The sequence below is a fragment of the Microcebus murinus genome, chromosome 17, assembly GCF_040939455.1.
Source record: "Microcebus murinus isolate Inina chromosome 17, M.murinus_Inina_mat1.0, whole genome shotgun sequence".
NCBI lineage: Eukaryota > Metazoa > Chordata > Mammalia > Primates > Cheirogaleidae > Microcebus > Microcebus murinus.
The window spans coordinates 52,843,044-52,987,222 of NC_134120.1; the positions used below are offsets into that span (position 1 = coordinate 52,843,044).

The 144,179-nt window shown below is 42.7% G+C and overlaps 1 protein-coding gene across 1 annotated transcript; it reads right to left on the reverse strand.

Moving 5' to 3' along the window:
• Positions 1-446: 446 nt before the first annotated feature.
• On the reverse strand, positions 447-91,511 carry LAMA1 (laminin subunit alpha 1). The gene is made up of 59 exons (XM_075993670.1): positions 91,357-91,511; positions 88,651-88,740; positions 87,654-87,771; positions 86,548-86,726; positions 85,757-85,862; positions 83,243-83,403; positions 82,183-82,323; positions 80,992-81,162; positions 79,055-79,156; positions 77,901-78,112; positions 77,022-77,133; positions 74,342-74,452; positions 70,229-70,356; positions 68,662-68,748; positions 67,743-67,954; positions 63,003-63,109; positions 62,515-62,695; positions 61,865-62,001; positions 60,937-61,173; positions 59,777-59,920; positions 58,689-58,868; positions 57,414-57,599; positions 56,729-56,856; positions 55,910-56,030; positions 54,852-54,989; positions 49,495-49,616; positions 46,678-46,764; positions 46,207-46,400; positions 45,051-45,193; positions 42,306-42,395; positions 40,669-40,780; positions 39,585-39,747; positions 36,490-36,700; positions 36,185-36,301; positions 35,883-36,046; positions 33,797-33,923; positions 33,203-33,296; positions 31,166-31,282; positions 28,403-28,585; positions 27,941-28,095; positions 26,586-26,729; positions 25,571-25,704; positions 24,324-24,474; positions 23,502-23,626; positions 21,537-21,687; positions 20,670-20,814; positions 20,035-20,176; positions 17,020-17,134; positions 16,670-16,840; positions 14,158-14,309; positions 13,285-13,470; positions 11,803-11,938; positions 10,573-10,685; positions 6,731-6,920; positions 6,094-6,252; positions 5,395-5,548; positions 4,232-4,365; positions 1,454-1,676; positions 447-847 (listed from the first exon to the last, which is right to left on the reverse strand). The coding sequence occupies exons 1-59, from the start codon at positions 91,408-91,410 to the stop codon at positions 687-689; spliced, it is 8,508 nt and encodes a 2,835-aa protein (XP_075849785.1). The 5' UTR covers positions 91,411-91,511; the 3' UTR covers positions 447-686.
• Positions 91,512-144,179: the final 52,668 nt, after the last annotated feature.

A 144,179-nucleotide genomic window follows, 5' to 3' on the forward strand; every position in this document is an offset into this window, starting at 1 on the left:
GTACTCCATTGAATCAACATTTCACAATTATAATTATCAATAAAGATGCTATAAATTTTCAAGTAAAAAAAAATTGACAATAAAGGAAAAGCTAACTAGTGATGGCATCTCTTTTGTGTTTCTGGCAAAATGCGCTGTTAGGCCAGATCCTGACAGAACGAGGACGAGTCCAGACGAGGCTCCGTCTCCTGTGGCCGTCCCCTTTGCTTCCTACGACCTGCGGGAGCCTCTCTAACGGCTCACAGCGCTCACAGTCGGTGCCACCTTCTGGAATGTAACCAATGACATCACTTGTGTGTTGTAGAAACTGAGGTTCTTAAAGTTTTCCTAAAGAAATGAAAGCCTTCATTCTCTGCTCTAATTTATTATAATCTGTCGTGATACTTTTATTTTTTAAAAGCTCAAAATGAAAAAAAACTGTCAAGTAATCAATAGAACAATCTTTACAAAGATTTATTAAAAAACTTTAAAAAAGAGAGCCAATGAATTCAATTTACGTTTTAGACTATTTAATGGAGGTATTTGTTGTACATGTGGTTTTAGCTCAACAAACACAACGTATCTCTCTAAGAACACTTAACCTGAGTTGGAAATGAATTCTGAACCGAAAGAAGAGATTTTAGTTCACAAACATAATTCTCCTCAAGATATTAGCAACAGTTGCAACTGGGGATTGTGCCTGAAGTTCAGGACTCCGTCCCGGGACACGAATGAGGGAAGACTCCGTGTCGCTCAAAGGCGCTGCTGAGGTCGTAGGGCTGCGCGTGCGGGCCCCTGGCCAGCGCCAGCCTCCGCAGGCAGCCCCGGAACGAGGCGCGGCTGCTCAGGCAGTTCTGCTTCACGTCAGCTGTGCAGGAAGGAAGACGAATCTTGCTTAATGTTGTTCAAATGAGATCGGTAGCACAAAAACAAAAATAATCTCAGGTGGGTTCTCTATCAAAATTAGAAGAATATTTCCCACACGTGTGGCTTTGGTGACTAGCAGGAGTCATCAAAAACTTTTAATATGTGATATTTTTAAGGCATAGTTGTGACTTCAAAAGTCACACAACAAGTCAGTTGATTTGTAACAATTCCTTGGAACATCGGAAATGATAATTCTAACCTAAGATGGACAAGAGCCACACGTTTGTTCCGTAAAATGGTTGCCCAGTCCTAAAAGTGACTGACTCCCAGAGGAGTCATCCAGGACGGTTCACCTCAGCGAAGCCATCCAGCCTACCTGATATCAGACCCACGTTCGCAAAGTCTTGTCTACTGATGAACTTGTATGTGTACGTTAAGTTTCCCAAGAATTCCTAGGTATCTGAAATAGCTTTTGTAAAGGACAAAGGGTTTGCCACCCAAACCACGTATCTTTCTCAATCCCTATTCCATCTGTGCCTGAACTAAGAAGTCCCCCAGGGACAGTGCCCCTTAGACGTGGAAGAGCAGGGCAGGTGTCCGTACGTACCAGGATAGCCACCAACATAAATGGGATTGTTGGTGTCCGCCGAGGTGGACTGGGTGTGTGGGCTTTCAGCACCAACTGCATTTCCATCGACGATCAGAGTGACGCGGTGCTTGCTTTTGTTAGCTTGCAGCGTGTGCCATCTCCCGTCGCACAGCGTACCGGAAGCCCTGGGCTCGTATGTGGCTGTTATCCTCCCAGCACCATTGTTGACATGAAACAAGAGCTAAACAAAGTTAACATATCTTGATGAGTTTTCCCATATTTAAGGAACACAGTGCATTTGTATAGTGAGTGCTCTTGGAGTAGATAAAATCACAACATTCTTTTTAAAAGGAGAGCCAACTGTGAAAAACAAATTATAGTTTTGAAAAATTGCCTCTTTTTTTCTTTAAATTTTGACCCTTTTGCTTATTTTTTTTTTAATTTCAAAATATCATGGAGATATAAACATTTTGGTTACAGATAATGCCTTTGCTTTGTCCAAGCCAGAGCTACAAGCATGCCCATCCCTAAAGGAAAAATAAATAGCCTCTTAAAGGAGTCAGGTCTTCTACTCCTCCCCAAATTTCAGAAAGTGCAAATGGCCACCTCCATGAGGAAAAGCCCAGCCAGCTGGCATCCTTAAATTAGCGCATGATTGTCAGGGCACTTTAGGACATTCCAGCAGTTACTGGGCTTACTGAAGCTGCAGTTCATACTAATTGGGAACACCTCTGAGGGGATATTAATGTTTACTCACGCCCTTCTCTCGACCAGCTGCAGATGCTCTGCAGCAGAGAGTGGTGACAAAAAGCTCAGAATGTGATGGTACTTGGAGATAGGGCCTTCAAAGAGGTGGTTAAAGTGAGGTCACTAGGGTGGCTCAAATCCAATCTGACCGTGTCCTACAAAGAGGAGAGAGTAGGACACAGACAGGCACTGAGAGAAGACCCTGTGGGGACACACGGAGAATGTGGCCATCTGCAAACTCAGGAGAGAGGCCTCAGAAGAAACCACCTTGATGACACCTTGACCTTGGAGCTAGTCTCCAGAATTGTGAGAAAACTGATTTCTGTAGTTTGAGCTACCCAGTCTGTGGTGCTTTGTTCTGGCACCCTGAGCAGACTGAGAGGGAATAATTTCAAGCACACTGTTAGAAGGTTCTTATGCTTTACGTGGAGCTATTTGGTATTATTTCAAGCAGGTCTGTGACAAATTAAAGATATATATTATAAACCATTGGGCAGCCACTAAAAAAAGTTGAAAAAGAATAAAAGAGCAATAACAGTGGTAAAATATATACCAGAAAATCACATTTTTTTACAGCTATTACACTTCTGATAAGATTTATTTAGATGTCACATAAAAAATGTGCAAATAGATACAAAATTTGTAAAAATTCTTTTAAAGTATAAATTAGGGAAAAAGTTGGCTCCAAGTTCCCGTCTAGAGAGGCAGCAGGTCGTAGAGGCAGTTCTGTCTCAACATGAAGTAAGAGGAGGAGAGGCAGAAGGCAAGAGGGCTGGTGGGACCTTCTCATGGCCTCCCCAGCCCGCTCTGTTGAGTTCCTATTGTTCCCTGCGTGAGAGGGACATGAAAGGCTGAGAGGAAACAGCAGAGTAGTTATGGGAAAAAATTATACTTTCCACATGAAAAAATTTAGAGTGTGGCACCTCCATTCCAAGGAGTAACACTCCACAATAGAAAGGAAGGGACTGTTGGTACACACAGCCCCTGCAGGACTCTCTCGGAAATTAGGCTGAGTGTCAAAAGCCAATCTCAAGGGACTACCTGCTGCACGAATGCACGTACAGCACACTGGTGCGACAACAGTTAGACAGAGGGAGACCCGATGAGTGGCTGCCAGGGGTTAGGGATGCAGGGGTGGGTGTGGCCAGCAAGGGGCACCTGGGGCCTATGGTGATGGTCACACATTTGTATCAGAAACTGCATGTGATAAAACCGTGTAAAGCTGCACACGCGCGTGTGTAGTTATTATGCACGGGGGTCTGTATAACTGGTGCAGCTGAACAAGCTATGGGACTGTGAGATGTTCATGGCGTGGATTTGATGCTGTCTCCAGTTATGCACTATGTTACTGGGGACCCTGGGGGAAGGGTGCACGGAGCCCACCTCGGACCCCGTGTAACTTCATTGTTTAACTTCCTAGGAATCTGTAATTGTTTCCAAATAAAAAGTTAAAGCTGGAACCCATACTACTAAGTGAAGTATCCCAAGAATGGAAAAACAAGCACCACATATATTCACCAGCAAACTGGTATTAACTGAGTAGCACCTAAGTGGACACATAGGTACTACAGTAATAGGGTATTGGGCAGGGGGGAGGGGGGCGGAGGACAGGTATATACATACATAATGAGTGAGATGTGTACCATTTGGGGGATGGTCATGCTGGAAACTCAGACTTAGGGGGGGAAAGGCATTTATTGAAACCTTAAAATCTATACCCCCATAATATGCCAAAATAAAAAAAATTCTTAAAAAAAGAAAAGTTAAAAAAGTATTAGAAGAGAAAGGACATCAGGTTGGCAGCTTACTCTCAGATAGTTCAGGGGGAAAAAAATTCATGTGTCATAGTTGCAGTTTTGCTGTAAGTTTAATTTCAAACATATAAAAGAAGCTATTTTTCAGAAACTTTTTAGGTTTATCTGTCTTTAAATATTAATGGAAGCTTTCTTGACTCCATTAAAGTGATGACTGGAAATTTGCATCCGAGTATTCTCCTGTTTCTCAACTGCTTGACACGCGGGGAGGGGCCCAGCGGCAGGAAGCACCCACCTTGCCGTTTACGATCTCTAGCCCAATGGCGTCCACCTTGGCGCTGCTGATGCCCAGGAGGACGCCGTTCTCTGAGGAGGTACGAAACTCGAGTGTGATGTTCACATCTGACCGGACTTTGTAGCCTTCTTTGACTGAAAGACACAAGGACAGCCGAGTCAGGGGTGGTCCTGCAGGGCCCGGCTGGCAGGGGCGCGGGGCGCCTCACTCTCGCTCTTCCCCCAGACCCAGCGCCAACCCGCCAGCGAGCCCCTCCGGCCCTCTGAGCCTCGGCTCCCACGTCTGTAAGATGAAGTGGCGCTTTTAAAGATGCAGGCGATCAGCTGGCGTCAGGCAGGGCAGAGGCAGCCGGTCCTTCATCTGGGGCCTGGGGGCGCTCGGCCCCGCCCTGTGGACAGGGTGACCTGGGACAGTCCTTCCCGTGTGCTGCTGGGATTTGATTCCTGTCACCCCTTTCCCATCATCCAAGAATAGTCGACTTTATTTTCCTAGCACCTAGGAACTGGGCAAATGGTCTTTTACTGAATGTATCAGAGTCCACACTGGGTGTTTTAAAAGTAGGGGAATGAACCAAGCCCAAGGTTAAAGGAAAAATGGGAGAAGGTGGCGTTACCAGAGCCTAGAAGCTGGCAGGGGGTGTTTAAGGGGAGCCCAGGCCCCGGGACCTGCACAGCAGGGCTGCAGCCCGAGCCCGAGTCCGAGCCTAGGCAGGCGACAGGAAGCCCAGAGTGCAGGAGAGACAGTCCCTTCCCTCTCCTGCCCAGCCAAGCGTCTGTTGGAGCTTCCCTGGCACTGGCTGGTCTAGACATCCTATGCTGCTGATGTTTAATTCAAAAGCCTTTACTCACTTGGACAGCAAGCGAGCCTTACATAAATTTGAGGAAACTACAGATGAAACCAGCACCCCATGTCTGGCCTCTGTCAGGAGTCACTCCACTCCTGGTGGGACAAAGATTTCATAAGGCCATCTGGACAGCACAGATAGGAGATAGATTTTACTTTAAAATTCAAGAAAATAGGAAGAAATGAGACATTGAACTAAAAGTTGCAATCCTGCAGCTTTGTCCAGGGGGTCCTGTCTTATCATATACTCCTTGGATCCACATTGTCTCAGAGCACAGGCTAACCCAAGGGTTCCCTTCGTGATTGTTGCTGATACACACCAAGAGCTGCATATCCACTTCCGTCAAAGAAAGTTCCTTCCTGGGCCACTGCATAGCACCTGCTCACGGCAAAGGCAGACTCTGGGCTGTCCTTGTCCAGCTGTTTGCCATTCACTGTCACCTCCCCAATGCAGGCAGGGATGCTGTGGGTGATCTGAGCCAAATGACACGTGACAGAAGATGGTGGTGATTATGACGAGAAAGCTAGGACACATTTTTCCTATATGTCTTCAAATTTGTCTCAGCAAAATGCATTATAATGTTACCTTTTGGTTTTTAAAATTTAATTTCTATAATACTTCCCATGAACATCTAACTTAGAGCCACCATTTGAGTATCTTTGATAACAATGCACTGAAAGTGTTTTCTATTGTTTTAATGAAATATCATGGAAGCTAAAATGCTGAGTTTACTAACGTGCAAATACAAATTCACTGGACTTTTCTGAATCGTGCTGGGGCCAAGTGGCTGCAGGAAGGGAACTGCTCACTAATAACAGGCAGGAAAGGCTGCGTGCTCTAAGGGGAAGCCGCAGCACACAATCTACGGGCATGATCCTGAAGGTCTGCATTTTGCAGCCGAGCCCCAAGTTCAAGCAAGATAACTGAAACCTAAAGATGTGAAGAGCTGTGCTCTTCTACAAAATAAACACAACCACCACAAAGGTAAAATGAGCCCCAGAGAGAAAACACCACTTACATTTCCAATGTTCCTGGCCCGGTACTCAGAGGGAAGGCCGCCTAGGTACAGCTTCCCTTCCACATCCAGCGTGGTTCCATCTCCCACCGTGGTCACCATGGGGGATTCTTGGCCATCAACCGTCATGAAGCCTTTTCTTTTAAAATATTCTGTCTTGATCTACAGCAAGAGGAAAGCATCCGTAATTTTTAAGGAATCTCAGAAAACTTTGACAGCTGTGTGTTTGCAACATCTGCTCACGAGAGCTGTAATAACCTGAAGGAAATCCTAAAGGGCAGCTCAGATTTCCCCCTTGCTGGTGATGAGCAGTGACTGGCCTGGCAGCAGACAGGAGGAAGCTGCAGGTGGAACACACTGCAGGGCAGAAGGTGTCTCAGAGTCCGGCTGTAAGAAGCAAGTGCCACTATGTAAGGCTCGGTCCTTGCATGCCACGGGTGGGCTTTCCTTGCTCCTTGCCAAGACCAGAACGTATCTGGTGCCTTTTGTTCATGCAGCCAATGTTTACTGAGTGTCTATTCCGGGGATATTTCAGAAGCAGAAAAGACCCCTGCCTTTGAGGAGCGTGAGTTCTCTGGGGGGATACCAGACTCAGGCAAGCTAGAGATCACAGGCAATCGTTTCCCTCCCGAGCACCTACCGTGTGCCACTGGCCGTCGCTGAGCAGCGCCGGGTGAGAGACCTTTGTCCGGCCTTTGCCGAGGTCGAACATGAAGTGGAGCCGGCCGCCGTGGAGCTGGAGCGTGGCGTAGTCCACCTGGTTCTGATGGGCCACGTGGTAGACCAGGCCGCTGGAGGCCCACGTGCGCATGCTCAGCTGCACCGACAGCCTGCGGGGGAAGGCGAGCTCAGCGCTGCAAGGAAGCTTTCCCGTCTCGTTTTTAAAACAACCTCAAATGGAGAACCCAACTGCCGTCTCAGCAGTTATATGGGACATCTCAGGAGACAGCATCATTCATTCCTTCATTTATTTACTCATCTACTCATTTAATAACTGGTGTCCCTCTGTCTGCCGGAACATTTCTAGGATGAGGGTAAAGCAATGACCCAAGAGGAAGATCCCTTCTCTTAGGAAACTGATACCAGAGATGCCTCAGAGAGTGACAGCTGGGTCCCACTGAGGCTCCGTGATGCAGCCAGGTAGGCAACTCTGAAAAGACGCTATTTCAGCTGAGACCCAATGACAGAAAGCGGCGAGCCCCTACAAAGCTGAGCAGGAAAAGCCTTCATTCTGTTTTAGGGCAATACAGAGCATGCTAAAATAACTTGCTTAAGTTGACAGCCAGGAGTCCCCACCTGGGGCCACGTGGGGCTGTAACCCACAGGGTGGAGGGAGGCTGCATCCGTCCAGCCTCCCTCAGGGGGACCACGGTCCCAGGGGCACACAGGGACCGGGTGGGGGAGGGGTGGCTCCAGCCCGGCAGAGGAGAGGCTTTGGGTGTATTTGGATTTTACTTTAAGCACAGTGGGAAGTCACAGGAGGGTTTTACAAGGGGGAGTGGGTTTGACTTGATTTACACCACAGTCCCCAGGGAGGAGGTGGCTTAGATCAGGTGGAGACGGGGACACGGACGAGGTGAACTGATTCAGGAATGTTCTAGAGGAAGAAGCAACAGGACTTGCTGATGGACTGAATTTAGAGACCAAGGGAAAAAAAAACCAATAAAATATAATCTCTGGGTCTGGGCCTTGGGCAAACAGGGAGGGAAGGGAGCTGCCATCTGCAGCCAGGGCAAAGAGCCAAAGAGCAGAGGGCAGGTGGGGGGAGGCGGGAATTCGCTCTTGGCAGGCTGAGGCTGAGGGGCCTGCGCTGGTCCCCCTGGAGGTGTCGGGTTCTAAGCAGAGGCCAGGGCTAGGCAGGAGAGTGGTGTTGTACCTAGAAAATATTTTAAAGCCACCAAAATTTAGAAGGCCACCAAGGCAGGTCGTGTGGAAGGGGCCTGGCACTCTCCGCTGGGAGAGGAGTGGGCAAAGGAGACCGAGGGAGGGCGGGCAGAGAGCGTGGGGACCCAGGAGAGCAGGGGCTGTGCTGGCCGGAAGGCGGGGGCTGCCAAGAGCCTAGTGGCTGCACTCGGGGCTTGGCAGGGCAGCTGGGGCGAGGGGGAGGCTGCCTGGGTGGTTAGAGGAGGTGGTGACCCTAGGGAAAAGGCAGACAGCCACTTGAGGCCACTTCTCAAGAGAGCTGGCAGTGAAACCAAACAGGGCCATTGTGCAGGAGTGTGGAGGCAACTGCGGCATCTCCTAGGATGGTTCTGTTTGGGTTAGGAACCCTAGGCAGGGAGCAGGGCACAGTGGTTACAGCAGCACCCCTCATGCTCGGTTCTGCTTCCAGGTTTTACTTTTACAGCTTTCAGTTATCCAGTCAACTGAGGTCTGAAAATATTAAATGGAAAGTTCCAGAAATAAACAATGCATAAGTTTTAGCTTGCATGCCATTCTGAGTAGTGTGATGAAATCTTTCACCATCCTGCTCTATCCTGCCTGGGACATGAATCATCCCTGTGTCCAGCGGATCCATGCTGTCTACACCACCTGCCCAATAGTCACTGGGTAGTTTTGCCTCGGTTCTCAGATTGACAGTAGTGGCTTGTGGTGCTTGTGTTCCAATCACCCTTATTTTACTTAATAATTTCCCCAAAGCACAACAGGAGTGATGTTGGCATATTGTTATAATTGTTCTATTTTATTATTAGTTACTATTATTAGTCTCTTCCTAATTTATAAATTAAACTTTATCCTAGGTACACATGTATAGGAAAAAAGTGCATATAGGGTTCAGTACTATTGGTCTCGGGCACCCACTGGGGGTCCCAGTGTGTCCCCCATGGACATGGGGAGACTACCCTAGGGGCACAGACTGCGGAGCCACAAGGCCTGGGCTTGAACTCCCAGCCCTACCATTTACTGGCCATGTGACTTTGAGCAGATAACTTAACCTCCTTATACCTCAATTCCCTTATCTATAAAATGAAGATGATAATAATACCTTCCTCATAGGACAACTATGAGGCGTAAATTTGGTTATCTGAGTAAAATATTGAGTGCATCTCTGGCACAAAGGTTTTCTGCTTTTACAGTGACTAACGCCAACAGGCTCTGGGCTGTCTGTTCTGCTGGGGTCATGCATTAAGGAGGGAGGAACAGCGCGGATGTCCTAGGGAGGACAGGGGTGACACGGTCCAGAGGGCAAGTGACGGGGGGAACGAGGGCCCTCCATCGTGCAGCAGCAGAGACAGAGGGCTGGGAGCAGGGGCAGCGGCTGCTCTTTTTGGGAGTGGACAGATGGAGGAGTTCTGTCCCCTCAGTGAGACAAGTCACTAGCTGAGGTGTGAAGCGAGGTTGTGGGGGTGCACAGAGCTTTGAGGTAAGAGAAGCTACACGAGTAAGGAGCTATGGAAAATAAAAGCCACGAACACACTGGAGAAATGCATTAGCCTCTCCATGTGGTTTGCAGGTTTTGTCTGAGAAGGCAAAATGCTGGGTTTTACCTGGGCTTGTGGCATGGGACAGCCGGGAAGGGAAAGGGAGTTTGCAGCGGCACACCTGTGATGCTGACCTGGACCCCATCTGGGGGCCTAGAGGCCTCCATGCAGCGGCCACACTGCCAGACTGGGAAAGGACAGAGACGAGGAGGCAGAGGTCAGCTAGTAGGGTGGTTTTAAAGTAGAGACTAGGGAGTGGATGGGCACTTGCGAAGAAGCCACAGGTATGCCCATGGGAGAGGCTGGCTGAGAGGAAGCAGGCAGAGACCATAGACAGGAGCCAGAGGACTGAAAGGTTAAGTGCTAGGTGGCTGCTGAAGTCACGGAGGGCAGTGGGGGGAGCTGCAGAAGAATGACAGCGAGCCCGGGGCAGCGTGTGCAGGGAGCTGCGAGGTGAGCTGCAGGTCTGGAGGACAGAGAAGCAACGATTCCAGGAGCCTTGGACTGCAGGCCTGGAGACAGGTGGGGAGAGCTGGATTCCCAGCAGGAGGGTCCTCAGGGACAGGCAGGTGTGGGGGCCAGAGGGATATGTGGCACTAAGGACCCGGGGGCCACAATGCAAGCGTCTGGGTAGACAACAGCATCCTATCAGTGAGTGCTGAAAGTCTGGGGTTGGAAGTCCAGACGACTGACACTCCATCTGGAATCATGGGATTCCAGAACGAAGATTGATGTAGACAGATGCCCACACCCTGCCCTACACACACACACACACACACACACACACACACACACACACACACACACACACAGGTGGCAACAGCCATAAGGAGAAAGGCAGAAGCTGCAGCACCCCTGCCTAATCATGATTACAGTGTGTGATCTGCACCAACACTGTGTTCCCATCTCTGTGCCTTCTCACGGCTGCCATCTGGTTGCAAGCAGAGCCCCTGCCACCAAATACAAAGCTGCTTTTGGAAAAGACCCTGTTGCTGAAGACAACCCTTTGACTCATCCAGCAACGAGGGGCACCTCGACAGGACTTCAGAACAACACCTACTTCCTTCTGACAGCCGACTGATCGAAAGGCAACACCAAGTGGCTGCTTTGTGTGAGGCCAAACTGGTGAGCGCCAGGCACGTGCTCCGGAGCCGGGTCCACTGCACACTGCTCCTGAAAGAGACGCACGGGGACACTCAGCCGCCGCAGCCAGAGCCCCACGAACACACATCTCAGGAACAGCAACAACCACGAATGCGTGTTCGCACTCATTTCGTCTTTGGCTTAAATGAGGTACTCGCCAGCCTTGCTCTGTCTGAGAAGGCAATTGGCTTCTATCTCTCACCTAATTCCTCTCAAGCTCACTCAAATTCAGAGACACTGGAGTCCCCCCACGAATTTTCAGCAGGCCTTAGGGGCAAGGGCCTTAACTGTCTTCCCTCGGTTCCGGCCGTGACCTGAGGCCCTGGGAACGGTCCTCAGGATGCAGTGGCCAAGGATCAGCAGCGGCACAGGCCAGGGAAACTGAGCCCCCAGGTGACAGGTCTGGCAGGGCCTCAGAGTCTGATGTGTCTAAGTCCACATCGGCAGGTGCAAGGTGCGGACAAGAGGAGCCAGGAGGGAAGGGCCTAGATCCTGTGGCAGAGGGTGGGGTCCAGGTGCCATGGCATCTGCAGGCTGCCCCGACAGTGCCCAAGCCAGATGCCACCACCACAACGCTGTGAACTCACAGACTGGCCCCGCTCAGAAGGTGCTGCTTGTGGAGGATCGTGCCATCCTCTAGATGACTAGAGAGCACGCTTTTGACCAAGGAAATGGAAATCAGAAGGGGCAGAAATGAAATATAACAATGACTGCCACTAAAAACGTTTGCCCCAAACTGGCATTTCCCAAGCAAATTAAGTCTTTAAAAAAATTTTAAGCAACGGTGATATGCACAATGGTTTATACTAAGTACTAATTTTTATGTTTTCCTGCCTAAATCTAAAGTGATAATAAATCCTTGTAGAACCTCTGCCGAAAAGCTTGCCGGGTGCAGCCCAGCGCGGGATCTACAAACGCTCGCCGTGTCATCTGCCAGATGGCCGGGAGAGCCCCTCTCCACCCGTCCCTGCTCTGATTTCTCTCACAGCCCCAGGCCCAGCTGCCCAACACCTTTGTGATGAGGCCCCACTTTTGTCCCCTCTGGCCTGCTCGCTCCTTCTTTGACCGGACCCGACTGACAGCACTAAAGACACTCACCCGCACAGGTAACGCCCAGGACCCGACTGACAGCACTAAAGACACTCACCCTCACAGGTAATGCGCGGGCCTCTGGCGGGAGCTCCCCGTCCTCTCCAAGAAGAACCAGCTTAGGCCTTTCTGAGAGCAAGCAGGTGTCCAAGTCCACTTGTTCGTAGCCAACTGCGCTGGTGAAATCCAAAAGTCTAGACACAAACATAGAGTGTTTTCAAAATTAAGATATCACAAACAATACATGAACCCATGTCATGGGGTGAATGTACAATTAAAATCCATAAAAAACCATGAATATATTTCTCGTAGAGTGACCAAAGTGACACCCTTCACTGTGACTGGCATACTACCTTTTACGTTTTCTCGTTCGATGCTTCCACTTGCAATGGCAGCCAGGCCCTTCCTGAGCACCCCCAGGGGTTGGCCCTGATGCTGACACTCTGCCCGCAGCCCTGACTGCACTGCCTCGGGGACACGGTCACTCTCCCGTCTCCACCTCCCCACACTGCGGCCTCAGCTGAACACTAACTTCCTGTGTACAGGCTTCCCCTGGCTGGAGGTTGTGGGCTACCCTTGTCACACGTCCTGTGCCTGCATGGGTCCCTTTGGCACTTTGCTGGGACGTGCTGGGAACCGCTGGGAACCGCACAGAAATGGTGCTGCCCTGCCAAGCCCCCAGCCTCAGGGCTTCCAGGAGCGTGAATGACGGAGGAACAGAAAACTGGGTGAATAAATACATTATAAGTCTGTACAAACAACTAAGCCAAGGCTTTGACATCATAACTGTGTTGAAATCCAATGCTGCATTTCATTCTGCAAACCTCAGGGACACCTAAGAGGTAATTTCACAGAGAAAGACACTGTGATCAGCAAAGCGCCAAGTCCTTGCTCGAGGTCACAAGGCAAGTCGGGGGCCCAGCCAGGAGGGACCCTCCGTCTCGGGACGCTCAGCTCACATCCGGTTTCTCCCGGCAGAGCACAGCTTGGATCCCCTCAGCACGCTGACCCCGGGAAGAGGGTGAGCGAGGAGGAATGAATCGAAGGGCACGTGTGAATCCTTCTCCTCCTCACGAGCAAGCCCACACCGGGAACGGAGGCCTCCAGTTCTTAATCATACGGTGATTGTTTTCGGGGGAACTATTAATAATCTGAAGCTGCTAGTAGCCCAACTGTAAAAGGCTCCTCCAAAGCAATGAATTCAATACATCAAGAAATTTGCATTACAACATCTTTACATTCTTTGAAATGCACATCATGTCAAAAATATATTCAACCCCAGCTATTTATGGATAATCATGTGGAGCTAATGTTCAGTGATTGTTTTAGAAGTATGAAGAGCACATCTGTCAATCATTCTAACCAATAAAGTCCATTGGGGGGGACTTCCATGATAGATCAATGGGGTTCACATGTTCTTCAGGAACTTGTTGGATTTTAGGCAATCTCAAACAGCAAAATTAGACTGCAGATTAGTGCTAGCACTCACCACTCAAGGTCAGAAAATGCAAAAACATACAGAGAGCACAGTTACACTTACTCTAGGTTGAAGATCAGGTTTTTGATACAGCCGTGGAACGACCTTCTCATTTTGAGCACTGACGACCCCTCACCCTCTGGAACTCCCCCTATGTATAGGTTGGACACGTTTATTGTCCTGCTTTCTGCTAATGGGCCCAACTTCATTTCTACAGGATTCATTTCATCCAACTGGACAGTGATAATTCTAAAAGATCAAAGGAGAATATAAACACAAAGAATTAAATATAGTAGAATAATAACTCAATTTTAATACATAATTCCAGCAAGTTCTTACTGAATAACAAAAGTTCCCTGAAGATAAATTTTAATATGACATTGTATGTGAACAAAAGGTGAATCTTGAAAATTAAAACCTACAATTGGAAATTCTTTAGAAATGAATGGAATGTTATTAAATATCATTGAATTCTATTACTTTTGGGAGAGTAAGTTTTCTTTTACCTCTTTACCTATAAGGAAAATGCTTTGAAAACATTTGATCTAGAGTTCTGGAGGGAAATATACAGGAATGCTGGTATAATACTATTTACTATTGGACTATTTACTATTGATATAATACAATCTATCAACACTATTAATATAATACTCTTTGCCACAGAATTAATCCAATATAAAGACAATTTATATTGGGCTCCAGAAAAAGGCAGGGTTAAGGTTGTTCAATTGTAAAAACAGCACAAACATCTTATTACAAAGCAGATGGAATTGACTCCCAAGGAGGTATTCCAGCAAGGTCCAGCCTCTAGAATTACTTGGAACACTAAGGATCTCGGTCACTGAGCCGCACGGGATACCACCACGGGATTCCTGCTGGAAACTCTGGTGAAGGCGCCACCCCTCACTGCACAAGGCCTTGCGGTGCAGACGGTACCTCTGACTCCGAACCACGGAGATGGAGTGCGGCTGTCCGTCGCTGTAGGTGCCCGTGGGAGCGTGCAGGAGGGCTTTCCGCAGGCTGGTCCCGTCCCCGGGACTGACGTGCACCTCAACGTGGCCGTCAATCAGCAGAATGGAAAAGAAGGGCTGGGGTAGGGGGTGCATGGAGAATTTCCCAGAAAAAAACACATTACTTTATGATTTTTTAAATTTCCATCTTACAAAGATAATGTGGGAATGTTAACATAGGCAAGCAATGCCTTAAGAGTGCCACTATTTAACACCACTATTTTAAATTTTGTATTAATAAATTACTTTCTAATCTCTTCATATAATTCACATTCTGCATCATGCTATTACCACTACACACACCAAAGGTTTCCGTTTCTACATTGCCTTCATACCTATTTATTGCTATGTTATGTACCAATAAGTAGATATATTAAAATTTCTTTTTATCAACGAAATTTTAGTTTCTAACTGCTTCTTACCATCCATATGAATATTTAATTTTTGTTGCCTGTGAAATTGTTTCTAACATTTCTAAAAGTGGAATTAAAGGGTTGAAGTGTTTGAAAATGTTTAAAGCTCTTAAAATCATTTGCCACATTGAAAAGAGGCACAACAATTTATAACGCCACCGGCAGAATGGGAATATGGGTGTTGCACACACAACACCCTTGCTGGTATTGGATGGTGTCATTCTGTTAGGTAGATAGTGAGGACTCCGGTCTCCTAGGGACGAAGGTGCGTGCTGTCATTCTCCACGCCTGGGGAAGGAGGGACTGCCCTATGAATCTGACCATACCCCAGCTCTCTCTTTGCCCTTCCTTTTGCCTGCCCTGCTGCAACAGTGGGTCTGGTTGTCATCCATGGCCTATGTACCATGCTCTGTAAACCTGCATCTTGCTCTTGCCCTACAATCCTATCTTTCTCTCCTCAATAAACCTCAATTTCGTGCTTGCCTAACTTCGGTGTGTCCGGTCATTCTTCAGCTATGAGCACACCAAGAACCGACAGTCTCAGACTAAAACCTAACAATTCCTTTTTTTGCGGCTTCAGTAAACAAACTTTGATTTGCAAGAAACTCTATTTAGTGGAGAAAAGCAGTTTGGCAGTTCTTCAGAAGAACTGAAAACAGGAACTCAAAGAAATACTTACACACATATGGCCATGGCAGCATTATTCATAACAGCCTAAATGCAGAAATAACCCAACGTACATCAATGAAGTAACTGATAAACAAGCGGTGGTAGGTACATACAGTGGAATATTATTTGGCCATAAAAAGGAATGAAGAACTGATACATGCTACAATGTGGATGAACCTCACAAACATGCAGGTTAAAGGCGCAAGAGATCACATCTTGTATGATTCTATTTATATGAAATAGCCAGAATAAGTAAATCCCTCCTTAGAGACAGAAAGCAGATGGTGGTTGCCAGGGGTGGGGATGGGGAGTGACAGTTTCATGGGCGCAGGCTTCTATTCTGGCACTAGAGAGAGGCGGTAGCCTCCCAACACTTGAACACACTAAATGCTACTAAATTGTTCACTTTAAAATGGTTAATTTTCTGTTATATAAATTTCAGTTTAAAAAGATTAAAAAAAAAGATCAGTGGAGTCTGAAATCCATCTCAGTCATTGTTAGTCCTTCACCAAGTGGCTCGTGACATGCGTGGGGTCTACAAACAGGTGTCATATAACAGCTGTGTGACCTCAGGCAGGTTAACCAGGCTCTCTGAACCCATTTCTTCGTTAGCAGAATGTAGGACGCAGCATCCACCTTGTAGTGGTGGCTGTGATAATCACCCAGCAATGTCTTGCACGGTAAAGAAGGGTGCTCTGTAAATTGTAGTTACACAGGCTCTACCTCGTTGGGACAATATATTAGCATTCTGTGAAGTCTCTCCAGATTATGTGTTTGAGCAGAGGCTAGAGTAAATATCACCGATGCTCTTGAAATGGAATATAATTATGGCAATATAAATATGGAAAACCACCCTCTTCCCTCTTCTCCTCCTGCTAGTCCACTGTGCTTATTAGCAAAGGCCACATTTCTCTTGCTGCTCTTTCAATCCCATAACAGAGATAATCCTGCTTCAGGGAGCTGTAGACTAAAGACCCAAACAGAAGTTATGGGCTGCTATTTTAGCCTTAGAATGAAGAGTAACAATTGCTTCTTGGCCTTTTGGCTATGATCAAGTGTAGAATGAGGAATGATGACTAGAACATGTGGATATGAATGAGTTTTTTAAAAAAAATTAGAGGTAGATAGTAAATATCTTTTTTCTCAGTCACTATACAAGGAAGATGGGTTATGCAACACAAGCATCACCGATTCATAAGGGAAAGACATTCAGCAATAATAACTTTTACTTATTAAAAATGCATATTCATAAATAACCGGTAACACCCTCAATATTTATGAGTCAGTGATTTTCCATTCAGTGTTTCCCAAAGTCATTTCTGGAGCTCGTGCCTCGGCAGCCCGGGAGCTACTCACCAAGTGGGGCGGCCCGCGACCTTGCTTCTCCTTGTCCCTGCCGAGGGCAGCCAGGATGATGCCACTGCTGTTCTTGGTGGCAAACGTAGCCAGCAATTCCGATTCGGGGAACAAAGACTTGGGAGGCAATTCCACGTAGCCGCCTCTCAAGAGGCTGACGCTTCGGATGGGCTGGCCGAGGAGGGGACGAAAAAGGACCATGAGTTCCCACCTGCAGGCTGAGTCCCCAGCAGCAGAGGACACCTCTTTTCTATCCACCCCACTGGTTTAGATTTTGTTACGTTATTATGTCAAAAAATCAATGGATGTTTACAGAAACTCATTCCAGTATCAATAAAAATGTCCCCTACCTCCAGCGTGCAGCCTTTTCTCACTCCGTAGGAGTTTCTGAGCAAATCGAAGGTGGACCTGGATATCTCCAGGTTCTTGACACAGCCCACGTAGCCTTTGCTGGTGATGCCCTTCCTGCGGGCGAGGACATGAGAAAACCATAGCATGATTTGCACTTTACGGTTCCACTTTTGAAAGAAAGAATAAAAATGGACCAACACTATGGAAAACCTGTTTCTGTGTGTCACTCTCCAGAAATGTCTGGGCCTCCCTCCAAGAACGACATTGATGGTGAGAACTTCAGGTCAAACAAACACTCTCCTGAGGACTAGAGGAAGGGATTTGACCTAGAGAGTGTGGCTATGTTGACAGCCACCTACATGCAAATATGTTCACTATTTTAAGGGAGTCTCACAGTTACGACAATTTAAATACACTCATTAAAACACAAGCCAGTTATAAGAAAGGCAGTGCACTGTCATAAGGAAATTATGCCCAGAGATTAGAATCCAGTCTCCGTGTGGAGTAGAACATTTTCCTCCCATGGGAACAAGTGTAGATAGTGCTGGGATTGGATGGCCAGAGAAGCCACTGGCTGTTATTAATACTGCATATTCATGAACTCTGTCCAAAAGGAAATAATTGCATCTGGTGAAGTCTGAGTTTATCCCAAACCCTATTTCTTAGCCTCCACGTCGATACCGTATTTTTCTTGCCAGATGTTGCCACACTCCTGGCTGGGGTCAGGCTGTAGCGTGGCCAGGCTCTCAGCTCCAAAATACGGAGAATACTGACCATCTCCAGACTGCACCCTTTGCATCAGCTAGTCACAGGGGAACCCTGCAATGGCATGACTTCCGGTTACAGTCATGCCTCACTGTTTTGGTCCATGTTGAATGATCAGCTGTGGACCATGAAGCAACCGCATGATTTGGAGCCAATTTAAACCTTTTTGGATCTCAGTTTCTTCCAGTGTAAATGAGGAGACAGCCATGATGGTACCTGAGTCCTCTTTACTATGAAAGTCTATGCTTTGGGCTTCTGTCCTTTGCTCCAGCATCTACATTGTGTGCCATTTGGGCAAAGTACATAACCTGTCATAGCACATAGATGTGCTATTCCCCATGCAGGAAATAGGGAATGATACCTGGGATGGGATTTGGAAACAGCCTTCCAGTCCTGGCTCTGTCTTGGCAGAGAGGTAAGACTTGGCATGTGACCAGCTTCCCTGAGGTTTCATTTTTGTTTTTGTTTATTTGTTTGTTTCAGACAAGAGTCTCCCTCTGTCACCCTGACTAGAGTGCCGTGGCATCATCAAAGCTCACTGCAACCTCAAACTCCTGGGCTTAAGTGATCCTCCTGCCCGAGCCTCCCAAATAGCTGGAACTATAGGCACGCGCCACCATGACTGGCTAATTTTTCTATTTTTAGTAGAAACCGGTCTCATTCTTACTCAGGCTGGTCTTGAACTCCTAAGTTCAAGCAATCATCTTGCCTCAGTCTCCCAGAGTGCTAGGATTACAGGGTTTAAGTCATCAGGCCCGGCCTTCCCGAGGTTTAAATGTATTCATGTCTAAGACCAGGAGGTGGCTGTGGTTACAGTTGTGCTCCTGGGCACTTTGAGAGATTCCTGGCAAAGAGAAGGGGATAGCGGGGAAGTGGATCCAGGCTGCTCACCTGTGGCCTCCGCATGGCTGCACCTCTGTGCCACATATTAGCCTTCTGCAAAGAACCCGGGCTAAAAACAGGGCACTGCTACAAACATACATTTGAAAACCACTGGGCTGGGTGACTTAGTTTGCACATTTGATGATCCTACACCCTGGAAGCTGTCTTGCCCTCACTGCTGGACTTACATAAATGACAAAAAAATTTATGTAAATCATTAAAGTCACAAAGCTAAACATGAATCAGTGTTACAAAAGGACTCCTTTGTCTCTCTCCTCTACCATCTTTCATCAGGCTCCTGAGGCTGTCTTTCAACTTTCACATACATCATTCACTCTACCCACACAGAGGGGGAATCTAGATACATCTACAGAAAGCATGATTTTTTTTCCCTGTAAAGAGATTCTACTTCTCTATGCCAGGCGCAGTGGCTCATGACTGTAATCCCGGGATTTGGGGAAGCTGAGGCGGGGAAGATGGCTTGGGCCCAGGAGTTCAAGACCAGTCTGGGCAATAGTGAGACCCTGTCTCTACAGAAACAAACAAACAAACAATTAGCTGGCCTGGTGGTGTGCACCTGTCATTCCAACTACTCAGGAGGCTGAGGCAGGAGGATCGCTTGGGGTCAGGAATTGGAGGTTTCAGTAAGCTATGATGATGCCAATGCACTTCAGCCCAGGCAACAGAGTGAGGCCTTGTCTTAAAAAGAGAGAGAGAGAGAGATTGATTCTACTACTCTAAAATGTCCAGGCACCAGGGGGGAGTATAACAGCAAGTGGGGTCTCCAGACATCACACAGTAACCATTTTTAGATGTTCTAAAGGCAATAAATATAAAATTATTAATGTTTCTGCAGAAGGTTTGCTTTACTTACCAATTAATTTCTATGGCATAGCGTACTTTGAGTAAGAGCAGATGTTATAGGTTGAATTGTGTCCCCTCAAAAGATGTAGTTTTGACCCCCATCTCTCCACTTGCAGATGTGACCTTATTTGGAAAAAGTGTCTTTGCAGAGGCAATCAAGTGAAGATGAGGCCATTAGGGAAGATCCTAATCCAACATGACTGAGGTCCTTATCAAAAGGGAATATTTGGACACACAGTGACACCGGCATAGATGTGAAGCCACAGGGAGATCATCTGAGAACTGAGGTGCACCAAAGCTACCAGGAGCTGGGAGCATAGAACCAATTCTCGCCCATAGCCCTTGAAAGAAAGCAACCCTGACAACACCTCGACTTCTAGAACCAGGAGAGAATAAATTTCTGCTGTTTAAGCCACCCAGTTTGTGGTATTTTGCTATGGTAGCCCTAGAAAAACTAATATAATTGGAAATTGGAAATTAGGGACATGGAAATGCTGCAGTACCTTCCAGCTCTTGACCGAGGTAATCCACCCACGTAAATCGGATCCTTATCTAGACGATTGAGATCGGAAGACACGCCCGGAGTCTCGCCCTGCTTGGTTTCTTTGTAACTGGTGTTATGTGTGTCAATAACTGCGAGGAGTCCTAAAAGGAGGTTGAAAGGAAGAGGTAAGAAAATGAAAATCACTTTCTACATTAAAGTAAAATGCACACTCTGACAACAAAGTTCGTTTTACAAAGACATATTCTTTTAAACTCTGCAAATTGGACCAGCTAATGTTCTTGGCTATTAAAGGACAAGTGAAAATCCTCTCTACAAAAGTCAATAAATCCAGAAAACACATCAATACATGATAGCACGATGTGTGTGGAAGACAACAGAGTGGATTTCATTCTTCATTCCAATTCAGCAGTTCATGTTAAGTAATGGACTTGGAGACCACAGACAAATAAAAGTCTACTATTCCTCCAGCAAAACGTGAATTTTGTTGCTTAACATTCCAAGGACAATGCCTTTTAATTAGAATATCATTCAATAACACCTAGAAAAATAAAGGAGAATAAAGATTGCTGCTTTTAGAAGATTTATATGCCTCTGAGGGTAACCAACAGCAGGTGTGTCCATCTGTGCACCTACCTTGTTTCCGGTTTCGCTGGAAGGCGATTTTGTACCAGGTTCCGTTGTTATAACGTCTGTCTGTAATAAGAGCAAGGGGCCCTGAACCCAGGTCGACTGTAACTTTCACTCTGCCATGGACCAGCTCAATGGATAAAAAGTCCTTCTGTAAAGAAGAGAACACAGTTCCCCATGGCTATATCTTTATCCCAAGTTTTCCTTTCCCTTTAAGTCAGGGATGGTGGAAGCCTTCTAAAATCAAACTCAGAAAACTGGATCTGGCCCCATTGGCAGAGGTTTATGCTATAAAACTAAAAATGTCCATGAAGGCTTTTTAGAATACTACACAAATAAAAATGAAGCTATTCATTGTTACCAAAATCTACAATTCAGTAAGAAAAGTGGAATCTCTTTGTATCTTCTTCATATAGACTGAAAAATGGCCACTCCTAAAAAATAAAACTATAAGCTTGAGAGACAGAAATTACCAGCACATGAGAGGAAAAATAGGAACCTGAAATTCCTGTGGACGGAATTCCAATGCGATCACTGTGGTTGCAGTGAACACAGAACAAAATATATTATTTGAGCTCAAAGTTTAATAACGAATGTTTAATTTGTGTCTATAATGACTAGAAGACTAGTTTCTACGGTGCTCTTCTATATTTCTCAAAGGTTCTACAATGAATTTGTATTAATATAATAAATAAATAATGTAAAATGGGGAAACTGTATGACATACATACCTATTATTAGTATTAATATATGTTCATAAAAATTATGTGGCATACATATGTTAATTAGAAAATCTTCATTAAACAAAAATAACCTCATAGCAATCAAAATGTGTGTATACAGTATGGCTTAGTGCCCCACAAAGACTCTTACTGTGCCATTTGAAGCCAGGTAGAGAAGAAGCCCATTCGGTGAAAATGTGCTGAAGAGCATTATTATCTGAGTCACAGTGGCCCGAAGTGTCTTCTCCACGACAGAGTAGCCACTCCCGTCAAAGTGGAAGGAAGCGTCTTCATTCTGGGAGCTGCAAAGCAGAAGAGATGAAACGCAATCCGTTTTTAAGAGGGTAAAGAGAACCAACAACACATTTACCGATTTCTTCCCCACAACATTCGTGGCAGAGCTATCATAATATTTCCATAATCTGATAACAAGTAAATCATAGTAATTAAAAATACGCTTGCCATGAGACTCAGCCCAGCTGCTTTGTAAGAAAAGAAAATTAATGTAGGCAGTGTTCGTTCCATTAAGAAGAAATTTTTCCACAGGAGGATAGCTGCTTAAATACTTCTACTTACCAACTAGATTTGTTTGTTCTAATTTCCTTTCATGTAACTGTCCTTTCTTAATTCCAGTGCCTTCATAATAACTTTTATATTGGCATTTATCACCCTCTGCTGTTTTTAACCAATACATCAGATAAACTAGAGTCACACAAAAAACAAATACGTGCCCATATACCAGAAGGATCATTAACAACAAAAAAAAATCATTGATATCCTCACATATCTGCAAGGTGAGTTTATAGACCTGTATCACATTTTGGGATGGACATATGGCTTACAACAGAGTTATACAGTACAGCCAGGATAGTCTTCAAATAAACACGTTTCCTGGTCTTCTCCCCCACAAAAAGGGAAAGGCCCACTTGACTCACCATTCATTTACAGAGTAATTCATCTGGAACACATCAAAATTATGTTTCAAAACTAATTTTCTGTAACATCATAGGGCTTGAGAGTGAAACATGGAGATAAGACAAGAATGATTATTGTTTTCCTTTTCTGGAAAAAGAAACTAAACCTTTTGGGTGAAGAGACTTATCACCCAAAGTCACTGAGAGACCTGGTCAGGAGCCTGAGAAACTCAGACTTCCAAATCCAATAGTCTTTGTAGTACCAAAGTCTGTGACAACCTAGCTTCTGATCATGACTTTTTAAGTAAGCTAAGGGTGGGGCAGGTAGCAAATGGAAAGCTGAAACTACAGAATCCCAAGCTACAAGTCTGTGAGCAGACAGACCTGGTAATGACAAAATGAAACCTCACCGTGAATTTCTATGTGTAACTCTGCAACTCGTGCTGCTTTTAACAGATCTTGTTGAGTTTGCTGTTAATTACAGATATCTATCTGGACAGAGCAGCCCATTAGATGAGAAAAATTATATCAGATGTTACATTTCTCTCATGGCAAGAGATAATTTATTGTTTTAATTATTACAATGCTAGAAAGAACTTCTTATGTACTTAAGGGGTTGTGGTTATTTCATTATAAAACAATGGGGCTGGTGTTGAGTTTGGTGACACTAAGTTATTAAATGCTTTCTATTATATCAACATATGCAAAAAGATGTTAATTGTTCTCCATTTTCAAATTCATTTTATTTCTAGAATGATAGAACTTGGTTAGTAATAGGAAAGTACTTATTTATAAAAATTGACTGTACACACACACATACACACACACACACACATACATCTCATTCTTGGAGGTATTTTTCAAATAAAACTGTACAGTGATTTCCCCAAGATTTAATCGTGGCTGTTTTAGACAGAAAGTTGTTTGAGAAAATGTCTGAAGCTTTTAGAGTTTAAGATCCACAATCACAGCATACAGTACACATCCAAAGCATGCAAGACCCAGCAAAAAGAATACTTCTTTTTAAAGGGTTAAAAATGATACCTGTGCTTCTATCAGTAAATAATCTATTTCGTATCCTTTGTGACAAGATGACCAATATCCCAAATTCTATCTATCCTGATGTGCATGTAAGTTCTTCTGGCAGTCCTTAGATGTTAACAGAATGACACGCCACGAGTTAAACTGTGGGGACCTCTCACCTTCCGAAGCAGCCATGACATTTGCCCTCCCTTTCGAGGTAGTTCCACAGGCCGATCGATTTTCCATTTAAGAAAGCCTCTCCCATGCAGCCTTTAAAATGAGTAACCTTCACGGCAGGAGATTTCTAATGTAAGGAAACAAACAGACATAACCCACATACAGTTGGCGAAGGGAGAAAAAATTCTCTAAGTGCACAAAACTCCTTCCCGGGAGCTCAAATCTAACAGATCCAAATCTTGAGAGCACAACATTCAGAAAACTGGCCAGTTTATAATCACTGGATTTCTCCTTCCAGTTATGGAGTGGAATTCCAGAATGAGTGAGAACTAGACAAGACCTTAAAGATTATCTCAGTGACTAGGGTTCCTGGAGAAAAGCCTCTTTTACACATGAGGAGACAGAGACCCAGGGAATGTGGTCGGTTGTCAGGGCCCAGAACATTAAACCAGGTCCAAGGAACTCAATTGTGTTTAATACAGGTGAGAGGATAACAGGTATAATAAAATAAATACGATGGGCTCTTTTGCTAAACACTGATTAGTATTAGCCACTAGAGTTAGCATAAAGGAACTTTACAGAAATTAATATGGAATGTTGACTTTACTGTTTTATCATTGGAGAAGAAACACAAACAGCAAAATAAGCCATTGGCTTCTCCACAACTAGCCCTGCTCTGCAGGCGAGCTGCCATGAAACAAAACAATAGAAGCAGAAAAATATCCATCTGCCTGGGATCTACTCAACAATTCAAACATATTGATTTTATAGACAGGTAAAGTCAGCCAATCCTGTTCAGATGAACGTTCAGAGTGTTATGTTACCTTGATTTGCCCTCCAAGTCCTCCAATGAACATGAGTGTTGAATTATTTATATCCAGAACATTGGCTGTTCCAGGGGATTTACTTGTTTTTGCCAGTGGCTTTTGATTTGAGCTCATTTCCTTTACACTCAATGAACCGATATTTCCAAATCTAAGGGTCACAAAGAATTGTAAAAGGAACTTCCATAGTTTCATATCAGTGCACATATTTCCCCTGTGTTTCATCCACAGCCGCCATCTGCTCATCCCGGAGCCCTGCAACAGCGCCCCCTACTGCTCTCTCTGATTTCAGGCTTATCTGCCCCACCCTGGATGACTCCCCCAAATCCTGCAGAGTGGTTCTTCTGAAACAGACATTTCATCATGTCCATGCTTAAAACAGCTCATATGCGTTGAACTGTATTTGAAGATAGTTTACTCCCTTCAACATCACCACACTTTGTAAATAATAAGGAAAAGAAAATCCCAACAACACACCACACTATTACAGAAAAGTGAAAAGAAAATGTATACTTAAAGATGCTGAAAAGTGGTCACCTCTGGAGAGGGACTTTAAAAGGAAGAATTTTGCTATGTGTCTGAATTTTAATAAAATGCATCCCCCACTTGTCTCCTATCTTCTACCCTCTTCTACTTGCATACCACTGCCGGCCACACAGAATTTCTACCATGCTACATTTGACTCCTCTTTATTGGGGAATAAACATTTCACAAGGTCAGCTTCTTTACACGTGAACTTTCTAAAGGTAATATAAACTTTTAGACATATTAGACATTCTAAAGGTAACCTAGACTTTTCATTCTTTTTCTTCTTTTGATTGTTGATTTTGGTAACAAAGTTTATTTTTTCTGTAATAAGAAAAAAAAGCAAACCTTTATTTCTTTTCTAAAAATATTTTTAATTAATTTTTTATTATACATTAACAAATTATAGTTGCATATATTTGTGGGGTACAAAATGATGTCGTGAGTTTTGAACACAAGGTGGAATGCTTAACCATCAATGAGTGAATAGATAAAGAAAATGTGGATTATATGCACAATGGAATACTATTCAGCCTGAAGAAAAGAAATTCTGCCATTTGCAACAAGCCCTTACTTCTATAGTTGATCTAAACCAAGTATTCTTTAATTTTAATCTGACTTTCCAAAAGTTTCAAAGCCTATTATATGATGTTACAAGCATGGAATTACTTATAAAAGAAGCTTGTACAAGAGAGACTCTCTGAGAGGACTTTGTTTCGTACCTGGTTGCGTGGATGCTGTGCCATCTGTTGTCATCGATGGGGAAGTCTGGAAACTCCAGCCGTGCTGACCCGGAGCCCAGGTCCCAGAGGAAGGCCACCCTCCCTCGCCGCATCTCCACTGCGAGGAAATCAGACTGGGGTGCGGGGATGAGTGGGGGTGAGTTTACACACCGGACTGTTTGCACAAGCACTTTAAAGATCAAGTTCTTACAGTGTTTTCTCTATGCTTAAAAAAAAATCAAAAGCCACAAAACTATTCTTTTTCTGTGTTAAATGTTCCCCTCCCTGGAGCTGGGGCACTGGGACATTAGTGCCTCCGTGCCTGGGCCTGGCATGGCCCAGCTCAAGGCCTCCCACAGGGTTCGCCAGGAAAACTCACTGGGTCGCCCACAGTCTGCAGGGAGCGTGAGGGAAGCATCGGGCTGTGTGTCTTGCCGGTCTCAGAGGGCAAGAAACAGCTATGAAATACGCAGCAAGACAGGAGCCGTGAAATCCTACGTCACGGACTCGCACGTGCTTTGCATCTTGTCTCCTAAGAACACATTTCAGATACCACATGTGCTTGTTAACGTTTTCTGCCCTGCACACCCAAGGGTTCTGACCCGTCCCACTGGCACAGCCAAGGGATCCATGGTCTTCCATAGGGAACTCGCCCTCTGGGAACCGCTGGAATCTTGTTGGCAGGAAGAACCTGGGTGAAGCTTGGCAATGGCGATGCTCAGTTCCCTCAGGGGTCACGGGGGCCTCCCACAAAGTCCTATCCCCGCGGCTCACAGTTAAGATGGCAGTGGGGAGCATTGTTCAGAAATGTCACTTTCCTCCTCGCAGGCATTCAAATTTGTAGTTCGTTTATTTTTAATCCTAATACTATCATTTTTGGCAAAGGTTAGTCCCTCTGACTAGAATTAGGGATTTCACCAAGGCCCTATTTTTTTAAACCAAGTAAGTATCAATTCAGAAAACTGATTAAGTTCACAGAGGACTCACGGCTGCTTTCCGCAGGCCCGCAACTTACGCTGGTGCTGCTGCCGAGGTAGAAAAGAAGGTTGTCGGGTTCCCGCGTCTTAACGTTGAGTGTTAAGGTGTTATAGTTAGTAGAAGAGATCTGAGGCTGGTAGGCCCGGATGCAATCTCTGTCTGCAGACACGGCGACTTTAATCTGTAGAAGTAAAAGGAAAGTGTCCCAATTATTTAGTGACACACCAGCGGCTCAGAGGTGCCACTCCGTAATGAGTTTCCACAGTGAGGCAGCCTTCCTCTCTTGCTAACACACAGTGCTTTGTGCTCCGTACAGTGAGAGATCAGATGGTGATGAGGATGATTTTATTTGGTAAGTGTTTAAATATGGGAAAATCAGCCTTAGTTTTTAACAGGGCATTTTACATCTTGTCTTGCTCACGAGATTTAATTCTTAAAAGACAAGGATCTTATCATCTTGGGATCTTTCCACCTGAACAAGTAAGATATATTTGACAATCACTTGGCAAATAAATGAAGAGGTAACATATTTATTCACTCAGCAAATACCTATAGAGCAATTATTGCACTTGCTACATATTTCTTTGATGAGTAATTATTTGCATATATATCTTACGTTAATCTTAAAGACTCTGAGTTTGTATTAGCCACAGCATTCAGAGCCATCCCTCGGGCTGGCATTTATTTAGCCACTGTAACTGAAGCAGAGGGAAGCCAGGGCTCGTGGAAACCTACGTTCCCTTGCCAACAGTGAGGACACTTGGGGGAACAGAAGCCCGAAACCCCTCTCCTTCAGAGCACAGCCAGCGCCGTGTGCCATAGGTCATTATAAAACCTTTTCTCAAGTTTGAACTTCTCCAGAAGCCCGTGGTTTATGCATCTGGTGACCTGAATTTGTGCAGCATTTGGGTGTATACAAACTATTTTCTCGGACTCCTCAAGGACGAGGCCCACAATGCACAAACATTCTGAAAAGTACTTGGATCATTAAACTAAGTCGGTAAAGTGAAGAAATAACACCATAGCAACCGATGAAACAGAGAGATGGTAACACTGAGACTTAATGGGTCCCGCATCATCTAGGCTAATAGTTATAAATCTAGGCTATGACAATAAATCGCCATAAAGACACGGAGATCTCTTTGCTAATAACATTTTGAAACATGTTTAATAAAAGCAGAACCCAAAGAAAATGAGGCTAGTTACTGGCTTTAAACATACCGAGACAAGGCTATGAGGAACCTGGGATTATTGGGATCTCGTTCTGTCAAAGTCCAGGGGGCCTAGTGTGACTAAGAGCCATGTCTACGGGAATTCTGAGACCCAGTATGACCACGAGCGCAGGCTAGGGGAGCACTGAGTGGTGCCGCGAGTCATGGGACCCCAACTCACAGAAGCCGCTTGTTTCCGGGCCTGGCTGATCAGCAGTTTAATTTCTGATAGGTTTCTGCTCAGGTTCTCTTCTAACATCTTCAAAGGCTTCAACCGATCAAATAAAAGGTTGGCTTGTGTTTCCATATCTTTAACTTTTCTTCCAGCTAACAGAGCTAATGAATGTAGAAGACAAGGAGTGGAAAGAAAGTTGGAGAGGAGCCAAAACAAGAGAATTAATTACTAATGCACTGGATAAAACAGAATATCCCAATAAATCCGTGAAATTTTGGTAAATACATGAAAAATGCACCGATAGCATGCATTCCCCGGGCCCTTCTCTTTCTTTCTACGTGCTAATCCAGACCTTAGCACATTTTTCCTTTTTAGAAATATTGTGAGCAAGGCATCATTGCGTGTTTAGCAAGCTCCAGATCTGCACGACACAGACTTGCAAGACTGCATGGAAGGGCTCAGACGTACTGGCCATAGTGGAGTCGTGCAGGAGCTCGTTGGTCTCCTGCAACGTGGCGTTGACCCTGGCCAGGCCGGTCGACGTGTTCAGCAGCTTCTGGCTCAGTTCCACCACGGCCCTCAGCGTGCCCGCTGCACTCTGATTTGCAGACTCGGCCAGCTCCTTAGTTCTGGTGCCTTTGCCTCCCACACCTGAAATAAATGTATGTGCAAATATGCACTCTGCAGATTATACACAGAGAAAAAAATAAAGCAGCAACAGATGTAATTTGACTGACTATTGAACACAAACTGAGATTTTTTTTTTTTTCTTTTTTTCCTTTTGGGCAGTGGCTTACAGAGCTTCTTCTTTCTAATGGAAATATTAAGGCTGTATATAATATGCTCTATTACTCCCTTGTAAAAAGAAAATAAAAACCTCCCCAATTCCTTATGCAAAAGGGAAGCTAAAGGCCTCAGGCACCTATGAAGAACTGTCCCCACAGTTCATGCATTAAGGAAGTGCCTTGCTGGAGTCCCATAAGCAAGGTCATGCAAATTGTAACTTTAGGGTCACAGGCTACCTACAGCTCCTAAACCTAAAGTCTGTTTGATTCCACACTAATACTGAATTACAAAGTTACCTGCACAGGCGCAGGCCAGAGACAAGACAGGATCAGACATTCTTCCACCTACCCAGAGACATCTATATAATTGATGCTTCCATCAATCCCTTTTTCTCTTCTAACATTCTCCTACCTTATGTAAAAAGTGCATTTTCCTGGGTCTCACAAAAATCTAACCATTTTGTCTCACTACAGCTCCAGTCTGCCTCTTGTTTAATGCTCTACTCCCCTTTAAATACTGAAAATTCCAAATTCCTCTTTGGAAAAATAGCCACAGGTCTGTCTGTGGTTTGTGTTTTTGTGTTTTTCCCAGGTGTGTCCTTAACTTTGCCTGAATAAACCTCCATTGGTTGAGATTTTTGCTTCAGTCACTTATTTTGGGTCAACACCCTTTTAGGGACAAATTAAATATTTTTTTATAACAATTTCTTGGCATATGATTTCAATGCCTAATGAGATCACAAACATATGGCTAATCACCGTGTGCTCAGTATCTTATATGTTAATAAGCTAAACTTCTTTATTTGGGTTCTTTTTATCACTCCCTTCTCACCATCATTAAACACATTCTCCACATCAATTCATATCTGGATGTGAAAGCTTCGGAACTTAAAATCTGCAGTTAAGAAGAAAACCTCTTAGGCTAGAGGAATAGGTATTTAACTGGCTGCTAGAAATAACAGCAGATCAAAGACCAAATACCCACTCAAGGTAAATTGGAATTCAGTTATACTAGAAAATCTGGGTAAGGATTTTTTTTAAGGCACTATTATTAATTTTTAAATTGTTTAATCACAAATGGGGCAAAACATCGCAAAACACTAACAGCAGAAGAAGCTGGATAAAGAGTATACCAGTGGCTTTTTTACTCTTCTTGCAACTTTTCTGTGAGTTTGAAATTACCTCCAAATGAAAAGTTATTAAATGTTTAATTAAAATATATCATATTATCTTTAAAAAAAAAAAGGAAAGAAAAAGGTAACTTCCAGATGAGAAAATGCTCCACTGATTGAAAGTAAGAAGTAAGGCTGGGGCACCCACGCCCAGCTGCCTCCGGGGCCTGTCAGGCTTGCAGTGGAACTTTGCAGGCAGGACCTTGGAGCAGGCAGCAGCAGCACCTTGTGAGACTTCCAAAGAATGCTTATGAAGAACACAGAAGTCTGAGGTGATATAAATAATGCACTCCAGCACATTTCATTTGTATTACATTTAAAAAATTATCCTCGCTAAAATTGTAATGAGTACTGCCTTTTCAAACCATCAATATTAAAGTGATTGGGGGCCTATTTTAGAGTGTTTTATTGTCTCATGAAGGAAGGTGACCAAGTTGGCATTCTTGCACTTACCGTATTTATAATGAACCTGGCATTTTCCCTGAAGGCAGGTAAAGAGCAACAATGTAGCTTCCTTACTTGGCATGCCCCCCTTCTTTTATCTAAGCAATGTGTCAAGCTCATTTCAAAAGTGAGCGGTTCTATTCAACATATTCAAACTATTTTTTTTTTAATTGATGGGATTTCTAATTTGTACCAAGCATGTACAGAGCAGGATAAGTCGCTTGGAGCTGGATTCACAAAAATAGGAGAGAACCGGTATCATGTTACAGAAGATAGGCAACAGGTAATGTTTGGAATAAGGCATAATGCCTAAGATCAAGATCTTTTCATTGTGAAATATTTCTAACATAAAGAACTCAAGAACCTAATATAATAAACATCCATGCACCAACCATCCTGATTTAACTTCTAAATTTACAATAAATTTACTTCAAATAGTCTAATAAAAAAAAAAAGTAAGCAGTTAAGATGGTTATACAAAGTTTCTGTTTTTAAGGGTATAATTCTAGTATTTCAATGTAAGTGTTATCAGGTTATTTAAAAAAAAGCACCAGTGATCTTCACTTTCCAATCATACTCCTTTGCAAATAAAAACTTGATCAGTCTTGTTCTCATTTTTCAGCTGGGACTCTTGTTTTTATTTTTTTTTAAGACTAGTCAAGTGCAGTAGTGAGGAGGGGAGAAAGTAGAAGAAGGAGTTCAATCTGTAACTGACTGTGAACAATCAAGTGAGAGAACTCACTACCTTTGGGCAGGACTTCCTCATGCTCCTGTATGATGCTCTTACAAGAGAAGACATTAATTAAATCAAGAAACTCCTTTCGACTTACCTTCCGGAATTGCTCTAAGTATCAAGAGTGATTCATTGGTCTGCCTGGTAATTTTATCAGCACTCTCTTGAAATCTGTTTGTCGTATTTCTCAATCTTCTCAGTTCCAATGCAATACCTATTTAAAGAGGAGGCGGGGGGGGGGGGGGGGGATGTTCCCTTTTAGGTTAGCCTACAGGAAGGCTGCCTAGGCAATAGCTTTCCTTGTCACTCCTGAACCATCTACAGAATTGACAGCATCCTACAGAGAATCCCAATATTAAAAGTTTTTCCAGCAAGACTTTGCACCATCCATCGTGGAAATTAAGAGTGTGTTTTTAGCTTGCTTGATCATTTTTACTACTTTGTTTGCTGCTCTTTCTTACTAATATTTCTTCTTAAATTTCATGTCTAATTTTGAGTTCAAAAATGAAGAACTGTGTTTAAGGCACTCAATGTTAATCAGACTCACTGGCTTCCTAGTCACACCTGAATCTTGGCCACCTTTCTCTTCTGGGCTGTGAATTCCCAAAGGTGGGCTCCTACCTGGGAGGCTCCCTCAGTGTCTTCCCCTTCATCCTCGCCAATCCTCTGTCCCTTTCTGTTCCCTTCTGGCTGCCAAATTGGGACTCAAATCAACCTCGTCCTCAAGTTTGATCAAAGCTTTCAGTTTTAAAATTTCTGTTCATAATACACAGTCACATTTGGACTTTGAACACATGGTAAAAATATAAAATTTTAATTGCCAAAAAGTTCATAATTTCATGACTATGAAGTACCTGTAGTTGTGTAAACTGAAACCACAGTTTTTATTTTGAAGGCCCATCAACACTGATGCTAGAGTTTGTGTTCAATGTTTTACAATCAAGCATTATGCATTTTCTATACTGTGCGATGACAAGATACATTAATTGTGTCACTCACAGAGAAACAAACAAAATATGTATGTATATACCTAAGCCCTTGGTTCAGACAGCTGTGGAAGGACCTACTACTAGGCTTGGAAGTGGCCTGAAAAAGGTATGAGCTTTGTGTATGGTCCACTATTCACTCCTATAGATAAATCTTGGATTCTTTGATACATTAGCATATATTAAGGTGAAAAGCAGACTATTTGTTATGAAAAACTGTAGGCCTATGTAGTTTCTCTTACGCAACAGAAGCTGCTGCCATTTTGTGTTATGCTTACTGGATGACAGCTCTTATACACGCAAGTCATTGCTTCTTGAAACTCTTGGGACAAACTGAACTGCATAGGGAGTTTTTGAAAAATTGATAAGTCAATTATTATTTAATTCAATAATTATTAAAAATGAGTTTAACATATTAGTCCTGTGAGAAAGGTAAAAGCAATTGCAAACATGTATCTCTTCCAAAAACTGTGAAAAAATGAGAGACAAATGGGGCGCAATGCAATCAAACAGAATTCAACTAACACTAGGAAGAACAGTGAAAGCTCCAAGCCAAGACCTTGAGTGGAGAATTGGGTCACTAGGAAGGCTTAACCACTTCGGTACGGTGCTCACCGGCCACGAAACCTTGCCCACAGCTGGCACGCACAGTCCGCATGACAGTGTGTGCTGTGCATTGACGATGACTCCGTTTTGCTCTTGTGTGATGAGGAAAGCTTGAAAGCACTGAAAGCTTGTTTTACTTTACAGGCAGCTTTACTTGTCATGTAAATCAGAATAAGTAACATATACATATACGTTTTCATTACGTTATTTTTAAATGTTCACAATTTTGTTCTGATAAATGAAAAATTAGAAAAGTCATATCACAGCTGTCAGCTACAGTCGCTGCCTGCGTTCCTCTGTGGCTGTCGAGTATAGTCGACGCTGGTACCAAAGTGGTTAAAGATAGAGCTGACTGCACAATAAAGTAAGAGGTTTCACCATAATAAAATCTGAAACTGTATGAAGTTTATAAGGTAGGAAATTGATATGTTAATGTGACAAAGAAATGTGACACTTCAGGTCACTCCAGGAAAGGAGGGCATTCTTAGAGGATGCCCCGAGATGTGCTCACATGCACTCTGCTCATCAAGCCACAAACTGACCTTGATGCTTTCTGCTGAGGTTGTTGCCTTCTCTTAGAAATTTGGAACTGCGCTGAAGAGCCACTTTGCCATTGGACGCGAGGGGTTCTGAGAACTGGAAAACAGAACGATTTAAATATGGGGCTGGAGGGCAGAGTGGGGTCCTGCTGGGGATGGAGGGAGTGACTCCATCAGAATAGCCTCTGGCCAAGTTCCCAACAAGAAGTCAGCTAAGAAAAAGTAAGAACAATTTAAAATGGCCCAGGTGAAAGAACACCAAGACTTTTTTAAGCGTATAAAGAAGAAAACCAGCCATTCAATAAAGATTTTCACCAGAGGTAAAGAAAAATAACATCTCAAGTAGATATCAAGTAGCATGATCACCTTTATTGTAAAAATACAACACTAGTTCCTAGTATGTACAGAGAAGTATTTATGACCTTAAGAAATTAAAGCACATACCACACGATGACAGAAGCCATAAACATATGCCATCAGAGAAGAATGTCGATAAGCATAAATCTGAGCTGCTGAGTCTTTGCTGAAATACCTTATGGAACAATCTCCCACGGTGTCCAGAAAAAGAAGTCCACAGGCATTCCTTACCAGGCTTACCTTAGTCACAATCGCGTGAGCATCTTTTGCCAGTTTCTCTGATTCTTCAATCAGGCTCCGGATGTTGGAATAGACATGGGCTGCGCTGGTCGCATTCAGGGACACATGTCTGACATTTTCAAGGCCACTATTGAATCAGCATGTTTAGAAATGTTAGGATAAACTAAATCAAACTTGCAGGTTCACTCATGAAAATTATAAGTGCCTACTATTCTGGAAAGCCTCCTAGTTTCTTCCCTTAGAAAAGTACCATTAGCAAAAAATAGCAACATATGTGTTCCCTTCTAACTTCAAAAAATCTTTGAGAAGCAGTAGCCATATTGTCATGATAAAACTCAGAATTGTTATTTAACCAATACCAAAGCAATTATTGCTGTTTTACCTTAGATAACCGCTGATCACTTTCCACTAGGCGCCCTCAACATTCCCTAACCTTTGTTCAACCCCGCTGCATGTGTCCAGGGCACCAGTGCATGCTTGCATTAGTTATAATCTCCCCTGCAACACACTTGGTAATTCCAAAAACCTTTCCTAAACATACATGAGGATGCTGAATCTTACCCCTCAAACAACATATATCAAGAGATTTTGGAGAAGGAGGATCAGATAATATTTCCATCAGCTGACCTTCATTCTAACAGTGAGTGGTCAAATCACTCAGGAACTTGGCAACTGGTAATGGCACAGTTTCATCCAGCTCTCTCTGTCTTGAAAATGACATCTGGCAATTGACACATCTTTGCTCCTGAATAACTCACTTCATTTTCTTTCCAAGGTTATTGAAGTCAGGCGATTCCCAGACCAGATATTAGCAGTTATTGCTTATTGTTACTTGATTGGCAGAATGTGGTGATTTATAAATCAAGGATAATAATATTATTTGACTTTGTGTATCATGCCAAATTGCTTTTACTATACTTATACTAAGCAATAAAGATTTTGTTCTAGCTAAGTATGGAGTGAGAATATCTCTTTCTCTTTTAAGAAATGATGAAAGATGATGAGAAGAGAGAAGCTGAGTGCCTAATGCCATTTTCTACTATTGATTCCTAGAGTACATGGAGGCAGCCAGACTCAGTTTAGCCCATAATTTACACACTACTCTATCCTATTTCATTTTTAATCGCTTCTGTTGTGTGAGCTAACCTTTTATGCCAGCCTTTCTCAAATGGGGAGATCCTTATCTTTCCCCTTCCACAGAACACACCCATGCACAAAACACACGTTCCCAGCATGTTCAGACTTTTTCTGCTCATAAATTATAGCAAATTCTAAAGAAATATATGTACCAATTAACTCGCAGTTTTGTACAAATCGCTGATAAGATCTAAAACACTGGTTCCCATATTTGCAGCACATTAGAATCACCTGGGGATCTTTAAAAATATTACAAAGCTCAGGCTACATCCCAGACCCATTAGGTGACAATCTTTGTGGGGAGGGGAACAAAAGATAAAGCGGTCAGTATTTTCTGAAGTTCCCCAGGCTATTCCAAAGTGCAGATGAGTTTGGAACCACTGGCCTAAAGTTGTACTTCTTGAGTAAAGGCACTTTTAACAAGTTGAATACATATTTAACAAATATTCAAAAAATGTAAGTTAAAATAATTGTATTACAATGGTAGACCTTCAGGCAGCAGAAAATAATTGGGGGTGATATCTTTCAGGAGTTGGAAAAGAGATTCCCAACATTTCTATAGGTAGAGCGTGGGCATCCTTTGCCCAAATCATACACTCCAAAAAGACAAGATCTGTAAAGAAGTTCATAAACTTGTTCTGTCTCAGATGCAACTTAACAAAGCCCTGAGCACTCAGCAGGTTCTTAACAAAGCCTCAATGGCTTGATATCGCAGCATGCTATTTGTTTTAATTCCTGTCCAGTTTGCATTTTTCCATCGTACACTTATAACAATGGTAAACTATGTTAGCAGACATGAGGAAATCTAACTTGCCATGTAAATGATACAGGAACACTCATTTCTACACAAAGGAAGAAGAGTGACTCATCAGTGTGATCAAATAGCCCTCCTTATTTTCTCTAGTCAATGGATGGCAACCTCTCAAATCCTGCTAGGGTGTGGTCTTACCTGTCCAGAACACCTGCTAGTCTTTGGAGATCAGCCGCATGGTCCTCTGCTCCGTAGACCAGGCCCAGTGCTCTCCTTTCAGACATGTGCATGACCAGGTCATCCACATGACGCCTGATGCTGGCAGTCCACAAAAGTAGCTCATCCTGGTGATGCTCTAACTGCTACATGGAGAAATTAATATTGTAAATATTTGTGTTCTATTTAATAATGGGTATGTGTACATGCAGATGAGATGCGTGAAGATCTCTTTCTTGGATTCTTTGGAAACTGTATCGTGGCTATGCTGAGTTATAACTTACTGCAAGAGCATTTTGTGCAGCATTTACATGTGCAGTGGCAGCATCTATCAATCCTCTTCCTTGGGCGATTAGCTCTGAGGTCGAGTTTTGATCTTCTTGAACACGCAGCTTTTTATCCTGCAGCAGAAATCACCTTTTAAGGATATTTCACAAGAGCAAGTCGACTTCTGAACTTTGGTGTCCAGTGCTACGTGCTAAAGTCAGTGCGCGGGGCTCACTTCCTAAGAAGCTAACAACAATGCTGTTTACCCTGGAGAACTTGGTTCCCAGCTCTGAGTGAGAAGGAGAGAGCAAGTCAGACTCACGTGGAACTCTCTCAGGTTGGCGCTGACCATGAGGAGCAGGCGGTCACTTTCCTGGCTCTTTGCCTCGGCGTCCCACAAGAGTGCTTCTGCCTCCCGCAGGTCACTGTTGTGCTCTGCAAGGAGGCGGCTTGTGACTTCTTTTAACACCTCTAACTCTTCCTGTGGCTTCTGGTAATTCTTCTGAACTTGTGACAATAAATCTTCAGCAGCCCTGATAAACGTGAATGCTTCACTTAGTAAGCAAACGAACAGCAAAACTCATATCTCTGACATGACAGTTGAAGGAATTTTTATATATTCATACCTAGTTTCTTCTTGAAATTGTGATACAACATAACTGTTTAGGAATGAAAACAATTTTTCTAAGATAGCTACAAGTATGGCAGATTTACACTTTTATCCTTAACAAATTATCTTTATTTACAAACTTCCTAACACATTTTAGCAATGGAATTGAAAGAAATCATCTCAGTGAATCCGGATTCAGAAAATTGGGACTACCTTCCGTGTTAATGATGGGAACTACAATTTTTCATTATAATATGACAAGAAATTGAAAGGAGGCTACCCACTGATTTGCTGTGAATTTACCAGTTGATTTATAGGCTATAAATGGTTTTCTACAGTTTCTATAGTTAAGAAATAGATTTTATAAAGACTGTCAAGTTCAAATTGCTAAAAAGATATAATTTGTACCATTGATAAATGCAAGCTTTTGGAAATTGAAAGACTTTTTTTCCTATTTTTTTTATAAATATGCTATCAAATTGCTTATTTAAATCAACTTTGAATTTATAACTGCATAGAATAATAAAATTTCACACTACAAATTCTTGCAGTGGTTGAATATAGACCATTAACTCTCTGCTTCAATTCGTCAGGAGAACTTTGAAAATTCCATGGAAAATGCCTTATAAAACACCCTAACCTTTCACAGATATCAGATCACTGGGTTAAGACACATCTGGAAACATTTTTCAAGGGTATATATTTTAACTCTGACATTATTAGAATAAATTAGGAGTTATTTAAACATACTATAACTTCTAATTATTATAAAGATGTATTATGAAACAGGTAATACGAATTAAAACAGATACATGAAAAACACAAATAAACCTAATATATTTCTAATGTCTCACCATAAATCTATCATTCCTTATCATTAAATAAGACATCTCTCTAAGAAAGTTTAAAATAGAGATCAAATTTTCATCTATGAAGTGACTTTACTGTCTAAACTATAATCAGATGAAATGATAACAGTTCTCAATGGCTTGAACAGGATAAACAAAGAAAACTCTCAGAACTATTTGTTGGATTTTTCCTGCAAAATTTATTCAATTAATAGAGTAAAACAGTATTTCTCACACTGTGTTTCTCCACAACACTGGTGTCCCATGAATTGCTAAGCAGATCCCACAAGCAAAGGCTCATGGTGAAAGAGAAATTCCCATGCACGTCAGTGTCCTAAAAGCTTTGAGGAGACCTGCGTGAGAGAACTTGTCTTTCTTTAGTAGACACCATGTTCTCCAAACTAATCTGGTCATTGAACACATTTCTTTAATGAGATATTTTTAATAGCTCTGGGGACATCAGAGCTGCAAATGATAATGCACAATGTGCACTAAAGAGTTAACGTGGCAGGCCCAGTCGTCTATCCTTGCAGAAAGTCCTGCTGGCCAGGCTGGCAGTGTTCCCACCCATCCTGAACTGATAAGGGTGGCTTACCCTCTGAAGGTTATGTGCAAGCCATGTGGTTTATGCTGAACACCCGCCTTCTTTCTAGGGGTCGGGACTTTGGGCATGTGCTAGGCAGAGGGTGCCTACAAGACCCGCCCCCATAAAACCTCAGAAGCCGAGCCTCTGATAGGCTTCCCCGGGAAGAAGCATCACACACATGTTGCTGCATTTCGTTGCTGGGGAAAGAGTGCGCTCTGGAGCCCCTCACGGGAGAAGCCATCTCGGATTCTTCCAGACTCCTGCTGTGTTCTTTCTCCTGATCTTGAGGTGCATCTTTACTAAACCTTAGCTGTAAGTACAATTACATGCTGAATCCTGGGAGCCCTGGGGAAACTCTGAATGTGGTGTCATCTTGGGGACCCTTGAGACAAGCATGAAAAGCAAGTGGCTTGCATGCTAAATCTTTTCACCTACAGCATTGCCATACTTCAATGTAGACCACCAATGTTTCCAAGAATTATAACAAAAAAGCAGATAATTCCTCAAATAATCCTTGTAATTTGAAACAGTATAAATACAGCAATTATCAAAAAGTGGGAGGCAGAGAACACATTTCAAACTCTTAATTTTTTTGTCTATAATGGGTCTCTTTAGTAACACTTTTAGTTACAAATTAAAGAGAGAGATCAGGAACCTTATTAATAACTTTATTCCAAATAGAACCAGAAGAGCTGCAGTGACAGAGAAAGATCTTGGGGGCCTTAGCTGGTAGCAGAGGGCCAGGGGCATGGCGGGGACGGGTGGGCGAGGGGCGGGCACTGCTTCCTGAATGCACATACAGAAAGTGAACGTTCCCCATCGGACCTGGAGCTCCTAGTGGGCAGAAAGGCTCTATCATGCCCTTTGTATCCCTAGCTCCCAGCACACCGCCTGCCACCCTACCTGGGGCCCAACCCATTTTGTTGAATGAACGATGAACTGACAGAGGAAGGGTGTTATGGTGAGAGAGGACGGTCCTACAAAATGACTCCCCGGGACCGCCAGAGCTAACCTGGGCCTCTCCATCCTTAACAAGCCCCCCTCACGCCCCAGCTCAGGCGGGCGGGAGCTGAGGGAGGCCAAGGAGCAGAGCCCAGTCTGGGGCGCTGCCTCCGGGACGGGCAGGGCCTGGGCAGGTCTGTGTGGGTCGCCTGAAGAAGCCCAGACGCATGGACCAGGCCTCGGCGCGCAGCCCGGGCTGCAGCACTAACTCTAGGACGCATCTCATTTCCCTGCCAAGGGAGCCCCTTCTGCTCTCTCACAGCTCACCCCCGTCAGCACTTTCTTTCCATTACGCCTCCTTCTCCTTTGGAGACGGCATCCCAGTTTCTGTCCCTGCTTGGCTGTGCTGTGAATGGTAGTTAGGAACTTACTTGAGTTCAAGGCTGACATTTTGGTGCAACTGCGTGAAATGCCTTTTCCGTATGGTTTCGAGCAAAGATGTAATGTTCTGTTGCATATTCTGAAGAGTCGAATTGGGTAGCTGGAAATCTTCATCCAAGGTCTGATTTAAAGTTGTTGCCTTTTGAGTAATTTCTATGGAGAAAATCATTGATCATTTAATAAATCTCTCAAAAGTGGACGGTACTGAATGAAAAACTTAGAGCCTTCTTTGGTAAGCACTGTTCTGTTCACCTAAGCTGGGCTGGACCTGAGTGCCAGGCCAGGCCAGGCCCCCTCGTGTGTCCCAGCGCACTCTGGACGTCCCCTAACAAAAACACTCATGAACTTGGGCCTACTGGTTTATTCAGTTTGTCTTGCCAAGTACCCACACGCTCCCTAAGGGCAGGGTCCCCCGTGCTTACCTTAGCATTTCCTCGTACCCGACACAGACATTTACACGTAGAAGTTCTCAACAAATGTTACTGCGTGAAGAAACCACCAATACTCGATGCAACTTTTTATTAAACATGATTTTTTTCTAATAATTTTCTTACCTTTTGTCCTATAAAGTCTAATTTGCATAGGATTCTATACTTTTTAAGCCCTTACACTAGAATCTAAGAAGAAAAGCAAGAATATGTTTCTAGTAGCCTGAAAACTGAAAATAGCACGATAAAAGCCAGATTAGACCCAACTGGGAAAAGTGGGAAGTGACTAAATTACTCTAATATGGTGGGTAAATTTTGGTACCAAATGGAATCCCCAAATCCTGTCAGCCCCTATTCTGGGCAAATGGGTGGGCAGGGACCATATCAGTTTTACCATAATGTGGCTTGAGAATTAGGCATACTAGAGAAAATTTAAAAAGAAACATGCATTTTTTAAAAAACTAAAGCTGTCAATGAAAGGCTATGGCCTGGACATTTCAGGATCCCCAAACATGGAATATTCCAGGCCTTTGGTTCTAGGAAGCCCAGTGCAAAGCACACACATCTATTCACAGGTTTAATAAAGCCGGTGTGACTCTCCTTGCTAGATCAGCCCAGAGTCGCAAGCCAGCCACTGCCGCATTACCTCTGATGCTCATCTGCAGCCGCCCGAGGAACGCGGCCAGGTCTTCGCTGTCGCTGAGGATTCTCTCAGTCGCCCTATTCGCCTTCTCGCTACTTGTCAGCACTCCAGTGAGCTGCAGCAAGTAAGGTCTCAGGTTAGTTTGACTTTAAATAATATGCAAGCTTTGCGATTCCGGTGGTTGCCTCTGCCGAGCAACACAATACATCTAGAACGTAGAGTACACTGTCATCTGAAGCAGGTTCGTATTGTGGGACTAGAAGTTACTGACTACGTGGCTAATGAAACAATTTACACCCCACCCAGGATGAGAAAAGAGGGTATATTTTTAAAATCAGCATAATTTTACCAGAGTCTATACTGGGAAGACCCTCTCTTCATTTTAGGACCCAAATATACGGAATGAAGAAAGTAAACGGTACTAATATGCATGGACTAGGAGCCTCTAGTCTCTAGGGATTAAGAACACAGAGTCAGGCAGATGGGACTTTAGGCCCGACTCTGCCAGGCCATGGACCTAGATATCACCAAGTGTCATCTACCCCACTGGGTAATAATGGCACTTGCCCCTGGGGGCCGTAATGAGAACTAAAGGAGATGTCTTCTGCAAAGCCAGCAGCCTGGAAGCTGAGACTTAGCTGCCTTCTGCTGTTATTTTTAATAGGAATTTCATAATTTGTAAAAATAAAGGTTACTTATAACTTCCAAGAATGTAAAGTAACTGAGATCGGGTCTAAAAGTGTTTTCTAGTCAAGACCAAAGAGAATCTTCTTTAACAGAGAGAATTTACCTTAATCAGCTTATCACTTCCTACCAAACGTTTGCCTGATGAGATACTTACAGCCCACACTTAAACCCTTAGACACTTTCCAAAGCACCATTAATTCTAAATTAAGAGGAGCCAAGCTAATACTTTTTAGGGGGCATGACTGTGCAGGTGTGTGTATGTTGAGAGACAGACTAGATACATCTATGTACAGATACACTATTGCATTTTTATAGACATACACATGCATATATATGTGCATACACAATCACAAGTGAAAAAATAGTAAATTTGACAATAAATCTCCCGTATCATCTGCAAACAAGGAGATTCTTTTCTGGGTCACTAAAAGCCGTTCATCTGGCATAGACGAAACAGAATAAATACTTCCCTGATGACATCAAAATGAGCTTACCTGCCACCCAAAGCCCTAAAATCAGAACCAGGCTGAAGCCTCTAGTTGCACACACCCCACAGCACGAATCCGCGCTCTGCTCACCCAGCCCAGGGGACTTCAGATAGCGCCACTGCCGTGCAGTGGGGTGCCTGCGCGCCGCCTCGGGGATAGACTGAATTTGGGAGAAGGGAGAAACTCCAGCAATCCTTTAACCCCGCCCCAGCCCTACCCTTTGGTTCAAAGGAGAAAATGGAAGCCAAAAAGCGGAGTGACTGCCCAACTCTTTCCTCAACAGAGGTGACAACAGAATTTAAGTCAGGAGCCTTCTCCCGTGAAGCCACAGCAGCTGGCAGGGTTAAAACCAATTTGCTGACAGAGCAGGGAGCGCAGTTGCGGGAGGAGGAGGCTGAACCTTCCCCACAGCCCCGAGGCAACTGCTCAGGGCTGGAAAGCCGGTTCTTCAGGGAAAGAATTTACCTTCTTTTGCAGGTTGTCCGTCTGTTCTGCAACGTCTTCAAGTTTCATTCTTGCCAGTTCCTTTTGTATATTTTGTTTTAATAAAGATTCCTGAGAAGAATGAGGGAAATAAATTATAGTGTCTCAAAGTAAAATGTTCTGGTTCTTAACTAGGAAGCACTTGGTATTTCCTTTTTTTGATCACAGAAAGAAATTATTCTTTTTTTGAAACCATCATTAAAAAAACAGACAAGACTTACTTAAGTTTTGATTATAACCACATGAGTCCATACTGCCTTCTTTTGCATTATATTTCCTATATGATATAAATGTAAAATCTGGTCTGGTAAGCCGAAATTGATACTGCTGCTATTCTTGGATAAAAGTCTGGCTTTATTTCAATATCAGAGTCACATGAATTTTAACTAGAATTGCCAACAACTTAAAAATGTTTATTGGGCTAAAGTACAAAAGAATTCAATAAAGAGAAGCCTTTATAATTACTATCAATTAAGTGCTTAATTTATACCAACACTCTTCTAACTTCTTGACATGTATAACTTTATTTAGGCCTTAAAACAACTGGGTGAAGTGATGATATCACTATTTAGGGTTGGGGGTAAGAACTTGCTCAAGGTTGCTGTGCTGGTAACCAACAGAGCAGCTAAGAGCTCACACGCCTCCCCTCTGCTGAACACATAAACATAATAAGGAATTTAAAGAAATAGGCAAGCGGTTTATATTACAGCAAATCATTCAAAATTAGTTAAAATTTATATCAAGTATTTATCTCATTTGATAAATATAAAATAGTTATATTCCTGGGGCACAAACTGGCAGAAAATAGCATTTATTGATTGTGTACATAGCAATTGGAAAAAATATTTAAACATTTCTTTCTTTTTCTCAATGGATGTAAAACCCCTCATATTTCAAAAACATATATATATTTTGGGCCGGGCGTGGTGTCTCAAGCCTATAATCGTAGCACTCTGGGAAGCCGAGGCAGGAGGATTGCTTGAGCTCAGAGACCAGCCTGAGCAAAAGCGAAACCCCGTCTCTACTATAAAATAGCAAGAAATTAGCCAAACAACTAAAAATAGAAAAAATTAGCCTGGTACGGTGGCACTTGCCTATGGTCCCAGCTACAAGGGAGACTGAGGCAGGAAGATCGCTTGAGCCCACGAGTTTGAGGTTGCTGTGGGCTAGGCTGACGCCACAGCACTCCAGCCTGGGTGACAGAGTGAGACTCTGTCTCAAAAAAAAAAACCAAAAACATATTTTGCCACTTGAGGCAAAATAACATAAGAACATTTCATAGAGTTTCCTAACCTTTCTTACTGCCATTATGAAAAAAAGACCACTGCAAACAGGAATGGATCACTGAGCCGGCTGCAACCCAACACACACACACACACACACACACACACACACACACACACACACACACACACACACCACACATTCACTTACATACATACACACACCATGCACACACACATTCATACACCACACACACACCACACAGGCATACACATACACAAACACACACACCATGCACACACACCACACACACACACATATACAACATGTGCACATGCCTAAAGATATATTAAATTTAAGGAAAACTTTTATCTAAAAAAGGCATTTAGGAATGACTATCTGTTTTATTACTGCCTGGCATACCAAGTAGGTTATGTCAAATTCTAATATATAGGTATAAAGCACAATTTAATATGGTAAATGTATACCATGGAGTACTACTCAGCTTTAAGAAACAATGGTGATATAGCACCTCTTGTATATTCCTGGATGCAGCTGGAACCCATTCTACTAAGTGAAGTATCTCAAGAATGGAAAAACCAGCATCACATGTACTCACCAGCAAATTGGTATTAACGGATCAACACCTAACTGGACATACAGGAATAACATTTATCGGGTATCGGGAGGGTGGGAGGAGGGAGGAGGGGATGGGCATGTATAACCACAACGAGTAAGATGTGCAACATTTGGGGGATGGACATGCTTGAAGCTCTTACTCGAGGGGGGAGGGGGGCATGGGCAATATAAGTAACCTTAACACTTGTACCCCCATAATATGCTAAAAAATAATAATAATAAAGCACAATTTAAAAATCCCATGTTTTTCCAATTAGAATTAAAAATGCCAGAGTAGGATGCTATCTACTAAGCCCATTTGTTAACTTCCCACCCTTTTTTGACCCAGACTCTATTGCAGAAAGATAAAACTATGATTTAGTCCCAGAGATTTTAGTATAGTCTTCCAGGGAGAAGAGACTTTTGTGCCTTGCAACTCCAGTTTGAATAATACACTTAATGGAAAATGGTTCATCTTCAGCATAAATCAACTTTAAGGAAGATACTGTCCATTTATTTTCTGTTTTTGTAATAGGAGAGCTGTTTTCAAATACCCAAAGGTCTGTCTTAAAAAGGAGCAAGTGGACTTTGTCTTATTCCAAAAGACAGAACCAGGACCACAGTTAGTAGGCTTTAAAAGGAGGTCTCTAAGGAGTAACTCTTAGACACCAGAGCTGCCCCATAGTGACACAAGCTGGTGTGTGAGACAATGAGGTCCCTGTCACTGGTCACGGTCCGGGGAACCCTGGAGACCTCCCAGTGGGAGACGATGAGTGTGAGGCTCCTACTCTTGGGGGACAGAGAAAATGACCCCTCCCATCCCACTGATTCTCCCTCAAAGATATTAATACATGTTTCTATCTGTCTCTGTATTCCAAGACCTACCCGGAGATATTCAGTTGTATTTTCTAGGTCTGACAAAATTCCATAGGGCAGAGTGACAGTGCTGGTGAGGTTCATAGAAAGGATGGCATCACCAATGGCATCCAAGTCGTTCAGCAGCACACCTACACACTGGTCGTCGCACGCTAAAAGAACAAGGAAAGGAGCGCTATTACAATGTGATCTGCCCATTTTCCCACAGGCTGCATAAGCCATTTTGTGATAATCCCAGGTTCAGGCAGAGCACATTCGAGTTCCCCGCACTCCTCTGAGCTCACTCTCACTCCGACTGCACCGGGGGTGGGACGGCAGGAAGGCCGAGCCCTTGCTCACTACTAATGAGGCTGAGACTCAGATCAGAGGAGTGACTTCCCTGGGTCACACAGAAAGAAACAACTGAGCCCAGGAGTGGTGCCCCAGGCTGGCCCAGGGTTCCTTATACCGCTCCAACCCTTACGGCACCTTGCTCCTCTTCCACTGGGACTCACTACAGTGAATCCCAGTGTTCCCTTGCAAAGCCTGCTCTGTCACATCCTCAGACAGTTTGCAGATGCATCTTCAGCAAGTGCAAATGAAGGACACTGGAGAAAATAATGGGGCGTTTGTGCTTGTAGTAAACACAAAAACAAAAGCAAAATAGCCTTCCAGTGCTATGACCCTAACACTCCTTCCTACCTTCCCCGTGAACCACTGAGAAGACATCCTAAAATGACTACCTTGTGCACTTGCTGGAAAAATAAATCAGAATTGGAAAAAACAAACAAAAATCCATGCTAGCCAAGAGCTGAAGCTATCGTGAAATTGGGGTACCACAAATGAAAATCCCACAAAGGTGCGTTCTCCCTGTGCGGACGCACTCTTGGGAAATACACTGATGCAGTTAAACAAGGAAGTTGACATGACTGCTGCTCTGAGTGCCTGAGAAATAGGTGCCGGCATCTTAGAACCTCCTGCCTCGGCTTGAGAAGGCGCAACTAGAGGCCAGTTTAGCAGAGGCAATAGCAATCTATGCTTAGAAAATGACAAAGTAAAAATAAAATATAAGATAAAATAGGACGTTTTTGTATCCTGCTGACATGACAGGGCGCCGCTTCCACTCCTGCCCTCGTGCACTGGAAAGGAAAAGCCGCCTTCACACGCGTGGAGGAGAAATACGCACAGACACAGTTGCTTTCCACCAGCGTGTGCCTCGGCTCACACTCCGCGCACCGCAGCCCCGAGGCCCCGGGCCTGCAGACGCACTGCCCGGACACGCGGTCGCACTCGCCGTGCACAGAGCCGTGCAGGCTGCAGTCACACTTCTGGCAACTGCCACCTGGCATTTGAGGGTTGCCGTGGTAGCCCGAGGAGCACCTACGAGAAAGGAAGGATGCAGGCACAGACAGTCAGCACCAGTAAGTAAGCCGTGACCAGCTGTTGCCCCAGGGCAGTAACCATTTCTACCAAATGAAATGCAAACCCCACAGGTCCATTCGCCCCGGGAGAGCTTATTTTGGAATCGTAATGAGGTCCCATAGGAATCCTGAATATCCGAACTGATACTGACTCCCACATCACTGCAGAAATTTGTCTCATGCTTTACAAAAGCAGATGCACCCAGCAATTTCCATGTGGCAGTTCCGCAGCATACCTTTCGCAATATTGTCCTTCATAGCCCGGAAGACAGGCGTCACAGCGGAAATCACTGTCACCTTCCAAGACACAAGTGGGACTAAAACTGGAAGAAAAGAATTTCTTATTGAATTTTTGGATATACAACTTCAAATCTTTAAGGCGCTTTATTGGTTACTCTTAGGATACACCATACTGTTCTCAAAGTTATGTGATTACACTGGATGATCAGAGAAGCTTTTTAGAGCTTACAATCTATTGGGCAAAAAGAAGGAAAGTAAGGATGTAAGCAGCGTCAGTGTTGGGCATGTCTTGTTTTTTTATTACCTCATATTATGGGGGTACAAATATTGTTAGGGTTACATATCTTGCCCCTGCCCCCCTCCCAACCCCGCTACGCCAGAGCTTCAAGCGTGCCCAGCCTCCAAGTGGTGCGCACCGCACCCACCGTGTAAGTGCATACCCTTCCCTCCTCGCCCCTTCCACCTGCCCACCTTCCAATAACAGATTTGTTTTTTAGACATTTTGGTTACAGTGTGTATCTCTGCCTCTCCCTAAAAAGGGACAGAGGTAATCCCTCCCCGCCCCAATGCTCACCACATCCTTAAGATGTGAGTCTCCCCCCCTCCCAAATCCCTGTTGAACACTACCATTTTATGAGCACCATAGTTTTAGTTTGTCAGTACCAATTTGATGGCGAGCAGATGTGTAGCCCATTTTCCAGGTCTTGTGTCGTCTCGCTTTGTATTACGGGCTTAAGCTTAATCCAGGATAGCATAAACGGTGCTAGCTCATTATCGTTTCTTAGGATTGAGTAACATTCCACTGTTGGGCATGTCTTACACCAGAAGACATCATGAAGCCCTGTTCATGCCAACCATGTGGGTGCTAAGTGGAAGAATACCAATCACACTAATTATTCACCCAACAAGAGAGTTCCGAGGTAGGAAGGGGCTTGTCCTGGTTTAGTAGGTGATTAGAGAGTTGAAGCCACTGTGGGTGAGCATGAAAACCAGCAAGGAAAAGAGGCTGAATAAATTCTGATGAAAAGAACTTTTTCAGGATAATAAAAGGCAAGCAGGACCAGCCAGGGGAAACAAAAGCAAGGAATTAGGGTGGAATTTGAAAATAAATGGACCTAAAGGTAGGGAGAAAGTCAGGTGGAGGCTATCAGAAGCTAGATGATAGAGCCAGTCGAAAGGTTAGTAGTCTATTGGGATACTGATCTCCACATTCATGGGTTTCAGCTTTTGGTCTCCTTTCTTTCTCAACAGCCTCCGCCTCTACATTTTACTAAATAAATGGCCAATGCTCCATCTAGAGCCTGGGCTGGGTTCCTGCAAACTATTGGGAAAACAAAACCCGGGCGTGGTTCCTTTCTGGCTAGTTAAGATGAAGTTTCCAGCATGAGTTATCAGCCCCACACCACTTCTGACTTTTTTCTTCCTTAAATATTAATAGTAAAGGGGCAGAATTCAGTGGAAATAAAAAATATGTAGAAATTAAAGCATGTGTTTTTGGGCCTCTCAGATTCAGAACACACATATAATGTGTGTTCCTTACAATCTCTTCTTAGTAACCCAACCTTTAATTTATTAATATGGACCTTGGGGTCAGTTACAACACTTTGTGGTTAAAGAAATAAAATATTCGAAATATTCAAATGTGCAAAGTAGAAGGGTGAAACATCCTTCCAAATATTTCTCTGGGCAGCCCTATGGGTATGGATATACATAGGGATATGAAGTTTTTTTCCAAAATGGCATTGCACTACATGTTTAATACATCCTTCAACTGGCCATTTCTTCAACTCTATGCCTACAGATATAGCTTATTGTTTTCTCAGTTTCTGTATAATATTTCACTCTAGGAATATACCAAAATGTACATAATCAGTCCCTCATAAATAGATATTTCCATTTCCCCCCAATTTCTCATGAGTACAAGCTATGCTTAAATATATCCATCTTTACACACATATACAGGTATTTCTACAGTATCCATAGAAATGGAATTGAGTCAAAATTTTCATGGAGATTTAATACAAAAAATAAGTAATAGTAACAACAAATTTTAGGCTGCCTGATAGTTTACAAGGAAATTGTAGCCAGTGCCTGCCTCTCATTTGGTACTTACCATCAAGCAGCACTAACTTGGAGGCAATAAAAAATAGAAGATTCAAACAAATATTAAAAATAAAACTTCATTTTAGTATACCATAAACTGACATTTGATCTTTACATGTTCAGTGCCTTGCCAAAGATTCTAAGCAATAATAAAATGGTATTTATGAATTACAATTTTCATTTGAACCAAAGAGGACCCTTTGATATTCTAATTCCCTCTTAACATTTCTGGTTACTTTTGCATTTAGATAATTCCATACAAGTGTCATGAGTGCAAGGTAAAAACCTGTCCCAACTGTATCACTATGTAGCATTTCAGCACTTAAATCAGGTCCTCCCATATATAAATACTAACCCCATTCCCTTAAATTAAATAGTTCTTTTGTATCATAGATTTTTTTGTATAATAGATTCTTTTGTATCATTATTCATAAAATTAATAACCATTCATTTCTATGCAGACTGAATACATTTGCTAGGGGCTGAAATTAGTCTTAAAAAAACAAAACCTAAAAGTACTTTCTTTAATTGGTTCCACTCTAACACCCAATACCAACACAGATACTTCACTTTTGAAAAGATTATCTTCCTGTGAAAATGAATTCTTTTTCTTACAATTAGCCCTTCTTAACCCATGGAGAATATTCATGAACATAGACTGAAGCAACCCCAGCAGCCCAGCATGCCAGGCTGCACCTGTGTGGGCTCACCTGGCAGGGTGGTTGCGGGGACAGGTGCACAGAGAACAGTCGCTGGCCAAGCCAGTCACCTTCCCGTAGTAGCCAGGAGCACACACATCACAGTGGTCACCTGCTGTGTTGTTGCTGCAGTTCTGTGACCCCACATTTTAAAAGAAGAGAGAAACAATGGAAAATTGTTATAAATCATCTTTACCTGGTAACACCTGAACACTGCCACCCACATTTCATATCAGATAGCTTTTTTTTTTTTTTTCTTAAGGAAGGGAGAGCATTTTTCTTCATATTTTTTAAATCCTATGAACATTTCTAACTCCATGACTGACCTTCATTCATCATAAGACTGCATTCATCCAATATAGCCTAGAAATTACTAGTTCTTTCTGTCTTTCTTTTCTTTGTGGAGATAGGGTCTTGCTCTGCCACCCAGGCTAGAGGGAAATAAGACACAGAACCCCTAAAAGAAGACAGTTTTCAGAACCTTAAAAAAATAGATCTATTATATTTAAAAAGCTTCTGCACAGCCAAGGAAATAATTAACAAAGCAAATAGACAACATATAGAATGGGAAAAAACGTTTGTAAGCTATACATCCGATAAAAGATTAACAACTAGAATCTACAGAGAACTCAAGCAAATCAGCAAGAAAAAAATCAAACAACCCCATTAAAAAGTGGGCAAAAGACATGAACAGAAACTTCTCAAAAGAAGATAGACAAATGTCCAATAAACATATGAAAAAATGTTCAAAGTCACTAATCATCAGGGAAATGCAAATCAAAACCACAATGCAGTATCAGCTTACTCCAGTCAGAATGGCTTTTATTAAAAAGTCCAAAAACAATAGATGCTGGCATGGATGCAGAGAGAAAGGAATTCTTGTACACTGTTGGAGCTGAAATTAGTACAACCTCTATGGAAAACTGCATGGACATTCCTCAGAGAGCTAGAAGTCGACCTACCATTTGATCCAGCAATCCTGCTACTGGGTATTTACCGAAAGGAAAAGAAGTCATTTCATCAAAAAGACATCTGCACTCGAACGTTTGTTGCAGCACAATTCACAATTGCAAAGATGTAGAATCAACCCAAATGCCCATCAATTCATGAGTAGATTAACAAGATGTGGTACATATATACTATGGAGTACTACTCAGCCACAAAGAGAGATTAGACTTAAGGCCTTTTGAAACAATTTGGATGGAACTGGAGACCATTATCCTAAGTGAAGTATCTAAAGAATGGAAAAACAAACACCACATATACTCACTATTAATTGGAACTATTAATAAATGAGGGGCACACATGCACAGAGGGAAGTAAATCTCAACGGAAATCAAGCAGAAGAGAGGTGGGAGGAGGGGATGGGCAAAAACCTACCCAACAGATACAATGAACACTATCTGGGTGATGGGCCATGTAACCAAAAACATTTGTACCCCCATAATACTTTGAAATAAAAAAAACAGATCTAAAATATACAGTGACCCAAAAAAAGATTTGAAGCACCAATTTTGCACATAGAATTCAATGATCACATGTAGGGAGTTGAATTGAACAGATAGATGATTTAGGAAATAGACAATGAGGGAAGAAAATTCTTGATTTTAGAGCCATTTAGATCATTACAATAGCCAAATACATTTCAGTTAATTTTCTTTTTTTTAAGAGATGGGGCCTCACTATATTGCCCAGGCTTGTCTGGAACTCCTGGACTCAGGTGATTCTCCTGCCTCAGCCTCCTGAGGAGCTGAGATTACAGGCACATGCCACCATGCTCAGAAGTTCCAGTTAAATTTTATGTCATCATTTAGACCTGTGCTCTTCCTGTTAAAAAGAGTACACAGTTTCTAAACTAAAAAAAAACCACAAGAGGTCCTTGCCATCTGAGGCCACTTTAAAAGCTGCATTTGCTCAACTCATCACTGTTGACTCAGCCCCTGCAAACCGGATTCCGTGCCTGACGCAGCTGGGACAGAAAGGCCAGCGACAGTGCTGAGCTTCTGGGCAAACTCTCAAACGGACTCAGAGTTTTATCCTTGGCAGCGAGAGATGATGGAGAAAGACATCATTTTATGTTTTAAAAATGCTATTTTAAAGTCTCTTTTAAATTAAAAAAATTCCACTATTTTTCATTTTTAAATTGTATTCCTGTTTTACCTCATGAAAATAGATTTTATTGGAATCCACTTGACCCCTTAAAGTTGAACTCTCTTTAGAAGTAAATTTTCCACCTCTCTCTCAAAAAGCAAGCATGTGAAATACTTGTTTTAATGACGTGGCCTAAAGCTGACGAGGAACAAGTATCGGACGGTGACAGAGCGCTGATGCAGACTGCCAGGCTTCCCGTTGCTCACACCAGCTCCGGCGTCACAAACTCCCCGACAACGGAGACCGTGGGCCTCCCAGGGAGTCAGGACAAGCGCCCCAGGAGCGGCAGGAAAACAAGGACGAGGAATGAGCGTGGGTTGATGTCGCCGCTGTGGGACATGCGCAGAGCAATTCTGCCAATTTTTCAGTGGTGCAAAAAGGGTCAGTCGTATGTCCCAGAAGTGGCATGTCCCACGTAGTGGGGAGCAGGGCCCCAGACAGAGGGACTCCAGGCCATCTCCCTGGTCCCCAGGTCCTCCCCTTTCCCCCGCTTGCAAGTATACTTCCCATCAATCACGTCTGTGACCTGAAGCAGGGAGGAACATCCTCCAGATGACAAAACCAGACCCAGAAAGGCCCCGACGCCCACCTGTGTGGTGCTGGCACGGAGGGCGAGCGCAGGAGACTCTGTTACAGGGAGGTAAACTGTGCTCTCAACCACAAAAGGTGAAGAGGACTGGGGAGGGGAGGGGAGGTCCCGGGCTCCAAGAGGAAGGAAGACATGACACACTTGGAAAGGTATTTGCTAAGATACTGACACATTCCATTAATAAATATGAACAATTATCTCAGTGGCTCCAAAGAATAAAACTGCACCAAAAGGTGTATGGTCCAGGTCACCAGGTCCAGGAAGAACCAGAGTTGCCCAAAGGTGAGCTAAGCTGCTTTGAGAGCGAGCTCCCCATTGCTGGAGGTGTGTGAATCTATATTAAATAACCACTTGGCATGGATGTTATAGTCCAGATTTAAGATCTCAAGGGACTCTGACAAGAAGGACCATTAAAACCCTGAAATTCCACACTGTAAGCCCGGGCACCATTTTCTGTTTAGAATGGGTTTTGGTGAAAGGAATTGGCAGTGAGTGGTTACTGTGAATGTCACTAGGGACAAACACAGAATACAGATCTGTAAAAAGGGCAAAAAGCCTGAATCAAATGCTCCACACCATGAGACTGCAGCAGAGTAGTCTAAATTTAGATTCTTTGTCTAGTCCTCCGGAAGTGTGTGCAGCCACTGCGGTGTATTACAACATTCAATTAGCAGGCCTAGGTGAGGTCCCTGATGGGTTTTAGGTAACATCCAGATAACGTCTGGCAAACCATTCCCCCGGCGCAGGGAGCTGCCTGACAGCTGGCAGGCACCACGTACCCTCGGGAGACTTTTGCCGTGGTCGAAGGCCATCTTTCATGGACGGGGTTAAGCAAGCTGTAATTTCTAGGGTGCAAATCAATAGATCAGCTGCTGCTCTTATAATTTTGTTCTGGTGGATTTGGGCCAGGCATGGTAATAATTTAACGTCCTAGAAATACCTAATCTTGTTAAAATAGTTAGCTGCACCAAGGAAAGACGAAGCATGAAAGAAATGATCGACTTTATGTGACCTCTGTCCCCACGACTAGCCAACGGACCGATCCAGCTAATTACATCTCACTTTATTTGCCTGAAATCAATTCTCCTTAAATCCTTAAATGAGATTTTCTCATTTTCTCCATTGGGCCTTTGCTTTTGCCTAGGGCATGAGCTGATTAGAGTGAATAACTTTTTTAATCGTGTTGCAGCTATTTGCATCTTCATTAAGTCCATTTCACCTTGTGTGGCTGGAATCATTCTATAACTCCACAGATATAATGGAGTTAGCAAAGGTTAACGCACATCTTTTTTATGGAGGAAAACTGTGCAGTACTTTTTTTGCTAAATTCATCTGTGCACTGCTGTAGTTTAGCCATTTTCCCAGTGGAAATTGTCTTAAATTCCACATGCAGCAGAGCCCTGTGATTGGAAGAAGAGGAAGATGACCTGGCATGGCAGAAGGCAGGTTGGGAGCCCCTGGTCCCAATTCTTCTGTTCGGGGCCCATGTTTCCTTGTGATTAGGCCACACCCTGCATCTCTCAGGCTTCAGGTGTGTCTTGGTGGGCAGCTCATTTCCCATCAATGAATATTTTACCTGAGGCAAGTTAGTCTTGGCACAACTTACACAAGTAACCAATGTTTCCACCTGCGTTATTGCAAAGGAGTAGGAGGCGAGTATCAGGCTATGTTATCGCTACGGCTTCATTCGCTTCAGCTAAATCATGGACACAGGACTGTGTCCTTTGTCAGGGCTACAAGGCTTCTGTCAGGGTCACTTGGTTCTTTTCAGTGGTCAGAGCTCTCCTCATGTCCCCAAGATCTATCTTGGGAGAAGGTAGCCGAGAACCAAATGTATACTAAGATGCGAATGATTCGTTATGTTATCATCTCCCAGAAAAATGTGCAAGGGGAGGGAAATACTTGACACGGAGACATAAATTTTCAACATTGGCATTAACTTATTTTAAAACCTCCAGGTGAGCTTCCAAACTCTGACCCAAAGCTCTCATCTACTGTGACTGGAGGCACAAGTACTGCAAGTAAAGACCAGGCACACTGGACCGCAGTCCTGCATCACTTAACAACGGGAATACTTTCCGAGAACTGTGTCCTCAGGCGATTTTGTAGTTGTGAGAACATCAGAGAGTGCCCTTACACAAACCCACATGGTCTAGCCTACGACACACCCAGGCCATATGGTCTAGCCTATTGCTCCTGGAGTACACACCTGCACAGCATATTAGTGTATTGAATACTGTAGGCACCTGCAACACAATGGTTAAGTGTTTATGTATCCAAATATATCTAAACATAGAAAAGGTACAGTAAAACTACAGTATTGTAATCTTATAGGACCACTGTTGTATATAGTCATTGTTGACCAAAATGTGGTTAATTGGCCCATGATGATAATTCCCAAACGGACGCCCACAAACAAATTAATCAAGGAAGTAAAATTTATAACAGAATTTCTACCAACAATGTCAGAGCGCCTAGCTATGCCTTCCTCATATTCATATTTTAGATTTAGCTCAATTTAACCTCTTGCTGAACTAAGGAACTGGTGTAACTGTGGACCAGACATTTAAACGCTATGCACCTGCTCCAATTCTAAACCTCAGGTGAGCACCCACGCAAACCAGCATACCAGACACTTTCCAGTTTCAGGGTCACAAGCGTCACTATGGTTGTTGCAACTGCAGGGCACACAAGGAGCAAGCAGAGGGTGCGGTCCCCTGGCCCCACCTTCTGGGAGCTTCCCTCTGTGGTATCCAGGGGCACAGTCCTGAGGGGATGCAAAGGGAAGAAAAAAACAATCTGATTAACAAATGGGCAAAGGACTGGAATGGACATTTCTCCAAAGAAGACATACAAATGGCCAACAGGTAAATATGAAAAGAAGTCCAATATCAGTATCATTAGGGAAATGCAAATCAATACTACTTCACACTCTTTGAAGGAAAGAAAATAACAAGTGTTGATGAGAATGTGGAGAAACTAGAAGCCTGTGTACCGCTGGTGGGAATGTAAAATGGTGCCACTGTTGTGGAAAACAGTATGAAGGTCCCTGAACTCTACTTCTGGGTATATATCCCAAAGAATTGAGAGCAGGAAATTGAAGAGATATTTGTACACTCATGTTCATAGCACCATTATTCACAATAGTCAAAAGTGCCCACTGAAGGAGGAATGTATAAACAAATTATAGTATATCCATACAAAGGAATATTATTCAGCCTTAAAAAAGCAAGGACATTCTTACATATGCTACAACATGGATGAACCTTGAGGACATTATGCTAAATAAAATAAGCCAGTTACAAAAAGAAAATACTGTATGATTCCACTTATACTGAGGTACCTAGAGTGGCCAAATTCATAGCGACAGAAAGTAGAGTGGTGGCTGCCCGGGGCTGGGGGCGGGACATGGGGAGTTGAATGGGTGCAGAGTTTCAGTTGTGCCGGATGAAAAGCATTCTGGAGACTGGCCGTAAAACATATTTAATATAACACTACTGACCTGTACACTTAAGGATGGTTAAGATGGTAAATTTTGTGCTATGTACTTTTACCAAAATTATTTTTTTTAATTCAAAAAGAGAAAAAAATGATACAATAGAGACACATGAATCTGTTCATCACTTGGACTTTCAAGCACGTTTCAGCTCAAAGGCAGGAAATAGATTCTGACTGAAATCTCTCTACCTGACACGAGAATCCCGCCGTGCCAGGAGGACAGAGACAGCGCTCTATAAGGGATGCGACCTCCCGCTCCGGGTGCAGCTCTTCAGTCTTTCTGCCAACCTCCACCGAGATATTTGAGATTCTGTGCAAATATTACGTTAGGAAGAGAGGAAACACTAACATTTGAAAGACTTTCTAGAAACATAGCAAATGGCATAACATTTGCATACATATTAAACCAGAGCTTTCTTCCTTGTTTGGGGTAGTTGCTACTCATGATTATAAATGAAATATGTTAAAGCACTTTAGGACTGTCATTACACATTTCAGGCATTTTAGAACTTAAAAATAATGTTACAGAAATGCATCTGAAAGACCTCTTGAAGAACTGATTTGGCCAAGACTTAATGGTTTCCTTTCTAAAATTTATTTATTTATTTTTTGAGACACAGTCTCGTTCTGTTGCCTGGGCTATTAATGGCTTTCTTTAAGGGCTAAAGTAGTAAAAGAGTAGGTGGCAACATTCTACCTCATTACAAAGAAATGAGCATTGCAGTTTTCAAGGGCAGAAAATAGAAATTTTTTTTTTTTGCATTTTTGTCTTTACCTAGGATTCCACAATATGTACTTATATTTTACATCCATGTTAGCACGGTACGGGGATGGTTTAAGTCATAATCTACACATTGCATAGAGATATTAGTATTTAACAAGTTTTGGTAAGGAACGGAACTACATGAAGTAATAAAGATAGTAGGTAATGGGAGTGAAGCAAATCAAATCCTTTCAGTTTTGTTTCAAATAAGGAAAATATTCAAACACCCAGAAGCCTCCAAGTACCTGCTTTGCTGTAATCCTTGACCATATGATGCCTTGATGAGGATGTACTCAATATTGCTAAGGACAGACATAAAATCTGAGCGTGTGACAGGTTTTTCAGAAACAGAGTTAAAATATTTCCAAAAATTCTGTGGATGAGAAACATATTCAATTAAGTTCAACGTACAGATTCTAACTGGCACAGGAGCTTACAAAGAACGTGTTTCTTATAAATTTCTCCAGAAAGGAGCCGTTCCATTGCATGCCACTAAATTTAACTGATGAATACCTCCCGTAACCTCCACAGGGCAGGCGCATGTCAGCCTCGTTTATCAATAGATATGCATCACCTAAGGCAGGGCCAGCCACGCTGAGAAAATGCCCAATAAATATCTTCTGGAAGAATGAATAGACACTTCCCAAATTCAAGCAAGTCCAAAGGACTTCTGCACCCCTGTATCTATACAGACTAAAGCTAGTGTACCAGGATAAAGGATTTAAGATTCAATTCCCACTAAATTAATATAAGCCTAATATACATTTCTTGAGAATATGAAATCTGAATAGTTTTTAGCAATCTTGCTAAACTCATTGGAATTTTGATCCCAGGGTCTTGCTCATGCTTGTAAGTGGCTTCCAGCTTTCACTGCACGCAGAGCAAAGTCCACAGCTTTAAGGGATTTGTATGCAGAGATCACATCATCACCTCTTTCATTCCTACTTCTCGTTCCTGCCTCACTCCATTCTCCGGCGCAGGTGCATCCATGTAAATGACTTGCTTTCTGGTCCGACCCCCTTTGATGAGAACTTGAGGCTCAAAGTTGGAGGTGCCCATGCCATTCGAGGAATAGAAGGCCACGCTGTACTTCAGTTTGCCACCATATGCCAGGAGCTATTGAATAGTAAGGTGTTGTTTATTTCTCTGTCACAGCCTTGGTTTAAAAACATTTTATTGCAAGCCTATTATCGTATAAAGGAATCTTAGATCTTAAAAATACATTACATGAGTGAAATATGTTGTCTGGAACTTGCTTTGTTCTGATTCTGTTTAATTACGGATTATTAAGTTGGTCTAAGTTATACAGCTCTTGATGATACCAACAAAACTGAGCTCCAAAATAACAAATCAATGTGGTAGTGATTCAAATTATTTTCAAGCTCCTTTAAATTAAAAATTACCTATATCTACAGGAGGACTGGATATATATTAGTAAATTTTAAAGATCAGGGTGAATTTACACATAGACTCCAATGTTTATATAAACAAAAATGCAAGTGATGCCTTTCATGACTCTTTTATAGGTTTTTCCTCCCCAAAATGAGTGATGATTTCCAGAGAAGAGCCTCTCAGGCCATAGCATCTAGACTTGCATTGGGCTTATATCAGTAAATACAGTACAGTCACGTGCTGCAGAATGACATTTTGGTCAATGACAAACCACATATACAACCATGGTCCCATAAGATTATTGTACAATATTTCTAATGTACCTTTTCTATGTTTAGATGTGTTGAGATATGCAACAGCTTACCACTGTGCTACAAGTGCCTGCAGTATTTAGTACAGCAGCAGCTGTACAGGTTTGCAGCCACAGAGCTATACCACATAGCTTAGGTGTGTAATAGGCTATACCATCTAGGTGCGTGATATTTACACAACAAAGAGATCACCTAAGGACACATTTCTCAGAAAGTATCGCTGTCACTAAGCAATACCTACTGTATATGTTTGTAGAATGATTTCTTTGGAGGGAGAAAATCAATATGATTTGAACTTTAAGACTTTCAAAACGAATGAAAAATTTTAAAGAATCATACATTTGCTGGGATTTTTATGAGTGTTAAACTTCTTCATCCCCACTAACAGAGGAAATTAATAACTGCTGCTTTTAATGACAGGCCAGCACAGACTACGGTGATTTTAAACGATATCTGTATCCCCCAGGGAGCGGGACTGGCCCTGGGCTGGGTTGCACCTCACCTGGTCTCCCTCGAACTGCTCCGGCAGCCGCCAGTAGAACGGCTCTGTGTGGACGTGCCGCCGGACCGTCACGGCGTCCAGCAGGACATCAGGGGCCTGGTAGTAAACCCCCTCGGTTGTGCCCCTCAGGTCACTCTGAGAAACCACTCGCAGAAGAGGCTGATCTGAGCCCAGCAGTAGCTAGTCATCAAAGAGAGGAAAATGCACTTCAAAACACGCACTAACCACTCGTGTTTGATTTCTTAGATTTCAGCACTGTCTCGCAGATCAAACAGCTTCATTATTAAAACAGGAATAGGGGCAGGGCGTGGTGGCTCACGCCTGTAATCCTAGCTCTCTGGGAGGCCGAGGCGGGTGGATTGCTCGAGGTCAGGAGTTCGAAACCAGCCTGAGCAAGAGCGAGACCCCGTCTCTACTATAAATAGGAAGAAATTAATTGGCCAACTAATATATATAGAAAAAATTAGCCGGGCATGGTGGCGCATGCCTGTAGTCCCAGCTACTTGGGAGGCTGAGGCAGGAGGATTGCTTGAGCCAGGAGTTTGAGGTTGCTGTGAGCTAGACTGACGCCATGGCACTCACTCTAGCCTGGGCAATAAAGTGAGACTCTGTCTCAAAAAAAAAAAAAAAAAAAAAAAAAAACAGGAATAGGAAAGACTTTTCCTTTAAACATCTGGATTAAAATTAACTGAAAGTGCTTTACTATTATTTTTTAACTATTCAAGGATTAAGAGCAAGAAGGTGTTTTAAACTACTACATTTAGGGTCCAATTATTGCTACATTGGGGCGATGTTCAATGATTCGCAGGAGATGGTTGAGATGTTGCAGTTTTATCTTCTCTCCAACTGAAGCTTTTGATACATGAGCTACAGAGCAACACTGAAAGCCTTTAGCTCAAGCTCCATTCACTCCCTTGGCCAGCAGGAGGGGAAATCTGATTCATGTATAATCCTAACCCAGATTAGCTTCCTAGAATTTCTGATGCCAGGAGGGTAACATTTAATGTAAGCACTTGGCTGTGTCTTCTGCCCCTCCCCAAATCCCTCGGGGAGAGGGTTAGACACAGAACATTCTGTGTGTGGCTTACCGGGGTCCTCACATAACCCTCCAGCTCCGTGCAGAGGCGGGACAGCCCGAAGCAGAAGCAGGGGCTGCATCCCAGCGGGTCGTCCGCGCGGAGAGCAAAGGTGCCCTCGCGACACTCGCTGCACTGGAGGCCAATGACATTTTCCTAAAGGGGAACAAATAAGGAACTTTTTTTGCCAGAAAAAAGGAGATGCAATTTCTGAACAAACAGAAATGAAACACAAAAATAATTCTAAAAATGATTTTAGGTCCACAAATGTCACTGTTTCCGTGGAATGGGTCCCTGCGCTCTCTGAGCGTTGGTTCTCTCAAAGACTCAATCCATGACTTCGAAACACAGATGATTATCTGAATGGTCGTGGGAGCTTTCAGAAGATACAGATTCCCTGAAAAGAATCTCCTGGGACAAGCTCGGAATCTGCCTCGAGTCTCCAGGTGATTATGACAATCTGAGAGTTTGGAGAGCCACTGACAAGGTGACTACCAGGGTAGGTCCCTGCTGTTCTGCTAGTCTGATACGAGAACTGCTGTCGTTAGATGTGGTCAGCCCAAAACAGGGAGACTGGTGGTTCCATCATTATTCCCAGGCCACAATGTCTACAGCAGTTTCCCCTTCCTCAACAAGCCGTCACCAATCCAGCGGGCTTCCCTCTCACCACCCACGGGGAAAGGGCCAGAGAGGGTGGCAGTGACCTCCCCATAACAAGGCACACGGGGAAAACTAATGGAAAGTCTGAAATTTAAAATGACATGGAAGTCTTACCTCCTGGGAAAATAATGAACACGAATTTTTTAGGTTCGCTCAGCATGGCCAGCATATACCAGAGTATGACAACCTCACAGCCACAACACCACAACTCTCCCTGCAGCCCTGTGTTGTCTAACTCACTGCACACTCAAGGCGGATCAGCCACTCGGCCCACTGGAACATACGATCGAAGACTCAGTTTTGTAAAGCGGGTCTATCATCTGACACTTGTAATTAACAGTAACAACTCCATTTTAAGAATCACTTGAGATTCTGGAGAAGCATAGCAGACTTCACACTCAGGCGCAGAAGAGAGTGTGAACTCATTAGGAGAAGTGTCTAAAACTTAGCTGCTCAAGAGCAATAAGGACAAGCTGGAGAGAGGCACAAAGAGGAGGATCTGCGGCACATACCTTGCAAGAGCAGGTCCCGGTTTCCTCTGCACAGCTGCAGAGACCCTGGTCCAGGTCACAGCTGTCCCCTGATGTCCCCCTCAGGTCGCAGGCACAGGGAACGCAGTCTGGAAAGTCTCTGTAGCCCAGAGAGCACTGATCGCAGCGATGTCCAGCAAATTCCGACTGGCATTGGCAATGCCCGGTGAGCACGTCGCACTGATGCCCGGTTGACCCCACAGAACTGCAATTGCAGGGCTGCGAGGAGAAATACTAACTAAATAAAAAGGCAGCTTTTATGTTTTCATCAGCACGCATATTTGGATTACAGGAAAACAGTAAATGTGGGGAAGTTATGCAAATGAACCAATCTCTTTCTCACTATCGCTACACGGAATTGCCCTGCCACCTGCCAACAAGAGAGACTGCATTGCTGGACATTTGTGCATCTTAGTGACACATGTGCATGGGCCGAAAACTGTGAACTGAAATCAAATAAAATGGGTCACACAATCTAGCAAAATTATTTTAGAAGTCAAGTAATTTTCCCACTGTTTTCAAAATGCAAACCATGTCCATGTTTAACTGAAGAAAGTTACCTAGAAAACTGGAGCCTTCCAAGACTGGAAATAATCTCCCAATAAAGTGGTTTATGACTTTCACTTGGAAGATAGTCTACATCGCACAATTTAATTAAAGGGCACTAAATTTTTTTCTTAGATTTTCAAATCATCGATTTCCCAATTTGGTTCTTGAAGAAAACCTTAAGTAAGGTTTTTAAAGGGTGTTGCTTCCTCCACTGTGATTTCTATAATCTGCACTGAGTTTTAAGTATAAACCACAAAGCTATTCAATGGGTTAAAATCAGGTGAATAGGTAGAAGAAAAGGCACGCGACACTCTGGCAGAGCAACACTCAGTTGCGCAAGCGCGTCGACGGCAGCACACACCTGGCAGCCCTTCTCGGGGTGGTGGCCCCAGTGGTCATCCTCACATTCCTCACACTTAATCCCCCGAGTGTGAGGAGGGCACACGCACTCTCCAGATTCCGGGTCACACGTATTCTGGGTGTCCGGGCAGTCACAGGCTTGAATAAAGACACATGTTTTGTTACAGACTTAGGTGATCGATATAGTTAAAAGGATAAGAGTTGGTGTTGTTAGTTTCCTTTTACTAACAGTCTGAACCATTCTTTGAGATCCTGAAAGGCACCTGTGATTCCTAAGAACAGGCAGAGCTAATATTGATTGAGCGCTTACTGTGTGCCAGATGGTCTGTTAAGGACTTTACATACAGCCCTTACAATACTTTCTAGATCAGGTTATAATTAGCTTCTCCATTTTACAGGCGAGGAAACTAAGGCTCAGTGAAGCCAGGTAATTAATCTAAGCTCACACAGGCAGTAGGCAGCAGAGCCATGACCAAAACTTACACTTGTACCCCACTAAAGGTCGGGTAACAGGAAAATAGTATGGAATCCTCACATCAAGAAGAGAAAAAGTAAAGGAACCTAACAGAAATGAGTAAGAAGTCAAGGGAGGGCTCAAAGAAAAGTCCAGGGATGACTATAAAGTCTCAGACAAGGAACTCAGGAGCTTACGTGTACAGCCACCGTCCTGGTATGCGTAGAAGCCGTGGGCACACCTGTCACACCTTTCTCCTGCTACGCCCGGGAGGCAGTGGCATTGGCCTTCATCCGTGCAGTCCTCCGACATGGAGCCGGCCACGCTGCAGCTGCAGGGCAGGCAGCCGCGCCCTGAGTCCAGCCCGTAGTAGCCGTGCTGGTGCGGGGGAAGGGGACCACAGCAGCAACATGTTATAATAAGCAGCTACATATACTGCAATGTTTTCCAAAGCACACCGGGATCTTTCATAGAATCATAAAGTCTTCATGACACGATTCCCACCCCTTTGCCCAGCGAGTCCCTGCTCTCCAAATGGGAGGCCCAGCGCTCACAGCCATGCTTAGGGAGTTAGCTCTTCCCAACAGGCATGAGCTCAGCCTCCTCTGAACTGGGGCTAAGGTGTCGATTACAAACATCCCTGACAAATGCTTTAATCACATGCAATGACCAGCAAGCATCTTACCATGCACTGGTCACACTGCTGTCCGGTGACGTGTGGTTTGCAGTCGCAGAGTCCTGTCTCGAGGTGGCACACGGCAGAAAGGGAGCCTTTCTCGTGGCATCCACAGGCTGACACACAGGCACACAAAACACACATTAATGTTCACTTCTGGGTATGGTGATCATAGGATCTTTAATCCCCACAAGAAAAAAATGTAAACAATGTTTCAAATCACAAAGCTAAAAATAAATATAATTTGCAATAACTTCAAAAATTTCTCATTTTTCTGAAAAGTAAACCAAAACAGGGGTGGTAGAAGGAACCAGCACAGCAAACAAAATTGATGCTATTAAGATAATAACTAGTAAACTAACTTGACCAATTCCACAAATTCCTTACAAGTTTTTAAGTGACCTACAAATTTCCATGAAAAACATGCAATGGAGATTTCAAAATCAACCTAATCATTTGCTCTCATTTCAATCATGTATATGTTTAATATCTGAAAGCTCAGTTACAACATAATCTAGATGAGTAACTATTAATATTATCAACATATTTCATAGTTTGATAAAAAATATTTCCCTGTTCTAATCCATGAGTCATTTGTAGTTTCAGGCCAGACATTTCAGATTTATGTACAGTTAATACCTTAATATTTAAAGCTATGAAGTTCCCCATCTTCTCAAAACAATGCAATTTAAAGAGTCCAAAAAATGTTAAATCAATATTCATAAGGCAACCGTCAACATGCACTTCAGTTAAACTATTTCACATTCACTGACAAAATGTCCCAGCCAGTGTTTATGAATGTTTGGAGAAAGTGTACGGTGTCTTTCAAGATATAGCAATGTTAAGAAAGGAAAAGAAAAGCTTCATTCACAAAGAACGGCAAGCCCAAGCACAATCCGCGAGGCGCGTGCTGCAGCAGGAGCGGGGAGGCTGGACACCGAGGGCTGGCGCTCAGGCGGCCCGGCCCGCAGTCCTGCCGCATTCACAGACTGCGGACAGCCTCGCAGGGGAGCCAGCTGACGCTACGGTCCAAGGAGGTGTGCTCTCTGGAGCCCTTCAGCGACTCCCCGCCATCCCCGTGGCTTGACTGTGCACGTGCCACCGCTGACTGCTCGGCGCACGTCTCGCCCCACCTGCTCCCCGTCAGACATGAGACACCCCTCCCCGTCCTCTCCAGCTGAGCTTCCGTCCCCTGACACTCCCGGCCACCCCTGCCCCTGCCTCCCGGCACGTCCAACCAGTCCAGCTTTCGCACAGTGACTTCCTTGCCCCTCGGCTGCTAAAACTGCTCTTCCTAAAGCATCCAGGGACTTCCTAGGTGCCAACTCAGGGGGCAGATTTCAGCCCCCATCTTGCTGAGCCTTTCTGTAGAATGAGACCCGCCGGCCTCTCTCTCCCTCCTCTTCCCGAGGCCTTGGGGACCCCCACTCTTCTAGTTTCCTTCCTGCTCTGTCTCCTGCTTGTGTCTCATTTAAAGCCTCCTCTTCCTCCAGAGAATATTTAAAGCTCAATGTGGGTAGAGCATCGCAAAACATTAAGGATAATAAAAATCATATTTATTGTACGATGTGCCTGTCAGTGTGTGTCCCCGACACTGCCAATATTTCTTTGAACTTTCATAACAAACTTAGGAGGCAGGGACTACGCTCTTCTGTATTTCCAGTGTGGAATCTAAAACTCAGAAAGATTGCATAACTTTTCATAGGTCACAGAGCTATTTTCTCTCTACAGAAATTACTATTATAGTAATTATTAATTATAATGTTATTCATGTTACAAATAATATTAATTTAGAATAGTTGTCAATTACTGACTAGCCAAGTACTTTACATATATCTTAATTCTCGTAAGTATCCCACAATATAAATATTATACCCATTTGACTCATTGCATATGAAGTTCCTTTACTATTCGAGCTGCCGCGGTCCTCACCTCCCTCAGTGGCACTCTACCTGCGTGACACCCCCACACCCACTACTTTGGCTGCTGTCCCAGAGCAAGGCAGGCAAAATTGACTGATTGGTTCCTTCTCTTACCAAGCTTCAAGATAGTTGGGGATACAGGTGAGTAAAAAGATAAATATTGGGTTAAACCATATGAATTTGCTTTTTCTAAGGTCAATAATAAAAAACACTAGCATTCTCACTTGGCTTCGCTTAATAAAGTGTGGTCTTATCTAAGAGCGTGGGGACCCTTGGGAAGTCACCCCTATTATAGAAATGGAAGGATTTCCAGTGAAATATCCAGAAACAGTTCGCACCACTCTCTGTCATCAAAGCTGGGGGAGGTGAAAGAGGAGATGAGAAAGGAATAAAAAGCGTGAAGGTCAGAAACTAGGGAGAGCCTGGACAGCATCAGCTCCGAAACCAGCCAGACCCAGACCCAGACCCTCCCTGTTCTGGCCCTGCTCCCACTTCGCATGAGACCCCTCTCCTATCTCCTTTCTGATCTCCACAGCCAAGCACCACGAGAAGCCCTCATTAGCTCTGCCAGCAGGATTCTGCTCTGGTCCCGACCCCCTCCCCAAACCCCGCAGAGATCTCTCCGCAGCGATGGGGCAGAGGGAACAGCCAGATGCGCAGCTCTGGGCACACCCTGGGCTGCTCGAGTCTGGGAGCTGCCGGTGAGTCCCAGGACGGGGTGGACGGTATAACCTTGTCACTGTACCTGAAACCCTTCCCACGTGGTGCCTTCCACCTGTCACCAGGGACTGCTGCCCCTCCAGCCTCTGTCTCTTCCACTCAGGCCACATCTCTCCAGCCTCTGCCTCGGGCAGGGCCCACCTGCTTGCCTGGGCCACAGCTTCCCGGCCCCCGCCGGTCTCCTTGGGCACCCCCTTCCCACCCTTCCAGCCTCAGATCATCGGCACAGGTGACCTGTCCTTCCGAATGCTCCCATGGCCTTCACGCATACCCTGGGGGGTCATTCACTGCCCTGGACCTTTGCTGCTACGCGGTGGCCACTAACCACACCTGTCCACCGGATGCCTGAGAGGTGTCTACTGCACCGCAGGAGCCGGGTCTCTGACTGAATTCAAATCAAGTCCTGAAGCAGCTTTTGTCAACATGGATGCCAATATTAAGGAAAATGATTTTCTGGTACAAGATAGAAAACTTTTCGATATGTTTGAACTACCTTTCCAACTGTAAATTTTATGTGATCTAAATACAGATCAAAAATTTCTGATGAAAATTTAGCATCCTCATTGAGCTGGGCTATGAAATATACACTGAATTTTGAAGAATCATTATTAAAAAAGAAAGCAAATATTTAATACTTTAAAAAATTGATTACACGACAGAATGATTTAAAAAATATATTGGATTAAATGAAATATATTACTAAAATATATTTCACTTATGTCTTTTTACTTTTTTAAATGTGGCTACTAGAACATTTTAAACTACATATGTCATTATATTTCTATTGGACAGCATTGGTATAGAAAAAGAATAAAAATTACCATTTTATGACTAGTAATTATAATAGCAACCATTTAATGTCTAGAACTTAAAATTTGTGATCCCACTGACTTCTCAGAAAGGCCATGTATATACATATAATTACATCCATTTCATGTATAAGGAAATAGTGGCTTAGAAAGGTTAACAAATTTGCCCAATGTCACACAGTACAGTTGGTCCTGGAATCAACCCCACATTAGTTAGACTCCAAACCCTGGCATTCCCAGGTGTGCCTTCTCCCCTACACCATCATCATGTGTAGCTTCCCAGTAGATCTGGACCATAATTCTCCAGCTACCTATCATGCTACTTAGTATAGTACCTAGGAAATACCAGTCACTTTATAAATAGGAATGAATCATTAAGCTTGCAGAAAAGATGAAAAGAAATGACATGAGGATTGTGAAAACATTCTGTACACTTTGAAGCATTACAGAAATACCAGTTATCCTAAGTATCTTGGTAGGATGCCCAACCAAGGCGTCCACTCTGCTGAAGATGAGGTTGATTGGCCCACGGCTATAAAACATGTTCAATCTCTGAGGCGGGCCTGTGAAAATACTATTTCTGTGTCGCTACCGCCCTCTTGTGTCTTCATGTTGTAATACCATAGTAGGATTTGGGCATTTGTAAGAAATTACCAAAATAATTTATAATTGCCACTTTCACTCTTCATTCCTTTTTCAAGACTGTGCCAAAAACGTCTGAGAGCTGAGTCATCCCTAGGGCTGGGTCATCTCAGGTACATGAAAATCTACTTTTCTCTGTGAGTGGCTGACATGGTGCATAATTTCCGGGCTGGAAGCAGAACTCAGCAGAGGGACGTGGGGTGGGGTAGGCACAGGCTGCAAAGGCGTGCCAAGGCCATGCTTATGCAATTTCCAGGGTAAGAGGCTCACCGTTTCCCACCTTCCTCTCGGAATCCCACCAGCCTCCTGCAACCCCTGGGCATCTCCCATGCAGATGAGATGGGCTTTGAGCATCGTGCTTCCTGCATTTCAGTCCTGGGGGCAGAGCTGGCACTTTGTAAAGCTCCCTTCCTCCTCGACTGGGAGGGAGCACACTTTCCAGGCCACTGACCTTCAGGGAGAGCAGCTAACCAAGCTCCCCTAGGGTAGCCAGAGAGGAACCCGGTCTTGGGTCTACACTGGACCGCTTCGAGACCCTGCGTTAACACGAGCAACCCCTCAAGACAAAGCCACCTAACAGGCTGGGCCCTGTTTGACACCTGTGAGTGGACGGATGGAGGCTTTCTATGGCGATAAAGAACAGCCCCTGCACTCACCGAGGCAGTTTTTGGCAGCCACGGCGTCCCCGTAGAACCCGTCGGCACACCTTTCGCAGTGGGCACCGCCTGTGTTCCCCACGCACTTCAGGCACTCCCCAGTGACCGAGTCGCAGTGACCAGCCTCCAAGGGGTCCACATTGCCGCTGCAGTCACACGGAACACAGGACTCCCCGGGCACCGTCGGGTTTCCATAGTAACCATCTGCGCATCTGTATCAAAGATTGAAAGCGAGATCAAACAAACGCAATTACTCAAGACCTTCCCCCACTCTCCAGGGACGCCCTGAAGGGCTAGTAAATCAGACAGACTCTTCTCCCCAAGCTTTACTGTGAAAGGGACACAACTCCACGCTCGAGTATTCACAGACGTCCTTCACCCGTCCTGACAAACGGGGAGAGCGTCCAAAATGAGGCATAAATCTTGCGGACGTGCTCCCGTGTCCAGGACCAACTGGACCCTCCCCTGACACTCGGCAGGCCACACAGCTCTCCTGTGGCTTGGCCAGAGCTGGGCTCTGTCGTACACGTGGGGAAAGACGACAGTGGCTTCCGGCTGTCTTCCAGGAAGACAGCAATTAAATCAAACCACCTGCCACCTTCGAGCTGCCCAGAGCAATGGAATCCTCCAACGTGTGGAGCCACAAATTCTGACTCCTTGCTGCTCCTATTGTTATTAATGAGAACTCAGATTAGCTCCAGGAGAGATACCATTCTTTAAAAAGTCCCAGCAAGTTCTAACATTCAGTTTTTGACTGATATATCAGTTTTTCTCTAGGATTCTATGAAATGATCATTATGCCTCAAAACTCCAAAACCACACTTAACTACACATTTAAAAATAAGCACACAGAATTTATATTTAATTTTTAAAAAACAGTAATGCAGCTTTCTGAAACCAGTGGGGCGACACAGAGTACCTCTCGCACCAGGCTCCTGAATAGCCCACAGCACACTGGTCACAGACCACTTCAGCTCCTTCATGCAGGTGGCAGGTGGGGCTGAAACTGACAAAGCAGAAATAAATGCAATTTTCCAATGGATGGTGCAGAATTTCTAAATATTTTAAATGCTTAATTTCTACCACTCTCATGCTTACGAACTTTCAATGAGTCCTCTCTCCTTAGCTGGAAGCTCAAGGCTTCAGGCCACCCAGCACCCACCCCCCGCCCAGAGACTCATCTGTCTTTCACCCACATTCCTGGGCACTGGACTCTCACTGCTCCCTGCTCCTCTGTCCCCCAGCCCGAAAGACCCTTGCTTCCTCCCCTCCTGCCTGGGTTAACCCAGCTCAGCCCAACGCCCAAGTCAGCTGCCACTTCCCCAGGAGGCCTGCTTGGACGCCCCTGGGAATCGGGTTCCTCTCCACGAGTTCCCTGGCACTGTCTTCCCGCCTCAGAGCCCTTCCCACGCTGGAGCAAGAGTGAGCTCCCTAACCAGCACGGTCAGGAGGCTCCTGTGGCTCCCAAGGCCCCCCAGTGCTGACTGAGGTCCCTTATAATCTTATTCCTGTGTCTTCGGGAGGCCTGCCTGGGGTGACCGATGGTACTCCCCGATTGTATTGCAAGTCACCAGGATTGCATCCTTTTTATATCCTGGAGTCTCAAATAAAAGATCCCTGTGGGGACTTCTTTGGGAGTGGGTGGAGAAAGAGTTCTAATGGTTAAACCAGTGAGAGAGAAAACAGGAGAAACCAGAAACACACACCCCGGCATGACATTCAAGGCCTTGCCCAGCAGGCCTCCCTCCACGCCCCCAGGCCTGCTCCAGGGCCAGCGCAGTTCCTCCACGGAATGTGCCCATTCCCGATGCCGCCGTGGCGCACCCAGCTCCTCCTGGCTGGAAAGCCCATCTATGCCGCAGTGGAATTCCTCCCCCTGCTCCTCCAAGTCTGAGAGAAGGGCTTCCTCAGGGTCATTCCTGCACCCACCCAGGTACACCGGACTTCCCCCTGCCCCACCGTCTAGGGGACGGCTCTCCACTAAAGTCATGGCCACCTATGAGTCCCCTGGGGCCAGCAGGCAGCTGTGAACAGTGTGACACTCAGTGCACCTACTATGACACCCTATACAGTTAGGCACTCAATAAACATTTGTTGAATCGTTGAGTGAACTCAGACCATTCCCATGTAGCCTCATATTTACATATTTTGGTCATTAGAACAAAAATTCCCTAAGTCCAGGGACAATGTTTTATTCTTCTCTGTATCCCCTCTGCCTCCTGGCCCAGCGGCAGGTGAACAATACACACCTGTGGAAGAACTGATGACCAACATTAGACCAAGAGGGCTAGACAGTGTGCATACGTCCTTGCTACCACACAGATTTTCTTGCATACTTTAATATGCCAAACTTTTTTACAGAAGATAATGCACCCCTCTATCTCTAACTGAAATCAACCACCACTGAGCAAAATTCACACTCTAATTACACACGCAGAGTCTCCCTCTGGAGACGTCAGTACGCATCTCGGAGCTTCAGGGCTTACTTGTTGGAGGCTGTGGCGAGAGGGCAGGCGCAGGGCTGGCAGTCCCCAGGAGTCCCTCGGGAAGGCTCCCCGTAGAAGCCAGGCAAGCACTGCTCACAGTGGTCCCCGGTGGTGTTGTGTGCGCACGCCTAAAGCACATGCGTGAAAAAAGAATCAGTTTGGGTTTCCTTACACGATTTTTAGGTTCATCTACAGACAATTTGAAGTCCAAGTGAAAAAAAAAAAAAGACAAAATGCTAAAACCAGTCACCAAACTCTAAGGTTAGCAGGCTAACCCTGCTATAGAGTAGAGGCTATACTAAACTCACCCTAACAAAGCTTACAAACAACCCTTGAAACAATCAAGCTGACCCGCAATGATTTAACTGCCTACCAAAAAACACTTCCACATTCTTTAAAGGAAAGCAACAAAATCCAGAAATTCAGCAATGCAACAATATTGCATTCAATAATCTTCATCATGCAATCAAAAAGTACTCGATATGCTCTCCCTGGACACAGGTAGGCATCTTTGGATTCCCTGAGTACAAGAGAAAACAAGGTAAATAAATACACATATGTGGAGAAGGGAGAGTTCCTACCACAGCAGGGCCCGGCGTGCCACTGATATGCATGAGCAAGTGCTGGAAGTGAAGGATCAACCTTTTGCAAACATAATGATAGTAAGCAGTGCTAAGGCAAGAATCATCAGACTGTTAAATCTAAGGGGAAATTCTGAAGAAGAATAGGATGCTGGCATGGTCTTAAAGTGTCTTCATCAGACTGCTTATTAATTGCAAAAGGAAAGAAGAGTTATTATAATATACAGTGGGAAAACTGACCAACACCTTGCTGGTATAATCAGAATTAATCCCACCAGTGAGGACAGATGGACACTGGGGCTCCCACAGGTGGTGCCTTGAGAGAGACGCGTCACTGAGGAAGATTCTAGCCTGAAATGCACAAACTGATTCTGCCCATGAGAAAACAGTAGAAGAACCCAGAATAAGGGACTTTAAAAAAAGATTGTATGGCAGGCGCAGTGGCTCACGCCTGTAATCCTAGCACTCTGGGAGGCTGAGGCGGGCAGATCGCTCAAGCTCAGGAGTTCGAAACCAGCATGAGCAAAAGTAAGACCTGTGTCGACTAAAAATACAAAGAAATTAATTGGCCAACTAAAAATATATATAGAAAATTAGCCAGGCATGGTGGCGCATGCCTGTAGTCCCAGCTACTCGGGACGCTGAGGCAGGAGGATCGCTTAAGCTCAGGAGTTTGAGGTTGCTGTGAGCTAGGCTGATGCCACGGCACTCAGCGACAGTGTGGGCGACAGACAGTCTGTCTCAAAAAATAAATAAATAAGATTGTATTATTCAAGATGTTAATTTCATGAAAGACAAAGAAAATCAGTGGAAATACTTCAGATTAAAGGAGCCTGAAGAAACTTGACAATAAAATGTTATACCTGATCCCAGATGGGGGCTGGTACTAGAGGGGAAAATGCTACAGGACAATTGGGTCAACTGACAAAACTGAAAAACGGATGGTAGATAGAAAAAGGAGAGTATGGATGTTAAATTTACTTAAGTTGATAACTGAGCTATGGTTATAGAAGAAACATCCTTATACTCGGGATACACACACTGAAGTGTTTAGGGATAAATGGCCATAGTGTGTGCAACTTATTCTCAAGTAGTTTAGAAAAAGATACCATGATTAAACAGGCAGACAGACAATGAGACTACAAAGGCTAGTGGGAGAAAACATTAGCAATAGGGGAATCTGGGTAAATGGCAGGTGTTCTAAGCACTATTCTTATTCCTACAATTTTGGGATACATTTAAAATTATTTCCAAGTAAAGTGTTTTTTAAAATGGGAGCTGAAAACTACTCCCATTAGAGGAGAAGTTAGACGTGAGAAGAAGCAGGAAAAAAAAATGTGATCCATAATCAAGAGAAAAATCAGTCATTAGAAACATGTCAGAAATCACACAGATGAAAGATTTAGCAGGCATTTAAAAAGCTATCATAAACACATTCAGAGATTTAAAGGAAAAATTAACAGTGAAAAGAGAAATGCAAGACATAAAATAGAACCAAATGGAACTAGAATTCTAGAGCTAAAAAAATATCATATCCAAAATGAAACATTGACTAGATGGGCATAACATCGGATTAGACTTTGCAGGATAAAAAAACAGGGAATTTGAAGATAGCAATAGAAAAAAGCAACTTAAAAGAACCCAGCGTCAGTCATCCATGGATCAATATCACATGCAATCAGATTGGAACTACGGGGCGGGGGGAGCAGAAAAGATTGTGGGTCAAAAATTTTCATGATTTGATAACAACAAACTCACAAATTCTAGAAGCTCAATCAACTCCACGCAGGATACACATAAAGAAACCCACACCAAGGCATGTAGTCAAATTGTTCAAAACCAGGTACAAAGAGATCTTAAAGGTAGGCAGAGAAACAAGACAGAACAGCACAAAATTGCACAGGTAGAATCAACATAGTCCAAAGCCAAGAGAACAACTTTAAAGTCCTGAAAGAGGAATCTGCAAAAACAGATTTCAAAATTGAAGGCAAAGCAAAGCCTTTTTCAGATACACAAAAGATGAGAGAATTTGTCAGCCAGCAGACTTGCCCTAGAGAAATGACAAAAACAGTTCTTTAGGCTGCGGAAAGGTGGTCCCCGATGAACTTGTGGATTTACACCAAGGAATGAAGAGCACTGGAAATGGTAAATACATGAAAAGATACAAGAACCTTTTTCACTCGTTTAAAACGTCCCTTAAGAAAGAGCAGTTGTGCTGCCCCATGTGGATAGAGGGTGTGCAGGGAGAGGAAGGAGGGGTGGCACTGGGCCAAGGTCGAGCCAAGGCTACCCAGGAACTATCTGGACTTCCATAACTCTTCTGTAAATCTAAAATTACTTCCAAAGAACACTTAAAACCATAAAAATTATTATTGTAATTAAAGCTTTAAGCCCAGTTGCTATTTAGCATTTTCATTTTAATAAGAGTATATACTTTTGTAAATATATATTAAGAGAATCATGAGAAATCCAGACTTTCAGCCGAGCTGTAACACGAGCCACAGGTGGCACAACCATGGCATGCTGACCGCCCCCACCACAAATGCTGGCAGAGGCCTGTGAGAGGCTGGCCTTGCAAACCCAGACAGCAAAGGGAGACATGAGAAATGCAACCACCCCATCAAGCTGTTGGAAGTTGTGCACCTGAGGACACAGAGTCGGCCTGCAAACCACCACCTCATGCACTTTTACAGACGCTTTACTCACAGAATAAAGAAAAATTAGGCTCTAGAGACAAGAAGCAATCCGGGGTGTCATGCTGAGATCTTCTCCATGGATCTGACAATGAATTTCCCTAGCTCTGTGACTCAATCAACCTCTTTTGCAAGGAGCGTGAAGAGGGTATAGCTGATTAGCATATACATTCACCCCATCTATGAGGAGGTGCCCACTGGAACCCAGTGTGGCCTGGCTTCAACCATAGGGGCTAACAGAATTCCTAGTGGAAGTTAAAAAACAAGTCTCTTGCCCTATACCTGCCTCAAAGTTTATTCTCAAGATTAGCCACATATTTGTTAAGCCCTATTTCAACACACACTGCATGAAAGAGGTATTGTTTGAAAAGTTTACCTGAACTACCTATAAGCCATTATATAATGTACAAGTGGGTATGATTATTAGATGCTTATTAATATTCCGATGGTATTTTATGTTAAAAATACTAGGACTTTCATTGCAAAGACCCCAATCCTTTGTATTTAATAACTGGACACCATTTTCTACCTTTATATTGCTTTATAATCTTAGAAAATGAAAATAAAAATTACTTTTCATTGTTCTAATTGAATAAACTGTAATGAAATTAGATATACCTTTTCCACTACTACTAATGTAACTTTTTGCAAAAAAAAAAAAGCAGGGAGGGGGGATACCAGGAAACATTTCATGACATGAACTTCAATCTGTGAATTTCCTTTGGGGTCTATGAGGTCAGGATTACCCTGTGGAGGAAGCATTTTAACAATTCACTTCTGCACAGTAAATGGCTGTGGAATGGGTAGGAGAGGACTTGAGATTTCAGCAGTAGACTCACAATGCAAATCCCATGAATGTCACACTCAGCTGCGTGGCCGTGGCACTCACAAGGTTGACAAATTCCTCCAAAGAGTATCCCATCCACACGATAATAGCCAGGGAGGCACGACTGAAAATTAAAAAAAAAGGCAAATCATCTCCCCTCCAATACACTGGAAAAATAAACTGCTCAATTGTCCATGAGTAGAGAAACGCATTTCTTTTTGTTAAACATCTTTATTGAGGTATCATTTACATGCTATAAAATTCACCCATTTTAAGTGTACAATTCAATGATTTTTAGTAAACTTACTGAGCTGTGCAACCATCACCGTAATTCAGTTCCTTGCTTCTTTTTAAAGGTAGCATTATACACATAAACACTTAATGGTTACGCAATGAGTCTTATGGTATAGTTGTCTTATGGTATATTACGTAATATGATGTTAAAAATAGTGGCACTTTCATTGAAATGATCCAATCATTTGCATTTAATCAGTGGAGAACATTTTCTACTGGTGGTATTCCACTGCAATATTCTTAAACTAGAAATTGTGGAACATTTAGCCACCTACTGAATGTGTCAATCAAGAGGATTTCTTTCCTTTGAACTTAATTTTTTCTCCGTTTGTTTATAATTCTTTAAAGGTTGCCATCAAGTACAGGTCTGTGACAAACTGCATCCGTTTAACTGAGCAAGCATTGCAGATATGCCTTCTGAGGGCTCAGCCTGGACAGGCAAGGTGGGCATTCATTCAAGGACGCCACACCCTGCCCATGGGGAGCGGGAACTACTCCAGACCTAGAAATTCACTTAACTCTCATGACGACCCTGAGAAATGGTAACTCTACTTTGTAGATATGGCATGTGGAACACAGGGCAGGTAGACAGTGTGCCCAGTGTGCCGTGGAATGAGTCAAGGTCAGGTGTGCACACCCCCAAGGCCACGTCCACCATAAGCTGCCAAGGGCTCCAGCAGACACTAAACGCCTTTAAGTGGAGACTTGGGAATGATTCACTTGGAAGCCAGCCAGCACACTCTCATGGGTGCATGGGAGGAGGGGGCTTAGATTCGTGTTTTAAAAGAATTCTTAAACAGTATTTTCATTATACAAATAATGCACAAAGGCATTCATTCACACAGACATTGTGAAAGTCCCTTAAGACCTCCACCCAGCCGTGTCCCCCTGGGGGCGGGGGCCGGTCTGCAGGTGGACATGAGCAGGCATCGGCCCGGAGGTGTGCGCAGTGGCTTACGGTGCTGCAGAGATCTCCATTCTCTGCTGGTGGCTGCCTGATTCTCTAGGTCAGCCTCTGAAGAAGAGTTTGATTAAAGAATGAACTCTTCTGCTTAACAGAAACACTTGAAAATGTATATTAAGCTTCTGGTGGTGCTCGATCTGCCATTCTGTGCCCGTCAGCCTCATTTCCTCCAAAGCCCGGGTGATGTGGCATACTCAGAAGCCTCTGCCCACCACTCACTGCCTCTTGGTCAAGTGGGCAGTGGCTTCTACCTCCAGGGTCCCCCTGCCTCTGCAAGCCTGCTCTCATAGTGCCACATCCCACCTGCTGAGGTGGCCTTAGGGCTGTGCACACTTAGGCCTTATCCATGAAGCACCATGCATGCAGGGCTGAGGACCTACAAACATTTGCTGGGCCTCAGAATAAATGTTTGGGACCTAAAAAAAAATGCACAGGTTCCAAAATATAAAAAATAGATAAATTAAATAGAAATAAAAACATTTACTTATATATCTATATTATGAAATATTAAGGTCACCAAATTTATTAATTGCAAAATTTATGATTGATAAAGATTCATAAAAACAAATTTAGTGAAATTTTCTCACTTTGTAAAAATGATTGCCAAGAAATCCTATCCAATGATGCATGTACGTAATCAGAGTCAGTGATAAACATGTGGGAGGCGGTTTTATACGGTGGCTAACAGCTCAGATGACGTTCAAACCTCAATACGACCACTTCCTAGCTGTACGGCCTTGGTCAAGCTATTTAATTTCACGGTGCCTCTATTTCCTAATCTATAGAATAGAAAGCGCCTGGAGTACCTACCAAATATGGTTGTTGACAACATTAAAGAGGTAACATATGGGAATAGCTTAGAATAGTGCCAAATACATGGAAAGTTCCTAGTAAAAAAGAGCTGTTATTAATACTTATGTCCAAATGGTTTCAAAATATATTTCAAAATTACTTTAGCAACAGATTACTGTTATTGATGATTGCAAGTGTATTTTTATACACTTCACCGGTGAGGTGGAGCCCACCAAAGTAAATTAGTGAGGGCCATAAAGGGTGTCAAAATGCACCTGGCTTGTCTAAAGCCACCTTGACCTTCTGCAGGTGATTTGTAAACGTTCAAATACAATTAAGTTCAATTCTCCTTAGAAATGCAGGCTATGGCACGGGTCCTGCAAGTTTCCTGTTGATTGCGGCAAGAGTGCAGCACTACCTCGGGATCTCCAGGTGCCCCAGCCTACCCCTGGCAGAGGGGTCAGATTTCTCTTAACAATGTGACTTCTAATGTTCCCATAGCCCAAAAAAGTCTGAGCCAAAGGTAAACCTCGAGTTTCTAAATTTAAAATCCAAATGTTTATGATTACATCACCTCCAGTGCACTGTTTTCCCCTTAGGAAAGGAAGAAAGGAAGAAGACAGGAAGAGAGGAGAAGCGTCACCTCGCAGGAGGTCCCTGTGTAGCCTTGGGGACATTCACAGTGCTCCACGTCCACAGCAACTGCCAGGTCTATAGCATTAGGGCTAGCCACGTCCAGAGAGACAGACTCCAACCTGTAAATAGGCAGGGGTTGTTAAGTGACTTACACTCTCATAAATGACATCCTACACCTCAATGAAGATGGGTTCACGAAAGATTAACTCAAACAAAACGGTGATGTGATTTTTTTTATGTAACTAAAGATTTTCATAGCAATACACTCTCTGGGAGCCATCATTATTCCCTAGAAATGCCTTTGACTTTTGGTGCAAAGGTGTTCTATTGCCCACAGATTACCGTGGGAAGGCTCTGATGTTGCCTATTTGGAAAGCCCTTCGTATTGATCCATTCGATTATCTTATCACTAATATAGAGATTACCCTTAAATGTGTCATATTGTGTTTGTGTTAGCTGCATCCAACTCTGATGCTTGGCAAGGCACTGCCAGAAACTATCTTTCTCAAAGTAACAAGATGTCCATGGATGGACACATCTGCTTAAATAGACTGTCTAAAACCAAAAACCATTAACATCAAGAGAGTGAGAAGCAGATGTGACACAGTCCAGACAGCTGCTCACTCATCAGGCATTTCTGGGAAACCCCCCTTGAAAACTTGTGATCCTAATGTCAAGTGTGTCACCACTAGCTACACCTGTTGTGGACAACAATTCTTATATCCTCAAAAAAATGATTAATCTATTTATAAAATGTATATCTTTTTAGGACAGCCAGTTCCTTTAGCTTTGTCCTTAAAATAACAAATAAGTTCAAAGCATATAATAGTAAGGACTAGATTGAAATATCGTCACCATAAGTTTTTCCTGCCTTTTCAATACACACCTGTAGAGAGCCGTTTTTGCAGAATTGTAGTTGGCTCTGATCAAAAGATGGGTCACATTGGCAAAAACAGTCATCAGCTGGTCACGATCGATCTCCCTTTTGTTATAAAAATCTCTGAAGTTCTCAGGCACAAGTCTAACCGCATTGAAGTACTCTTCGTAGGGTTGCAATGACAGGCCCTCAGCTTGTGTGATTAGAGTGAGTCCATTTCCCTAACATTTAAAAACAAGAGATAATATATTTGTAACTCAATTTATTGATGAAAAATAAAATCCAATTTTGTATTTAGCAACATGGTTTTTCAACTGTGCTTGGCTTCTTGTGGCAAACATGTAAACTTCAGAGGAAAGGTGCTTCACTGTATTGCTCTTAGATGGACTCAGGTAATAAACCAAGACTGTGTATGTTGCTGGGATCTTGGGAAAGAAACAAAGTCATGCATTTGCCCCAGCTTTTATCAGAGCAACTCATCTGACACCCCTAATCTTTAACAAAATTACAGAAGCAGAAAAAGTATGTAAATATACCTCCAGCTTTTCACAAGATTGCTGTTAACAATTGCTGTTTACCTTCTGCGGATTCTAGTGGCTCGGGCTGGAGGAGGGGACCACTCCAGGTAAAAGGGAACTGGAGGCAAAACCTGGAGCCATCTCTGCCCAGATGTGCCCCAGACCCGTGGAGTTCCCGCTTGGGAGTCCTCCTGGCCGAGGCTGAGCTGGGTCTCTTTTCGGGAAGTGAGGATTCAGGGACAGGACAGTGGTCAAGGACAACATGGGAACATACCTGCTGTCCCCACATTGCCAAGCACTGCCTTATTGGTTCATTTGGGAGGCAGAGTGGCAGAAGAGAAAAAAGGGACTTAAAAGGGTAGTTTTTCAGAGCAAAAACCCGTCTCCTTTATAAATGTGAAAAGAAGGGCACTCGCTGGGGATAAAGGGAAGAGTGGCAGGTGCTGTTCTGAGGCGACTCTAGAAGTGCCCAAGGACACTTCTCACACTCACCACCTCAGCAGTGTCCGTGCGAGGCCAAGCCCTGCTGCACGGCCACCTGGCCACCGCCTCCTCACTGGGAGGGCCTCGCCAGCCACTTGCAGTCATAAACTATCACCCCTCTAAGCCCTTAGCTCTAAAGCAAAGCATTGCAAAAGTAATGACCTTAATTATGACATCCGCGTGTGACATGAGGTCGCTGTCCACTGTCTCCACTGGAAGATCGTAAGACACTGTGTACTTCAGCAATCCACCAAATGCAGTCAGCTGAAACATTTAAGCAAGAATGAGCACCGAAGGGGAAAACAACCCCAGCCCCTAAATAAGAGGAATTAGCCACTGGGAGCCACCTGGGCACAACCGGGCTGCACGCTGTCCTAGTGGCCACGAGGGGTGAGGAGATTAGCATTAAAGGCAGTGAAAGGAAAGCACATTGTGTGAGTATTTTGTTTGATCCATATTACAAAAATGCAGGATATTGTTTGAATGCACAGAAGAAAAATGTATTCCTCTTAGAGACCTCCAGATAAATTACCATAAACTTCTGTTCATCATACAATAGGCATTTATTTCACTAAAATAATTTAGGGGTGGGGAGTTTGACCCCTGACTATAATCTCCATATTTTGATTTCATTGTCCTACTTGCAGAACACTAAGGAACCTGTTTGATCTGCTAGTTAAAGAAAGGACCAAAGGAACTTCTTACTGATCAGATATCCTTTAATGCAAAACAGAGATTTTTTCTTTCTGATGTATATGTGACAATAATATAATGTTCAAAACCAGTTTTGGTCCATAAAACTGGAGAAGTGATCTCAAGAGGAAAAAAAAAATCATTGAACTTTGTTGATAAGATCATATTATAAGGCCGGGCGCAGTGGCTCACGCCTGTAATCCTAGCACTTTGGGAGGCCGAGGCGGGCGGATTGCTCAAGGTCAGGAGTTCGAAACCAGCCTGAGCGAGACCCCGTCTCTACCAAAAATAGAAATAAATTAATTGACCAACTAAAAATATATATATACAAAAAATTAGCCGGGCATGGTGGCGCATGCCTGTAGTCCCAGCTACTCGGGAGGCTGAGGCAGTAGGATCGCTGAGCCCCGGAGATTGAGGTTGCTGTGAGCCAGGCTGACGCCACGGCCCTCACTCTAGCCTGGGCAACAAAGTGAGACTCTGTCTCAAAAAAAAAAAAAAAAAAAAAAGATCATATTATAAATAGAACACATGTTCTAGGCTTATAATTGGATGGAAAAAATAATCATTTTCAAAACTCCTTAAAATATATAATTATATATTAATATATAATATATATCTATATTATATATAAAAATATATAACATAAAACAAGCTATAAATTAAAATATAACCATCAAATTAAGTAAGAACTTACCAAGCTACGAGGCTTCACTACTATGAAAGCTTACCATTAATTTAAAACAAACCCAACTCCGGGGAAGGGGAGTGGAGAGCTACATGGAGACAGATTCCCCGAGTGTATCTCTGGTTCACTCAGAATTGGAGGGGGGCATCACTGGGAGGGGATGAAAACACATCGCTGAAGGGCAGGCTCAATCTTACATGCGAATTTACACGTTGCAGAATCACTATTTTACATTTTCTTAAAATCAAAAAGAAAGTGCTCTGCCTCTCCCTAAGTGCGAGCTTCATGCCGCGCCGCTGTCGGGCGCTGGGGCCGCGGCAGTCCGGGGTGGGGCCCCGTTTCCCAGGCCTGAGACCCTCTCTCTGTGCTCAGCCGAGGGCGGTCCGCGGAGAACTGAACGCAGGACTGGGATCAACATTTCGTAAAGGCCGGGGTGACCCAGGCGCCCAGGGGAAAGCAGGAAGTCCGCCAGGGAAGAAGGGGGAAGACTTCGCGGGGACAGCCCGCGTGGGAACGGGGAAGGGTGACAGTCCGTGTGTGCGCGATAGGACGAAGAGCCAAATGAGGACCGGAAAGCCCGCTTGTAACAGACGCAAAGGCCTAAGGGGCTCTGCCAGCACTCGAGCGGCCAACAAGACTGCTTAAATGCAGACAGCAGACGGCCTTCCTTCCTGCCCCGAGGTCCTGGCCCAGGCCCGCGGCACGCCAGGGCACGCACCTTATTCCCCAGGTAGGCGGCGGGCGCGGCCCAGTAGTACCGCGCAGCCGGCTGCGCCAGCGCCGTGCTGTTCACGCTGACCCCCTGGCGCCCGCCCGGTGCACCCTGCTGGGGCGCGATCTTCCTAGCGCCCATCAAGTCGGTGACCAGCCACCCCGACATGTTGTTCACCTTAAAAAAAATACAAGAATTTTAGAAGATGAAATAGATGTCACCTTAGATTTCACCCATCCAGTACTAACATTGCACAAGGAAGAGACTGACCCAGGAGGCTCCACTCGGGCTGTGCTAACACAGCATGGCTACTGAACCTCACCACCTCTGACCCTCCCACTTGTCAGAGGACCAGGAAAACCTGAGAACAAGTCTCATGTACCCCAAATCCAGATCGATGATGAGCAAGTAAATGAACAAAACCATAAAGACCATAGATATTTATTTTAGATTTTAAAAGAGCAAAGAAATTATCAATAATAAATGCATTGAGTAAAATGTCCCTTGCTAATTTGCTTCCCTTTCTTTGTTGCCCCAAGGACTAAAAAATGTATAAACATAACCTCCAGATCCTGTACTCCCAATCTGTCATCTACATAGAGACGACAGTACTCTTGCAGCAAGGGGACACAGTAGTCACCAATGGATCAGCCTCGTGCCCGGCAACTCCTTTCCCCAGCCATCACACTCTATTTCTGCCCCTAGACACCATTTGGCACCCCCCTCAATCCCACCGCCCCCAGAACTCCATGTTCCAAAAACAACTTGCCTGTGCTCATAAGCCTTGTGCCACCTGCTGTGGTTCCCACCCTGGCCCCAGGAGTGCCTCCTACCCACAGGCCTCTCTGAGCTGGAACATTCTCAAAGCCCCATGTCCTGGTGTCTTCCTGGCCTGAGGCCAGCAGGGGCAGGTGGGCTGAGAGCAGACCTCCCCACTCAATGCATTTCCCACGGCAGAAATCTGAACACGTGTGCTCTGCAGTGCCATCTCATCCTGCTGTTTCCATAGGGGAATGTACGTGGCAATAAACACGTGGCCTAGAAGGGAACTTTAGGGGTATGTCAAGTGGTGGGCTGCCTTTGACCCTGCCACTGTCGTTCCAAAGTGATGACAGAGGTGTCACAGGGGAAGTCATCTTCATCGCTTCCTAACACAGCCCTGACAGAGGTAGACATTAAATCCCGGCCGCCTCCCACCTGACTAATGGGCCAAGAGAGGCTGTCGCAGACGTCCGAAACGCCGAAGCAGAAGCACTCGGAGCAGCCCTGCGGGTTCCTCTCCTGCAAGTTGTAGAATCCCGGCTTGCAGCGATCACAGTCTTTCCCCTCAACGTTTTCCTGTAGGTTAGAGTAAAGGTCAGCCTTTGCAACCAATGTGTCTAGATTGACTAAAATGACATTAACAAAACAGGTGTTCAGTGATCCACAGCAGAAACAGGTAAATAACTAAAAGTCCAAAGTAATGTTTCCAGAATAGATATTTTGAAATAAATATTTGATTTTGTAGTCAAGAACAAGGCTGGAGATCTTAGAGCTTAGTCATTACATTTAAATGGATTTTTTGTTTGATTTTGTTTTAAATCTTCCATTTTTGCTGATCTTTCGAGCACTTTAAAATCTGAAGAGGGCTATTTAATTGTTTGTTCTATTCATAAATACTCAAGGTTATTGTCAGTCACATATAACATGTGCCTAAGATTCTGCTTATGTGGGAATAAGTACATAAGGTACAAAGGAAAATCCTATGAATTACTGGGAACTTATTTATTAAAATCATATGGACAAACAAAACCCCTCATTGTACTATATTAATGTAGTTCTTATGACTGCTCAATTCCTTTTTAAGAAAAATCCAAAATAACCTATCTGCCTTTAATTAGTGTTCTTAGGAATTTAGCATCTACCTGGTTCTCCTCCAAACACAAAGCTGGAAAAGAATGTCACAGAAGAATTAAGCCAAGGCCCAAGAAAAGGTATGTGGTGTTTGGTTTCATCTAGGAAGGCACAGAAATGCCGCTGGAATAAACGGACATTGCCAGAGGTTCAAAAGCAGAAAACCAAGTGCCCATCCAAGGACACACAGTACGGCCAGCTCAGTGTGGCAGGTCACGCTTCCCAGGAGGTGGGGCAAGGGGCAGTTCTCTTAAACTTTACTGCTTTGCTCAAGAACTGACTGTCAGAGCCAACAGAACTTGTTTCTTTTTCAGAAAACCCTGAAGGAAACTTGGGGGTGCCTTTGAGCTCCACCCTTGCTTACCTTACAAAGACAGGGCTCTGTGCACGGATCGTCATTCACACTGCCAGCTGGACTGCAGTCACAGCGGACGCAGCCTGGGTAATTCTTATAGCCGAGTTGGCAACGATCACATTTTTCTCCTGCATAACCTTCCTTACATGGACACTGCCCGGGCCACTTCCCTGGAGAGAGAACAATGGCCATGATCCAACAAGAAGGTAAAAGAAGTTTAAAGCAGGGTCAGGGAACGTTTTCTGTTAAGGGCCAGAGAGTGCATATTTTAGGCTTTTGGGCCATAGAGTCTCTGTTGCGACTACTCAACTCAGCCATTACTGCTCAAACACAGCCACCGGGAATACACACGCAAATGGCTGTAGCTCTGTTCCACTACAGCTTTATTCCAAGCATAGGCAGTGTGCCAGATTTGGCCCTTGGGCCATAGTTGGCCAACTCCTAGTTTAAAGAAAGAAAACAGAGATGAAGAAGCTGGAAATATAAAATGGTACAGTGACTTTGGAAAACCATTTGGCAATTCTTCCAAATGTTAAGCACAGAGTTAACATTTGATCCAGCAACCCCACTCCTCAGTACATACCCAAGAAAAGTGAAAACATATGTCCACAAAAAGCTTGTACATGAATGTTCATAGATTCATTATCCATAATAGCCAAAAAGTAGACGAAAACCCAAATCTTTAACTGATGAATGTATATATTAAAGGTCCTATGTCCATATTATGAAATATCATTTGGCAATAAAAAAGAATGAAATACTGACACATGCTATAACATGGGTGACCCTCGAAAACATACTAAAGGAAAGAAGCCAGTCACAAAAAACCAACCCATAATATCATATGGCTTCATTTATATGAAATGTCTAGAATAAGTAAACGTATAGAAAGACAGTAGGTGAGTGGTTGCCAAGGGCTGGGGCGGAGGGGTTTGGAGGGAAATGTTGAGTGGCAGCTAATTGGCAAGCGGTTTCTTTATGGGGTAATGAAAATGTTCTGCCATTAGATCGTGTTAATAGTTGCACCCATAAATATACCCCACACATCGAATTGTATACTTCAAATGGGAGAACTGCATAGTAATCAATTATAAAACAGTTTTGTAAAAACAGCAGAGAGGCAAATGGCAGAGGGCAACAAGTACCATATTTGCTTTTAATGCCAGCGCTGAGACTTTCTAGCTGTGTCACCTTGGCCAAGTTTCCTAATTGCTCTAAGCTATAGTTTCCTTGCCTGTAAAATGGGTTCAACCATTTCTACCCATCAGTGTTGGAAACTTTAAATGATATATTTTTTAAATGAACCCAATCAAGGGTAAATGTCACCAACACGATCATCACCATCTTCGTCAACATCATCACCACTCCATCCCCAGTCACATGCAAGAATTGATTCAGTTGTGTAATTTACCCTGCACGTGCCTGGTGGGCCCCACGGGTGCACACCCATCCCTGCTGGTCAATATCCATTTTAACTGCCAGTGGCTGAAAATTTGATGGGGCCACAGAAGTGTTTGAACAGATGCAACCTATTTAGGAGACTCTGGTATTTGCAAGTCCATTTGCCAGTTTTTGAAAGAGAAAGAACCCTGACATTTGCCAAGTTAACTAGAGGATTTGCTTGCTTTGTGAGATGATGTATGCAACAGCTCTCTGAGTGTCTTCTAAGAGCTAAATAGAGCAAATGCTGTTTACTGTCTTCCACACGTGGCTTTAACCACTTTGGTACGGCACTCACCGGCTGCAAAACCTTGCCCACAGCTGGCACTCATAGTCTGCACAACAGTTTGTGCTGTGCATTGACGATGAATCCATTTTGCTCTTGTGTGATGAGGAAAGCTTGAAAGTACTGAAAGCTTGTTTTACTTTACAGGCGGCTTTACTTGTAATGTAAATCAGAATAGGTAACATACACATATATGTTTTCATTACATTATTTTTAAATGTTCACAGTTTTATTTTGATAAATGAAAAATTAGAAAAGTCATATCACGGCTGTCAGCTAAAGTCAATGTGCATGTTCATCTGTGGCTATCAACTATAGTCGACGCTGGGCTGTGCGCGTTCATCTGTGGCTATTGACTATAGTCGATGCTGGTACCAAAGTGGTTAAACTGAGCCTTATTTCTTCTTTCGTCAAATGCTCAATTATCTGCTCAAATGCCATTTCATCACCCAACATTGTCCCCTTCTTAACCCATCTCTGTCAATTGCTAATTCTAATCTTACTCGATGCTCACAGCACTAGCCCTACCTGGCATTATACTACCCATGTACTTGTGTGTTTAGTGTCTGCCTGTGAGCAGGGACCTTGGCCATCCTGTTCAAGTATATATTCCTAGGTCCTAGAAAACTGCCTGACACCTAATAGGGACTTGATAAATAAGTGGTGAACAGAAGAATCCAACAAAGAATCACATCACCAAATTGCTACCCAACGGTAATATAGTAGTTCCACCAACTAAATCTTCCATGCACACAAAAAAATTAATTACAAGCACTAAAAAGAAGCCAAGTACTTACCATTGTGTAGGTCAGCATGGAGGTCGTCCTTAATACAGACAGAACCAAAGGACCCCACAGGGTCACAGTCACAGGGACGGCAAGGCTCATTCTCGTAAGGAGACACCTGAAAGGCAGAGGTTGTCCTGGATTATTGGACTAGAAATAACAGCAATCTTAGCAACAACACCGGTGACAGGTTACCAGCTTTTTATTGCAGATGACATCATTACAATGATTTGGGGTTCCCAGGGGGTGTAGGTCTCAGGAAGAAAAGTAATCTCAAGCTAGGAAGCCGCAAACATCTTTTTGATGGTGACAGCAGTTAGCATCATTAGCAAAGTGTCACCCTTCCCCAGTACAGTTACCCCCACCCACCATACTGCTTTCTCTCAGAGACACATTATAACCAGACCACCATGAGCACCCATGAAACAACTACCTACCAAGTCAGTTGAAAGTTGGCTGAATGCCTCCTATAGGCAGGAGAGAGCTGCTTTAGTTATTGGCTGAATTTTCATGTCTACAGTTAGTATTATTACTCAACATAACAAAGCTAATGGGCCCTCAAATTCAAGTTGAATAACGGTGAGTGAACATCCTACTTTGAGCAAGAAGAAAGACACATAGAGCAGGAAATAGATAGTGTTCTGAAGAATAGTGTTCTGAAGAACACTACTAGAATAGCAAGGATACAAATGAAACATTACAAAAGGAAATGAGTCTCCAATACAGAGGTTGACATTTAGCCAAGTCTCTTTTCCACCTTGGGAAGACAACAAAACTCAGCTATGGTGAAGAAATACTCTTACTTTGTGTGGTCTGTAATATCCATCGATACAGGCTTCACAGTTGATTCCCATGGTGTTCTGCTGGCAATTGATGCAAACCCCTCCTCCGCTGAACTGTCCCGCAGTATTCAAACTCCTCTTCTGATGCGCAACACTTTCATCATAGTAACAGTCCTTGGCTTTATTGTGACAATTACATTCTAGGAGAATATTTCAACATCTCAGTTAATTTACATAGTATATCCTACATAAAAAGACTCTTACCTCCCTAAGTTTCTATGACTATAAATTAAATTAAAATTCTAGAGTAAGTAATTTTAATAAAATATAGGCAATATTATGCAGGACATTTGGGAGGAACTATTAAAATAATAAAGGCAGTTACTCTTTTGACCAGTAAACCATCTTCTGGGATTTTATTTCACACAAGTACGTGGACACTTGTGAATGACATGTACAGAGTTAATCACTGCACCATTGTTTGTGTTGACAACCAACTGGTAACAACCAAAATACCCATCGATAGATAGTTGTTTAAATAAATTATGTTACATCCACATATGGAATTGTGTTCAACTGTTTTTAAAAAACAGCATTTCAAATTGTTAATATGGAAAGAATTTCAAGATACATTATTAAATATAAAAAGCAATGTATACACTGGCATGCATAGTACATCATTTGCTGATTAAGAATTGTCTTGAAAGTAGGAATATGTTAATGTATGTTTTATTTACATAACAATTTTAGGAATAACATACTAGAAAATAATAAAAAGTGGGAAGGATGGAGATGAGTGGAAGTAATGTTTTTTATTATATATTTTTCTATATTATTAGATATTAGGATCTCGTGACCATATTGCCTATTTACAAATTACATCCAAATTAATAAATAATAAATGAATATAGGGGAAGGGTACTTTAGATAAAATAGCAAGTCCATAAAGATATATTTATGCTGCAATAGTGCCTTAAATTCTATTAAGGTAATTTGCAGCTTTGGAAACTACTGAAATTTCTGAGAAAACAAGTTATCTGTTAACTACAAAAGCTGTTAAGACACCAAAGACTTAGACATATTAGGAAGAAAAAGGACCACATTCTCCACATTCTGAGAGCCCTCACCTTCACACGTGTTTCCAGACGAGACGGTTCCCGGCCGCCAGGGCTGCTGGTGGTGGCCGGGGCAGCACCTGTCGCAGCTCTCGCCACAGGTATTATGCTCACACTGACACTGCAGCTTCTGAACAACAAGGAACGCAAAACCCGACTAGAAAACTTTAGCTGCTTATTTTTCCCAATTTTATTTTTAAAAGACTCTATCAGTCAAATATGTGGTAAGACTTCACAGTGGAGACTATATGACTATATCAAAGCAAAGTGGCATTTAATTTTTAGAGAAAAATGTATACACATAAAATAGTTACAAACAGAAGGAAGGAAGGATAAAGCAAAATTAGAATAGGATTTAACTAACAAAAACTTTCTAAAAAATATACATGGACTTTAGGGATTAGAAGTGCCTCTTAATAATTTTCTTGATGTTCATCTATACATTGTTCAGCATCATTAGTAAAATAGTCCTATTCATGAGGTAAAGAATTACAAAGATTGGAAGAAAATAAGAAGTAACTTCATGTAAGTGTTTTAAAAGGAGACAATGTCATATTATCCAGTTAATATTATAGGAAATCAAATAACTTTATCTTGATTTAGTACCAAAAAATGGAAAAGGAGAAAATAGAAAGAAGAAATTCATTTTTTAAAAAAAATGTAAACATAATTTATAACTGCACATGTTTTTTGCTTGACTGTTTTATAGACAGAAGAGCTTCAAAATTCATAAGGCCACTAATTATACACTTAAAAATGATAAATTTTATGTTTGGATATTTTACCACAAAAAATCAGTAAGTACTGACTTAAAAATATATCGTTCCAACAAAGCAAAATGAAATTGTTAAAAAATAAAACCAGTTAAAATATCTGATACTCTTTTTTGTGTGTGCAGCATGATTTTATACCTTTCAACATTTGCCTTGAATAAAAACAAGTAATGCAAATATTATAGCTACAACATCTATTTTGAAGTTTTAGTAAAACGTAAAATACTAGAACTTACCTTTGTAGTTTCATCCCACGGGCAGCTACTAGCGTGGCCATAGCAAATACACATTCCTCCAACAGAAATGTCTTTTATTGAATAGTAATACTAAGGAAAAAGAAAGTTATAAACAAAAATTAAAACCTCTATTTCAGTGAAACAAAAGTATTGACACATCAGGTAGTTTAAGAGTTGTTATTGGTAATCTGAAATATAATTCTACATACATTTAAAAATTATATTTTGGCCGGGCATGGTGGCTAACTCCTATAATTCTAGTACTCTGGGAGGCCAAGGTCAGGATCACTCAAGATCAGGAGTTCAAAACCAGCCTGAGCAAGCGAGAGACCCCATTTCTACTAAAAATAGAAAGAAATTAATTGGCCAACTAAAAATACATAGAAAAAATTAGCCAGGCATGGTGGCACATGCCTATAGTCCTAGCTACTCAGAAGGCTGAGGCAGAATGATTGCTTGAGCCCAGGAGTTTGAGGTTGCTGTGAGCTAGGTTGATACCACAGCACTCTAGCTGGGGCAACAGAGTGAGAGTCTGTCTCAAAAAAAAAAAAATTATATTTCATGTACAAATGATCCTTGTGCTCAATTAGAATAAATAATTCTCAATTAGCTCCTCAAAAGAACTCAAAAGGGTCTAAAAGAATCTCCCAACTTGGCTGCATCTTAAGCCAATGCAATAATCTTCAAAATCCTATTGAAAACCCTAAAAAATACTGGGAAATTGAATATAGCACTATGTGAAAAGGATAATAAATCACGAACAGGTAAGATTTATTGCAGATACAAAGTTAGTCTAACACACAAAATAAATATAATAAATCATCACATTAACAGAAGAAAGTGCTCTCCTCTTAAAATCTGCTCTCACCACTTCTTTATGTATTTGCATGTTAGCGTTGATAAATTTCTTTTTAGATTTTGTTTTCTATTGTTCATTGCTAGTATATAAAAACATGATCCATTTTTATTGATTGATTTTGTATATTGCAACATTACCAAATGCGCTTATTATTTCTAGTAGTTTTGTAGCTTTTCTTTGTACACAATCATGTCATCTACAAATGATGGTTTGGTCTTATTGTGTACTCTGTATGCCTTTGATTTCCTTTTTCTTGCATTATCAAATAAGACCTTTACAAATAAACAATAAAACACTGCCAAGGGGAATTAACAAAGACCTAGACAAGTGAAGGGTTATAGCACATTCATGGACTGGATGACTCAATATTGCTAAAATGTCTTCCAAAATTCTTCCCAAATTGATCTAAAGAATCAATGGATTCCCAATAAAAAGTCTTAGCAGGCTTTCTTTTTTTTAATAGAAATTAACAAACTGATTCTAAAATGTATAAGGAAATACAAGGAAACTGGAATAGCCAAAACAATCTTGAGAAAGAATTAATTTGCACCATTATAGTACTTGACCTCAAGACTTACTATAAAGCTACAATAACCAAGGAAGTTTGTTATTAGTATAAGAATAGACAAATGATCAAGAGAATAGTAGAAAGTCCAGAAATACATCCATAATAATAAAGTCAAATAGTTTTCAATAATAGCACCAAAACAATTTAATAGGGGAAAGTAAAGTATTATCAACAGATGGTGTTGGAATAATTATATAATAAATGCATATGGGAAAAAAAGAACCTTGTCTCTTACCTCACACCAAATATAAAAATTAATTTGATAATTATGATATAAAAGCTAAAACAATAAAGCTACTAGAAGAAAGCAAAGGATAACATCTTTGTCAACTTGAGATCTGCAAACATTTTTTGAGAGGACATGGAAATCATGAACTATAAAAGAAAAAATGATAAACTGGACTTCAAAATTAAAACCTCTGCTCATCAAAAGTCACAGGAAAGCGAACACGTAAATTCTAGACAGAGAGAAGATTTTTTTCTCTATATATACATCTGACAAAGGACTTGTACACAAAATATATAAAGATCTTTTATAAGTCAGTAACAAAAAGACAAACAGCTCAATTTGAAAATGGTTAAAAAATGTCATCAGATGCCAATAAGCGCATGCTCAACATTAGTCATCAGAGAAATACAAATTAACATCACAAGATGCCAATGCAAGTACAAGGAGGCATGAAAACAATCGACAACACTAAATATTTGAGAGCATGTGGTACAGCCAGAAGTCTCACACATGGCTGGTCAAAAGGATACAACTACATTGTATAAAAGTTTAGCAGTTTCTTAAAAAGTTAAACATAATTTATAACCGAATAATTCCATTCCTGGGTTATTAAAGGGATATGAAAATATTTGTCCACACAAGCCTTGAGCACTATGTACTTAAAATCTGTATGTTTTCCTGAATGTAAATTATGTCTCAAACTTTAAAATTTGAGATAAAAGAAAACCCTCACTTTGCCAAAGATCAGATGTGGACCCAGAGTAGAATGTGAAGAACAAAGACCATGACATTCAGTACATGATGGCACTCTGGGGACGGGGTGGAGTGAGGAACCTAAGGACATTATGTCAGCGCCATCATCTAGTTTAAAGGTAGCATTTGTAGCAAATGGTATCTGACAATCTTCGATAAAATAAGAATATAAGAGCCAAGAAGAAAAAAAGGCCAACCTGGGTCGGAGGAGAACAGCTAAAAAAGGAAAGAAGAAAAAGGTACTTCCCTTAACCAAGATGAACTTTCCACAGTGCAGAAGGGCTGGCCTGTACTCACTCGTCTGGTAACAATAGGATCCAAGTCTTTAGGGTCCCGGCGGCTCAGGGTCATGAGATCCGCATTGAGTGTCCTGATGCGTTGTAAGCGAAGGCGGATGTATCGTGCAGAAGTGAATTCCAACAACCTGGGAGAAAGGTCATCAGCACTTGGTCTGCCATTGATCAGTGATGTATGAATCTGAGGATGAAGACATTGAAATAAACACATGTCAATATTAAGTCTGCAAAAATATGGCCCTGGTTGTCTAATGTCAGGACATACTCCTTACAAACATACTATCTAAAAATTAAAACAAAGCAACTAGTTTCTTGTAAAAATCTGTCCAACATTTAACTACTCATGAATTACCACAATCTCAATATATCTTCAGTTTACTGAAGTTATCCCTGTCAGTGTCTCAAAGATTGCCGGAAATCCTTTAACCGTGTCTCCCAGTGTGGTGAGGATATTGCAACACCTATCATTGAGCTACTGACTACTCTAAGGCAAATTCTAAACACCATGAACAGGTTGGGAGAACAAGGAAAAAGTGCCAAAAAGCCTTAATGATATCTGCTGTCTTAATCTCTGCTGGTGAAACAATACAGGGCTTGCTGCAGAGACGAAGAGCACGGGAGGGCGTCTGTGGTTCTGTGTCATCCAGCCAAGTGCTACCGAAGAAGGGATTGTTTCCACCACACCCCGACTTTGGTGCAGTGTGTGCGCCTGGGCGTGGTCAGCCTGCGCTGTGATACTTCCAGAACCATCTCCCAGTGCCCAACACCCACCATAGGAAGGAGGCCTTCAGGGAGAAAGTTGAGAACTACACCTTTTAGAGGCATTTTAGCTCCCTCTGTAATACTTCAAGACATGCTCTTGCCCTGGTGCTACGGGAAGGGCTGTGACGGAGGAATGATGGAGTGATTAAGTCACAGCAGGGCGAAGATGGAGGAGCCTCCTTGAAGAGAAGAAGTCACTGAAGTAAACTATACTGGTTATGAAGTTAATCACAACAGACACCATTCAAGGCTACTTTAATAGAGCTAGACAGTTATATTAAAGATCTTTGTATCGCGAGAGCTCGGTTTTGAGTGTTTAACGTTGGCTCTTCCAACGGCTGTGGTACCATCTGGGGTGGGGCCCTGATGAGCACACAGCTCTGGCCGGGTGGGCACAGTACCTCGCCATGCTCCAGCGGCACCAGTCTGGAATAATATGAGGTGCAGATCACTTCATCGTCGGCCCTGTAAGTGGGTGGCCCCCGTCTTGGAGTTATGTTGTAACGGGTCAAACACTCCGTGTCGCTGACTGCGTAATACTGCCAGGGGCTGAACGTGGTGCCATCCAGAGAACGCTCCAAAACCCAGTTTCCAGGTCGAGGGGAGTTGGCAGCTTTAATGATGACATACGCAACTTGAAAGACCTGAAATGAAGACACTGAAAAATCTCAACCCAGAATCAGTATAAGACAAATACTGCATGATCTCGTTTATGTGTGGAATCTAAAATAGTCGAACCGAGGGACTCAGAGTAGAATGGTGGTTCCCAGGGCCTGGGGGCTGGAGGAAATGAGGAGATGTTAGTCAAAGTGTATGAAGTTTCAGTTATGCAAGATGAGTAAGTTTTAGAGATCTAACAAATAGCATGGTGACCACAGGTGACAATTCTGTACTGTATGCTGGAAATTCACTGTGGGTAGATCTAAAGTGTTTTCACCATACACAGACAAAAAAGGTAATTTTGTGAAGTGATGAATATGTTAATTATTTTGATTGTGGTGATTATTTCACAGTGACTACATATATCAAATCAAGTTGTATACCTTAAATACATACAATTTAAAAACTTAAAAACAGAATCATAATAACTGCTCAAAAACCAAAGTGCATCTTGAGAGAACTGTTATACGATGATTACCAAAGTCTCTTATAGCTTTTCAGTATAATTGCTTATACACATTAATCAGAACTATGTCTTATGAATGTTCTCTTGGTGGCATTTGTTTTCAAAATAAACTCGAAAAATACTCACAAATAAATGTGTGGTATTACTATTGTTGTTATTGTTATCAATATAATACCTTGTTCTCTTGTTTCCAATGTCTGTCTTTATCTGGATTCTGAATAATAGTATTATGTTACATTAATAGTAGTGTTAGATGTATTTCTCATGGTGATTTGGAGATATTAATAATACATCTGAATATGAGAAAAAAGTCAGCCCACCCCACTACACGCCTATTTGAATTGCCAAAATCCAAAACACTGACAACACCAAATGCTGGTGAGAATGTAGAGCAACAGGAACTCTTACTCATAGCAGATACAGATGCAAAATCATACAGCCACTTTGGAAGACAGTGTGGCAGTTTCTTACAAAATTAAACATAGTTGGCCAGGCACAGTGGCTCACGCCTGTAATCCTAGAACTCTGGGAGGCCGAGAGGGGCGGATTGTCTGAGCTTAGGAGTTCGAGACCAGCCTGAGCAAGAGTAAGACCCCCATTTCTACTAAAAATAGAAAAAATTAGCCGGGTGTGGTGTCATGTGCCTGTAGTCCCAGCTACTCAGGAGGCTGAGGCAGGAAGATTGCTTGAGCTCAGAAGTTTGAGGTTGCTGTGACAACACCACTGCCATCTAGCTATGGCAACAGAGCAAGACTGCCTAAAAAAAGAAAGAAAAGAAAAGAAAAGAAACTTAAATGAATATTACTAAGTGAAAGAAGCTAATCTGAAAAGACTATATACTATATGATTCCAACTGTATAACATTCTGAAAAAGCAAAACTATAGAGGCAGTAAAAAGATCAGTAGCTGCCAGGGGTTTAGGTGGAAGGACAGATGAACAGGTGGAGCACAGAGGACTTTCAGGGCAGTGAAACTGTCCCATAGGATACTGTAATGGTGGGAACATGTCCTTATACATTTCTCAAAATGCACAGAATGTATAATACCAATAGTGAACCCTAATCCATGAACTCAGTTAATTATAATGTATCATATTGGCTCATCAACTGTAACAAATGTGTCACCGTAATGCGAGATATTATTAGGAGACACATTAATAGGTGGGGAGGGAGAGAGTGAGGAGGTATGTGAGAACTCTCTACTGCCTCACATTTTTCTGTAGGCCTAAAACTGTTCCAGAAAGTGTCTATTCATTTAAAAAATTAAAATTCAAAGTAGGGAGGAAACAAACTGGGGGAAAATGAATGTAGAGACAATTATCAGTGTGAAGAAACTAGTCAGAGAAATTCTCGATTTGGAAAGGACCCTTATAAATAAATATTTAGCCCAAAATCCAGAACTAAGAAAAAATAATCTAACAACCCAGCCCTTCTTGAAGTGCTTCCAGGGACAGGAAATCCATTAGCTCCTAAGACAGGCCTTTTGTTTTACGACAACTCCCCCTCTAGAGGACCTGCTTTTACACTGATTCAAGGGCCCCATAAATTCTACGCTCTGACGCTACAGAATAGAGGTTGGATTCCACTTTCAAGTAACTGTCCTTCAGTTTGAACATAACTATCACATATCACCTCCAGAATCCTAAGTCTTCTCATTTTTAGCTTCGGCATTCTGGGTTCCTGAAAGGATTCATTGCCTTGTCATGATGTTCTGGACACAACCTTATTTTAAAATGTGGTTTCCAGGAACTGAACACAAAACTCCAAATGTTTTCTGGATTGCAAAGAACATAGTGAACCTATCAAGTTCCCTGTTTTAGTAATTCAGCCTTAGCAAGAACTCACTTTCCTGAGAGTAAACTTAGATTACTAACTCATGTTGGGATTGCAAACAACAAAAATGCCTTTTTCCACGTGAACTGCTATTTACTCCAAATTTCTTCTAACTCAGATTGATATAGATGATTTTTTTAACCAAATTCCAATACTTTTTATTTTAAAAACATATATGCAATATATTTGTGTAAATGTGCATATAAATATGTGTGTGTACAGCTGACCTTCAAACAACACGGGTTTAAACTACACAGGTCCATTTGTAAGCAAACTTTATTCTGCCTCTGCCACCGGAGAGGGCAAAACTAACCTTCCTCTTTCTCCTCCTCGGCCTACTCAACGTGAAGACAGGGAGGATGAAGACCTTTACGATGATCCACTTCTACCTAATGAACAGCAAGTACGTTTTCTCTTCCTTACGATTGAATAACATTTTCTTTTCTCTAGCTTACTTTATTGTAATGATACAGTAGATAATACCTATAACATACAAAATATGTGTTAATCGACTGTTATCAGTAAGGCTTTTGATCAACAGTAGGCTGTTAGTTAAGCTTTTGGGTAGTCAAAACATATCCAAGGCTATCTGACTGCATGGGGGCTGGGTGCCCCTAACCCTCAAGTTGTTCAAGGGTCAACATATATACATATACATACACATACACACACACATACACACACGTGTGTCTGTGTCGGGAAAGAAGTTGTTCACTTACTCTGTGTCTTATTGCCTCTGGGATTTTTTGTTTTTGTTCATTTGCTTTTTTAGCTTCTCCCCATCTTAGCCCACACCAATTCCAGAAACACAAAAGTTCCTTAAAATTAACCAAGCCCAAAGCAAATAAAATTTACATTTACCTGCTGATTCTAGGGAACCGGTAGGAAAGGACAATCTATCTCATTATAGTAACTCTGTTTATCTACCAGAAAAATTCTCCACCTGAGTTTAGTCTGCAAGCCCTGTATGAGTTTCAGTTATCCAATGCATGTGCCATTTTCCTCTAGAAGGCAGCCACTGCTTCTAAAGCACATTAGAAGCAATTTTGATAATCGGACAAGGGAGAATATCCTCATATGTACTCATCATTGCCCAGTTGTTTGGTAAATATTGTCATCAAATAATGTGGGTTGTGCTCATACTAATCTGGACTTTGCAAAACGTTGGTGCCAAGTGAGCCAGGGTGATCGGGCAGCCCATTTGGGAAGGAACGAAGGCAAGGTAATTTATAGAGACATCTGACACTGAATGTATTTATCTCCTGTTTTCCAGTTTCACATTTGAAAATGGAAAGAACTAAGAGGTTTACCACATTCATGGTAAGAGCTTTATATATATTATCTCATCTAATCCCAAACAACCCCATTACTGTTTCTGTGCCCATTTTAAATATTTGTAAACTGGTGTAAAGAGAGGTCAAGAAACAAACCACTCAGTTGCATGTCCAAATAAGAAACCAGGTAGTCTCACTGCAGAATCTTTACATATACTGTCTGCCCCCAAATCTCCACATATACCTAAGCTTGCTGATAAAAAAAAAATCCTACATTCACTCAGAAACCAGGTCCATACCTATAAAAGCACAGCAGCAGTTTTTTCCAGGTAATTACGCAGTTTCTGTCCCTACAGTCCAGGATGAATGGGGGAGGGGACGGACAGTGGACAAGAAACAAAAATCAAAGACTGCTAATGCTTACAGAAGGGGCACTAACCATGGCCAGTGACAAAACCAAGTGCTTTATTAGAATTATCACCTCTGAATCCTGACAGTAGCATTCTTACGAAGTAAGGACTGTTATTTCCCCCACGTTACAGTTGAAGAAACTGCAGCACAGAGAGGTTAAGTAATCCTCCCAGGGTCTCACAGGCACTGCAGGGCTCGCACCCAGGCGGTCTGCTCTTACGAGGTGCGCGACACAACTTACACAGATAGCAAGGACAAGGGAGAAAGAAATCCCAGGCTGAGGCAACTGGTGAGTGTTAACCCAGTTTTTCCAACCTCCTACTTTAACCAGTAGCATTTATTTCATTACTATGCTCCAGCACTTTATTTTTTTTTTTTTGAGACACAGTTTCACTCTGTTGCCCAGGCTAGAGTGAGTCAGCCTAGCTCACAGCAACCTCAAACTCTTGGGCTCAAGCAATCCTTCTGCCTCAGCCTCCCAAGCAGCTGGGACTACAGGCATGCGCCACCATGCCCGGCTAATTTTTTCTATATATTTTTAGTTGGCCAATTAATTTCTTTCTATTTATAGAGACAGGGTCTCGCTCTTGCTCAGGCTGGTTTTGAACTCCTGACCTCGAGCAATATACCCACCTTAGCCTCCCAGAGTGCTAGGATTACAGGCGTGAGCCACCGCGCCCGGCCTCCAGTACTTTACTAAACCCTTGTCAGCTTTCATACTGACAGCTTAGTCACATGCAAGAAAATGATAGCAAATGGAAGAACACTCATAGTGGAAAGACTTTCGGCCAAGCCCTCAGGAAAGGAGCTGCTTAACTCTTTCTTCTTTCTTGGAGACATGGTATCACTCTGTTGCCGAGGCTAGAGTGAAGTTGAATCATCATACCTCACTGCAACCTCGAACTCAAGCGATCCTCCTGCCTCAGCCTCCTGAGTAGCACTACAGGTGCACACCACCACACTCAGCTAATTTTTCTATTTTTTTGTAGAGACAGGTTTGCTCTTGCTCAGGCTGGTCTGGAACTCCTGACCTCAAGCAATCCTCCTGCCTCAGTTTCCCAGAGTGCTAGGATTATAGGCATGAGCCACTGGGGCTGGCCTTGGAACTGGCTAACTCTAATCTCGATCAAAGCCTTCTGTTAAGAAGTTGGTCACTGTTCTCACACTCTCTCAATAGTCCTCAAGGTCACTAAATTGTGCACCAGGAAACAAACTAAGAAGGGGACTGAGAACTGCAAGTCTGATAAAGAGGAGAAGGGAGCTCTGAAGGATCTAAATCCAATTTGTCTTCACTTAGCCCTGTTATGGGCTGAACTGTGTCCCCCAAAATTCACATGTTGAAGTTCTGACCTCCAGTACCTCTGAACGTGACTGTATTTGGAAAGTGGGTCTTTAACAAAGTGATTAGGTTAAATTCAGCCATTAGGGTGGGCCCTAATCCCATATGACTGGTGTCCTTATGAGAAGAGATTAGGACACAGATATGCACGGAGGGAAGACCCGGTGAGGACGCAGGGAGGAGGCAGCATCGGAGAGAGGCCTCGAGAGAAACCAGCCCATCGACACCTTAATCTCAGACTGCAGCTTCCAGAACTGTGAGGAAATCAATTTCTCTTGTGTAAGCCGCCCAGTCAGTGGTGTTATGGCAGCCCTAGCAGACTAATAGAGGCCCTAATTCACCAATAGTGTACTGACAAATGGGCCGTATACATAAGGAAAAAGTGAGGCATTCTCTGTTAGTATGTAGAATGTTAAACCCTTGTCCAGATAAAATCCACCATATCTCTATTGCCCTTTCTTTGCATGGTTGACTGAACTGCCTTTTCTTCCCATACAAGGTTGGCTGAACACAAACTGATGAGGCAGGGCTTCCCCGACCCAGAGTCCCTGCAGTCAGGCCAAATGCAGCTGATGCAGCCATTTTTAAGTCCACTTTCATCATGGTTTTCCACCAAGTGGCCTTTGTTAATGATCACTGGAATGCACATAAACAGTGTCACATAAATAAAGTAGGCACACATCAAACACCACTTTCTACAGAGGAATCCAGACAGGAATTTACATGTGGGCCTCAATCTCAACTTAAATATATTAAATCCATCTCAGGCACAAATGTCTGAAAAGTACAGATAACCTAACTTTCCAGTGCCAGAGGTCAACTTCCCATGAGCAGGGAGAAGTGAAACCGCTCCTCTCCACAGAAAGTACAGCTGCTCTCTGCACGACTGTGCTGTCACGAAACCTCTGAGGGCCTGGCACCACGCGTGAGTCCCTTCTGGAAATTCTCCATGGAAAGACTTACCTCCCTCCACAGCAGGGACCAAGCAGTGAGCAAAGGAAATGAACTTTTCACAGACAAAGGAGATTTAGATTAATGGATACGTGCATTTGATAAATAACACTGCTCAATTATCCTTGTGAAAGTGATTACTTCATGCTTTGTAAGCTATATTTTTCATGAAATTATTAGAGAATGAAATGACCATCTGAATTAATATTTATTAGTCGAGAGTAAAGAAGCAGTTGTTTAACAGAAGGCTAATTACTTATGCAGATATGATTCACTTCCAGTTTTATAGAGTATCAATCACTAAAGCACTCGGTCCATTGATAAGCGAGCCAGAAAGCAATAAAAATGAGGAAGAACAGGAGACATTACAGAGCTGAGAAGATTCCCAGGGAAGGAAGGAAACCGCCATATACATTTTAGGTAAATCTTTTGTGGGCAATGACCTTGAAATGTCACTTATATTTCAGTTGGCTGTTTTACTGTGTTATTCCCTCATTTTAGAACAAGCATACACAATCAACAGACAAAAAGAAATAGCTTCATGAATGAGAAGAGAATTTTGGAATAAAACGAGATTTGCTTCTTTTTAAATTTGGTGCTGTCATTAGATGTGCAAAATAAACATGTTGAAGTCCAGTGACTTTTATCTTTTTTTTTTCCTCCTTTCTTTCCTTCCTTTTTGGTTTTCGTTTTGATTGAGGGAGGAGGGAATGGCTGCCAACAGTGATAAATTTAGATCAAGCAAATTTCTTTCTTTAAAATTCTTAAGACTTGGCCGGGTGCAGTGGCTCACGCCTGTAATCCTAGCACTCTGGGAGGCCAAGGTGGGCGGATTGCTCAAGATTAAGAGTTCAAAACCAGCCTGAGCAAGAGCGAGACCCCGTCTCTACTATAAATAGAAATAAATTAATTGGCCAACTAAAAATATATATATAAAGAAAAAAATTAGCTGGGCATGGTGGCACATGCCTGTAGTCCCAGCTACTCAGGAGGCTGAGGCAGAATGATTGCTTGACTCATAAGTTTGAGGTTGCTGTGAGCTAGGCTGATGCCATGGCACTCTAGCCAGGGCAACAGAGTGAGACTCTGTCTCAAAAAAAAAAAAAAATTCTTAAGACTCATGTCTCAGAAAATCAAGGAATGCGCACTTTTGAACCTTGCTGAAAGAGATAGACACTGAGGAAAAGCCAAAAGAAAGATGGTAACTGGCGAATGCAGGACACAGCGACATGAGCCTGTTTAAAACATAAACAGGAACCTGTGGCCAGTGGTATGGGGATAGGAAAGGAGTTCCTAAAGCACTTGTCAGTAGATGTGTCTTTCATCAACCAGAAAGGCTACCAGAAAGCTGTCCCACGGTCCACATGTCACTATTTCCATTTGAGGCTGACTGAAAATATTATTTCAAAGGAAAAGTGTTGAAGCACTTTATCTAAGAAGTCAAAGCTGAAAAGTAAGAGGTTGGTTTCCACCCCTAGTCTCAACATATCTCTCTATATAATTGTTCCTATTGCTCAAGTACTCAGAAATGATTTTGCTAAATTTGTGGAATATGCCTGTGGTGTGATCTTCACTTCTTCCCCCCACTTTGTAAGCTCCATGTGTCAGCCTAGCATCCCAAAAGGAGATAAACCCCCTTCTGAAAGGTAGTTACAGGTCATTCTTGGACCTGAGAAATCAAAAAGTGCCTTTTCTATCACCCAATTCCTGACCACGGTCTTGGGCAGAGATATCCAATTTTCACCTATATATATTTTAGCCTTTAAAATTGCACGAGGCTTTTTTCCAAAATGCAGTCCCCCATTTGTTCACATCAGAAGGGAGGTGGCGACACGTAACATCACTTTCTTCCCCTCCCGACTGTGTAAGTAGACTCAGAAATCTGTTGCAGAGATTGAAAAAAGAAGTCAGCAACATCACGTGGCTTAGACGGGCGCCGGGGAGGCCTGGCCCACACACTGCCTTCCAGCCGCAGCCCGAGCAGCTGGCGCGGACCTGCCGGGCAGCTCCGCCCTGTGGTCAGAGCCCGTGTGTCTGAGAAGGGCACACACGTGCCCCAGGGAGCAGGGCCAGGGTCTCCCAGTCAGGACAATGACTCCTCCTGAGGATGGGAGAAGGGCTGGGCAGAGGAGCACCTCACACGGACACATCAGACCAAGGACAAGGGACACCCTCTAACAAGTTTTCATTTAAGCTTCATTTAGTCAACACCGACCGCACGCGTGCCTTGTCACAGGGACTGTGGTAGGCGCTACATGTACAGCCGTGGATGGAAGGTCTCTGTGGACTCGATGCCCTAGTGGGAAGGCCAGGTTGACCAAGCCACCAGGGGGACGGGCAGAGGTTGTGGGAGTGCCAGTGTGTGGGGAGGCCAGGCCGGTCTGGGGGAGGCAGAGGTCAGAGAAGGTTCTCTAAAGACATCTGTGAAGAGAGGGGAAGACTGACAGGAGGTGTCTAGGTAACACGGGCAAAGGGGCAGCGTGACGGCGAGGGAAGCCCTGGGGGGGCAGAGCACAGGGCAGCACTGGGACACAGGAGGCCTGGCTGGAGGACAGAGGGAGGCAGGGCGCGGGCCGTGAGCCATCACACTGGGCTTTGTGCACCACATTAAAGCTCTCAGACCTGCAGTCCCCAGTCCCTGGGCTGTGGCCCAATCACCCTTCAGTGGCCTGGTAGAAACCAAGCCCTACATCACCCCCTGAGCTCTGCCTCTCCCCAACTCCACCCCATCTGTGGAAAAATTGTTTTCCATGGAACTTAGGAACTGGACACACAAGCACACAGCAGGAGGTGAATGGCAGGTGAGCGAAGCTTCATCTGTATTTACAGCTGCTCCCCATCGCTCACAGCACTGCCTGAGCTCCGCCTCCCCCGTCCCTGTCCGTGGAAAACTTCTCTTCTATGAAACCAGTCCCTGGTGCCACAAAGGTGGGGACCACTGCCTTAGACCATCTCAGGACCTGAAATCAGGGGTCACCAGGGCTGAAAAGATCATGGAATTAGACGCTGGTACCTGGAAATCACGAGGGATGGTGGCGTTGACTTTGTGAAGGCCAGGAGACCAGAGTAGAGATAAAAGCAAGTAAGTGAGTCTTCAAGAATTTTCTAAAAGGTCAAAATGTGATAGAGAAGGAAAACACTAAGAGGCCAAGCAGGGCTCCCTGACTTTGGCCAGACCCCTGGCTCTACTGTAGGAAGGCTGGGGATGTCCCTCCCTTGTGGTCCCAAAGCCCACACGTCTTTCTTTCCTCAGTCCCAGAGAATTTCTGGCTGAAAACATTTGAAAGCACTTCTTTTCACTTCGTTCCTAGTCCTCACACTGAGCTGTGTGCAGCAGTGGTGAAGAGCCTGTAGCTTCACGTCCCTTCTCCTCATCCCCAGAATGAGAAAACAGTGTCATCACACACTGAAAGTCACGGAGGCCCTTAATCATTAAGCTGGAGAAGCTGTGCGAATCTGCACTTAACTGACTCCACTAAACGTTAACCTATTAGTTATACATTTACGACACCCAGAAACAATAATTATATGTTTTCTTTCCTTTGGTCATTAAATCTTGCTGAATCGTTTACAGTTTTATCACTAGAGAGATCAGAAAGCATCATTTTTGTATGTTAGCAAGATTTCGCTCTTTCTATGGATCTTTGGTCTGTATCCTACTTGAAGAGTCTCCTTCTTTTTTAGTTACATCTCACTTCATTGAGTGTCTATCATTTGCCAACCACTGAACTAGCAAATCATCACATTTAAAGCTTACTTTTAAAAATTATATTCAAATATGTAGGATACATATGTACATATATAACACCTAGGAAGGCTTTTGTTAGTTTTAAAAAAGATGTAGAGGGAATGTAAAATGGTGCAGCCACTATGGAAACCAGTGTGGTGGATCCTATGGAGAATTACTGTATGATCCGGCACTTCTACTTCTGGGTGTAACCCAAAAGAAGCAAAAGCAGGACTCAAGCATATTTGTATACCCACGTTCACAGCAGCATTGTTCATGATAACTACAAGGTGGAAACAACCCTTGTGCCCATGGATGGATGAATATCTCAATAAAATATGGTATATACATACAACAGAATAGCATTCAGCCTTAAAAAGGAAGGAACTTTTGATACATGCTACAATATAAATAAACCTTGAGGACACTATGCTCAGTGAAATGAGCCAGGCACGAGAGGACAGGTAGAGTATGACCCCACTCATGCACGCTACCTAGAGTCATCAACTCCTTAGAAAGTAGAATGGAGGTTGCCGGGCCTGGAGATAGAGAGGAATGTGGACTTGGTGTTTAATGGTACAAAGTTTCAGTCTGGGGAGATGAAAATGTTCTGAGGATGGACAGTGGTGATGGTGGCACAATGATGTCAATGTACTCAATGCCACTGAACTGTACATTTAAAAATGGTTAAGATGATAAATTTTATGTAATGTTTATTTTCCAACAACAATTTCCTCCCCACCCTCCCTCCTAAAGAAAGATGTGAAAATAGAGTGAGAAAAGTGAATGGTATGAAGACTTGACTTTGTGGAAGATTGCGGTATCTAAGTAGAAAGTGGGTAGGGATGCGGTATCTCCAGGCAGGGGCCAACTCCCTGGAAGCCAATTAAATCACTGGAGGTCGAGCAAACAGCTCCGAGGGGACGCTGGAATCTTATCTCTCCCATGACCCTATTTCTGTCCCATTCTTACCGAGCTCTGGCAAGGAGTGATGATACTTCACAAAATACAAAATCAAAGCCCAGAATGTTCGGGTTTTACAGGAAAGGAAGTCCCAGAGATAAGCTGGCTGAAGACTCGGAGTTCAGACAGACACCACTTCCTGGTGCCATTTCCTGAGCAAGCAGCTGACGTTGCAGCAGCCCCAGTTCTTGCCTGGCCCAGTATATACGACTGGTGTAAAGTTGGAAATGACCCTAAGTTCTGGCCGTCTCCGTGGAGACCTACCAGGTGGTTATTCAACTGATTTTTTTGTGCTTTTATCGTATGAGTAACAAAGGTAAATATTCTCTAATTACATGCTGCTAAATAGTAGGGAAGACAGAAATTTTTAAAGTAAACGACTGACAATTCTCATGATCCATGTCTAAATACTATGGAGAACAAGGTCCTGAAAATAGTTAAACCTGTTAGATCAGTCACTTTATGATTTACTTTCAAAAAGATGATTAAGAATAGCCCAAATATGACCCAAAAATTATTACACAAGGGGGCACACGCCCTCTCATATAATAAAGTACTCTTTCTCTGTACTTTCCACTCGATTTTTCTATAAACATAAAACTTCTCTATAAAATAAAGTCTATTAATTAAAAAAAACACATGTACAAAAAGCAAAACAATTAAAAATATACTCTCATAATTATCAAATGATAAGTAAACTTAAACCGGCTGGGCACAGTGGCTCACGCCTGTAATCCTAGCACTCTGGGAGGCCAAGGCGGGCGGACTGCTCCAAGTCAGGAGTTCAAAACCAGCCTGAGCAAGAGTGAGACCCCATCTCTACTATAAATAGAAAGAAATTAATTGGCCAACTAATATATATAGAAAAAATTAGCTGGGCATGGTGGCGCATGCCTGTCTGTAGTCTCAGCTACTCGGGAGGCTGAGGCAGCAGGATTGCTTGAGCCCAGGAGTTTGAGGTTGCTGTGAGCTAGGCTGACACCATGGCACTCACTCTAGCCTGGGCAACAAAGCGAGACTCTGTCTCAAAAAAAAAAAAAAAAAAAAAAACTTAAACCACCCCAGTTGACTAAACAGAAGTTAATAGGTAGTTTTAAGGCTTCACTAAATTTCTCAGGAAATCTATGCCATCCCAGCTAATCATTTGCATGTTTTAATTTGATCTCACAGTTTTCCCAGGCTTCACTTCTGTATGTTATCAAGGACAAAGGAGAGGCCAGAGCGAGTCAGTGCTTTCCAAGAATCTGTGTGCAAATTTTGAAGGTACCACAGGCCTGAGGAAATGCGCTGGCGCAAACAGGCAGCCCCCTGGTCACTAATGAGTTCCCACCTGTAGCACTACTTTGGCAGCTGCATCATTTCACCAAAAGTGATGCTTACAGGGTGAGACTTCCACCACTCTTTCCCCTCCTCGAGAAGGTAGTGATAGGTGATTAATAATTTTTTAACTTCTTGTAATTTAGAGAATTATAAAGCACAATTTAATGTTTTCCATAATTCAGGCCGAAAAGGATAAATCCGGAGGATTCTCTTCATTTTTCACAACAAATGATATGAATATGAATCGGTACATTCTTCAGACTTTTCATGTTGTAAGAGTAACATGAAATAATGAATAGGAAAGCACTTTATAAGATGTACAACAACACAGATGTAAGGTATCAGATTTTTAATCACTTTCCCCAAGTTTCATAGTTACTCTTCTGACACTTCTCAAAATGATGATATTTAGAGTTAATTCAATTTTTCTCTTTTGTTAGAATATGACTTGAAAATTTTGTCCAGCCCCTGAGACTGACATTCCATATCTAAAAAATGTCACCACCATGCTATGAAGAGATTTGACTGCCTCAACGGGGACATAATTTACACATGTGGAGATAATAAACAAGAACAAGCATTGCTTAAGCATCTGAATCAGCCCAGTGCTCCCAGATGCATGTCCAATACAGCCACATAATGTATCAATGGCTACTTATAAATAAATGAATAAATAAATTCTCTGCTATTGAATTAGCAGATAGAAAAAAAAGAAATGAAAAGAATTCTAACCTCTATACTGCCGAGGAGCTGCACTACACGCTTTCAATTGCCGTTAGTGAGCATATAGATTAAAAAATGTTTTGGAAAAAAATAAGACAAAAAAGATCACATTAGAAAAAGTTTTAAGCTTTTCAATCCATTAATTCTATTTCTTGTAGTTCACACTAAAAAAAAAAAATAATCAATGTTCAAGTATTTGTTGCAGCATGATTTATAATAAATCTGGAAACACGTCAAATGTCCAACAATGGGAGCAGGTTAAATAGATTATTATGTAGCCAGATGATGAAATATTATTCTGACATTAAAAATTACTACAGAAATTTAGCTTCTGGCCATGAAAAAGAAACTGCTACTGCCTGGCCCTCCTACAGTAAACAACTAGAAAACTGGACAAAGCATATGAAAAATGGTTTTCAAACGTTGGACAGCAAGCAGAAAGGACAGTGATTCCCGGGAAAAGAGGCCAGGATTGCACTGCTTTCTGCCTAGAGGCACTTTCTGGACTGTAGTTTGTCAACGTTTCATAAAGTTAAATATACACATACCCTTGGGCCATTTCCACCCTAGAGAAATAAAAACATACACCCAGAAAAAGACTTTTACAAGAATGTTCACAGCAGCTTTCTTATAATAGACAAAAACTGGAAGCAACCCAGCAAGATGATAGATAAACAAATTTCAGTACATTCATAAAGAGAAATACTAGTCAGGAATAAAGGAACAAATCACTAATACAAGTAACAAGACACAAATCTCACGGATACAATGCTCAGAGAAAGAAGCCAGACACCAAAAAGACACGCTGTATGATTCCTTTTATAGGAAGTTATATAACAGGCAAAACTCACCTAAAGCAAAAAAATTCAGAAGGGTGGTTGTTCCTCTGGCCAGCAGAAGGGAGAGCTGTTGGGAATTGGGCGGGAAGGGCAGAGGGCAACCTTCTGGGTGATGGAAATGTTCGATACCTTGACAAGGGAGGGGTTTATACATATGCCTGTATTTGTCAAAATTCACCCAACTATATACTCAAGTTCTATGTATTTCACTATATGTAAATTATATCTCACTAAATAGGAAAAACGAAGGAAAGCATTTATTCTAGGACTGAATGTACTGTTTTAGCTCCACAAACATGATGGCCTTTCTTATCTATGGGTCTTCCCCATGTTGCTCTCACCTGCTGCATCTCCCTCCTTATTCCCTCCTCCCTTCCTTCTTTGGGGTGTTTCCCTGAACCTCTCAGCATCCCTGCCTGTGTTCCCCACTCACCCTCAGCTCTGCATAACCCACATCCCTGAGCAGAGGCCACTGGCCTACTTGCTATTTCCCTACTAGACCAGCAACCCCTGAGGGCCAAGGTCTGCCTTAAACTAACAATGCAAGCAACACTGCTAATAACCAACGTAGCTAAGAACCAACCCCAACCGTGTGTTGTATGCTCAGGGCCTAATCTGATCACTGTCTTGTTCATCAATGAATCCTGAGACCCCAGCACCCAACAGGCAGAGATCCCATGCTTTATTAAATATATAATGTTCTCACATGACAGAATGGAGCAAAAGGTCATTCCTGGTTGTTAGAAATACAGGTACTTTTTAAAAAAAATGTTTTTCTTAGACTTTTGTATATTTTTTTAAATTTCTGCTATTATCATATATTACTTCTACATTTGAATAAAGGAAGTTCTGTGTAGAGAAAAGGTCCATTTGAAGACATAAAAAGCAAAGAAATATTCTGAGGTCTAGCTGAGGTATTCACAAGCCACTGTTTTTTAAACATTCATGACAGCTTTCTTTTTAAAGATGGAAATATTACAATTCAAGTAGAAGCTAAGCCAACACATAAAAAGAAAAAAAAGCTATAATGGATTCCAAACTGCTCTGTAGTTTTCAAAGAAACATTTCTTCAGAAATTAAAACTTATCTTTTCTTTTTCAGCATTAATATAACAGGAATAGTAATTTCAGAATGGACTTGCCTTTTTTCCCATAAATATACAAAAAGCTTTCTTTTTATGCCAAAACAGTTGGGGATATGAAAAGCATATTGTGACAGAATCCTGCAAAACTGTCCTCACTGATTTCCCCAAATCCTGCCCAGGCCCATGTGAGAAGCCCTGTTGGGTGACAGACACCAAAACCGAAAGAGGACTAAACTCAGCCAAATGGCAAAATAGTTATCCTGGACTGTTTGGCAAATCACCACCAATAACACAAAAATGAGAAAGCTCAAAAGTTAGAAAACAGAACTCCATCTGGCTCTTGAAGCCTGGCCTTGATTATTTTCACTAATTCAGCTCACTCCGTGGTAACATTGAATGGCTTTGAAGTATAATATGTGCTTCCCAGTGTGAATCCTATAGCTCTTCTCTCACCTAAAGATAAGGGTGTGGCCCTCAAAGCAAGATATGAAAAGCTGCAAAGATTGAAGCAAGACACTTTCAAAAGTAAGAAGCAGCAGGAGTTTTAAAACAGGCCTCAAATTCTTCACTCCTCCTCCCATTGACAGGTAGGGTTGGTCTACCTTTCCCAACTTGAATCTCCACCAACCTTAGTGACTGGGTGACCCATAGTGCACAGGGAAATTGGCTCTGTGTCACTCTGGAGGTCAGGTCTAAGAGGGGATGTAACTTCTGTCTCTTCCTCTGGGACACTGGTGCTGGAGCCCTGAACTGCCCTAGACAAGCTGCATTAAGGCCGCCATATTGTGAGGAAGCACACAGGCCCATGTAGAGAGACCACACAAACACAGAAGCCTGGCCAGCCTCTACGTGGCCCAGGGACCCTTTTCCAGCTTCCCCAGGAACCCCTCCTTAGGGGTTCCACCTCCAGCACCCAAGGTCTGCAGCCTTAGACACACCTACTCAATGACACACTTTTCCTGAAATCCTAACCCCACAGAAACCAGGAAAGGTATAAAATGAATGTTGCTGTTTTAAGCCATAAAGTTTGGCAGTGATTTCGTACACAGCAATAGCTAACCAGAAGAAAAGCTGTGTATGAAAAAATAAAATGAGATAATAAAAATATGAAAATAAAAGAAAGACATATATCAGAGACTAGCAGCTTCACAGAGAATATTACAAAAAACATAAAAATATCTAAAGGGCAGGAATTTAGGGTAGCTTATTTCCAAATCATAAGGAAGAGCTAGATTTCTCCCAAGCTATTCATTTTGCTAAATAAATTCAAGAAAAACTTAGTATTTGAAATTGGTTGAAGCCAGTAATTTTCTATTACTTTTAAAGAAGTAATGTAAAATTGAAATAGAATCATTTTGAGTACATACAAGTATACAGTAAAAGTAAGCTCTATCCCAGAGCCTTTCTAGGAGTCTCAGTTCTTTTAAAGAACAGCCAAGATTCAGTTGTAAAGAGAAGCTCCAATTTACATGCAACTCTTGTTCTAAAAATCCTTAAAGATTTTGTCTGAAGAATGTGAAATTTGCTTTGTTTTCTTATTGACCTTGTCAATGTGCTTAGTAAACACTTTATGTTTGGATAATACAATAATAAACTTCACCCAGTTCTAGTCAATTTTTCAGAAATTCTGGGGAAAAAAACAACTGACATCCGAATTAATGAGGTTTTATAAAACCCAGAAAACAAGCAGCTCTTGTCTAAAGGTTTGCATAAAACAAAGGCTCTTCTGTGGTTATATTCCCACAACAAAGTGCTACTTCCTAATTAAACCTACACATAAAATAAAGCACTGCTCCACAAGGCAGCTTTATTTTCAATGCCATAGGAAACTTTCCTGTCTTACAAAACAGAACCTATCTTCTGAAGGAATATTACACATTTTTACTCACAGTGGAATTTTTGCCCAGCTTTAAATATCTTTAAAGGAAAATATAAAACATTGATTCCTTTTCCCATTTCTTGGCCAAAAACACACTTTGGCAGCACCCGATGCCACCTGTCACTGCAAAAGCATGAAGAAGTGCCAGTGCTCTGCCCGACTCACGGGAGAGGTCCCTGTGGGGCAGTGCAGGCAAACAGAACACGAGGGAAGGGCTCAAATCGCAACACCCTCAAATCAGGAGGAAACTGGAAGAGCTCTGGCCAGTCCCCTATAAAATCATATTGGAAAGGAAAGCAATTGGAGACCACAGGCAGTGAGACAGTACAGCAGAGCATAGGAGGGACAAAGAGTCCTGGTTTCCAATTTTGGCCTCAGCACATGGAGCTATATGAGTCTGGGCAATCCAGCCAGCCGGACCACTCACTCTGTGCCCACACCAAGGAGACTGTCTGTTTTCCAGGACTGGTGGGTAGATCAGGTAAAATAATATGGATGAGGGGAAAAATGCAGAATAGTCTATAATCTATACCTATAAACTATTATATGTATACAAGGCAATAAACATTCCTTTTTAAAGGGATACTCAAAACAAAACTAACCACAAATTTGTACTATGAACCTCGAAAATGATTTGTATTCACTGTGTGACTTCGCTGGCATACAAATGAGATCAACCTTTTTTCACTGAAAGTTCAAGTTATTACCCATTAATAGAAAACAACCAAAATGTCCAGTCTGGGAATCATCAGACAAATGATGGGCAAGCTATACAGAAGATGGTTCACGCAGCTTTAGAAATTATCAATGAGTTATCGTTATATTAGGAAATGTTCATGCCATCAAGTAAATAAAACATCAGGACACAGACTCACATATCACATAATCTCTGCTGCGCTGATGGAGACAGAGCACACCCTCTCTGGTTTCCGTGGGTCCTGGCCTTGAGCAAGCAACTTAAACTCCCCAAGTCTCAGTCTGGTCGTCTGCCACCAGGAGGTAATAGTAGGAGCAAACTCGCAGGGAGATCGTGAGGATTCAGCGACATAATTCAGACCAAGTGCGTGGTACAGTGTCTGTCCAGCAAGTGTGTAATAAATGACAGTGCTGCTGTAGCATTATTAAATATATGCAGTTGTTTGCATCTGACTAATAATGACTAACAATGCCAAGGTATTATTAGTGGCTGTTTCCAAGTGAAGAGATTGTAAGTTTTTCTGCCTCTTTACACTTATCTGCACCTTCTGATTTTTCCATGATGACCCATCTTACTTTCCTAATCAGAAAAAAACAGAATTATTGACATGAATTTATTTTCTCAAAATCTGCATAATTGCACATCTTAGTTAATCCTATCAGCTACCTCTATTTAGATTATATAAGATTAAGGTCTTGTTTAGATCTTTGGGAATGGAATTTGAGGATTAGAAATGTGATAGAGGGAAGGAAAACTCAGGTTTATTTTACGTGAGGGATTTGATAGGAGCTCCATTCCCTTCAGTCTTAATGCCTTCACATTGTACTCTGAAAACTGTACTGAAGTACGTCACCCTGCCACACCCTGCATCTCCACCCCACCACACAAGCAAAAGGTGACAGTAAACAAATCCATCCATACATAAATAGAACTGCTTCCCTATTTCCTCCGCCTCTGTCCTCGGTCCCGGTACCAAGGCAGCGCCCTAGGCAGTCTCTCAGCTGAGAGCCAAGGACACCCAGTCTGTGATGGGTTTCACTAAGAGATTTCTAAAATTTGCACTTTCATTCCAAAGTTAACCTAAAAAACTTAATATAAGCATATTCAGGATGTAGCTGACCAGCATCAGAACACAATACTGCCCCAGGATGTCAAGGGCTGCTGGGCTCTGTGTTTCTGTCAGTGTACTGGTGCAAGTGACCACCTACTGAGATGGGATGACAGTATTTGTGGTTGCTAAGCAACTGTCAGCCCACTTTTTGTCACTCCACGTCCTGGGGCTGGGCTGGGACTCTGCAGACTGTTGCTCCCTGGTAGCCACATCAGGGACACCAGGGACACCAGTGGGAGGATGGAGCCCTGGAGGAGGGAGGTGGGACTGCTCCTCTGTTTACCTGCGGCTCCTGTCAGTACCGCCCCGGCTGCAGCAGTTGACTCCAGTCTCCAGTGTTCCAGGACTCCCCTGAGGAGCTGTCCCGACACCCTCTAAGACAGGGACTCTCCTCCAAGGCTCTAGGTTGTGACTAACTCCACCCTCCTCCCTGGGCTCCTCAGCCATTCCTGTCCCGGAGTTACTTTCCACTCCCTCTCCCAGTTCTCCTGTTGAACCAATCCTCATCCTAAACATGTCTCTTCAAATGACTGGCGTGGTTTCTATTTCCCTCATTGGACCTTGGCTGATAGAATACACTGTGCATTTTCCAACATATTAATTTTTGTAATTGTGGCAAAATATATGTAACATACAAATTACCACTTTTGCCATTTTTCAGTACACAATTCAGTGGCATTAAGTATATTCACATTATTATTCAATCATCACCACCATCCAGCTCTAGAACTTTTCCATCTTCCCAAATTAAGACTTTGTACCCATTAAACAACTACTCCCCATTCTCTCTCCCCACAGACCCCTGGAGACCACCGTTCTACTTTCCATCTCTCTGAATTGACTACTCCAGGCACCTCATGTAAGTGGAATCATACAGTATTTCTTCTTTTGTGTCTGGCTTATTTCGCTTAGCATAATGTTTTCAGGGTACCGACATGCTGTATAGTTAGTATGTGTCAAAATTTCATTCCTTTTTCAGGCTGAATAATATTCTATTGTATGTATTAATATATACCACATTTTGTTTATCCATTCACCTATTGATGGACATCTGGGCTGTTTCCACATTTCCACTACTGTGAATAATGCTGCTACGAACTCTGGTGTACAAGTATCTGTTTCAGTTACCACTTTCATTTCTTTTAGAAATATACCTACTGGAATAGCTGGAACATATGGTACTTCTATGCTTAATATTTAGAGGAATCATCACACTGTTTCCAGAGCACTGCCACATTTTAATTCGCACCAACAGTGCACAAGGGTTCCAATTTCTCCACATCCTCATCAACACTTTTTATTTTCCATTTCTTTTATAATCTCTTCCTAATGACCATGATGGGTACCTTCCAGCGGTTTTGACTTACATTTCCCTATTGATTAATGATGTTCAACAACTTTTCATCTGACCTGTGTATTAACTTTTAATATAATGTTTCTCAAACTGGAAACCCTTGTGTTCTTCCACTAAGACATGAATAACTTTTAATATAATTAGTGGGGATTACAAGAATTTTGACAATCATAAAATTCAAGATCCATGAAATGTGCGTGCTCAGTCTCAGAATGATTCATTTTAAATTTTAAGTCACTAAAAAAGATCACTGACTCGGTTCAGTGGTAGTGCTAAAGTATGAGCTCCTAAAGCACTTGACAGTGAGCAGCATTTTATTAACGGAGACTACTACTACACATTTGCCAGTTTTACATTTGTTAAAGTTGAAGTGTAACCTTTACTTTTCTTGAAACAAAAATACCACACACATTCAATTTCCTTTGATTTTTTATAAGTAAGACATTGCTAAATGTCTAACAGTGTAGCTTCTAAAGTATCCTGAATCAATAAAAGAAATGAATAGCAGACCTTATTTTAAAGAAACAAAGAAATAAATCTAGTCATTCCTCTTGTAATATGTTACTAAAACAAACACCGTAGTTAAACCTTATTGCAAATCATACAACATTTATAGACTTTCCAATAACACCACTCTTCATCTTTTCCTTAGTTTATCTTCCAGATAACCAAACATTATACATAGAAGCTAAAAGTGCTGTAATTTCAACAGCTGCCATCAATTAGAGAATCAAGATCAATGTTTTTAGCATTTGCCAACACAGAACATGGCTAATTTGATCATAAAACCTCAGGACCTGACATATTTATTAAGTTACATGAACACATTTACAACGTTAAGTTTTATGGCTCCTGGTAATATTAACGTCTACCTATGATCTTACTTTAGAAATCTGTATTTTAGAGATTTTTTTATTATTACAGGACTGAAACACAGCAGTCAAAAGGTTGTTTTTGTTCACTGTCACCTTTGTCAGCGTGTGAATAAGGAAAGCACAGGGGGAATTAACAAAGCTTTGACCCACACTGCAGAGTGCCCGAGCCATGCCCACATCTGGTGCACAGTAGCAAATGAGGCATCCCTCGATAGACACCATCAGGGAAGGGAGAGGAAGACAGAGAAGAGGAGAAGAGGACGGCTGTGGTCCCTGCCCTCGTGTACTATACGACCTAGAAATTAACCAGCAGCTGGCCAATCGCTGACTTGAGAGGGAAACAAGCAGATTTTGGCGATGGAAAAAAGTCATCAGAAGGTGTAGCCAAGCTCTAGATTTGAGTGTCAGAGAGACCTAAGAAACAAGAGGGAGCTGTGAGGGAGAAATGGAAAACAAGGGAGAGATCTGGCTGTCAACACCCAGACAGGACTGGAATTTAGCACAACTGCTTAGTGGGACAACCAGCCTGAGGTGCCTGCTGGCGCGAGGCCACACAGAGTACCCAGGGTCGCCGAAGATGTGCTCTTGCCAAAACTCTCTGACTGGAGTTTAATCAGGTCTCTAGAGCTGAATTTAGTTTATAGGAAATAGAAGGCATAAAGGAACATGTTAAATAAAACCACAATGAAACAATCTGACAAATCCAGAATGTAGGACAATCTACAAGACAACTGGCCTGGTCTATTGGGAAATTCAACATCACTGAAAAGAAAAAAGTGGAGCCAGGCATGGGGGCACACCCCTGTCAACCCAGCCACTCGGGAGGGAGAGGCAGGAGGATCCTTTGAACCCAGGAGTTCGAGGCTGCAGTGAGCTAGAACTAGCCACTGCACTCCAGTCTGGGTGACAGAGATAAACCCCGTCTTTAAAAAAAGAAAAAAACTGGAGAACAATTCCGATTAGAAGAGATTCAAGAAGCATGACAATCAAATGCAATGAGAAATCCTTATTGGATCCTGGTTTGAAAAAAAAAGCTATAAAAGACATTGATGGATAAATTGGAAAAACTGGACATGAGTGACAAAACTGATAGGAAATTACTGTTAATTTTATCAAGGGGACTAGTGGCATGGTGTCTATTCAGAACAGATGTCTTTATATTTTGAAGATACAAATGGAAGTATGGATAAAATGCTGTAATGACTGGAATCTACTTGAAACAAACATGGCCCGATGCTTAAAAATCCCTGACCCTCAGGGGTGGGTATGTGTGTTCACTATATATGCTCTCTACACATTCAACAATGTTCATAATAAAAAACGCTTAGTAAATAAATAAATCTGAGAAAGGTTTGCTCCATTATAGGTGTAATGTACTCCTTAAAAGAAAGCTGAAAGCATAGCAGAAATTTAATACTGTGTAAAAAGTAAAGAAATTTCAAAGTACTCGTTATTTTAAGTTCTTATTTAAGAGGCCTATCTCAAAACCCTAGAAATTACCCGAAGAGGTCTATAACTATATGTCCATGCTTGTTTTTGCAACACACCTTAGAGATCTGAAACCGCTGTTCCCTTCTAGAATTCCTCAAGCTGACTCCGTCCAACCTAAAGCAGAAGGTGTCCCCTCAGGATGAAAGCAAGCCTGACAAAGCTCAAGACAAAGGAGAGCCTAACATGGGTTTGAAATCTGTAATAAAATGTGCAGTTCTTAATTTGGCCAAACTCATATGACATCACATTCCTAGTAATGAACACGGTTCATACCTTTTCCCTTAGAAAAAGGAAAATAAATTGGAAAGGTGACGGGAAAACAAAAATCTCCCACAGAACCTTTCTTACCACTGAGATAAAAACAAAGGCCAGGGCAAAAATAAAAACAAAAACAAAAAAACCTCTTTTCTTTTTGTTTAGGGAAATTTGAAAATATGAAGGAGTGTCATATGAATTCAAGTCTTACCTCTGAAAGCTGTCAAAGTGTTGTTTTACTTCCCTAATACTGTGAACCTAAGCTTGGAACGTGTCTCCTGAGTTTCACATTGTGCCACCTTATTCTCTTTAATCATGACAGATCAAATGTTCTTCGTACACGAATACACACAGAATTGCCTTATCTTCTACTTAAAATTGTGCACATTTAAAAAAATTATCACTTATTCAAAGAATTCTGAGTATTTGTCATTAAATCTCCAAAATTCCTATTTCAATCCTACAATTCACATTTCAACGATTTGTCTCTTTCAACTGACCTAAATATTTTATATGAGATTTATGAGTTTAACACAAGTGAAACTGAATGGAAGTAAGAAAGTCATGCAATGGCTTTTCTGAAGAACTCAAATCAGAAATTGTGACAATAGCTCCAAAAATGCCTGCCATCCCCTTTCCACCCCTTTCATTCAGACCTGACCCCTCCCACCCCTCCCCTTCCCTTCCCCAGAAAAACTGGGGCAACCAGAGCTCATGCCATATTTCTCTCCATTCCCCGATGTGGCCTTGAAGCAAGGTGAGAGGATGCAGGCGTGGTCGGAGCCACTCACACCTTGCCTTTCCCAACGCGTGCTGAAGGCCCTGCACACGCCAGTACTGGCTAACACCAGCTTACACACGGCCCAGACGGACAGTGTCTGGTAGGGCTGAGACACCGTCAAGAGGTTTAATGTTGTCCCCTTTTGTTTCCTAGCCATACACAACCCTTAAGTGATAACTTTGCACCATGATAATAGCAAGACTAAGCTCGAAAAGTAGGAAGGGCATGTGTGGGCGCCCAGCACGCAGCCTGATGTAGTGTCCTGAACAGATGAGTGTGCCCTGTTGACACACCTTCAAGGAATAACAACCATATGGAAGCAACTTCACCCATCTTCTCCAAGACACCTGGGAACAATAAATGTGACAAGAATGGCAGCGTGGGTGGACTACTTCTGTATACCACCTGATTCACCGGGTGGAAAACAGCGAGACCAGAACGTAGACATGTCAAGAAACAAGCCAGACCTTCCCCAAACTCTGCAGTTCAGCAACCCACAGACACTCTTCAATAGTCTGGCCTCACCCACCTGTCTTAAGTCCAGAGTGATCGTGACCCAGTGAAACTCTCTCCCGTTTTGAATGCTGGGACTTTGCCACCAGTTATTGGTGCCATCGATCGCATTTGATATTGGGTGCCGTTCTGTTAAAAGAGAAGAAAAACACGCATTCCTCTCAGTTCTTGCTTTAAATTTTTTAACTTCCAAACCATAGCCCTAGCGGAAACGAATAGCAGTGAAGATGAACGCGATGTTCACGGCTCCCTAATGGAAGCCGCGGTCACCACTGCAGAAGCGTGCAGCCCACGGGCGCTCACAAGGGAGGGAGCGACACTTGCCTCTGGGGTTCACGCTGCTGCCGTCGCAGATCCTGCACTGTGGGTTTCGAACGGGCCTCCCTGGCACGTGCTCCACAAGCTTGCAGAACATCTCCGGCCCCTGCTCGCCGCAGGTGGCGTTGGTGCTGATGTGGGCATTGCTGGCGAGATTGAGAATGGCAGGAAACAGGCCTGAAGGACAAAATTCACCACATCAGCAGAGCCACTCGAAAGCAGCACAATGAGATCGCCCCACCCCAGGTGGCAGGTGGATCCAAAGGAGAGAGGTGGCGTGAAAGAAGCCTCGCACAAAAGCAAGACACGGAGCGTGGCTTCGTTTGCAGGAAATTCTAGGACAACCAAAACTCATCTATGAGAAAAACCCAGAACACTGGTTGCAGGGGATGGGGAAAGATGATGAGGGGACACAGGGGGCCTTTCTGGGGTGATATGTTCTATATCTTCGTAAAGGTTTGGGTTTCACAGGCAGAGGCGGTTGTGAAAAAGTACACCTACGATTTGGGTAGATTCATATATTTTAGTATACATATATTTCACCTCAAAAACTTAAAAAAGGGCCGGGCGCGGTGGCTCAAGCCTGTAATCCTAGCACTCTGGGAGGCCGAGGCGGGCGGATTGCTCGAGGTCAGGAGTTCGAAACCAGCCTGAGCAAGAGCAAGACCCTGTGTTTACTAAAAATAGAAAGAAATTAATTGGCCAACTAATATATATATATATATATATATATAAAATTAGCCGGGCATGGTGGTGCATGCCTGTAGTCCCAGCTACTCGGGAGGCTGAGGCAGGAGGATTGCTTGAGCCCAGGAGTTTGAGGTTGCTGTGAGCTAGGCTGACGCCACGGCACTCACTCTAGCCTGGGCAACAAGCGAGACTCTGTCTCAAAAAAAAAAAAAAAAAAACTTAAAAAAGTCATAAACAAATATTGATGTACATGCAGAAATATTTAGGAGTGAAGTGCACTTATATCTTCAACTCATTTTGAAATGCATCAAAAAATAAGCTGGCTCAATGGAGAGACAGAGATGGACACACTAACAGACAGTTGAAAAAAAAAGTAGAGTGTTAATTATAGAATGTAGGTGGGAGCTGAGGCATTCGTTGCACTTTCCTGATTGAAAATTTTTACAATAAAATGTTGAGGAAGACTGACGTGGTAATCCTCACAATCCTAAAATGTTGAGGAAGGCTCACGCCTGTAATCCTAGCACTTTGGGAGGCCGAGGCGGGAGGATCGCTCAAGGTCAGGAGTTCGAAACCAACCTGAGCAAGAGCGAGACCCCATCTCTACTATAAATAGAAAGAAATTAATTGGCCAACTAAAAATATATAGAAAAAATTAGCCAGGCATGGTGGTGTGTGCCTGTAGTCCCAGCTACTTGGGAGGCTGAGGCAGGAGGATTGCTTGAGCCCAGGAGTTTGAGGCTGCTATGAGCCAGGCTGACACCACTCTAGCCCAGGCAACAGAGTGAGATTCTGTTTCAATATGAAACTTGGAATTGAAACTCTGTTTCAATATGAAATTTCTATTATAATTATTCAATATGAAACAGAGTCTCACTCTGTTCCCTGGGCTAGAGTGCTGTGGTGTCAGCTTATATATATAGGGGAAAACAGGCTTAAGACAAGTTTCAAATGATCCAGTGCACACATTTACCAATGAAATTCAAACACCTTTCGCTTGAGGGAAGGGCGTCTATCCTGTCCTGACTTTGTGCCGGTTGCCTTTGGTAGTATTTACAAGCTCTTCTCCATAACTCTCTAAGGTCTTTTTCCTCTCTCCTCTCTTTCTTTACTGCCTGTTTTCTTTGGTGAATAAAATTTCAGAACACAAAGATCCAGTTTTCAAATTTCTCTTCCATTCAGTATTAATCTTTGCCTTTGTATAGTCCCTTTGTCCCAACTGATTTTATCTTTAAGCAGTTGGGATCAGTACCAGCTCTAAACTACTCAAAAAACAATTTCTGGATGACTGTGAGAAAAGTATCACCATGAGGTTCTTTAGAGATTTAACTTTATTTGGGTACAAGAGGATAATGGCAGTGAAGATTCTATGAAGATCTAGAAATGACGGTGCATGTGATGTTGAAGAGACATTCTACGTGGATGGACACTGTGCACTGAGAGAGTAATGGGAGGGTCTGAACACAGTGGGGTTTCTCTAACTTACAGAATATAACCTTTTCTTTGTAAAGAACATGTAGCAATATCATTACTGAAATGTTTATTTTCCAGTGAAATTTGAAATGGCACAGTATACAGTATTAGAGAAGGAATTTATGTCTTTGATTTTTATTTTTTAGCTACTGCCTAATATGTTCAATGACCTTTTCTATTATAATTATTTTAATAATTGAAGTTACAAAACAAAAATGTTAGATTTGCTACATTAAAAACTAACCATGCACCTATTAAAAAAAGTTATTAGGTAGTGTTTCAAATACTTTTCACATAAAATAGAACTACCTATTAGTAGTTTTATCCTAATAGAAATACCCTATTCAAGTCAATAGGCCCTTAGCCCCTCAATAAAAGAGTTATTTAATACTTGTATTCTAAGCCAGGCACAGTGGCAAGCCTGTAATCCTAACACTTTGGGAGGCCAAGGCAGGTGGATAGCTCCAGGTCAAGAGTTCGAAACCTGCCTGAGCAAGAGTGAGACCCCATCTCTACTAAAAAAATAGAAACAAATTAATTGGCCAACTAAAAAAAAAAAAAAAAAAAAATATATATATATATATATATATATATATATATATATATATATATATATATAAATAATTAGTCAGGCATAGTGGCGCATGCCTGTAGTCCCAGCTACTCAGGAGGCTAAGGCAGAAGGATTACTTGAGCCCAGGAGTTGGAGGTTGCTGTGAGCTAGGCTGACACCATGGCACTCTAGCCTGGGCAACAGAGTGAGACTCTGTCTCAAAAAAAAAAAAAAATACTTGTATTCTAGAGTATGATTCTTAATTTTGAAACACAACACACTTATATACTATGTTTAATAAATTTATTTTCATTTTTAATTTAAAGGCAGTTATTTTTATCATAATCCTTTAAAGGGACTTCTTTTTTAATTTAAAAGGAGTAAAGAATGCTCTATGTGGAATGAGATGAATCATTACATTTAATCATGCAGCTCCTCAAAGTGTTCTTTTTAATCAACCAGTATTTAAACACTTACATTTTATGTAACGTTGTAGCTCCTACAGTGTCATGTACACTCTTAGGCAAATTGCTTATCTGGAGCAGGAGCTGATCTTTATTCTGTTTGCTATTGAGACAAATAATAATTTTCTCCATCCTTTATGACCTTAATATTCTAGTATTTTGGTTCAAATTTCTCTTATGAGCAAATAATTTAAAATACTATATGCTTTTAAGTCATGGCGCTTTATCAAAACAGCATTAAAATGACATTTTCTGGTTCTGTATCACATATATGCATTTAAATTTGCAGCACGATCAGCTCTCTCCATTCCCTTCACACAGAGGAGTCAAGCGAGGAAAAGGAACCAAGGTCACAAAGGCTGATTTAACAATTCGGTGCTCTATCAACAACAAATACTTTACCAGTTAACTTAACAAATGTTCCCACCTTCTCTTTAATCACCCCCAACCTCCCCCACCAGTTAGTTCCTGGACATCAAGAGAACTCCCCACTCTCTGTGTGGGGGTTGTGTTATTGGGGCGAGGTTAGGGAGGGGAGGGGGTTCTGGGGGCACCACACCCCCTCTATGCTGAAGTCTCTGTCCTGAGCCACAGAGAAAACACAGCTCAAGCCTCTTGAACACAAATTTAACATCTTTTTGGTGAATAATGTCTCCATTGTTGAAACCAGCCTCAGGTAGTTCCTTGTACTAGATAGGTTTTAAAGAACTTCCATTTTTCTTTATCTTGTTGGTCTTCTAAGTATACTTATAAAAAAAAAGAAAGATAAATTGCTTTGTTAGCATGGCTATGACAAATAAAACTTTAAATAATTAATTTTGTAAAAATATCCAGGTTGTTTTTCACTAAAACTAAATCTTCCTTCTCAGATAAGATAGTGTTTAGGGGAAAATCTTCCCATAATGTATGCCTTACATATTACATGTACTTGCTCTTCACAGTCACAGAGCAATTACTACGCCTTGCTGCACAGGACTGGGCTGCATCTGTTAGAAGATGAAAGAAAGTTGGAAATATGTACTAGAGCAAGCATGTTTTACAAAGAATTTTTTAAAAAAGTCTCCCCAGGTTGCTGAATCATTTCAAAGACGACTGAAATATTTCAATAAAAGGAAACTACATGAGCATCAAGCAGGAAGAGAGACAGGAAATCAAAAAAGAGTGAGAAAAGGCATTAGGATCAAGACCCAACCAAGAAGAAAAGCTGGATTTTACACATAAAAATCAAAGGCAGAACGAGCGCTGTAACAACACGTCCGTGTGCTACATAGTTTTCCTGTTATTTAGCCACACTTTATAAATTAGACTACATTTTTGTTCAAAGACATTTAGTTTAGTTACTGTTGCCATAATACTAATTTGTACCTTTTTCTTCCACTCAGGACACACAGGGACTCATTCCTCTGTCCATGGATTTAACCAGCAGCTTTTACAACGCCAAACTCCATCGAGCATGAAATAAATTCCTTCTCATTCACCAGGAGTTTTTGTTTTTAAGCCCTTTCCTCACATCCTGAGTGAAGTTGGCCTTCTTAAATGCATTTTATGACCGTGTTAATCTCCTAGAAAGGGCCCTTATTAATATTAGGAGAAAAATCGCCACCAAGCCAACAGACAACAATGCTACTGCATGTAACTGCATTTAATAATATTCCAGGATAGTAATATCAAGGTATTATAACAACACAGTATTCCAGGTTAAGATTAAGGTATTCTAACGACGTGAATTTTAGGAGCATGCGTGAATTTCTCTTCAGTAACATATCTATGATTTACACATATGAGTCAGAAAAAGCAGGTGAGAATGTTTGATGAAGCCCAATAAACTTCTAATGAGAACCTCTCAGATACAAAGCACGGTGCCAGGCACCTCCCAGGGACACTCAGATGAATGACCGAGATCTTGCTAAGCCCAGCGCTCTCCCAATCAAGAGGGAAAAAGAGACATCTACTCACAGATATTAACAAGCATAATATTAAAAAATGCAGCAATATTTTAAAATAGGTTCAAGGAGAGATTCTTTAGCAAGACAACCATTCAAGGCATAATCCTGGCAGAAATGTAAGTGCATGCCTTCAGACAGGGGCAGATGTAAAATCCTTGAACAGGTCCTCTCAGTGCTCTTTAGATCAATTTCAATTTTCTTCCCTTTGCATTTTTTCACATATCCATTCATGCTCTACTCATCCTTCAGGCCCAGATCTTTCCTGAACCCCAGGCTAATGTCAATGTTCTTCCTTTGTCCTACCTCAAGTCAGAATGCCTCAGCACTGCACTTACCATTCACGCAAAGATCACTAACTCACTGCCCCATCCCTCCCTGATTCTTCTCACCCACTATCCAAAGGACAAAACCAAAAAGGGCCCTAAATCAGCATCTGGCCCATGTGAGTGTACAAAAATGCCTGAATGAAAGAATGAACAAATGAAAGAAGGAACTTTCTCTCTCTCATGGGTTGCTAACAAGAGCTCAGAGCTCAGAGTTATCACCATTAACTAGTGACAACTCTGTCTCTGTTAAGTCACCCTCTTGGCCTCTATTTCCTCAACTATTAAGTGAGTACCTCTATAAGTCTTTTTTTCTGAGACACTGTGATTCTAGAATTTTACTTTTATAGACCAGGTAAATTTGCCCGCCATCCTCTCTCTGCACTATTTGAAAACTGAAGTAAGAAAAACTTTTTCCACTCAATGTGCAAAAAGGTAATGAGGTAATTTGGTCATTCTTTGATCTTCTTGGATAGAAGAACCAAATAGAAAAAAAAAGCAAAATTATTATTCTTTGCTTCTTTGAGCAAAGAATATTCTAGCTTCATTGAACTTGACCCTTTCATTTAATTAAAAAAAAAAGGTCCTTATAATGTCCTGTATTCTCTTGAGAAGGATGACAAAAATGTCATGAGTGATAGCTTTGGTAGAAGTAACAAGTCCTGGTTGAAGGAGCTCAGGTACAATTCAAGTTTATTAAGGCTTCAAGTCTATCACTTCATAGTCGAACTTCCAGCTCTTAAGAATCCGAGTTTATCACTAACTGCCAGCACAGAAATGGATGAATGGGTGTGGAGCACAGGCAGGAAAGCCACTCTTCAGAGCACCCACCTCAAGGCAAGCTGGAAGAGAAGCCAATGACGTTTCTTGGAACGAAACCCACCTGGGGGGCTTTGCTTCCAGCCGGGCCTGTGCACCAGCACGTCCTTCCTCTTGCCCGCTCCCCAGGAAGTGTGTAAGTCTACGTCATGTGGAATTATTTCAAAACAGTAAGTTCTATCTCATTTGGCACATTCAGTGTCTAACCTGTCCGTGTCCAGGCTTAATATGGAAATGTTAATTCTAATCATGTGTTTTACATCAGCTCTGTTGGAATTCAAACTGTACTAGAATCGCAGTGCCTATGAAAGCAGACACTGGTAAGGAGTCAGAACACAGGCTGTGGGGTCAGCCAGCCCTGGGCTGGAATTCCAGATCGACCAGTGTGGCCTTGGCTGGGGAACTCCACCTCTCAGTGGCCTTATCTGAGCAATGAGAAGCACACTGCCTAGGTATTTTTGTGAGCGATAAATGAGATAATGTGGGTAAAGGGCCTCATACAAATGTACCATGGCCTCAATAAATCGCTGCCATTATTATTTTTATATGGTCAGTGGATATCACTAATATAAATTTTCTCAAGTGTATATATATATATATATATATTTTTTTTTTTTTTTTTGAGACAGTCTCACTTTATTGCCCAGGCTAGAGCCAGTGTCGTGGCGTCAGCCTAGCTCACAGCAACCTCAAACTCCTGGGCTCAAGCGATCCTCCTGCCTCAGCCTCCCAAGTAGCTGGGACCACAGGCATGCACCACCATGCCCGGCTAATTTTTTATATATATATTAGTTGGCCAATTAATTTCTTTCTATTTATAGTAGAGACGGGATCTCGCTCTTGCTCAGGTTGCTTTCAAACTCCTGACCTCGAGCAATCCACCCGCCTCGGCCTCCCAGAGTGCTAAGATTACAGGCGTGAGCCACCGCGCCCGGCCTCAAGTATAATTAGACTTTCATGGTTATACCTCATATATTTGAATCTCGGATTCTCTAATCAAGTTTTAGATGAAGTAGTGGGTTTGTATTTAGGATCCACTGGTTATGGAAAGCACCTACCCGGAAACAGAAGAAACACTCAGCCCAGAGGGACGAGCACCCTGAGAGCACCACGGCGGACGGGCAGCCCTCGGCGCAGTGCCGGCTCTCCCAGCACCACGCAGCGCGCACGCAGGCTGCTGTGCAGGGTCGCTCTCCATTCACGCTTTCCTCCTCCGGGCTGTCCTTCCTTCCTGCCTGCCTGCCTTCCTTCCCTCCCTCCCTTCCTTTTCTATTTTCATCTTACTGCCTTTTCTGCTGTTGGCTTTGCAACACTGTGGTCGAGTCCCTGGGAGTTAAATGCACATTTGTGAATCACAATCTTCCCCTTTACTTGTCACGTGACTGCCAAGGAAGGCATCTCTGAGAAGGTGACATTTGACCAGTCACCTAAAAAGTGAGAAGGGGCCAGCCATGCAGGTGTAGCAATGTATTTTAATATACTTGGTTTTCTCTGCAATATACTTTTTATGCATTTACAGACATGCTGAGAATAGGACCATAAGTTTTCCCAAAGGGGTCTATTGATAGCAAAAAGGTCAAGAACCCTGGTAGGGCAGGTGCTTCAGCTGAAGTGCTATGAACAGGAGGCAGTGGGAGGGGAAGAAGTCAAGGAGGCAGCAGAGCTGACGGTGCTCATCGCACTTCCCCACCTCCTCCTCCAGGTACCTCTGCATGTCTGCACGAAGGCGGCCAGGAGGGCTCTGGCCTTCTGCCCCAGAAGGACTGTGAAGGTGAGTGAGAAGCCAAGCCAAGAGTTGGTGTCTGGCTCAGGTGAAGGCCCCAGTGAGCTGACCAGGTGGCCCTGCGGTAGCAGCTGCCTCCAGCTCAGGGGCACTGAGTGCCAGACCCAGGTCCTCACTGCACCCAGCCTGTCTGGGCGAGAAGATGAGCTACCGTGAGGAAACTGCTTAAAACTGTTGTAAAGCCCTGAGCCCCTCCCTCTGGGAAATAAAATCACCCTCCTAGAATGCAAGTTATTATCCGATTTCTTGCATTTGATGTTCCAGCATATTTTCAGGGACACGCTCTCTGTGCATGCCAAGGACTATAGGCACCTAGTAAAGGAGGGAGGGATGGAGATGGCAGGTTGTACATTGAAATTACTCACAGCACATCCTCCACAGGTTCAGGAGGATATTTAAAAGCTGTGGCAGGCCAGGTGCGGTGGCTCATCCCTGTAATCCTAGCACTCTGGGAGGCCAAGACGGGCAGATTGCTTGAGGTTAGGAGTTCGAAACCAGACTGAGCAAGAGTGAGACCCCATCTCTACTAAAAATAGAAAGAAATTAATTGGCCAACTAAAAATATATAGGAAAAATTAGCCAGGCATGGTGGCACATGCCTGTAGTCCCAGCTACTCAGGAGGCTGAAGCAGAAAGATCACTCGAGCCCAGGAGTTTGAGGTTGCTGTGAGCTAGGCTGACGCCATGGCACTCTAGCCAGGCAACAGAGTGAGATTCTGTCTCAAAAAAATAAATAAATAAATAAATAAATAAATAAATAAATAAATAAATAAATAAAAGCTGTGGCAGAATTTATCTTAACTCAAACTCTTTTTTCCAGAAAACAATACAAATACACTGGTGAATTATAAAGGAAGTATGTTTATAAATTAAGCATAAATGAAACTGTGTTTTCCCACTATGTGTGTCCGTCCCTGTTACTACACATCTTCACTTCCGATAGATCAGCAATTGACAGTGGCTTTTTACAATAAGTTACTCCTCTGTTCCCTTCTCACGAGAAATCTGCCACCAGACATTTTATCCTAACAGGAGTACCCTACTTAAAGAAAATCTGTTTCAAGCTATTTCTTATAAATTAAAAAGTATTTTACTCACTACTAAATGAACTTGTTTGGTATATCAAAGACCAGTATTCTCAGAATGTGTAAATACTAAAACATCAAAGCTAGGACTTAACTATGGGAAATACATAAAAAGTCTTGCTTGCTTAATGTAAAACAGGGCTTTCACTTCCAATGAGAATTATTCAAAATACCTAACACTTGGGAACCAGTTTTCTTAAATGAAGGTGACCTGAGTCACCTCCTGGCATGGGTCCCTTTCAGCTACAGACAGAGGCACTAAGGAGAGAATGGCTCCTCCACCACTTCCCCCTCCCTCAAAAGCAAATACGTGGTTTTTGGACTAAACCAATTTAATCATTGATGGCTGTTAGTAAAAGGAAAGCTTTAAGATATTCTAGAGATTCCACTGAGTAAGCACGGGGCACTTTCCAGCACAGTACCAAAAAAAAAAAAAATGGGGCGGGTAGAAAGGGAGGGAAAGACATAAAGAGAAGGGGAGGGAGAGAGAGAGAGAGAAAGAAAGAGAACAAAAGAGAGGGGGATGGAAGGTAGGAGGGAGAAAGAAAGAAAAAGACTCCACACAAACAGTGTGGGAAAAGTCAAATCCAATTGGGTCTGGCATTTAGCACAGTTGACTTTTTTTTTCTTTCTCATGTGGGAAGATGAAGAAAAGTTTAATCTTACAAAAGAAGAAGGGACGGTAAGCAGAAGAACTTAGCAGGGTTTTGCTAAGAGTCCATTTCCACAGCAACGTGCTCAAGGTGTCCTTGACAAAGAGGTTTTGTGCTATAAGATAAACACGCGGTATGAACATGTTAGGCACAAACATGGTCTGTGATAAACACTGCATTTGTCAGCATCTAGTGACTGCTCCCACAATGGCTGATGATTCGTTTCATACTCACATTTAGTGACACTGTGGTTTTTAATTCCATATACAAGTTTAGATGCAAAGAAAATTATAATACATTCATCATGAAGTAGTTTTCTCTTTTGTTGCCAAAGGCAACAATTTAATTATTCTATCTGAGCAAAGTCATTATTGCATATAGGCCAAACACAAAAGCACAACATACACATACTTTAAAACTTCATATCCTTCCTATTGTCCTGAAAAAGTCACTGCTCCTCTCTCCTTCCAAATCCTTAGGAACAGGAGTGGCTTAAAGGAAAAGTCAAAAAGCAAATGTAGCCTTTAAATTAAATATTGACAACCCTGCTGGATTAAAATGCCTTTGTATCATATTTTGCTTGTATCATTTATAATGCCTGCAATATTTATATTATTTATTTAAAAAAAGCTTAAATACTTAAAAAATGTTTTCTAACCAGGCTAAACACTTCTAAATGCCATGAACTTTTCTATAAATACTTAACGGTCTTCGTTATTTCTTCTCCTTTCTTCTGCCACTTCTGCACTCTACTGTATAGCTTTTACTTGCCTGTACTTTAAAACCTCAGCAACCCTGTCATGTTTTCCCAGGCATGTGCTAAGGACTGCTTTATGGGTGTGGTTTTGTGTTCTCTTGAAACTGTTGTGAAGTGTTTAGTAATTTAAACATGGGACCCCACATTTTCATTTTGTACTGGCTCCTCAAATGATGTCACTGGTCCTGCATGTCCCAGTGGGTGGCTTCAATAGGGAGTTGTCCTTACAAATGTCCACGGACCAGCACCTTTGGTCAGATCATTTAGCATCTGAGATGTCAAATGCATCACCAACTCCAGCTGAACACAGCACGATGACCTAAGGGGACCAGATCTACCAGATTAGAGCTACTTTTACTCCAGTACATATCTAGAGGGACATCTCACAAACGAAATCATTTGAGGAATCTTTCACCTTATGCACCAATAGTAGACAATTAAACAACCAGAGTAAACACTCCAGTAAAAGATACATAGAATTAAATTATCTTGGTGTCATTCTTACTGAGATCAATAATACTGTACTTTCTCGGTGCAGATACTATTTTTCCCCCTGAAATCAGGCTGCCTCTTTATAGAGACATATACATTTTATTTGGTAGTTTTTGTCTTTTGCAAAAAGCTGCTACCAGATGAAGGATGGATATAAGAATTGTACTCACTGTCTCAATTTTTTGCCTCACATTCTCTCTTTAGTCAATTCCCATTAGGAATCTGTTCCTTTCAACCAGTAAAAACATCTGTTCAAGGTCTCAGTCAACTTCCATCTTGCCAAACCCAACAAGCAGTTCACCTTCAGCTTACGTGAGCTCATAGCAGCTATTTTAAAAATGACCTTTCATGGCTGGGCGTGGTGGCTCACGCCTGTAATCCTAGCACGCTGGGAGGCCGAGGCGGGAGGATGGCTCAAGATCAGCAGTTCGAAACCAGCCTGAGCAAGAGCGAGACCCCATTTCTACCATAGGAAGAAATTAGTCGGGCAACTAAAAATAGAAATAACAAAAAAAAAAATTTTTGGAGTGATGGCACATGCTCATAAATCCAGTTACCTGGGAGGCTAAGACAGGAGGATCACTTAAGCCCAAGAGTCTGAGGTTGCTGTGAGCTAGGCTGACTCCATGGAACTCAACTCTAGCCTGGGCAACAGAGCAAGACTCTGTCTCAAAAAAATAAAATAAAACAAAAATGACCTTTCCCTCTTCCTAAAAGCCCTGTTTCTTTTGGTCTCATATCACACTACATCATACATCATACTACAGACTCCAAGTTTTCCTTGAGTAACCTGTCAGTCTCCTCAGCTGGCTCTTCTAAAGGTCTCCACGTGAACTGATTTCCTATGGATAGAGGCACACCGCTCATGCCACACAGAGGCCTGGTCTTGAGAGGAAAACAGGAAGGAGTATACTTTCCCAAAGAAAAGTATATCTCCAAAAAAGAGAAGAGCTACATAAAGTATATTGGATTGAGGGGCAGAGACATGGGTTTTCTACCCTGTGTGCCCAACATGCCCTTATTCAATATTTTAAATCCTGACTTAGATAATGATATAAAAAGGCATTGAGCATGGAAGAAGCAAATACACTGTGTCTTGGCATTAGTGGAATCTCAACAGTGGCCAAAATAAAACCAGAGTAAGTTTAATAATGCAGCGTCTTCCACTTTTTTCCCCAAATCCACCTACAGCATAGTCTCAGCAAAGACGAAAAAGATGTTACAGTTCTTTGTGATAGGTATACACTATATGAGAACGATGCTATTAAAAATGTTAATGTGATCTACGGAGTTATATGTTATTAAAGGCAGAGGAAGATGGCCCTTAGCAACCACAAGTGAGGTAGCTATGACTGAACTAGGCACCAGGTAGGGAGAGTTGAGGATTACTGCAGCACCTCTCAAACTTTAAGGTGCACAAATCCCCCGGGGATCCCGTTCCAAGGCAGATACAGATTCAGTGGGTCTGGGACGGGGCTGAGATGCTTCATGTCTAACAAGCTCCCCGGGGATGCTGCTTTGAGTTCAAGAGATTAGATGATTTCTTGGGCTTTTTTCCAGCTCGAACACTCTGGGTTTAGCCCACTCAGCCAAGCTTGGCACGAGATCACTGGGCTGATTAGTAAGATCTTGCTTCCTCTGGCAGCTTTCTGTCACTATTTAACCAGAACTCCCGAATCCCCATTCAGCATTCAAGTCTTGGAGACCTTTGGCAACTATTTTTAGAGGGAATGCAGTGCTCCAGTTAAAACAAAGGTTTTTGGCTTACTGTTATGAGGGAAAAAACCTTCAAGGGCTCCAAAATGAAAGACACAACATATGAACAAGGTCAACTGCACATCAAGCAGGGAAATCTATTAACACAAAACAGAGCAGCTCAGGCCCCATCCGCAAAGGCAAAGGAGAATAAAATATTTAGGAAAAAAATGGAACAAAATAAATTTGAGACCAATTAATCGAAAACTACAAAAATTTTCCAAGAGAAATTTAAAAGGATCTAAATGAATGAAGAGATGTTCCTTACTCACAGATAGGAAGATTCAATATTATTAGACACCAATTTCTCCCAAATTGAGCTGTAGAGTCCAGCCAATTCTGTCACAGTCTCTTGGCTGGCTTTTTGGTAGAAATTGATAAGCTGTTCTCTGGCTGCCTGGGGACCTTGAGTTTGAGCCTCCAGAGGAGTGGGTAGGTCTAAGTGACAGAAACAGAAGGAAGACTTTTCAAGAGAATCTCTCAGTGCAAAAGCAGGGCTCTGCCCACGGGCCGGGCCGTCCCCCACTCTGGAGGTCAGGGTGCTCCTCACCGGGCAGTGTCTCTGCAGCCAGCGCTTTCTCTTTCTCTTGCTCTCTTTCTCCACTCTTATTAAAATCAGCTCTTAAAAATCCTTTTCCTTTGATTTTCTAAATTCTTCCCTATACTATAGTTTTACTATGATGATAAGGGAGGGAGAATTTACTTTATTTCCATACTTTAGCAATGAAGGAATCAAAACCCAGGCTGGACCACATCAATAGAGTACTCTCATAAATCACATTTATGTGCATCTTTAATGCATTTTATTTCAAAACAAACCAGTAAAAACCAGATGGCCTCTCTTTACTACACACCCCACCACGGCACACACAGAACAGTGAGATTTTTCCATTTAAGTTCTAAGTTGCACTTCCCACACTCACCCCTTCTCCCTCAACTCTCCCCTTCCAGCACCAACCTCCCCTGCTGTTTTCTCCAACCCCAGGCTCTAGCCCTGAAGAAGTTTGGCCAGTTTAGGAGCCTCATTTGTTTACAGGAGGAAAATGCCAGACCTTCTTTCAGCTTCTGGGGCTATGGTCCCAAGCAGCCAATGCAGCACTTCTTTGAATTTGGCCCTGTTCCCCCTCAGGGACTGCAATGCCCACGGAATTCTCCCTCACTCCAGCATGCTGAGGTTTGACTCGAGAATCAGAATCCACTTAACCGTAAATGAATTAGCTTGAAGATATTTCAGACTCAGGTTAAACCACCCACATACAGCTAGTATTAAAGCCAGCGATGCGGTCTTCCAGGGTAGTCAGCTGGGATTCCAATCAGGAAGATGCCCCCTATTCTAGAAGCCCCTGACATCTCTATCTCCGCGACATCAGCAAGATGCTAATTAGCACAGAACTTTCAGCAAGGACAATTAGTGAAATTGTTAATGGCGACGAATAATAGAAACAGATTCTCACTGGAGAAATTCACAGTAGTCAAGGTACCTGTATCAACTAAAATATTTAGAGACATTTCTGTCTATGGCAGAGAAAAGGGGTTGACAAATCCTCACCCCACCAAAAGCAAAATTTTCAAAAACATCCCCATTTCAGGACTCTGAAAATCAGCCGAAGACAAACACACTGGGAAGCTTTTCTTTGTGAAAAGCTGCCGGAGTTTTGGGTAAGACTGTTGGAAGAGAGCGGCTTTCCAGACGGGGCTGCTCCATCCTCAGCCCAGCCCAGGGCAGGGCTGGCCGTGAAAACCAGCAGCTCCACGGCTGGAGATGGCAGCTTGACTGGAGCAGGGAGGGGAAGCACATGCCCCGTGATGCTATCAGCAAAAGCAGTAAACTCTCAGAAACTGGACAGGGAAAGCTCTCAGCTGGGCTAGCCTGAGTTTTGGCCCCAGTAGGTGCAAGCAATAGACAGCTGGACCAGCTCACAGTATAACAAGGAGATCCTGGAAACACCAGAGCCACAGAAGGGCTAGATCAGATCTCCATCCAGCTCAGGCTCTTTTATACAAGAAGAATAAAATATTTTAATAAAAAATTTAAAAAACTGGCCGAGCGTGGTAGCTCACACCTGTAATCCTAGCATTCTGGGAGGCCGAGGCGGGCGGATTGCTCAAGGTCAGTAGTTTGAAACCAGCCTGAGCAAGAGCGAGACCCTGTCTCTACTACAAATAGAAAGAAATAATTGGCCAACTAATATATAGAGAAAAAAAAATTAGCCGGGCATGGTGGCGCATGCCTGTAGTCCCAGCTACTCGGGAGGCTGAGGCAGGAGGATTGCTTGAGCCCAGGAGTTTGAGGCTGCTGTGAGCTAGGCTGACGCCACGGCACTCACTCTAGTCTGGGCAACAAAGTGAGACTCTGTCTCAAATAATAATAATAATAATGATAAAAAAAATAAAACTTAAGAAAATAATTTCAAGACCAATATGCTCTACACATTTTTTGAGAGACATTAAAGAACATCTAAATGAATGAAGAGACATTTCTTATTCATAGATAGGAAGATTGAATATTGTTAGACAGTCATTCTCCCCCAAATAGATCTCTAGAGTCAATCCAATTGCTATCAAAATCTCAGCTGGCTTTTTTGGAGAAACTGACAAATTGATACTAATGAAATGCAAATGACTTAGAACAGTCAAAGCAATTTAAAGTAAAAAATTAACCAAGCTGAATGACTTACACTGCCTAATTCAAAATTTATATAGTCAAAGGAATCCAGACAGTATAATATTAGCATAAGGACAGACATATGGATCAATAGAACAAAATAGAGTCCAGACACTTACATTTATGGCCAATTGATTTTTGGCAAAGATGCCAAGGCAATTTTGTCTTTTCAACAAATGTTGTTGGGAATACTGGATATGCACATGGAAAAAATAACTTAACCCTTCCTCCTTACCATGCACAAAAGTTAACTCAAAATGGGTCACAGACCTAAATGTAAAAGCTAAAACTTCCAGAAGAAAATAGAGGCCAGGCGTGGTGGCTCATGCCTGTAATCCTAGCACTCTGGGAGGCTGAGGCGGATGGATCACTCAAGGTCAGGAGTTTGAAACCAGCCTGAGAAAGAGTGAGATCCCGTCTCTACTAAAAATAGAAAGAAATTAATTGGCCAACTAAAAATATATAGAAAAAATTAGCTGGGTATGGTGGCACATGCCTGTAGTCCCAGCTACTTGGGAGGCTTAAGCAGGAAGAGCCCGTGAGCCCAGGAGTTGGAAGCTGCTGTGAACTAGACTGATGCCACAGCACTCTAGCCTGGGCAACAGAGTGAGACTCTGTCTCAATAAAAATAAAAATAAAGGAAAATATAGAAGAAAATCTCTATAACCTTGGGTTAGGCAAAGAAGTCTCAGATACGACACCAAAAGAATATAAAGGAAAATAATTGATAAATAGGCCGTCAGCAAAATAAAAACCATGGCACTTCAAAACACACCATTAACAAGATGGAAAGAGAACCGACAGAGTAGGAGAAAATTTTTTCAAATCACATTTCTGATAAAGGACTTGTATCCATAAAATGTGAAAAACTCTTATAACTCAATACTAAGAACACATACACCCAATTAAGAATTGGGCAAAATATTTAAATATACATTTCACCAAAGATACATGCATGGCTAAGAAGCACTTGAAAAGATGCTATGCTATTATTAGTCATTAGGGAAAAGCAAACTAATACCATGAGCTATCACTTCAAACCCACTACAAAGTCTGTGTTGGAAAGGGAATACACAGCGTTGGTCAGGACTCGGAGAAGCAGGAACACACACTGCCGATGTGAAGTGAAATGGCACAGACACTTTGGAAAACAGTTTGAGAATTTCTTGAAAAATACTAAACATAAATTTACCATACAAACCTGTTCCATTTCTAGGAATTTCACTCTAAAGAAATAAAATCTATGTCCACACAAAGATCTGTATGTGACTGCATACAGTATTATTCCTGATAGCTCCACACTGGAAATAACCCAAACACCCGTCAGCTGATGACTGGACAAAACGTGGCGTATGGACACAATGGACACCATTCAGCAACACAGTGGAGCAAACTATCGACAGATGCTGCAACAGGGATGAACCCGGAAAATAGTAAGGAAAGAAGCTAGACCCGAAAGACTACATGCTGTATGGCTCCACGCATGTGAACTTTCCAGAAAAGGCCAAAAAGTCTCAAGATACAAAGAGGAGACTATTGCTGGGAGCTGAGTTAAGGGTGTGAGAAGGGGCTGAGTACAAATGAATATGAGGTCACTGTTTAGAGTATTGGAATGTTCCACACCAGGTTGTGGCGATAATTGCACAACACTCTAAATTTACTAAAAACTCATTCAACTGTGTACTTACAATTGGACGAGTATGTAAACTATACTACAAAAAAAACACCTGTTAAAACATGGAGATTCTCCTCACCCTTCTATGTACAGGGTACAAATGTATGCGGGCTGAAGCCTGCATGCTGAAGGAGTGCGATGGAACCTGAGGCTTGGTCCCCTATCCAGGTTCACGAAGGTTGCCAGTCACGCAGAGAGAAGGCTGAATATTCAAACAGACAGAAAGCTGTGACTCTACTAATTTAAAGGATACGGCCTATGACTTGTTATGAACCGGCTTGCTAGAAAAGGTATGTTAATAACGTTAATAACTTACATAGTACACAATGTAAGTTGGTGTTTGATTCAAGGTATTCTTTTTGATCACCTAGCGGTCAGACTGCAGAAGAGTAGCCAATCCCATGTGCCTTTAACTTCTTCAAAGAGTTCCATTATCCACCAAAAACACCCTAAGCATTTTATGTAATTAAGCAGACTTAGCTCAGTTAACAACAGTAACAAAAGTGTCATTTATTTTCTTTACTAGCTGGTTCCCTCAAATATTATCTTGGAATTATTTTACTAGTGAATTTGAAATTATTGCATTTATAGAAAAATATTGATCACATAAAATGAGGCTCATTTTAACTCAATTATAATAATTAAATATTATAATAACTAAACCAACAAAGTTAGAAACCACTAAGGACACAGGAGATGTTATGCTCATATTTCTAAAGAGAATAGGCTATTCTTTCATTCAGTTAATAAGTGATTTTTATCAAACAAAAATCCATCTGTGACATAAATTCTGTATGCCTTTGTTCAGTTCCTGAGAAGAGGAGGATGTCTTAGCCCAGAATGCCTGGAGGAGAACAGCTGTTCCCTCCCTTAAACACAGTCCTTTAAAGCCAGGCAGGTAGAGTTCCCTTTAAAAACTTCTACTTTGTATGAAAATATAACTACTCAGCAAATGCCAAACTCGTCAACAGATGCCAACAAGTCTGAAGTTACACACAATAGAGCATTCTGAAGTCACGCTCTCTAAACTAAAAGGAGATTCCATGCAGTAGAAATGTAGTGTTTAATCAGAATTCTCTTTCTGTGGACAAAGATACTATTCTACAGCAATAAGTGGAGTTATAGTGTGTTTGAGACATTGAGAATCAGAAATCTCTCCCAAATCTGAGCTGACAGACACACGTGGTAGAATTCTTGGGCATTTTCTCATGCTTGCTTGGCTACAAGCCCTGGGGTTGGTGTACAAGGTGCCCTGTCACCAGTGTGTGGCACATTCTAGAGACTCAACGAATGTTATACTTGCTGACTATATAAGTTAATGAATTGCTGACTTGAGATGCCTAGAAATCGGTGACTCCAAATCTAGAAATAAGTTTTTGTTGAATATAACCTAAGTTTTAAGGCTTAATGGAATCTTCATCATCAATAAATATTAATCTAATTACAAGAATGTAAGTCATTTTTTCTTTGTATTGAATTGGTAGATGAAAACAAAACAAAACAAAAAAAACTACCAGACTTGATCAGCAAGATGGTGGATGAGAAACACCACCAGACAGAGGGTCTCTGCAGAAAAGACAAATTCTAGCAGAAATTAGAAGAAAGAAGCAAGAAGATGAGCATACAGCGGACGAAGGTCGGAAGGAGGGGTACCTGAGACCACCGGAGACTCCATGGGAGGAGGTTGCGGAGAACTGGAAGCAGAGACCACTGGAGCAGCCTGGAGACCAGCGGCAAGGGTAGGTGGATCAGTTAACTCTCTACTCCCTTGCATCTGGGACTGCTGGTGGGCTCCCCAGCAGGTGGAGAGACCTGCGGACACCAGCCCAGAGACGCCACTGCCAGTGAGCTGTAAGCCTGTAGCAAACACGACACCAGGCTTCCAACTCCCTTGGGGCACCTCCGTATGCACAGACCCGAGCCTCGTGGCAGGCGCCATATTGCCTCCTCCTCCCCTCCCCCGACCCTACTTGCAGCTGCCGAAAGAGACAATATAGCCACCAGCTGGAGGCACCTCCAGGGAACAGGAAAGGTCCCTTTAGGGGCCCTACAGCTGACAGAGGGGAACTGAGACGGTGAGCTCCCTACCCGCCAGCCCTCCCAGGTGCTGCTGGCCCGGTGATCCCAAGAGACCAGGGCAGATCCTGAGGCTGAGAGACATAGACCCAGCTTGGACTCCCTGTGGGTGAATCGGGACTGCCACTCCTCTCCCCGGTGGGGATATAGTTTGAACTCTGGGGCCCAGAGGTCAGACCTGCAGACCAGCTCCCACCCAACCAGGTCTCCCATCGCCCGGGGCACAGAAGGGAGATACAGAACAGCCTACTGAGGTGTGTGTGCCTTCAGGGGAAGATCAGCGTCCTAGAGGGCAACCCTCCTCCCAAAGGGAGGCCGTGAGCCCAGCCCAGGTGTCGTTCCTGCGCAGGGAACCACCCGGCCGGCAGCCAGGGGAGGTCCAGTGGCGCGAGGTCTGGCCTGCTGGCAGAGCCCCAGGAGTAGCTGCGGATTTGGGGAGGGTGGAAAGAAGCAAGGCCCGCTCCAGACTGCGGGTCTCAGACAGCCCCACCCCCACACGGAGACCTTCTGACTGAGCAGGGCCATTCCAGCCCCACCCTGACAGCTTTTCCTGGAAGCAGAGAACAGAACTTTGACCCCTGCTAACGGCATTTGTGGTGTCTGAGGGCAGGCTTACCCAACCCAGCTCCGCACAAACTCACTCCAAAACCAGCCCTCACTGAGGGGGAGAAAACAACACACCTGGAAGTCCCAGGGCCCCACTGACCACTTGAGGCACTAAAGAGCCTCTCTAGAGGAACAAGAGCTGGTTACAGGACACAAAAACAATAGCGTAGCCTGTTCCTCCAAGCAAGCGCCACCTACTGACAGGGAGGACATCCTGCACACCCTCTTCATGGCACCTACTGACTCATCAAACAGGGAGTGGTCGAATCTCACCCACAGACACCACCTACCGGCTCAGAAACTAAAAAAGGCGTGTGAATACCCAAACAAAAACCTAAAGGAAAGAAGGAACAATTGATCAACATGAGAAGAAATCAGCGACAGAACTCCAGAAATATGAAGAACCAAACAGAAACCACACCCCCAAAGAGGAGCACCAGCCCCTTAGAAACGGGCACCAACCAAAATCAGGCAACCAAAATGACAGAAGAGGAATTTTGAATGTGCATCATAAGAAAATTCAACGACCTGCAAGAACAACTCCATAACCAACACAAACCACAAAAAGCCTCCAGGACCTGGAAGAAAAATTCACTAAAGAAATTGATACAATGAAGAAAAGTTTAACCAAACTCCTGGAAATGAAGAATCAATTCAGAGAACAACAAAATATAGTGGAAAGCCTCAAGAACAGGGTCCAACAGAAGAAAGAATCTCAGAGATTGAAGATAACACCTTCAATTAAATAAATCAGTCATAGAGATAGAGCAGAGAAACAAGAGAAAAGAGCAAAGCCTACAAGAGATGTGGGATTATGTGAAGAAACCTAAAGTGAGGGTCATAGGGTTACCAGAAGGGGAAGAAGAAAACACTCAAGCGTTGGACAAGCTATTTGAAGATATAATAGAGGAAAATTTCCAAGGCCTTGATAAAATTTCGATATACAAGTTCAAGAAGCTCAGAGGACCCTAGGGGAAATTCAATGCAAACAGGAAGATGTCACAACACGCAGTCATCAGACTGACCAAAATATCAACTAAAGAGGCCCTTCTAGGAGCTGTAAGACAAAAGAAGCAAGTAACATACAAAGGAAAGCCAATCTGAATAACACAAGACTTCTCTACTGAGACTCTACAAGCAAGGACCAACTGGGGCCCCATTCTCACTCTCTTGAAACAAAACAATGCCAAGCCTAGAATCTTATTCCCTGGAAAACTAAGTCTTGAATATGAAGGAGAAATCAAGACATTCTCAGATAAGCAAAGACTGAGGGAATTCACCAAACAAGACCAGCCCTTCAAGAAGTACTCAAAACAGTGTTACCCACAGATCAGCACAATAAACACTCACGAATGTAAATCTACTGAAAGCGAAAGATCAAAGCCCAGATACTACAATGGCTAAAGACAGAAAACATAGCAACAAAGTTCAACCTAGCATAACAAACAGAAATCTGCCACACGCATCAGTTATCTCAATAAATGTGAGTGGCTTGAACTCCCCACTCAAGAAACATAGGCTGGCCGAATGGATGAAAAAACACAAGCCAAGTATCTGCTGCCTTCAGGAAACACATCTAACCTGCAAGGATGCAATTAGACTAAAGGTAAAGGGGTGGAGAACAATATTTCAAGCAAACTGAAGCCAAAGGGAAGCTGGTATGGTGGTGCTGATTACAGATAACTTAGTTTTTAAATCAACAAAAGTAATAAAAGACAAAGAAGGTCACTATATAATGGTGAAGGGTACAGTCCAACAAGAGGACATAACAATTCTAAATATATATGAACCCAACCTTGGTGCACCCAGATTCATAAAGCAAACTCTACTGGCTCTAAACAAATGGATAAACAACAACACCATAATAGTTGGAGACTTTAACACCCCACTGACAGCATAGGACAGATCCTCCAAACAGAAAATCAACAAAAAAATAATGAACTTAAACAGAACCCTAGAACAAATGGGCCTGACTGACATTTACAGGACATTCTACCACAAAACCACTGAATATACATTCTTCTCATCAGCTCATGGGTCATTCTCTAAGATTGACCATATCCTAGGACACAAAGCACGTCTTAAACAATTTAAAAAAATAGAAATTATACCATGTATCTTTTCAGACCACAATGGAATAAATGTAGAAATCGATCCTAACAGGAGTCCTCATTCCTACACAAAGTCATGGATACTAAACAACCTTCTGCTGAGTGATCACTTCATAAATGAGGAAATCAAGATGAAAATCAAAAGATTCTTTGAACTAAATGACAAAGGTGACACAAGGTATCAAAACCTGTGGGACATAGCTAAAGCAGTCCTGAGAGGAAAGTTTATTTCCATAAATGCCTATATCCAAAACTCGAAAAGATCACAAATAAACAACCTAATCAATCCTGTCAAAGAGCTGGAAAAAGAAGAACAGACCAACCACAAATCCAGCAGAAGAAGTGAAATCATTAAGATCAAATCAGATCTAAATTAAATAGACAACAGGGAAACCATACGGAAGATTAATAAAACAAAAAGTTGGTTCTTTGAAAAAATAAGCAAAATTGACACACCATTGGTTAGACTAACAAAAAGCAGAAAAGAAAATCTCTAATAAGCTCCACCAGGAATAAAGGAGAAATTACAACTGATGCCACGGAAATACAAGATATTTATGAATACTACAAAAACCTCTATGCACACAAACTGGAAAATGTGGAGGAAATGGACAGTTTCTTAGAAACACACAGCCTCTCTAGGCTCAACCAGAAAGAAATAGAATTCCTGAACAGACCAATATCAAGTACTAAACTAGAAACAGCAATAAAAAACCTTCCTAAAAAGAAAAGTCCCGGACCAGATGGTTTCACACCCGAATTTTACCACACCTACAAAGAAGAACTGCTGCCTATCTTGCAGAAATTATTCCACAACATCGAGAAGGATGGAATTCTCCCCAACACATTTTATGAAGCGAATATAACCCTGATACCAAAACCAGGAAAGCATGCAACAAAAAAAGAAAACTACAGACCAATATCCCTTATGAATATAGATGCAAAAATTCTCAACAAAATCCTAGTCAATCAAATCCAGGTGCATATCAAGAAAATAATTCATCACAACCAAGTGGGCTTCATTCCAGGGATGCAGGGATGGTTTAACATACGCAAATCTATAAGTGTAATTCACCATATAAACAGAAGCAAAAGCAAAGACCATATGATCCTCTCAATAGACCCAGAGAAAGCATTTGACAAAATCCAACACCCTTTTATGATAAGAATGCTCAAAAAAATAGGCATAGATGGGGCTTACCTAAAAATGATACAAGCCATATATGACAAACCCACAGGCAATATCATAATGAATTGGGAAAAATTGAAAGCATTCCCACTTAGAACTGGAACAATCAAGGTTGCCCACTATCTCCACTTCTGTTCAACATAGTGCTGGAAGTCCTCCCTACAGCAATCAGACAAGAGAGTGAAATTAAGGGCATCCAAATCGGGGCAGAAGAGATCAAACTCTCACTCTTTGCTGATGACATGATATTATACCTGGAAAACTCCAAGGATTCAACCATGAGACTCCTTGATCTGACAAATGAATTTGGTAAAGTCTCAGGATACAAAATCAACACCCAGAAATCAGAGGCATTCATATACGCCAACAACAGTAAAAGTGAGAACCAAATCAAAGACTCAATTCCCTTCAAAATAGCAACAAAGAAAATAAAGTACTTTGGAATGTACTTAACTAAGGAGGTAAAAGACCTCTACAGGGAGAACTATGAAACACTGAAGAAGGAAATAGCAGAGTACGTAAACAGATGGAAGAATATACCATGCTCGTAGGTCAGCAGAATCAACATTGTTAAAATGTCTATACTATCCAAAATGACCTACAGAGTCAACGCAATCCCTATCAGAATACCATCATCATTTTTCACAGATACAGAAAAAGTAATTTTACACTTTGTATGGAACCAGAGAAGACCCCGTATAGCAAAATCAATCCTAGGCAATAAAAACAAAATAGGAGGTATCAATTTACCAGACTTCAAACTACACTACAAGGCTATAGTCATTAAAACAGCTTAGGACTGGCACAAGAACAGGGACATTGACCAGTGGAACAGAACAGAGAACCCAGATATAAAACCATCCACATATAGCCAACTAATCTTCGACAAAGCAGACAAAAACATACACTGAGGAAAAGAATCCTTATTCAATAAATGGTGCTGGGAAAACTGGATAGCCACATGTAGAAGACTGAAACAAGACCCACACCTTTCCCCTCTCACAAAAATCAACTCACGCTGGGTAACAGACTTGAACCTTAGGTGTGAAACTATTAGAATTCTACAGGAAAATGTTGGAAATACTCTTCTAGACACTGGCCTAGGCAAAGAATTTATCAAGAAGACCCCAAAGTCAATAATAGCAGCAAGAAAAATAAACAAATGGGACCTGATCAAATTAAAAAGCTTCTGCACAGCCAAAGAAACTGTCAAGAGAGCAAACAGACAACCCACAGAATGGGATAAAATTTTTGCAAGCTACACATCCAATAAAGGGCTGATAACTAGAATCTACTTAGAACACAGGAAAATCAGCAAGAAAAAAAATCAAAGAACCCTATCAAAAAATGGGCAAAGGACATGAACAGAAACTTTTCAAAAGAGGATAGAATAATGGCCAACAAACATGAAAATATGTTCAACATCTCTAATCATCAGGGAAATGCAAATCAAAACCACAATGAGATATTACTTAACCCCAGTGAGAATGGCCTTTATGAAAAGGTCCCCAAACAACAAATGCTGGCGTGGATGCGGAGAGAGAGGAACACTCCTACACTGCTGGTGGGACTGCAAACTAGTTCAAGCTCTGTGGAAAGCAATATAGAGATACCTCAAAGCGATACAAGTAGATCTACCATTTGATGCAGCAATTCCACTACTGGGCATCTACCCAAAAGATCAAAAGTCACTTTATGAAAAAGACACCTGCACTCAATGTTTCTGGCAGCACAATTCACAATTGCACAGTTGTGGAAACAACCGAAGTGCCCATCAATTCATGAGTGGATTAATAAAATGTGGTATATGTATACCACAGAATACTACTCAGCTTTAAGAAACAATGGTGATACAGCACCTCTTGTATATTCCTGGATAGAGCTGGAACCCATTCTAAGTGAAGTATCTCAAGAATGGAAAAACAAGCACCACATGTACTCACCAGCAAATTGGTATTAAGGGATCAACACCTAAGTGGACATATAGGAGTAACATTTATCGGGTGTCGGGAGGGTGGGAGGGGGGAGGAGGGGATGGGTGTATACAACCACAATGAGTAAGATGTGCAACATCTGGGGGATGGACACGCTTGTAGCTCTTACTCGAGGGGGGAGGGGGTATGGGCAATATATGTAACCTTAACACTTGTACCCCCATAATATGCTAAAATACAAAAATAATAATAATAATAATAATAATAAAAAGATTGACTTGACTAAAAAAAAAAAAAAAAACAGAAAAAAAATCCAGATTAATAATTTCTTAAGGTCATCAAGGTGCTCCTGGCTACCAGATCCTGTGGCTCTTCCCTGCCCACCGGTGAACGCAGAGACCATCTGGACTTCCTGTTTCCGCTGCTGGGTTGGTCCTGATCACGTGTTCTGGTGTAGAAAGTGGGCTGAGGCATTCGTCCCCAAAATGTTTGTCCACCCTCTGCCCTAGTCTGGTTGCTTGGATTCTTCCTTGTTCCTTGTGTCCAAATCCTGTCTTGGGGACCCACTGAGGCCCTTCCAGACTCCCTGAGCCGGCTCCCCTTTCCCAGGACCACTCTGCTTCCTCACCAGTGACTTCCCCATCCCAGCTCCTGTCTGTCTGGTCTCCAAGTAATGGCCACTGGGTTCCTCTCTAGCCCCTGTCACTTGTCTGTACTGGCACATGCATTCATCCAACAAATATTTACAGAATCAACTATATGCCAGGCACTGCCCTAGGTTACTAGAAGTCTGAGCAAACACCTCTGTCCTCAAGGAGAGACAGATACGTTAACAGAATGATGTGCTGGTCAGATGCACAGATAACTTGCTTTCTTAGAAACAATAAGAGGATGACAGGTGGATGGAATAAGCGAGAGCACCACAGGTGAAAGAAAGGTCACCATGTCACATTATGGGAATCACAGATATTACAGAATGGCCACAATACGGGAACAGGGAGAGAACAGGCTGCAAGGAGATCTGATGCATCAGACCACAGCGGGCCTGTCAGTCCGTTCAGTGGAGACTGAGATGCCACTACAGCGATTCTACAGGGATGGGACATGTTTTGGACTTCACAGTCGTGTCCTTCAAGGCATGGGGAACTTTTGGTGTCATCAGCTTTCTGAGCTCTTCAAAAACTGTCTTAAGGCTACATTAGGCTTGCAGCCGGGCTGGCCCTTCCAGCAAAACTTGCTGCACCCCAGCAGATGGGCGCAGGTCCAAATTCTGGCTCTGCTCAGCCTGGGGTCAGTAAGTAAAATACCTCTCCAAGAGCCTTTAGTAGGGAAGCCAAGTAGGGCCCTGCAAGTAGGGTCTGCAAGGTCAGTACAGGAGTATGTTGTGTGTGTGTGTGTGTGTGTGTGTGTGTGGTGTTGGGGATACGGACAGATGACTCTTATTTTGTTAGGCAGAGCTAGAAGGGAAACAATAAGACAAATATTAACGAAAACATCTGAAAGAGGCCAGGAAAGCAAGTGCGTAACGAATTATCAATTGAAGACAGGAGCAGAGAAGGCCGGGAGCAGCAGGTGGGTGAGGACAGCCAGATCCTGGCGTCACCAGGCCCCAGCAGGTGCAAGTGAAGATCAGCGGATTGGATCAGGAGAGGAAGTGGTGGCCCAGGTAATGCCAGAGAAAAGCTTCCTGTGCCTCATTCATTTAAGGGCCTGGGAAAGGAGGGACCCAGCACAGAATAGAACCTGAATGTAGAAGGTACTTAATACATTTTAGATGAGTTAAAGAATGAACGATTCAATCAATCAACCACCCAATCCTGTAAATGCCGGATCTTATCCCAAAACATGAGAGACTCTAGACATCGTATTTATTTGATCAGGAGTATCTTTAAAAGAAAGAAAGGCCTTGGAGAGTGACCAGAAAAGCAAGACTGAACTGTGCGCATTTAAACACAAGCACGGCAATTAAGCATCAACTGAGCTGTTGCCAAGTGAAAAACACTACACCAGGGGCTCTGAGGACACAGAGAAGGAACTGGCTTTCCCTGGGCAACTTCCCTGATCCACACACAGGGGGTGCACATGACTCTGATGTGTGTGTTACTATCCTACTTCACACAGCGGCGGGAACAGCAAGAACTGGGAAGTGA

Coding starts and splice junctions, on each gene's coding strand:
- LAMA1 (XM_075993670.1), bottom strand. CDS start 91,410: ATGACCCTGAGCCGCCGGGACCCTAAAGACTTGGATCCTATTGTTACC. Junction 56,857..57,413: donor GAGAAGTAGGAATGAAAGAG/GTGATGATGTGA, acceptor TCTCATCCACAG/AATTTTTGGAAATATTTTAA. Junction 36,302..36,489: donor CCAACCTGAGAGAGTTCCAC/GTGAGTCTGACT, acceptor TTTCTGCTGCAG/GATAAAAAGCTGCGTGTTCA.